We start from the raw sequence: 121,102 nt of genomic DNA, 5'->3' as shown, positions 1-121,102 counted from the left end.
CCTCGCCAGGCCCCCGCTTTTTTTTTTTTTTCTTTTTTTTTTGAGATGAAGTCTTGCTCTGTGGCAAGGCTGGAGCGCAGTAGTGCAATCTCAGCTCACCTGCAACGTCCACCTCCTGGGTTCAAGCAATTATCCCACCTCAGCCTCCCGAGTAGCTGGGACTACAGGCGTGCACCACCACACCCGGCTAATTTTTGTATTTTTAGTAGAGATGGGGTTTCACCATGTTGGCCAGAATGGTCTCGATTTCTTGACCTCATGATCCGCCCACTTCTGCCTCCCAAAGTGCTGGGATGACAGGCCGTGCTGCTGTCTGGTCAGACAATTCCCGGAATCAAGTCTGCGGTGCAGAGGTGATTTCGCCGTGAAGGAGGCAGTTTGCTCCCCCCCCGACCCAGTGGGACACATGGATGGACCCCGCCTGGGCAGCTGCGAGCCGGAGCTGGTGACCCCTTCACGAAGGGGCAGACTGGGCCCTGGAGCCAGGGGTGGCCTCGGTCACAGCCTGCGAAAGGCTTCCAGGTCCTCCAGCTCTGGAATTTTCCTGCCACTCTACAAGAAGAGACTGGAAGAGGGCGGGATTGGCAAAGAGGAAACCACAAAGACAGGATTGAGAGCAGCAGCTCAGAGGACAAGCTGTTCCTGGCAGGCAGCCGGGGGCAGGCAGCGGTCAGCGGGGTGGCCTGGCAGGGCCGGGCGGGGCTCAGTGCCACCTGGGAGCGAAGTGACTTGGCCTATGGCGACCCCAACACTCCCTACACTCAAGCCAGGCTGGGCAAGGGACGAGGACAGCAGGCCAGGGAACCTTGAGGATGGCTGGGTGGGGCCGTCTGTGTGCCTTCATTCATTCATTCATTCATTCATTCCATCTGCTACATGCGAGGTCACAAAGGAACAGACAGCGGAGCTCAGCCCATCTTCAAGTGTGGCGGATGAGTAACCCAGGGGGAGGAACACTCATGGATGGTCATACAGGCTGAGACGCAGCTGGAGCTCCTAGGGGACAACTGCAGAAGGGATCCCAGACCTGGGGGCTGAAGGGTGCAGAGGAGAAACCATAGCAGAGCACATGGGGAGGCCCCGTCGGAAGCGGGAGCAGGTGCACAGGCCCGGTGTACAGAAGGAGCTGCGGCCGGAGAAACTGACAGGAGGGCGGGGTTTGGGGGAGGCTTGGAGGCTGGCTGCCCTGAACCTTGAACTCCTGGGCTCAAGCAATCCTCCCACCTTGGCCTCCCAAAGGGTCGAGATTACAGATGTGGGCCACTATACCCAGTCTAAATTAAATTATTATTATTATTATTATTTGAACCTAAACTAGGTGCCAGGGCAGGCAGGCAGGAGCACTTTGTTTCTGTGCTGTGGGGAATGGGGAGCTATGGGAGACGTTAGAGTAGGGGAGGGATCTGAGAAAGGAGGCGGAGGCAGGAATGGGGGCTGGAAGGTGAGCAAGGAGTCTGGAACCTTGGCCTGGGGTGGAGGGGGGAAATGTCGGGGTGATTTTGAGAGGAGACTTGGGAGGTAAGATTCAAAGGGTATGATGCGGGCAGAGGAGGAGAAGGTAGGGAAGACCACACAGCCAGGAGAGAAGAGAGGCCTTAGGGATGGGGCTGAGGAGGGAGAGCTGTCCCCAGCTCTGATGAGGCTCTGCCATGTTGGCCGAAGCACCCAGAGAAAACCTGGGGGCTGGGACTTTCCGGGTTTCTGAGGGCTGCCACGGTCCAGGGTAGAGGCCTGGCCAGACCCAGCCTTGCAGCCATCTGGCCCAGCCCTCTGTTCTCCAGATGGGGAAACTGAGGCCCGGGATGGCAGCCCTCATCCTGTGAGCCCCATAGACCCTGCTCCAGGAGACAGCGTGGAACCTCGATTTCCAGTCTGTGCCTTGAGGCTGTGGGGGAAGCTAGTGGAGGACCCTGGGCCCCTCCCTCCCACTGAAGCTGGAGAAGAGGGCCAGAAAGACTGCATGGGTCTTGGGGTTCAGTTGGGACTGGGGGGGTGGCCACGGAGTGCCCCACAGGGGGTGACAGACCCCCGGTGCCTAGTCCAGCCTTCACCTCCCCCATCAGTCAGCCCTGCAGGGCTGGGCCCCTCCTGGCTATGGTCTCTGGCTCTTCCTGGGCCTCCCCAGTGCCTTCTTCCTCCAGGCCCAGCTGGAATCCACCCAAAGGCCATTCACATGAAACATCCAGAACAAGCCGGGCGCGGTGGCTCATGCCTGTAATCCCAGCACTTTGGGAGGCCGAGGCGGGCGAATCACTCGAGGTCAGGAGTTCGAGACCAGCCTGGCCAATATGGTGAAACCCTGTCTCCACTAAAAATACAAAATTGGCCGGGCGTGGTGGCGCATGCCTGTAGTCCCAGCTACTCAGGAGGCTGAGGCTGGAGAATCGCCTGAACCCGCCCAGAACAGGCAAATCCCCAGAGACGGAGAGTGCCCTAGGGGCCCCTGGGGTCTGGGGAGGTGGGGAAGGCTTGCTTTTCCGGGTGAGAATATTGCAGAATTGGATTAGAGGCGAAGGTTGCACAACATGGCTTATGCTAAAACCACTGAATTTTAGACCAAGTGGGTGAAATACGGTGCTGAGTTTTTTTGTTATTTTGAAACAGTCTCACTCTGTTGCCCACACTGGAGTGCAATGGCGCAATCTCGGCTCACTGCAACCTCGGCCTCCTGGGCTCAAACGATTTTCCCGCCTCAGCCTCCCGAGTACCTGCGATTACAGGCACCTGCCACCACGCCTGGCTAATTTTGTATTTTCAATAGAGACGGGGTTTCCGCATGTTGGCCAGACTGGTCTTGAAGTCCTGACCTCATGTGATCCGCTCACCTCGGCCTCCCCAGGTGCTGGGATTACAGGCCTGAGCCATCGCGCCCGGCCAGGTGCTGAGTTTTATCACAGCAAAGGTGTTATGTGAAAAAATAAAATGCTGCCTGGGTTCCCTGCCGCTTTTGGGTGCAGCCCCCTCCCCGCGCCGTGGTCGGGTGCGTCCCCATACGGTGCTTACCCTCGGCGCTCGCTCCAGCTTCTCGGTGTGCGGGTACCATAACCTTCCTTCTCCTCCTCACGCCTTCTCCCACGCAGGCTCCTGGGGCAGCCAGTGAACCCTCCGGTCCAGGCGCCATCCCTCTCACCTCCACGCCGTCCAGGCCCAAGCCCCGCCCCTCCAGGCCCCAAACCTGGCCCCAGGCCCAAAGCCGCCCCTCTAAGCTCAAAGCCTTGCCCTAGACACAAGCCCCACCCCCGCCTCCAGTTCATCAACCCCGCCCCCTCCGGACTAAAGCCCCGCCCCGCAGGCCACAAGTCTCTTCCAGGTCCCGAATCCCACTCAGTACACAAGCCTCGCCCCTTCTGAACACCCTCCAACCCCGCCCCTCCAGGCCCCAAACCTGGCCCAGACCAGGGGCCAAGCCCCGGCCTTACAGGCCCCAAATTTGGCTCCAGACACAAGTCCTACCCACGCCTCCGGTACATAAGCCCCTCCCCCTTCAGGCTAAAGCCCCGCCCCCCAGGCCATAAGTCTCCCTTCCAGGTCCCAAATCTCTCCCAATACGCAAGCCCTCCTCTTCTTGTAATCCCCGCAGCCCCGCCCCTTCAGGCCTCAAACGTCGCCCCAGACAAGGCCCCGCCCCTTCAGATTGCAAGCCACGCCTCCAAGTTAAAGGCTCCGCCCCCAGATCATAAGTCCCACCCCGAGGCCCCAAGCCTCGCCCTATCCAGGCCTCAAGCCCCGCCCCATCAGGCGACGTCATCGGTTTCTTTCCTTCTGGGTTTTGTCCCTGCACTGCGCTACCTGCCTGTAGTTCACCTGGCTGACCTTGGCTCCCGCTTGATGTATCCGGAAACTGAGGAACACAGCAGCCTGGTTACAGCTGGGATTGCAGCCCTGGCTGACTTCCTTAAACACTAGGCTTCGCTGTCCCCCCTTCTGCTCCCTCCTCCAGGAAGCCCTTCTTGGTCTACCCCCAATCCCAGAATCTGAGGTCAGCCCTTGGCTGTCCAGCTCATCTGCCGGCCATGCAGGGAAGGTTAGAATCACTAGGACTTCTTAGGTTGCACAGTCCAGAGGCAGTGGCAACAATGTCTCTCACCCTCTCCCAGGAGGAGAACCTGCCCTTCCCCTCCCCTTGAACCTGGGCAGGACGTGTGCCTCCTGCAGAATCAGAGAAGGCGGCCGGGGTGGCGCCGCTTGGCTTTCCAGCAGGTCATCCTGGTAGCTTCTGCTTTGGTAGCTTGGAACCCTGCTTCCTGGAGACAGGGCTGGGAACACAGCTGCCATGTTGTGAGGAAGCCCAAGCCACACGTGGAGGCTCCTTGCAGACGCTGGTCCCCGTTCACAGCTTGAAGCTGAGCCCTGGCTGCGTCATGCTTGTAATCCCAGCACTTTGGGAGACAGAGGGGGCCATATCACTTGAGGCCAGGATTTAGAGACCAGCCTGGCCAACATAGCAAAACCCCATCTCTACTAAAAATACAAAAAAATAGCTGGTCTATGGTGGGGCATGCCTGTAATCCCCACTATTCGGGAGGCTGAGGCAGGAGAACCCGTTGAACCTGGGAGTGGGAGGTTGCAGTGAGCCAAGACATAGCACCACTGCACTCCAGCCTGGGTTGCCAGATTCTGTCTCAAAAAAAAAAAAGAAACAAACAAACAAAGCTGGGCATGGTGGCTCACGCCTGTAATCCCAGCACTTTGGGAGGCTGAGGTGGGCGGATCACCGGCAGTCAGGAGTTTGAGATCAGCCTGGCCAACATGGAGAAACCCCATCTCTACTAAAATTAGCAAATTAGCCAGTTGTGGTGGCGTGTGCCTGTGATCCTAGCTACTTGGGAGGCTGAGGCAAAAGAATCGCTTGAACCCAGGAGGTAGAGGTTGCACTCCAGCCTGGGCAACAAGAGTGAAACTCTTAAAAAAAAAAAAAAAAAAAAAACAGGGTCTCACTCTATAGCCTGGAGGTCAGTGGCATGATCATGCCTCACTGCAGCCTCGACCTCCTGGGCTCAAGCTGTCCGCCTGCTTTGGCCTCCTGTGAAGCTGGGATCACCACACTCGTATTTCTGTCACCCAGACTGGAGTGCAGTGGCACTCTCTCGGGTCACTGCAGCCTCTGCCTCCCAGGTCCAAGTGATTCTTTTGCCTCAGAATAGGCATGCAACACACCAGGCTAATTTTTGTATTTTCAGTAGAGACAGGGTTTCATCGTGTTGGCCAGAACTCAAGTGATCCACCTGCCTTGGCATGCCTAAGTGCTGGGATTACAGGCGTGAGCCACCTAAACCGGCCGATACCGTGTTTAAAAAACAGACAAAAATGGCCGGGTGCGGTGGTTCATGCCTGTAATCCCAGCATTTTGGGAGGCTGAGGCGGGTGAACCACGAGGTCAGGAGTTCGAGTTCAGCCTGACCAACATGATGAAGACTCATCTCTACTGAAAATATAAAAATTAGCTGGAAGTGGTGGTGGGTGCCTATAATCCCAGCTACTCAGGTGGCTGAGGCAGGAGAATCGCTTGAACCCGGGAGGTGGAGGTTGCAGTGAGCCAAGATCACACCACTTGTACTCCAGCCTGGGCGACAGAGTGAGACTCTATCATCTCAAAACAAACAAACAAACAAACAGGCAGCTGAGCCCTGCCCTGGAGTCACCCCAGCTCGCAGGAATGAGGCCACCGGTGTTGAGCTCAGCTGTTTGCTTGCCTGTCTTTCCAGAGGAGGATCCAGGCATCCTGGGGCCGAGACAGACCCCACGGGAGCAGCCCCCTCAAAACTCCCCACTCACGGCATCACTGGAAACAACATGGTTCTGCACCAATAGGGTGGGGACAGCTCTTTATTCGGCGACAGAAAACCAGAACTCAGGCACACGCAGCAGGTTTTCTGACTTTTATTAAATCCTTACAAAACAGAATAGAAAATTCCGGCATTGACAGTTGGTGTAAAGGAAAACTTCTGAGCTCCATCAGTCCACCTGGTACAATGGAATTAAAGTGCTTGGATGTTTTTCCCCCACTTTAAAAAAAACTTTGAGGTTTTTTTTTTTTTTTTTTTTTGTCTTTTAAAAACATCGTAACATTGACACATGGCTGTTCCATCCCCCAGCGCTGGGAGCTGGCCTGGGCGTCCCAGGATCTCCGCTCATTCACAGTAATGGTTCTGACCAGTCCTCCAGGTCACACGTGGATGCGACGGCGGCGCGGGGTGGGGGGGAGTGGAGGAGGAAGTGACTGTCCCACCTTAAGAAAAAAAAAAGCTGCTAGCCGCTCAGCTTTCGAGCTGGGATGGCTGTGGTTGCCTGCAGCAGGCGGGGCTGTTTGCTAGTTCTTTTATACAAAAAGGCAGAGAATCCCCCATTGCAAAATACGGAATCACTGACGGGCGGGACATGATGGGGGAGGGGGGCGGCCTTCCCCATCTTCCTGGGGTCTTTGGAAGGGGCAGTCCACAGATATGGGCAGTGGGGACCAGGGAGGGCACAGCATCCCCACAGCCACCAGACTGTGACCATCGTAGATTTGGGAGGGGTAGTGGGGCTGGGCAGGCCCCCCAACAGGCCCCCCGCCACATTCAAGTATTCTTCTAGAACAGGGAAGCAAAGTCAACCGATGTTTTTTCTTTCTTAAAAAAAAGAAACGACTAAACATGACGAACGATCCCGACCGTGGATTTAGAAGCCAGAGGGGCTGCCCCAGGCATGGAGTTGGGGGTCCGCTGCCCTTGCTGCCACGCACCACCACAGCCTCACACTCAGAAGTGGAACTTTGTATTGCATAGAACATACCCACCCTCGGGAAGGGGTGGCAGGATCTGCAGCCCCCGGGGGTCAGAGCGTGGGGGGTGGGGGGCTGAGCAGACACCCCCAATTCCTGGGTGCCCGAAGGGATGCTGAGGCTGCGGCCGTTTTCCTGAAGGCGGCAGGCTTAAAACGCTGCCCTGGGGGTGAGGATTCGGCCAGCCCAGGGTCTGGGCCCAGATCTAAGGGCGAGGATGGACCTGACAGCGCTTCTGTGCCAGGCCTGAGGAGCGGCGTGAGGCAGGACGTGGCCACGGTCAGACTGAGCCCTGAGAAGGGGCACCAGGTGCCCAGAGGGGGTGTCTTTGGGACCCCCACGTTGGCTGACAGCGCCTGTCCAGCCCCTCTGCCTGCAGTGGTGGAAGTAACTGCGGGCCAGCGGGGGGCTCCTGCGGTCTCAGGCCCTGGCGCAGTGGGGAGGGTAGCGGCGAGCCCCCGGGGTCAGCTGCAGCTTAAGGTCAAGGTCGGAGGCTGAGTTGTGCCACCACGGGTCCTGGACAGATGGGCCTTGCAGGAAGCCCGATTGTCAACTATCACAGGGACGACGCAGGTGCGGGTGAGGGGCTAGGGTATCCGGTGGGGTGGGGTGGGGTGGGTCGGCTGCCTTCCACCTGCCTTCCACCTGCCCGCCTGGCCCATCTGGAGACAGGCATCCCCTCTCTTCCCCGACCAAGCCAGCAGGGGTGCATCAGGGTGAGGGATAGAAGGAAGAGCCTGTCCCTGAAGTACTGCGGGTGGGAGAGGACACACAGCAGGGTCCCATTTCCCTCCCCACCTCTGGAAGATGGCGAACGCTGCGGGCCTGCTCTCCTGTCGCTGCGAGCCACATGGGCAGGTGGCGGGCGGTGCAAGTGACTGGGACACCTTCAGTTCAGGTGAGCGGGCAGGGGGGCCGGGGAATGGACAAGCCCAGCCCCACACCCTCTGCCCACCTCCCCAGGTGCCTGCATTGCTTTTAACCATCAAAAGGAGAAAAAATAAAGGGCAGGGGGCAGAAACGGGAAAAAAACAAACCCAAAAGCAAAAACCTTCTATAAAACGGCCCCCTCAGCTGAGCTTAGTGCCTGGGAATCCAGCCGGAGGAGAGGCAGCCCGCTGGACGCCAGCTGGAGATAGCTTAAAAAACCTTTCGATTTGATCTGGGGACAGGCGACCTATGTACAGAGGGCAGATGGAGGGTCAGGCACGGTCTCCCACCAACACCACGGGGGCCGAGGACAGGCTGGCCCTTTGCCGCCGCTGGGCCAGCTTGGACTCGGAGGGCGGGGACAGCTGCAGGCAGCGTGAGGTAGCTCGGACCAGGACGGGCTGGCCCTGCCCCGCAGCCTCCTCCTCCGCCAGGTCCTCGTCGCGCTGGGCCAGCTGCCGGTTCATGGCGATGGCCTCTGCTGCGAAGGACGTGAGGTCTTTGGCACAGCTGTTCCTAGGAAACAAGGTGGGGCAGGTGGTCACCCAGAAGGCACCCCTTAGGGGACCCCTGGAGTCTGTGCAAAGCTCTGGAGGAAGGGGCTGTCCGCCCCCTTCCCAGCCCCCTTGACGCCAGAGCCCCGCCGGAAGCACCACTGAGCCACCCGGCACTTGCCTGCCTCCCTGACCCCAAAGAGACTTTCTGGGTCTTTTACAAGCATCTTAACTTGGAAACCCTGCCCCCTGGACCCGGGCCTCACCTCTGCAGGACCATGGGAGTGGGCAGGGTGTTCTCCGGGGCGCACTGCAACGAGAGCGGGGGAGACAGGGCTGGAGAGCAGCCAGGGCGGTGACGAGGTATCTGGCCAAGGGACGCCATGCCCACCCCATCACCAGGACCCCACCGGAGACCAGGAGTGCAGCCGGGTGCCCCGGGAGCCAAGTCCCTCGCCCCAAGGTCTCTATGGGGAGGCTCCATGTCCACCTGCCCAGGGAACCTGAGGCTGAGCCAGGCTGGCAGTGCAAGACCCAGTGAGGGTGAGGGGCAGAGCCCCAAGCCCCACCTCCCCCAGCTGTTCCCAGCCCAAACCCACCTCTGCCCCACTCTTAACCCACAGGTCTCTGGATGCTCCTGGGAGGAGTATGGAGGTCCCCAGCCTCTCGCCTGGAGATAGAGTTACCCCAGCTGCTACTTTTAGTAAATCCTCACTCCCTAGGGTGGCAGCTCTGCTCAGATGACCTCTGACAGGAGAAACACGCAACTGCTCCCGGATCGGAGGCCACAGAGGACGGGTGGAGGTGGAGCGTGGGCCTGAGACCTAGGCCAGGCTGGGCCGGGGTCTATGTCGGCTGGGCTAGCTGCCGGCCTGACTCCAGCTTGCTGCTGGGCGCAGGTCCCCACCACCCTCCAGATTGACTAACTGCTCCTGGGAGCCGCCTGCCAGGCCAGTGGGCACCGTGCACTGGTGGGCAGTGAGGATTTCGGCTGCACCCCTCATCCCAAGCCTCAATGCATCTTGGGGTGCCCAGGCGGCACCCTCGGGGCTTGCCATGTTTGCTGAGGCTGCCCCCCATGCCCTCCCTGCCCCGGGGGCTGGCACTCACCCCCTGAAGCCAAGGGTGCTGCAGGACTTGGGCGGCGCTCAGCCTCTGCTTGGCGTCGCGGACGAGCAGCTTGGAGATGAGGTCTTTGGCGGCGCAGGAGATGTGGGCCCAGTCCTTGTCGGGAAACTCATATTTGCCTTCCTGGATGCTCTCAAACAGCATGTTCTGGAGGCACAGAACACGGGGGTCAGCTGCATGACCAAGGGCATCCGCACGGTAAACCTGAACTGTGGACAGGGGGCTTAGACCTGCCCCGGGGCCTGGATACCGAGGGCTGACACATGGCTCCATCAAAACCACAACTACCAAAACCTTAGACCACGCATGCGGGGGGCAGAGGGGACTGGGAGCTGGACCTGGAGAGTCAGCTCTACCCAAGTGGACCTGGATTTCAAAAAGGCAGCTACGGGGGACCTGGTTCCAGGGGTCGCAGACCACAGATGCTGAGCCTTGACCGCCGGGCAGGTGGCCTGAGCCTGATGCCCCCAAACCAGGGACCTCACTCCACCTCTCAGATCTCTCAACCCTGTCTGGCTTTTTCCTTGGGCAAGCAAAGCTGAAAAGCCATCGAGAACCTGGAGGACGGGGGGCACTGCCCTGCGGATGGCATCAGGGAGGGCGTACAGGGCAGGTCCCTGGGGTGTGGCGGTGCACAGGGCTGGTCACCAGCGATGTGGGGGTGCACAAGGCAGGACTCCTGGGGTTAGGGGGTGCACAGCTCAAGCTCCTGGGGTGGTCAGGGTGCAGGTCCCCAGCGGCTAGGGGCTGTGCAGGGCAGGCCCGGGGGAAGAGTGCGCGCCGGCCGCCGCACCTGGCAGGCAGGGCAGGCCTCGCCGCGGTCCCAGCCGCAGTCGCTGCCGCAGCGGCCCACAAAGGGCGGGTAGCCGCTGAGCAGGATGTACAGGATGACGCCCAGGCTCCACAGGTCGCAGCGCTTGTCGTAGATGCTGGCCTCCTCGCTGAAGGCCTCCACCACCTCCGGGGCCATGTACTCCGCCGAGCCGCACTGCGGGCGGGGGAAGGACGCGTCAGCCGGGGCTTCCCGGCATCACGTGGGGCTCGGGCACGGGTAACTGCGGGTCACCTGCGCTAGCAGCTCGGACCCGCCCGACCAATCAGCGGCTGCCGGGAAAGCGCCCCGCCCAATCAGCAGGTGCTGAGTTCGCCCCACTCCGGCCGCAGCCCCGCCCCACCCGGCCAAACAGCGGCGGGTGTCGGCGCCTGACCGAGGCCCCGCCCCGTCTCCCCACCCAGCCAATCAACGGCTGTTGCTAGGCGGAAGCCCGGGCTCCGCGGCCTCGGCTCCACGAGGTTACACAACCGCAGAGCGGGCGGCCGCGCCCCCAGCCCTCCCCGACCCCGACCCGCGGGCCTCACCGGGGTGAGCAGCTCCGGGGTGGAGATGGGGGAGCAGTCCCCGTTGAGTTTGATGCCGCTGCCCAGGTCGAAGTCACAGATCTTCACGGGAGAGACCTACGGGGGGCCAAAGAGGACGTGAGCGGCCCCACGCGGCCCGCCCTCCCGCGGGGCCACCCTGCCGGAGCTGGCCTACCTGGTTGGGGTGCTCACAGAGGATGTTTTCCGGCTTTAGGTCCCTGTGGGCGATGCCTGGGGGAGAAGCCACAGAACCACAGAGGGTGAGGGGCTGGGGATCTTCGAGCAGTCCTTAGCAAGTGACCCTAGGGGACCCCGGGTGGGCTCACCACCCACCTTTGTTGTGCAGAAAGTCCAAGGCACTGGCCACGTCCTGCACCACCACGCTGGCCTCCAGCTCGTTGAAGTGCCGGCGCTTGTGGATGTGGCTCAGGATGGAGCCTGGACAGGCAGGGGGAACACGCAGGTCACCTCCGAGTCCCCTCAAGGCCCGCCCCCACCTCCACTTTGGCGGGGTCGCCCCCACACCGGCTTCCTCGGGCCCAAAGCCCTCGCCCCTGAGCCACCATTTATTTGGGCAGGACATTCGGACCCCACAAGCCCCCTCCCCATAAGGACCCAGCTGGAAATACCTCCCCCAGCTCCCTCCCTCCCCGGAGCCCGGTGGCCCCAGGTACCTCCTCGCATCTTCTCAAATACCAGGTAGAAGCGGTCTTCCTCCTCGAAGAACTCAATCAGCTCTAGAACGTTCCTGGGTGGGGGTAGGGGTGGGGGGGCAAGAGAGGAGCTCAGGCTTCGTGAGGTCCCTGGGTACCTGCTGCCCAGCCTAGGAGGGGGGGTCTGTCCCCCAGAGACTGGGACTGTGGTAATGGGCCCGCTTCACACTGCCCACCTGGGGCTGCCAGCCAGCCTGCTTCAGGGAGGGGAACACAGGGCCTGGGAATCTGGGTGCCCTACACATGCTTGCTGGGGTGATGTGGTGTTCAGGCTCAGACCCGTGCCGTGGCAAGGGTGTGCCACCTACCTGTGTCCCTGGCACTGGTACAGCATCTCCACCTCCCGGAAAACCCTGCTCCGAATGTGGCCCGGCTGCTTCTCAATGATCTGAAATGGGCAAGGGGACACAGCACCTGGGTGAGCAGGAGGCTCACGGGGCAGAGAGGGGCAGGCCAGAAACTCCACTGCCACACCTGGAGCTCACCACACTTACACCCTGCAACTCTAGAGGGCAGGGCTCATGCCTGTTATCCCAGTACTTTGGCAGGCTGAGGCAGGAGGATCGCCTGAGCAACAGAGCCAGACCCCATCTCTTCAAAACACTTTTTAAATTAGTAGTGAGCTATGGTGGTACCACTGCGCTACAGCCTGGGTGACACCGAGACCCTGGGTGACAGAGCAAGACCCTGGGTGACAGAGCGAGACCCTGTCTCTAATTTAAAAAAAAAAGAGAAAGCAAGTCAGGGACAGGAAAGAAAGAAAGAAGATCGGGTGCGCTGGCTCAAGCCTGTCATCCCAGCACTTTGGGAGGCCGAGATGGGCAGGTCCCGAGGTCAGGAGATTGAGACCATCCTGGCCAACATGGTGAAACTGTCTCTACTAAAAATACAAACATTAGCTGTAATGTTTGCCTGTAATCCCAGCTACTCAGGAGGCTGACGCAGGAAAGCAGAGATTGCAGCGAGATCACGCCACTGCACTCCAGCCTGGCAACAGAGTGAGACTCCATCTCAAAAAAGCTGCCACTGCACTCCAGCCTGGCAACAGTGAAACTCCATTGAAAGGAGGAGAGGAAGGAGGGAGGGAAAGAAAGACAGAGAGAAGAGAGAAAGAAAAGAGAGAAAAGCCAGTGGGCCAGCTCTCCACCTGTGACCCTGACAGCTCTCAGAGACATACTTGGGACCTGTGACTGCAAAATACCCCCACAGGACATCAGGGTCCCCTGCCTTATGCGGCCACCCTCCGTGACCAAGAGATGGTCAGCTGTAGTTCTCTGTCCCCAGGAGCCGGCTCCCATGTGACCCATAGAACTAGGGAGGCCTTGGGGCACCTGGCTGCCCACCCACGAGGCCCCACCTCACATGTGGCCGCAGCACCAAGTCCTCCTCGCCGGCTCTGTGCCAGCCTGGCAGACACCTGCCTCCCGCGCTGGTTGGCCGCCCCAGCCATTAGTGGGACCAGCCTTCCTGAGCCCCAGAGCCTCAGGAAGCCACCCCGCTACCCCCAGCAGCTCTAAGGACCAGAGGTTCCTGCCTGATCCAGCTGCTCCCGGCCACCTGCACACACACAGGTGGGGTCAGGAGGCGCCCACAGCTCCCCTGGCACCTGCTGGGACCCTCTTCCCAGGCGGGACATGCTGGCCCCTCTCACTGGGCAGGTGGCTGCCTGCATGACCACTCCGCCCTGGGTTCCCTGCCCGCTGTGATGGCCTCGTGGTGGTGGTAGGGGACGTGGTGTCCACTTGAGCCCCTGGATCCCACCTCTGCCCTGTCCCGTGTCTATACAGACCAACAAAACTGCCCTAGGAAGGGTCAGGAGAACAACTGGACACCAAGGTGTCCTGAGATGCCGCCACCCAAGCTGCTGCCGACGGCTGAGCCTGACACGCACTGCAGATGGTTCTGGAGAAAACTCAACTCCAGCCAGGCGCGGGGCTCATGCTTGTAATCCCAGCACTCTGGGAGGCCAAGGCGGGCGGATCACAAGGTCAGGAGTTCAAGACCAGACTGGCCAATGTGGTAAAATCTCATCTCTACTAAAAAAAATACAAAAATTAGCTGGGCATGGTGGCTCGTGCGTGTAATCCTAGCTACTTGGGAGGCTGAGGTGGGAGAATTGCTTGAACCAGAATCCAGGAGGCGGAGCGTGCAGTGAGCCGAGATCACGCCACTGCACTCCAGCCTGGGCTACAGAGCGAGACTCTCATCCCAAAAAAAAAAAAAAAAAAAATTGGCCAGGCATGGTGATGCACGCCTGTAGTCCCAGCTACTTCGGAGGCTGAGGCGGAATTGCTTGAACCCAGGAGGTGGAGGTTGTGGTCAGCCGAGATATCCTGCCACTGTGCTCCAGCCTGGGTGACGAGAGAAACTCCATCTCAAAAAAAAAAAAAAAAAATGAACTTCATCCTGTGCGTTGGGTGGCCGGCTAGAATGAGGCTTCAGGAAGGGGAGCGCAGCCCCTCCTGGCAGAGAAGGGGCCTCTTCTGAGGTCCCAGCTTGGGGATCTGCATCCACCAGCAGCCTCGTGGCACCAGGCAAGCCCAAGGAAGCCTCCACCAGCGACACGCACTGGCCCACTTAGGGCAGAGGGCCCACACCCCAGTCACCACATAATGAAACAACACTCCTCGAACCCACAGCGTCAGCGATTAGCCTCTCTGACTCGCCCAGGACACCTCCTCCTCCCATTGCCACCTGGCTGGACCAACTCCTGTACGTCAGTGACCAACACCTCCACCAGGAAGTCCCCCCGGCTCTCCAGATCCCAGCACTGACCGCATGGGGTCAAGGCAGCAAGATGAGCAGGGAGGTGTCTCTGAGACACCAGTTAGGAGCCCCCAGAGACTACACAGCGTGACTCAGGCTACCTAAGCCCCCGAGCCTCAGTGTCCCTATCTGTCAAACAAGGACAGGAAGCAAGGCTGCCCGTGGGGCCACCTGGAGGGGGCCGTGCTCAGAGGGACGCCTGCCGTGCAGAAGTGCTCCGTAGGGGCCTAGTGCTCCTGCACCATCGCCCTGGCCTGCTGGAGGCTCCTGGGAAGCAGGGACTGTACTGCGTCTGTCCCCACCTGTTGCCCACGTGGTCCCAGCACCTGGCCAGCCCAGCTAGTGGCCTCCCCACCTTGGCCACCCGTCCTCTTCCTCCTCAGAGGAAGGCACTGGCCTGGCCGTCCACCAGGACCCAAAGGCCCCTGGCCAGCCAAACTCGCCAGGGGACACCTGGCCCTCTTTCTGGGGCAGCCAGCCCTCCCGGGACCCCACCCAGCCTGGAAGCCAGGTGCCAGGTCACCAGGGAAGCCTGGAAGATTTCTTGGAACACAGGATCCAACCGCCAGGCCCACAAGGTCACAGGGTCAGCACCAGGGCCTCAAAAGGCTCCTAATCCCAGCCCTTCGGCCATACCCTGGGTTCGGCAGCCAGCCTAGCCCCACACTCTCGCTGGCCTGCACTGAGGTTCCCCAGACACAAAGCTCCTCTGGGCCCTGGGATGTGACACTGGGTTTTGATCCTGGTCATACAACTGCCATGCACCCCCCCAAGGACGACTCAGGAAGGGACTGCCCAGAGCACCCAGTGGTGACTGAAGTTCCCACTCTGGTACCAGGTCTTTGGCTGCCTGGATATTGTGGGGGGGGCGCGCAGGAGGTCACCTTTGCTGTCATTCCCGACTGGGCTCAGGCCCGGTGGCCACTTTTATACACTGGTTTTCCCAGCTGTAGGATGCAGAGCAAGCCGGAATGCCACACCCTGCTCCCACCCCTGCAGCACCGATCCTAGGGCACCGGGTCCCTGAGGGTGTGACCGCAGGCCCACCTTGACAGCGTACTCCTGGCTGGTGATCAGGTTGATGCAGGTCTGCACGCGGGCATGGGCGCCCTCCCCCAGCACATCCTCCTGCAGCTGGTAGACATCTGTGGGGCAGCGGGGCGGGGGTGAGAGGGACCCTGGCCGCTCCCCGCCCCGCCCCCCCAGTGCAGCCGCGCCCGCTCACCTTCGAACCTGCCCGAGAAGCTGTCGGTGGCCCGGCCGCGCTTCTTCTTCTTGCTCCTCTTCTTGGCGTCCGGGATGTCGATGGGCTGGCTGGCCGGCATGTCTGTCCCAGGAGGCACGCCTAGAGGGCTCAGGACAGGGCCCTGGCCGGCCAGCCCCCACCCTCCTGCAGGAGTGGGCCACTGCCATGGCGGCGACGGCGGCTGCCCCGTGCCTTCCTCCCCCTCGGGCCCCTCACCAGGGCGGGCTGAGCACTGCAGGGCAAAGTCAGAGTCTCCGTGGTGGGCCTGGTCTAGAGAGAAGGCCAGCTCGAAGGGGTTCTGGCCCTGCAGGGGAGAAGAGAGGAGAGGCCCTCAGGCCCATCCATCCCTGCCCAGCAGCAGGGAGACCCATTCCACCAACGCCACAGCGTCCGGCTCACAAAGCCTGGGCTGAGCATTTCGGAAAAATCACCTCGGTCCCCTGCTCACATGACACCAGGATTAACTCCCCGATAGGGCAGGTGGCATAAACCAGGGGGGCCCCAGATCCTGGGATTCACTTCCTCGCTGTCCCCCACGCAGTGTGTGTAGACGTCTCTCTTTTTTTAAATTCGTGTTTTGACAACATAGCAAGAGATAAAGTCTTGCTATGTAGCCCAGGCTGGTCTTGAACCCCTGGCCTCGGCCTCCCAAAGTGCTGAGATCACAGGCGTGACCCACCTGCGGAAGGAGTGCGGCCTTCTAGCACCTCATCAAGGCCTGATCAGGGAAGGCAGTCTCTTGGGGGCCCATGGAATCTGCTAACCTGGGGGGGTCTCCCCGGGGGTGATTCTGTTCCCCAGGGGACATTGGGTCATGCCTGGGGACATCTGTGTTTATGACTGGCTGGGGGAGCTCCTGACATGGAGTGGGATGGGGCAGGGACACTGCTCAGCACCCTGCAGTGCCCAGGACGGCCCCACCCCAGAGGAGGATGGGCCCCAATCTCCACAGGACCGTGGGGAAGCCCTCCTCACACCCACAGCCCAGGGCCTTGGGGCCTCTGGGAAAGGGGTGCATTTGGAGGAGGGGACAGACACAAACAGACGGCTCTCAAGAACCCTGCCTCCATGCCAGGGTTGAGTCGCCGCGGGGCCCAGGCCACGTCTTGCACCTCTGTCTGCTTGTCCACAGAACGGGGACGCCTGACCTCTGGGTGGGTCATGGGGATCAAAGGCAGCGGAGCAGTGGGAGGGAGGTGAGTCACTGGGAGGGCTGCCAGCCTGGTGGCGGTGCCTGCTTTCCCACGGCCTCCTGGGCTATCTCGGGGCAGCTGTCCTCCCTGGGCCTCAGTTTCCCCCCGTGTGAAATGGCACATCACCGCTGCCTCTCCTTCCCCTAAGCTGCTCCCCTCCCTTTTGCTCAGTGCCTGCGGCCGGCTGCAGGTAAGGGCTCTGCCCCATCAACCCTGCCTTCTGCCCCTGCCCGAGCCCAGGTCCCTGCACTTCTCCGCTTGTGTCCAGCGGCTGCCTGGCACACCTTGCCCCACCCAGCTCTGTGCATCTAACCACCCCACCCGAGGCTCATCTGCCTCCAGCCACCCCACCCCACAGTCACCAGTCAGTCCACACAGTGTTGGGGGCTCATAGGGGAGGCACCCACAGGCGTGAGTGTGCCAGGCCCTGCCCAGGCCACGACCTGCCCTCTCCTGTCTCAGTGCCAGCCACCCACAGAGGGAGCCCCTGGCGGGGCCCTGGCACCCAACTAAGGAACCCACTTCGGACCCTAGAGGCCAGGATTCAATCCCAGGACTGTTGCACTGGGCGGGCTGGGGCTGGGTCAAGAAACGACACAGCCAAGGACCCGTAGGGGTGACCCTGACCAGGGCAAGGAACTGTGCAGTTAGGTGAGCCTTTCCTACCCCCCGCGGAAGATGGCTGGAACACATGTGGACATGTCTGCCAAGTGAACCACCAGCATGGGGACTGCCAGTCCCTTTATGAGGGCCCAGGCCTTTGAAGCTGGGGAACTGAGGCCAGGTCAGGTTCCTTGTATGACTGAGCTCTCAGCCTCACCTGGCCGGGTGGACCAGGCAGGAGGGGCCTGCAGAGGTGGTGGGGGGTCCCAGTCCCAGTGAGGATGCTGCGGGCTCTGGGCCAACTCACTGCCCCTCTCTGGGTCCCAGACAACCTGAGTGGGGCTCTAACAGGAGGGTCGTTCAGCAGAAGTGAGACTCTGGGGAGCCCGTGGGAGACCTGAGGCCAGGAGACGGGTGGAGGCCAGAGGGCAGAGTTTGGGAGGAGCCGAGAGCTGAGCAGCCCTCCTGACTCCCCACCCACCTGGCTAGGGCAGATAGCTGCCAGGAGGCCTGTGCGGGAGGAGGGAAGGAAGGGAGGCTCCACCCAGCCCCCACGGGGAGTCAGCATTCCCACACGGCTCTTGTCCAGAGGCCCTGGTGACCCCGGGGCAGTCACCAGCATAAGGTGGGTGACCAGGGTCAAAGGCCAGACTGGCGCTCACCTGCTGTGTGACCTTGGCCTAGTGACCTCCCCCTGGGGCCCGTCACAGGTGAGACGGGAGGCAGCTGCCCCCAACCCGTGGGAGCTCAGGAGGGTGAAAGGACCCAAGGGGGCCGCAGAGCCCACCATTCACTGCCGTCAGCCACAGCCTCCAACTCAGCAGAGCTACAGATGGACGGCCGGAGCCACCACGGCAGAGGAGCCAGGCCGCACGAGACTCCAAGGCCTCCTCGCCCGCGTGCAGGGGAACCCCAGGCCTGCCACCTAGGAGCCTCACTTTCCCATCGGAGAAAGGAAAGAAACCCAAGACACCAGCGGCCGTGCCTCCCTGCTGGGTTGCTGCCTGGCGGAGGCAGGGAGAGTATTTCAGGAGAGGTGGCCCCAATCCAGGGAGCAGCCGTGCGTGGTGGGGGTGGTGGGAGGAGATTCCTAGAGAACCGGTCCTGGCCACCTGGAGGAACACCTCACAGCCAGGACTGCCTGCCAGGCCCTCTTCCACCCAGCCTCCCACCTTCCCAGCTCCCCGCCAGGCTGCCCTGGCCGTACAGAGGCCAGCCCACAGTCCCGGGCAGTGGGGGCGGTCCTGGCCCCACCGCTCTCGGTCTGGCTACTGGCTACGGGACTCGAGTCAGCAGGCCTTGGCAGGAGGCGGCTGGAACCATCTAGAAAGTTCAAGTTTGCTCTGGCTGCCTGGCTGGCCCCATGCGCTGACCCTGTATCAGCTCACCCCTGGCCACAGGAGGGAAAAGACGTCTGTCAGGTCCCCTCTCCTGCCCAGTCTGACACTGATGGTGCCAGGCCTGCTGCCCTATAAAAACTGGGCATGGGTGCAGGGGTGGGTGGTGGCCCGGGACGCTGGCTGGACAGGCTTGGGAATTCTTCCCAGAGTCTCTCCTTGCTCCTCCCACCCTGGAGCACCACGCGTGTGTACACACACACACACGCACACACACACACTCTCTCTCTCTCTCTCTCTCTCTCTCTCTCTCCAGTCCTGCCTTCCATACCAGGCAACAGGCCCCTGCCCAAGGAAGCCCGGCGAAGCCATTACATAACCCAGCCTGCGGGGTGGGGCAGGCCGGCTGACATCACTGCGTCCCCTGGGCCAGGTCCTGAGGGGCCCCTGCCCAGCACCTGCCCTCCCCTTCCCCCCCAAGATTCGCTCATCTGAGACCAGCACTCAACAGCAGTCACCACCCGCCCAGGCTGCGCAGAAACTTCCCGCTCCGACAGGAAACAGCACTCGGGCCTGGGGTGTCTGGGAAGTGCAGGGCTGAGGGGAACGTCCCATCCCCTCCCCCATGGCACAGGCCACCGGGAGTGGGTGCACCTGACTCGCCCGGCCTGGGGATTCCGAAGGAAGGTCCCCAGAAGCCACACGGAGGTAGGAAAGGGACCGTGGCCCGCTGAACCCTCCCCCCCGGGGCACAACCAGCTGGAGCTTGCAGGAGATATCCCCCCCAACGCAGCGACTGGGACAGGACTGCAGCTCGCTGAACCCCCAAAACACACGCGGCGGGGGCCTGCAGGGGACACAGCCTGACGCCCTGACGGGCAGGGGGCGCGCGCTGCCAGCCTCACTTGGGGGTCCTGGAGGAAGGACCCCACGGCCACGGCCGGGGAGTGGACTGCGACCTTCTGACCGCCCCCATCCTCGCACACCGACCCCGCTGGGCGCACGGCCGGCCGGGGCAGCCCAGGGTGCAGGGCGGGGGCTGGGCACGAGCCCTGGGAGCCGGTCCTAGGGGTGAGCGCCGCGCCCCCCCCGCGCCAGCCATTCTGGTGGTCCGGCCCGGAGCGTCCCCAAACCGACCCCGGGCCTCACCTTGAACGAACAGTGGAAGCCCTGAACTTCGGCTGGTTTCTTCTGCACCATCTTCTGTCCGGGCCCCGCCAGCGGGGTAAGGGACCGAGGGCCCGGGGGGCCGCCCGAGGGCGGGCGGCCGGGCGGGGGGCGGCCGAGGAGGGGACCCTGCGGGCGGGAGCAGACAAAGGGAGGGCGGTGAGCGGGGCCCGGCCTGCCGGGAGCGCGGACCGGGCGGGGGCGGCGAGGGCTCCGCGGGGCCCGTTCCCGCTACTGGGTCGGAGCTCCCGGGGCCGCCTTGGGGTTCTCACTCACCGGGGTCGGGCTCGGGCCGGGGCCGCAGTGCCGCCGCCGCCCCACGTCGGGCAGCCCGGACCCCGCTCCGCGGACCGCGCGGGGAACAGCGCCGCCGCCGCCACCACCGCCAGAGCGGACCCCTCCGCCTGGGCCGCCGCCGCCGCCGCCGCCGAGAGGAGCCGGGCGCGTCGCAGCCGCCGCCACCTTTATAGGCCCCGACTTGCCCTGGCCCCGCCCTCGACGCAGGCTCCGCCCGGCCTCGCCCCCTACGCGCGACGTGGGCGGGTCCTGGAGGGGGCGCTCTCTGGGAGCGCAGTGCGGCTGCGCGCTCCGGCTGCCAAGCGGGTCCGAAACGGCTAGCGCACGCATGCGCAGTGCGACGCACGGGGTCTCCGTGCGGAACCGAGGCAGCGTCCCTGAGCGCGGCTCGGGGTGGCCCGTCTTGTGCTGTCTGAGGCTCGCGGCATTCGAGGGACCTGCGGGGCACTGAGCCGAGTTCTGCCGGCTGGCCCTACGCAGGGCAACTCCGCCGGCTTGCCGCCCCGGGCCTAGCATACCCCGACTCCCTTGGGTCATGCCCTGGCTCTGGAACCGGCCATGGTTCCCTCTTGCAATTCCCCGATGCTGGCGCCAGCTCTGCCCTCCTGCACCCCCAGCGCGCTTCGAGTCCCAGCCACTCCCTCGCAGTGCTGGGGGTCCGGCCACCGCCACCTACTCCCTTCCCCTGGGCCACCCCTGCCTGGGGACCAGTGACTCCCCGAGTTGGCTTTGTGATTGACAGGACCCAGAGTAGGGGGTGGGGACCGAGACCGACGGGGAGAGGGCCCAAGGGGTGGATGGTGGCCAGGACGGGAAGTAAAACACAGTCCCATTTTAGCTGGGGCCACACGCCAGGCGTAGACAGAATCCGCTCCTCCTCAGCGGCCAGCCCCGCCTCCCACAGCATCCTGGTTCAAATTCCTCCCCGGGGCCCCACAGGAGTGGGGGTTCACCTGCTGGGTGGACTGTGGTCTCCTCTTCTGCAGGGGTTTCCAGAAGCTTCCCACAGCCCATCCCACCATCCTCCAACCAGGCCCTGAGTTCAGAGAGGCTGGAGCCCCAGTGACCTGAGGCTGGAGGGCCCCTGCCAGCAAGGCCACAGCTCTCAGGCCGAAGGGGCTGGGAGGCCCGAACTCAGCCACCCCGGGGGCAGTGGGAGGAGGCTTTGGGGAATTCCCAGCCTGAACCCAAAACCTGGCATTGCTCTGACTCTTGGCAGTGGGGAGACAAAACCAGGTACCCCCACCCCTCTTCTTGTGCACGTAGGTGCGTGTGTGTGCGTGTGAAGACAGACATGCGCAGGCACACACACACACCTTGGCTCCAGGGGCCTGGGGTGGAGCTGCTAGACCTGCCTGCCCGGGCCTGGCTCAAGAGGGCACCGACTAAGTAGTGCATGGAGGAAAGGAGTGTGAGTGTGTGTGTGTGCACACGCGCACACACAGGCACGTGGGGATCGTGTGGGCATGTGAGCTTCCTGCAGCCACTGTAACACAGGCCACACACCGGTGGGCTTAAAACAACAGAAACTGCAGCACTGTGGGAGGCCCAAGTGGGTGGATCAGGAGGTCAGGAGTTCGAGACCGGCCTGGCCAACATAGTGAAACCCTGTCTCTACTAAAAAAAATACAAAAATTAGCGGGGTGTGGTGGTGCACGCCTGTAATCCCATCTACTGGGGAGGCTGAGACAGGAGAATCGCTGGAACCCGGGACGGGGAGGCCGCAGTGAGTCTAGATCGTGCCATTGCACTCCAGCCTGGGCAACAAGAGCAAAACTCCATCTCAAAAAAAAAAAAAAAAATTCTGTAGAGATGGGATGATGGGGTCTCACTATGTTGCCCAAGCTGGACTTGAATTCCGGGCCTCAAGTGATCCTCGCCTCAGCCTTTCAAAGCGCTGGGATGACAGGCATGCGCCACCAGGCCTGCGGTCGCCTCTTCTTAGACGGACCCCCGTCATTGGATCAGTGCCCCCAGTGCAATCACATCTTCACTTGGTCACATCTGCAAAGAGCTGATTTCCAAATATTTTCCCGTTCACAGGTACCAGGGTTAGGACAGGGACAGGCTTTTCCAGGGACTCAACTCAGTTGGCAGAGCAAGTGGGAGCATCTCCTGGTGTGCCCTGTCCTCGGTGCAGGTGTGGAGCTGTGTCCATTCCCCTCTGTGGACCCACGTGGGTTCGACATTCACCGTGACCACAGGGAGCCGACCTGAACCAGGGCTTAGCCCGTGCCGGAGCTCTCTGTCCAGCCAAGCACCACAGCCAGGCCCTGCCCCGGGCCCTGGCCCCTCCCGCAGCCCCAGTAGGTGGGAGCCATCCAGAGCGTCCTGCAGCAATCTGGTAAACTGAGGAAGCTCAGAGAGGAAGATGGCCCCTGGCTCCAGGGATGTTCCACCCAGGGTTCCTCCCCCGATCGGCCCTGTGGACATTCAAAGCTCAGTCATCCTCTTGGGTGGGGCCGTCCTGGGCACTGCAGGTGCTGAGCATCGTCCCTGGCCTCTGCCCACTCCATGTCAGCACTCAGGCAGGTCACCTGGCTTCCTCTCCTCCTCTGTTACTCTGGGGCGGAGCTCAGAAGACACCCAGCTGGCTCTCAGAAGAACACGGGGAGCCTGGTGCCCTGATCCCAGCACATCTGCTCCCCAAGAAGGCCTTAGGATTTTTTGGGGGGTCTTTCAGGGTGCAGATCCTAAGAGGGGTGTGGCCAGGGGAACTTCCTCGGTGGAAGGGACCACTCAGGTGCAACTCAGAATTTTTTTTTTTTTTTTTTTTGAGATGGAGTATCGCTCTGTCGCCCAGGCTGGAGTGCTTTGGCACAATCTCGGCTCACCGCAACCTCCGTTTCCCAGGTTCAAGCAATTCTCCTGCCTCAGCCTCCTGAGTAGCTGGGATTATAGGCACGCACCACCATGCCCAGCTAATTTTTTGTATTTTTAGTGGAGATAGGGTTTCACTGTGTTGGCCAGGCTAGTCTCAATCTCCTGACCTTGTGATCCACCCACCTCGGTCTCCCAAAGTGCTGGGATGACAGGCGTGAGCCACCACGCTTGGCCTGTTAGAATTTCGAGGTGGCTGTCTCTCCTTCGTCAGGACAACCACAGGCGTCTCCACGCATCACCCAGTGTCCCCTAAGGGAGACTCCTTGGGTTAGGGGATTCCATGGACCTCCCAGGAGACTCTGCATCCCACGATCCTCTGCCCTGCTGAGCTCCCAGGAGGCTGCACACATTGAAATCCACACCCTGAGTGCGGAGGGAGAGAGGAGGAACGTCCCAGGAGCGGGGTTCCCTCTGGTTCATGCTGTCTGCCCCGTGGGGCGTTTATCCGATGTCTGGTGTGAGCAGGAAAAGAACTCAGTATTTCCCAAATCATAGACAAGGGTTTGTCAGCCTCACCAGTGTGGACATTCGGGCGGGATCGTTCTGCCTGCTGGGGACTGTGCCAACAGGAATGAGACCCGGGCACCCTATCGTCTCCCCTCCCCTCCCCTCCCCTCCCCTCCTCTCCCCACAGAGGCAGAATCCTCTCTAGTAGACCTTCTTCCTAGACCAGCCATGGACAGGCATCCAGGCTCAGGCTGGGGGCAGGGGATGGCCATCGGCCCCCAGAGAAGGGGAGGGTCGCCCACCTGCCTGTTCACGCCGAGCCTGGCCCGGCCCTGCCGTGAGCTGTGCCAGTCCCTGGGGGCCCTACCAGGATGGCCACCCCTGCCAATCTCAACCCCTGCCCCTGCCCCCACCCCCATCCCCAGCTGGGGCCCTGGGAGGGAACCTCCCACCTGCCCGGGGGAAAAGCCTGCTTGGCGGAGGCAGGAAGCCTGGTTGGTGCCCCGGGTGACCGGTTTCCTCCGTCCTCCCGCAGTAGGTGGAGCCAGTGGTCTGGGCTGGGGCAGTGAGGGTGGGCAGTAGCCGGGCCTGGACATGGGTGGGTGGCACAGGCAGGGCCTGGGGCCAAGACAACCTCCCTCCATGACCCCAGGGGAGGCAGCCAGCCTGGGAGGGAGTTCAGGGTTGCTGTGGGGGAGCACCGGAGGGAGGAGCAGGGCCTGGGAGACGCTGGCCCCAAAAGGAGGACAAACAGGAAATGAGGTGTGGCTGCGGCCAGAATCAGCATCAGCTAAAGCTGATCTCCCCTCCTCCCCTCCCCTTCGCCCTCCTCCCCTCCCCTTCACCCTCCTCCCCTGCCTCCCTCCTCCCCTCCTCCCCTCCTCTCCTCCCCTTCCTCCTCTCCTGCCTCCCTCCTCACCTCCTCCTCTTCCTCCCTCCTCCCCTCCTCTCCCCCCTTCCTCCCTTTCCTCCCTCCTCCCCTTCCTCCCTCCTCTCCTCCCCTTCCTCCCTCCTCCCCTTCCTCCCTCCTCCCCTTCCTCCCTCCTCCCCTTCCTCCCTCCTCCCATCCTCTCCTTCCCTTCCCTCCTCCCCTCTCCATCCTCCACTGCCCTTTTCTCCTCCCCTCCCCTATTCCCCCCTCCCTCCCCCACTCCCCACCTCTCCTCTCCGCCCCACCTCCAGCACCCAGCTGCATCACTGCCAAATCCACACCTGAAAATGCCCATACCCCCAGACACAAGGACAGAGCCCCCTGCCCCCACACACTGACATCCCTCCTACGCCCCAGCGGGCTCCCCGTGCCGTGGTCCTGGCATGGCCACCAGGTACCCTGTACCGCACTGTCTTGCCTGGCCCTGGAGTGGCTTGGAGTGGCTTCCAGGTCACCGGGGACCTGGCTGGGTTCGGGGGTGGTGTCTCCAGCAGGTGACTTCTTTCTCTCTCCACCCCCTGGGTTCCCACCCGGGAGGTCTCACCAGACCTGGCTGGGGCCTAGGCCATGGCTTCCTCTTCCGGGAAGCCCTCAGGGCTAAGGTGCACCTGACCCACGGCCGGAGGGGCTGGGGCTTCTTTAAGGAGGGGTCCGGACCTGCCCTGAACCCTGTGGGCTCCCCCAACCCAGGCTAGGCCTGGTGGCTTCTCTCAGGCACCCCTGCCCCTCCTCACCTGGTCACCAGCTGGCCTCATTGCCTGGGGCAGGTGAGAGTCGACTCAGCAGGGCCTTGCACCCCCAGAGCCTGTTTTGGGTGCACTGGTAGCTCAGGCCCCGAAGGTGCTGATGGGGGAGCCAGAACTGTGGGCGTGGTGGGAGCGGACGGGCTCCGAGGTCCTCACAGCGCCAGGACTCACCTGTGGCTGAGCTGTCCCTGCCCAGTTTCTGTCTTGGACCACAACTGGCAGCCCTGACGGACTCCCAGTGTGCACCCAGCAACCCGCACTGGAGATCCCAACTGCCTGGGCTGTGCTCGCCCCGTGCCCCTCGCTACAGGGGACCCCCAGCAAACCCAGCTTCTACTCTGGTTGGTCCCACCTCCCTCGGGCTCCCGGGGCCCTGGCAGAGTGGCCTGGGGCACACAGGAGGCCCAGGTATGAGCTCACTCACGTCCCTGCAGTCCTGCCCCAGGGGGACCAGACCACTGGGTGGCTTGGCCTTCCCTCCAGGACAGGGACAGACTCCTGCTGCTTCCCGGGACAACAGATGCCTCCTTACAGCAGAGGCCGTGACACCCACCCGACCCTGAGGGACTCCAGAGGGATGGAGGCCCAAAGGCTCAGCCTGCCCCGGGCCCTGCCGCTCCCTGGAGGCACCTGTCCTGCCCCGATCATGGAGCAGGTGTGGCCAGCCTCAACCTGAGGGTGCAGAGCGCTGGCTTCCTTGGGGGCGACTGTTTGCCTCCAGCCAGCCTTTGAGCCATTCCTCATGTCTCCAGAGTGATGTTTTTTCTTTTGTTCTTTAGTTCTGCAGAACGCAGGGCGATTTTCAGCCTGTGTTGTACGTAGGGTGTCTCCAAAACCCCAGAGAAGGTGCCCAGGCAGGTCCTGCCTTCTTCCTCCACCCACGTCCCTCGAGCCAGGGACACCGGCTGGGCACAGCCCCAACCCTGACCACCCCTCTCAGGGCCCAGCTGGGTGTCTGCGGCTGGGAGGGTGGGGAGCTCCACTGTCTCGAAGCAAAGAATTTGTTTGTTTGAGACAGATTCTCGCTCTGTCTCCCAGGCTGGAGTGCAGTGACGCGATCTTGGCTCACTGCAACCTCCGCCTCCCAGGTTCAAGCGATTCTCCTGCCTCAGCTTCCTGAGTAGCTGGGATTACAGGTGCCCACCATCATGCCCGGCCTTTTCTCTTTTTTTAGATGGAGTCTCCCTCTGTGGTTCAGGCTGGAGTGCAGTGGTGAAATCTCAGCTCACAGCAACCTCTGTCTCCCAGGTTCAGGCAATCCTGTGCCTCAGCCTCCTGAGTAGCTGGGATTATAGGCACCTGCCACCACACCCAGCTAAGTTTTGTATTTTTAGTAGGGTTTTGCCACATTAGCCAGGCTGGTCTCGAACTCCTGAGCTCAGACGATCCGCCTGCCTCCATCTCCCAAAGTGCCAGCATTACAGGCGTGAGCCACCGCGCCTGGCAATGCCCAGCTGTTTTAGTTTTGGTAGAGATGGGGGTTTCACTATGTTGCCTAGGCTGGTCTGGAACTCCTGTTCCCAAAGATTCTCCCGCCTCAGCCTCCCAAAGTGCTGGGATCACCACGCCTGGCCCAGTTATTCACCGTTTATCTGCAATTCAAAGTTAGCTTGGTGTCTGTATTATATCAGACAGCCGTACCGGAGGGTAACAATAAAGACCTTTGCCCTGCAACGTAAAACAAAATTAAATAAACTTGGTGTGGGTCTGAGTGTGAGCAGATGGGGCGTGTCTGTGTGCCTGTGGAGGCCGGCGTTCCCGGGAGGGGCCCCACGCCTGGGTCCTTGCAGGGTCAGCCATCATCCCATGTGGGAGTGAAGATGTGGGGTGGGCTTTGCACACCTGCCAGTGCAGGGGGTGCCCCGGAGCCCACGTCACCGTTCCCACCTGCCTGGCCCTCCAGGGACCAGAACCACAGCCCCAGGGGCGTCCCTTGCTATGGAGGGCCGTGGGCAGGGTCATTTGGGGACCCCTGCTGGGCTGAAACCTCTGGCCGTGGGGCCACGAGGTAGGAACATCTGATGCAAGTGGCTGCAAGCGTCCCTTCCTGCTGGCTGACTCACACTCACCCCACTCCGGTGGCTTCACAGGCCTGCCTGGGGACAGAGCCAGGGCCTACGGTCCTCCAGTTGGGGCAGGGAGCGGGCTCAGCAGGTGTTGCCAGGAGCCTGGGGCTGCCCACCCGGCTCTGATGGGGCGGTACAGGGAGCAGCGTGCATGCCCCGCCTCCCTGAGGTATAGCCCCTGCACAGTCCCCAGGGAGGTGTGGGGGCAGGGCTGCCCCAGGAGATGGCCAAAGGCCACTGCCCTGCCCCAGTGACCGTGGACAAAGCACTCAGCTGGTCACCTGGCTTCCTCTCCTCCTCCTATTACATGGGGGTGGAGCTCAGAAGACACCCAGCTGGCTCTCAGAGGGACACGCGGAGCCTGGTGCCCTGGTCCCAGCTCATCTGTTTCCCAAAAAAGCCTTAGTTTTTTTTTTTCTTTTAGATGGAGTCTCGCTCTGTCACCCAGGTTGGAGTACAATGGCACAATCTTGGCTCACTGCAACCTCCGCGGTCCTGGGTTCAAGCAATTTTCCCGCATCAGCCTCCCGAGAGTTGGGATTACAGTTGCATCAGCATGCGGGGTTCATTTTTGTATTTTTAGTAGAGATGGGATTTCACCATGTTGGCCAGGCTGGTTTCAAACTCCCAACCTCAGATAATCCCCGCCTCAGCCTCCCAAAGTGCTGGGATTACAGGCGTGAGCCCTGGAGCCCGGCCACAGGCCTGAGGTGTGTTGTTGCTGTTTGTTTTTGAGACACAGACTCACTCTGTCGCCCAGGCTGGAGTGCAGTGACGTGATCTCAGCTCACTGCAGCTTCCGCCTCCCGGGTTCAATCGATTCTTCTGCCTCAGCCTCTTTAGTAGCTGGGATTTCAGGCGTGCACCACCACGTGGGGCTAATTTTTTTGTATTTTTAGTAGAGACAGGTTTTCACCATGTTGGTCAGGCTGGTCTCAAACTCCTGATCTGTCCGCCTCAGCCTCCCAAAGTGCTGGGATTACAGGTGTGAGCCACCACCCCTGGTCCGGCCTTAGGTTTTTTTTTTTTGGATGAGGAGTAGTCTTTCAGGTTGCAGATCCTGGGAAGGGCATGGCCAGGGTAACTTCCAAGGCGAAAGGGACTCTGCAGGTGGGGCTGAGTCAGGATTTTGAGACTGGAGATCATCCTGGATGATCGGGGTGTCCAGTGTCCTCACAGGGTCCTCCTGAGGGGAGGCAGCAGGGTGAGGGTCAGAGGGAGACTGGAAGAGCCTGAGCTTGGCTGTGAGTGGGAAGGAAGGGGCCGGAGCTGAAGGACGTGGGTGCCTCTAAATGCTGGGTAAGGCAGGAAGTGGATTCTCCCCTGGAGAAACAGGAGGGACCAGCCCTGTGCACACCTTGATATTAGCCCAGTGAGGACCCCACATCGGGTTTCTGACTGCCGGGACCGTGAGAGAATTGACGAGGGTCATTTGAAGCCCCTGCAGGAGTGTGAGTGCTTGCACGGCCCCAGGAGGGTGTGAGCATCACACAGGCGAGGTGAGCCTCCTTGCACGGCCCCAGGAGGGTGTGAGGGCCACACAGGCAGGGTGAGCCTCCTTGCACAGCCCTAGGAGGGTGTGAGCATCACACAGGCAGGGTGAGCCTCCTTGCATGGCCCCAGGAGGGTGTGAGCATCACACAGGCAGGGTGAGCCTCCTTGCACGGCCCCAGGAGGGTGTGAGGGCCACACAGGCGGGGTAAGCCTCCTTGCACGGCCCCAGGAGGGTGTGAAGGTCACACAGACCGGGTCAGCCTCCTTGCACTGCCCCAGGAGGGTGTGAGCGTCACACAGGCGAGGTGAGCCTCCTTGCACGGCCCCAGGAGCGTGTGAGGGTCACACAGGCCGGGTGAGCCTCCTTGCACGGCCCCAGGAGGGTGTGAGCGTCACACAGGCGGGGTGACCCTCCTTGCACGGCTCCAGGAGGGTGTGAGCGTCACACAGGCGGGGTGAGCCTCCTTGCACGGCCCCAGGAGGGTGTGAGCGTCACACAGGCCGGGTCAGCCTCCTTGCACGGCCCCAGGAGGGTGTGAGGGTCACACAGGCAGGGTGAGCCTCCTTGCACGGCCCCAGGAGGGTGTGAGGGTCACACAGCTGGGGTGAGCCTCCTTGCACGGCCCCAGGAGGGTGTGAGGGTCACACAGCTGGGGTGAGCCTCCTTGCACGGCCCCAGGAGGGTGTGAGGGTCACACATGCGGGGTGAGTCCGCTTGCACAGCCCCAGGAGGGTGTGAACCTCTCACAGGCGGGGTGAGCCTCCTTGCAAGGCCCCAAAAGGCTCCCACTGTGCAGATGAGAAGGCTGAGGCCAGGGCAGCCCCGGCCAGGCCCCCCCGGACTGTCACAGGTCCCTGGAGGCGCCGGGGGCAGGGAGATGCGGCTGGGGGCGCGCGAGGCCCTGCAGCCTGGGCATGGGGCTGGAGCAGGGACCGGGGCCTCCTCCCCGCAGGGCTGGATTTGCTGCGTCGCCAAATGCCGCGGCTGATCGGCTGCTGGGCGTGTGACACCGCGCCTTTGAAATCCGCGGAGCCACTGGCCGGGCTATCCCGCCCCGCCCGCCGGCCACACCCGCGCCAGGCCGGTCCCCTGGCGCGGCCTCCTCCTCCTCCGGGCGACCGGGGCTCTGGACGCCCCCGACACGCTGCCCCGGGAGGACGGGCGGCGCGAAGAGCAAGGACACAGGGGTCCCGGCTGCGAGCCCTGGGAACCCCCTCTCCGCTTTGGCGGCCGCGCGCCTGCGCACTGGCTCCGGCGCCCGGGCCCCTTTGCCCCGGGGGCGGGGAGAGGTTACCGGGGCAACGCATTTGCGTCAGCCAACCTGGCGCGGCGCCCGGGCTCCGAGGGCGAGGGAGGCGGGTCCCGGGCTCTAGGCCAATAGAATTCCAGATATTTAGCTTGAAAGGCGTGGCCAGAGGCCGCGCTCTAGCCAATGGAATTGTTGTTGTCGGGCCGTGCGAGCAGCGCCATACTCCTCTAAAAGGGACCATACACCTTACTCCACACCTCGCTTGCCTCTGTGTTCTGGGAGGCCTCGGGCTCAGGGTTGGGGGTCACTGGGCCTGGCCCAGGTCATAGGGAATGGAGGACGCAGACTCGGAGTTGGAGGTCACAGGGCCGGGCCCAGTCCCGCGTTCTCCTACGTTTTGCACTAGGACCCCCGGCAACGACCTGCCTCTCTGCAGGTCACAGAGGAGCCAGGGGGCGGGGGACCCCAGAAGATGAGCAGGGACTGAACCCCAGGCCCGGGCCCTGCGCCAACACCTCTTCCTCTGTGGCCAGTAAACACTCCTTTCAAGGACATTACGGGAGGGGCTGGGAGAGTTGGTCCCCCAAGTTGCTGGCGCTGTGCAACTGACTCCAAGCACAGAGGCAGTTGGTCAGGGTCTGACGCCCCGGTGGCCACAGCCACAACCCATACCCCAGGCAGGCCCCACTGTCCACCGTAGCCCTGATCAATGAATCTCAAGTCAGAGTCAGGAAATGAGACGGAAGGACCCACAGTGTAGACAGCAGGGGAGGGGGCCCCCCAACCCACCCATCTGGCACCCTCTGCGTCCCAAGCCTTGAGGAGTGGGCAGGCTGGAGGCCCGAAACCCCTGCCGAGGGTGGCCGGGAAGAATGGGGGTGGCCCCTTTGGCCATGGGAAGTGGCACAGTCACAGGTCCTGAGAAGGACATGGGCATCTTTAGAGGCTGTTATTCAGCCGACCACAGAGTGTCTCAGGCTTCCCCGGAAGAGCCTTGACCCCATCTTCACCATGTGCTGCCCTCCTGCTGGGACCTTGGGGTCTCCTGTCTGCAGCCAGTCCAGGACCCCACGAGTTCCTCACCCCTGTTTCTCTCAGGAGAGGCCTTTTAAAGGTCTGCATTTGTGTTTGACTTCTTGTTTCTGCAATAGTTTCCTTAATTATAAAAATACACAAGCAGCCGCACTCTGTGGCCCAGGCTGGAGCAGAGTGGCATGAATGATCTCGGCTCACTGCAGCCTCTGCCTCTGGGTTCAAGCATTCTTATGCTTCAGTTTCCCCACTAGCTGGAATTACAGGCATGCGCCATCACACCCAGTCCCGCTGTCACCCAGGCTGGAATACAGTGGCGCAATGTCAGCTCACTGCAACCTCCGCCTCATGGGTCCAGGCGATTCTCTTGCCTCAGCCTCCCAAGTAGCTGGGACTACAGGCGGGTGCCACCACACCCTGCTAATTTTTCTATATTTAGTAGAGACAGGGTTTCACCATGTTGACCAGGCTGGTCTTGAACTCCTGACCTTAAGTGATCCACTAGCCTTGGCCTCCCAAAATGCTGAGATCATAGGTGTGAGCCCCTGCACCCAGCCTTATTTTATTTTATATTATTTTAATTCTTTGAGACAGGTTATCGCTCTGTCACCCAAGCTGAAGTGCAGTAGCCTGATCTCAGCTCAGTGAAGCCTCGACTTCCTGGACTAAAGCAATCCTCCCACCCCAGCCTCCTGAGTAGCTGGGATTACAGGCGTGTGCCACCACACCCGGCTAATTTTCGTGTTATCAGTAGAGATGGGGTTTCGCCATGTTGGCCAGGGTGGTCTCGAACTTCTGACCTCAGGTGATCCACCCACCTCAGCCGCTATTGTGTCTGAGTGATGTCATCCTGGTGGGTGGGAAGTGCTGTCTTCAGATGGCTTTATTTTTTAAATTTTTTAAATTTTTTTTAAAAAAAGATGGGGTTTCACGATGATGGCCAGGCTGGTCTTGAACTCCTGACCTCAGGTGATCCCCCCCACCTCAGCCTCCTGAAGTGCTAGGATTACAGGCGTGAGCCACCGTGCCCGGCCTCCAGATGATTTTGATTTGCATTTCCCTGATGGCTCGTGTGTTCAGTCCCTTCTCACATGGATGTTGACCAATGCATGTGTAAATGTTCAATAACCACATATTTAGAAAAGTAAAAAGAAACAGATGACATTGCCTGGTTGCAGCGGCTCACGCCTGTAATCCCAGCACTTTGGGAGGCCGAGGCGGGCGTATCACGAGGTCAGGAGTTCGAGACCAGCCTGGCCAACACGGTAAAACACCATGTCTACTAAAAATAAAAAAAAATTAGCCGGGCATAGTGGCACCTGCCTGTAATCTCAGCTACTCCAGAGGCTGAGGCAGGAGAATCGCTTGAACCCAGGAGGTGGAGGTTGCAGTGCAGTGAGCCAAGATTGCGCCATTGCACTCCAGCCTGGGTGACAGAGCAAGACTCCATCTCAAAAAAAATAATCAACGGCCAGGCGCGGTGGCTCACGCCTGTAATCCCAGCACTTTGGGAGGCCGAGGCGGGTGGATCACGAGGTCAAGAGATTGAGACCATCCTGGTCAACATGGTGAAACCCCATCTCTACTAAAAATACAAAAAATTAGCTGGGCATGGTGGCGCGTGCCTGTAATCCCAGCTACTCGGGAGGCTGAGGCAGGAGAATTGCCTGAACCCAGGAGGTGGAGGTTGCGGTGAGCCGAGATCGCGCCATTGCACTCCAGCCTGGGTAACAGGAGCGAAACTCCGTCTCAAAAAAATAAATAAATAAATAAACAAATAAATAAAAATTAGATTAAATTAAAATTTAAAAATTGCCAGTCCTTCCGAGGCCTCCTGCGCAGTCATAGCCGCCTGTGGCCCCGAATCCAGCCAGAGGAGCACGTAAGGGAGGCTGCTTCCAGGACGCCAGCTGCAGGTGGAGAGAAATGGGAGGGGCAGCTGCGGTGACCTACCAGGGACCTTGCCATGGGGCCTCAGTCAGCCTTGTGTTCATGACACGCTGAGGTCAGGACCAGGGCCACCGCCACTGCCTGGTAGAAGAAGCGGTTTCCAGCTATTTGGTGACCAGTGCTGGTGGCCTGGGCTGAGAGGTCCAGGGAGCCACACCCGACCCCATGTCCCACTTTCCCACAAAGCAGGGGGAGCGCCATGGGCCACCTGCCCAGAAAGGCAGGTCCATTCTCTGCCTGCGGTCACAGCTCAGAGCGATCCCCAAGCCGGTAGCAGAGCCATGGGGACACAGTGGCCTGGGGGGCGTGGGGCAGCACAGGCGCTGCTTTCCAGGACGGACAGACGGAGCCGTTTTCCCCGCCGGCCTTCCCGGGAGCAGGATCCCACCGGGGATGCGAGGCCGGCGGTGAGGCAGAGGGCAGGCAGCTGCTTTTGTTTCCATCTGCTTCCCTGGCTTGAAAAGAAGGGCGAACAGCTCCAGAGATACCGAGGAACGCGGGCCACGCCCCCGGGGCGGCCACGAGGCGATGGTACCAGAAGGTCAGCAGAGACGCAGCATAAACAGCGGCCACAAAATACCCACACGGGACACAGGCCGAGTGAGCACATGGGCACCTGATGCCTGGCAGCCTACGGGATGGCGTGGCCTGAACACCTGGCAGGAGGGGACGGGGGACAGTGTGGCCCATCCAGGCTGGAGATGTTATCCCATGAGGAACAGAGCCAGGCCACAGCTCGGATGAACCTGGGGGACGTCATGCTCAGTGAGAGATGCCATGCTCAGAAGGCCCTGCAGTGTGTGACCCCATTTCTACCAGCTGTCCAGGATAGGCCCATCCAGAGACAGGGAGGGGATCTGTGGGTGCCGACGGGGGCAAGGTTGGTTCTTCTTGGGGTGCAGAAAGCTCTGGAATTGGAGGTGGCAGTTTGCACACTTTCCTGAATGTACTACATGCGGCCAAATTGTACGCCTTCAATGAGTGAATTGTATGGAATGTGAATTACAACCCAATAAAGATGCTTTGATCCAGCACGGTGGCTCCTGACTTTTATTCCACCACTTTGGGAGGCTGAGGCGGGTGGAAAGCCTGAGGTCAGGAGTTCAAGATCAGCCTGGCCAACATGGAGAAAACCTGTATCTACTAAAAATACAAAAATTAGCCGGGCATGGTGGTTCACACCTGTAATCCCAGATACTCAGGAGGCTGAGGCAGGAGAATCACTTGAATCCAGGAGGCAGAAGTTTCAGTGAGCCCAAATCCCGCCATTGCACTCCATCCTGGGTGACAGAGAGAGGCTCTGTCTGAAAGAATAAATAGTCCAGGCGCGGTGGCTCACAACTGTAATCCCAGCACTTTGAGAGGCCGAGGCGGGTGGATCACGAGGTCAAGAGATCGAGACCATCCTGGTCAACATAGTGAAACACTGTCTCTACTAAAAATACAAAAAAAAAAAAATTAGCTGGGCGTGGTGGCGCGCGCCTGTAATCCCAGCTACTCAGGAGGCTGAGGCAGGAGAATTGCCTGAACCCAGGAGGCGGAGGTTGCGGTGAGCCGAGATCGCGCCATTGCACTCCAGCCTGGGTAACAAGAGCGAAACTCCATCTCCAAAAAAAAAAAAAAAAAGACTGCAATTGTTGGCCGGGCGTGGTCGCTCATGCCTGTAATCTCAGCACTTTGGGAGCTGACGTGGGTGGATCATGAGGTCACAAGTTCAAGACCAGCCTGGCCAAGATGGTAAACCCCGTCTCTACTAAAAAAAAACAAAAAATTAGCCGGGCATGGTGGCATGCGCTTGTAATCCCAGTCACTCGGGAGGCCGAGGCAGGAGAATCGCGTGAACCTGGGAGGTGGAAGTTACAGCGAGCCACCAAAAAAAAATTGCAATTGCTTTTTCCTCCTGGTTTGCTTTATTTGATACCTCTTTGCTGGCTGGGCATAGTGGCTCACGTCTGCAATCGCAGCACTTTGGGAGGCCGAAGGGGGAGGATCGCTTGAGGCCAGGAGTTCAAGATCAGCCCGAGCAACGGAGGGAGACTTCATTTCCACAAAAAATAAACCAAATCAGCGGGGCACGGAGGCACATGCCTGTAGGCCCCGCTACTCGGGAGGCTGAGGCAGTAGGCAGACTTCCTTCACCTGAGCCCAGGAAGTTGAGGCTGCAGTGAGCTGTGATTGCAATACCGCACTCCAGCCCGGGCGACAAAGCAAGATTCTGTTAGAAGAAAAAAATTATATATATATATATAAATTTGGCTAATCTTCTGCTTCTGCCAGTCTATGTCTTTGTTATAGCAATTTTATGGGGACATAGTTCACATCTCATAAAATTCTCCCATTAACATGTACAGTTCAGGCTGGGCGCGGTGGCTCACGCTTGTAATCTCAGCACTTCGGGAGGCCAAGGTGGGTGGATCACCTGAGGTCAGGAGTTCAAGACCAGCCGGCCCAACGTGATGAAACCCCGTCTCTACTAAAAATACAAAAATTAGCTGGGCATGGTGGTGTATGTGCCTGTAATCCCAGCTACTCAGGAAGCTGAAGCAGGAGAATCGCTTGAACCTGGGAAGCAGAGGTTCCAGTGAACTGAGATCGCACCACTGCACCACAGCCTGGACAACAAGAGTGAAACTCCATCTCAAAAAGAAAAAAAAAGAAAGAGAAAGCAAGCCACGGGAAGTGGTTACAGTGAGCCGAGATTGCGCCATTGCACTCCAGCCTGCTAGACTCCATCTCAAAAAAAAAAACTGTGTACAGTTCGGAGGTGTTTATAAATCCACGGAGTTATGCAAACATCAACATCTGAGAAGAAGAAAATGTTTTAGTGTTGATTCTAATTGGATATGGGAGTTCTCCGTATTTCAACAGGAGAAGTGCTCTGTCTATTTCTATGACTCAGCAAACTTTGCTTTCTTTTTTTTTTTTTTTTTGAGATGGAGTCTCCCTCTGTCACCCAGGCTGGAGTGCACTGGCACAATCTCAGCTCAATGCAACTCCACCTCCTGGGTTCAACCGATTCTCCTGCCTCAGCTTCCCGAGTAGCTGGGATTACAGGCATGCACCACCACGCCTGGCTTATTTTTCTATTTTTAGTAGAGACAGGATTTCACCATATTGGCCAGGCTGGTCTCAAACTCCTGACCTCGTGATCCGCCCACCTCCACCTCCCAAAGTGCTGGGATTACAGGTGTGAGCCACTGCGCCCGGGCCCTTTTTTCTTTCTTTTTTCACTTGATACTCACCTCAATTAAGAGTAGGTATATTTACATACGATTAGTTTATTTTTCTCCTTATTATTTATTGAAAACCTTTCAATGTCAGCTTTCTCCCTTTTTTTTTTCTGAGACAGGGTCTTGCTGTGTTGCCCAGGCTGGAGTGCAGTGGTGCAATCTTAACTTACTGCAGCCTCCGCCTCAGCGATCCTCCTGCCTCAGCCTCCTGAGTAGCTGGAATTACAGTTGCACCATCATGCCAGGCTTGGTCATCAAACTTTTAGTGTAAGAGGAAGAATGTCAATATTTTTGGCTCTGTGGAGCAGATGGTCTCTGTTGCTCAACTCTATAGCCATAGGTAATATGTAAATAATATGTAAATGCATGAACATGGCTTTGTGCCAATAAAACTTTATTTATAAGCAGACAGTGTGGCTGGCCTGGCGTGGTGGCTCATGCCTGTAATCCTAGCACTTTGAGAGGCTGAGGCAGGCAGATCACTTGAGGTCAGGAGTTCAAGACCAGTCTGGCCAACATGATGAAACCCTGTCTCTGACAAAATACAAAAAATTAGCCAGGTGTGGTAGCATACACTTGTAGTCCCAGCTACTTGGGAGGCTGAGACAGGAGGATGGTTTGAACCTGGGAGGCGGACGTTGCAGTGAGTCAAGATGGCACCACTGCACTCCAGCCTGAGTGACAGGAGACTCCATCTCCAAAAAAATAAATAAATAAAATGTGGGTGAGGAGGAGGCGTAAAGAAAAAATAAATAAAATTTAAAACCACATTAACTTTGGGAGGCCAAGGTTGGTGCACCATGAGGTTAGGAGTTCGAGACCATCCTGGCCAACATGGTGAAACCCCGTCTCTACTGAAAATACAAAAATTAGCTAGGTATGGTGGTGTGTACCTATAATCTCAGCTACTCAGGAGGCTGGGACAGGAGAATCGTTCGAACCTGGTAGGCGGAGTTTGCAGTGATCTAAGATGGTGCCATTGCACTCCAGCCTGGGTGACAGAGCGAGACTCTGTCTCAAAAAAAACAAAAAACAAAAAAAAACCACACCACATTGAACTAAATTTTGGTAACTGTTATTATTGATGAAACCGTATCTGCTGGTTCCGGCCATAGGAGATGGGTATATTTAATTATTATCATCTGCAAATGGGAATCCCCGCCTTGAAAATGCAGGCTAGACGGGCTGGGCGCGGTGGCTCACGCCTGTAATCCCAGCACTTTGGGAGGCCGAGGCGGGTGGATCACGAGGTCAAGAGATCGAGACCATCCTGGTCAACATGGTGAAACCCCGTCTCTACTAAAAATACAAAAAATTAGCTGGGCATGGTGGCACGTGCCTGTAATCCCAGCTACTCGGGAGGCTGAGGCAGGAGAATTGCCTGAACCCAGGAGGCGGAGGTTGCGGTGAGCCGAGATCGCGCCATTGCACTCCAGCCTGGGTAACAAAGAGTGAAACTCCGTCTCAAAAAAAAAAAAAGAAAAGAAAATGCAGGCTAGTCAACTGAAAATGCAGAAAAGAAGCCGGTTTCTAAATCAATTTCAAAATCACGAGATTTCCTATATATACCAGACATCAACATTTAAGAAGTATCATGAGAAAAAACATGTCATGGGAAAATACCTCATTCATATTAGCCACCAAAAATAACTACGAAATACCTTTAAAAGAAATGTACAGATAAGAAATGCCAGGAGTAGGCCGGTCCACAGAGACAGAGGGGGATGTGTTTGTCAGGGGCTAGGGAGGGGATGAGGAATGGGTGCTGATGGTGACAGGGTTCCCTTTGGGGTGATGGAATGTTCTTGAATTTGATAGTGGTGATATTTGCATCACTTTGTGAAGATACTGTACTCAGCACCACTGAATTTTACTTTTTTTTGAGACAGGGTCTTGCTCTGTTGCCCAGGCTCAAATGCAGTGGCACAATCACGGCTCATGGCAGCCTCACCTTCTGAGGCTTAAGTGATCCTCCTGCCTCAGCCTCCCAAGTAGCTGGGACCACAGGTATGCACCACCATGCCCGGCTAATTAATTTTATTTTTAGTAGAGATGAGGTGTTGCTCTGATGCCCAGGCTGGTCTCAAACTCCTGGGCTCAAGTGATCTTTCTATCTGTCTTGGCTTCCCAAGTGCTGGGATTTCAGGTATGAGTCACTGCACCCTGCCAATTTTAAATTTAAAAAGGGTGAATTCCGGCTGGGTGTGGTGGCTCACACCTGTAATTTCAGCACTTTGGGAGTCCAAGGCGGGCAGATCGCCTGAGGTCAGGAGTTTGAGACCAGCCTGGCCAACATGATCAAACCCTGTCTCTACTAAAAATACAAGAAAAAAAGTAGCTGGGTGTGGTGGCGGATGCCTGTAATCCCAGCTACTTGGGAGGATGAGGTGGGAGAATGGCTTGACACTGGGAGGTGGAATTTCTGGCCTCAAGCAATCCTCCTTCCTGGGCCTCCCAAAGTACTGGGATTTACAGGTGTGCGCTGCCATGCCTGGCCCTGTCTTATGATTTTTAACTAAATTCCATCTGCAAAGTCCCTTCTACAATGAAGTGACCTGTTCACAGGTTCTGGGGATTGGGACGGGGACCTCTTTGGGGGCTGTGGTGCAGCTGACGTATAGGTGATGACTTAGACCCCGTCAGCTCCCACATTCTTTTTTTTTGAGACAGGGTGTCACTCCGCTGCCCAGGCTGGAGTGCAGTGGTGCACCCGGATCACTGCAACCTCCACGATCTCGGCTCACTGCAACCTCCACCTCTCAGGGTCAGGCAATTCTCGTACCTCAGCCTCCCGAGTAGCTGGGATTACAGGTGCACATCACCACGCCTAGCTAATTTTTTTGTATTTTTAGTAGAGACAGGGTTTCACCATGTTGGCCGGGCTGGTCTCGAATTCCCAACCTCAAGTGATCCGCCCACCTTGGCCTCCCAATGTGCTGGGATTACAGGCACGAGCCACCGTGCCCGGCCAGCTCCCACATTCTTAAACTGGCCCTGGAAATAGCTGAGGTGTATTTGGAAAGTCAAAGTGTCAAACACTAGGAAGCATCCGCTGTGGAGCGCGCCTGTAATCCCAGCACTCTGGGAGGCCGGGGCGGGCAGAACACGTGAGATCAGGAGTCCAAGGCCAGCCTGGCTGATGTGGTGAAACCCTAACTCTACCAAAAGAATACAAACGTTAGCAGAGTGTGGTGGCGCACGCCTGTAGTCCCAGCTACTCAGGAGGCTGAGGCAGGAGAATCGCTTGAACCCGGGGGGCGGAGGTTGCAGTGAGCCGAGATCGTGCCACTGCACTGCACCCTGGGTGACCAGAGTGAAACTCTATCTCAAAAAAAACCAAAAAACAGAACAGAACAGAAACCCTAGGAACCAGCAGCCTGTCTGGAAGGCGACTGCAAATCCCCAGCTCTTTGCCTAACAGGAGCCCGTCCTTTCCCAGCACCGCGGCGCCCTCTAGAGGCGAGATGCGGCAGCACAGGGCTGAGCTTCCACCCCGCAGGCCCCGGGCTGCCCCTCCCTGATGACTATGGACCTACCAAATTCGGGAGCCAAAGCTGGTCTTCCGTCAGGCCCCGGACCCATGACGTTTCACGTTGGAAGGGACCCCAGAGACTTACCCAATGCCCACCGTTTTCACATACACAAAACCAAAAGCAGCCGGGCACAATGGTTCACACCTGCAACCCTAGCACTTTGGGAGGCTGAGGCAGGAGGAGCCCTTGAGGCCAGGAGCTGGAGACCAGCACGGTCAACATGGTGAAACCCTGTTTCTACTAAAAATACAAAAATCTGGGCCGCGCGCGGTGGCTCACACTTGAAATCCCAGCGCTTTGGGAGGCCAAGGCAGGCGGATCACCTCAGGTCAGGAGTTTGAGACCAGCCTGGCCATAATGGTGAAACCCCATCTCTACTAAAAATACAAAAATAAGCCAGGCGTGGTGGAGGGCTCCTGTAATGCCAGCTACTCCGGAGGCTGAGGCAGGAGAATCGCCTGAACCCAGGAGGCAGAGGTTGCAGTGAGCTGAGATCGCGCCATTGCACTCCAGCCTGGGCGACAGAGCAAGACTGTCTGAAGATAAATAAATAAACAAAATGAAATACATAAATAAGTAAATAAAAAGTTTTAGTGTATGTTCGTTTGTCCAAGGCCACAGGGGGTGGGTAGTAACGGGCTTTTCCCACTGAATCTGTTCCTTGGCACGTGGTAAAACTTTTCTGCTTCATTTTCTTCTACAAAGCAAGCAAGGCAGAGGGAAGCACTTTTGGTGAGCGTGGGAAATAAGAACTCTCTGACAAAATAAAAATCCAGCGTTGATGTGAGCCCCTTTGCACACTGGCTTTCCTCAGCCTCTTTTTTCTAGAAGTTTCTGTCCTAGTGGCCCCTGACCTCCCATCCCATATTTAAATTCCATCCATATACTGGGTATCTGCATATTCGTTTGGGGCTCTTTGGAGCTCCCCAAACCCTTGTGAAAATGAAGACTTTCTCGGCTGGGCGCAGTGGCTCCTGCCTGTAATCTCAGCACCTTAGGAGGCTGAGGCAGGAGGATCACTTGGTGGGGAGGGGAGTTTGAGAAAAACCTGGGCAACAGAGCGAGACCCTGTCTCTAGAAAAAAAATGAAAATTTTTTTGAGTCTGTATAAGACAGGGATCAGCAAACCGCAGCCTCCTGGGCAAATAAAGTTTTTTTTTTTTTTTTTTTTGAGACGAAGTCTCCCTCTGTTACTCAGGCTGGAGTGCAGTGGCGCGATCTTGGCTCACTGCAACCTCCGCCTCCCGGGTTCAAGCGATTCTCCTGCTTCAGGCTCCTGAGTAGCTGGGATTATAGGCGCCCGACACCACACCCGGGTAATTTTTGTATTTTTAGTAGAGACAGGGTTTCACCGTGTTGGTAAGGCTGGTCTCGAACTCCTGACCTCATGATCCGCCCGCCTTGGCCTCCCAAAGTGCTGAGATTACAGGCGTGAGCCACTGCACCCAGCCAATTTTTTGTATTTTCAGTGGAGACAGGGTTTCACCATGTTGGCCAGGCTGGTCTCAAACTCCTGACCTCAAGTGATCCACCTGCCTCGGCCTCCCAAAGTGCTGGGATGACAAGCGTGAACCACCACCCGTGGCCTGCAAAAAACCAAAAAATGAATAAAGAATATTATCTGGGCATGGTAACGTAGCTGTGGTCCCCGCTACTCAGGAGGTTGAGGCGGGAGGATCTTGTGAGCCTGGGACGTTGAGGCTGCAGTGAGCTATGATCATACCACTGCACTCCCGCCTGGGCCACAGAGCAAGACCCTGTCTCCAAAAGAAAAAAAAGATTTTCTCAGCCCCAAGACCTGAGGCTCACCGCTGGGGACAGGGCACCCTGTTAACTCTGGCAAGAAAAGAGAAATGAGCAGCATCTGCCGAGGGCACCATAACGACACCATTTATTCTGATGTCTGCATCTGGAGTTCTATTCCGGACCTGGCTGGGGAGGGTGGTCTCTGGGGTGGATGGGACAGGATGGTCCCTGCTCCCCGCCGAGCCCACCTGGGAAGCTGTGTGGCCGGTCTGCTGCGGACATCCGAGCCCTGGGGAGACAGAAGTGCTGGTGTTCAGGCTTTATGGTGCAGGTGCAAGGAGATCCATGCCATCGAGCAGTTCCTTGTTTCATGGAGCCCTGCAAGGGCTCCGCTGGGGGGTCCCTCTCCTGCGGGCTCTGAGAGCTGGACCCCAGTGATTTCTGGAAGGATGGAGGACAGGTTCTGGGACCTTCAGGCTTCGGTGGTGACAGCAAGTTAATTGCACTTGTTGGATTTTCTGGCAGAAGCCAGGAGAGACGGGGATGGTGTCCTTCTCTTTGGTGACCATCCCAGGCACCCAGAGGTGACCAGACTTCTGTGTGGCCTGGGACAATGCAGGGCTCAGGCAGGAAGGGCCACTGAGGTCAAAGGTCACTGATGGTTCTGGTGAGGAGTGGGGCGGCAGGGATGCAGCCGGGGAGAGGAGGTGGCTTCCCTGGTTCACGCCCCAGTCTCACCTTCCAAAGGTCTAGGGGACATAAAGCTCGTGAATTTTTCTCCCGTAGCCCTTGGGGTCACACAGAAAAAGGAGTGCAACTGGAAGTTTGCAGCATGTGGGAAAGGCCAATTCCGGCAGAAGTGGAAGACGCCAGACCCGGGGAGAGGCGCCCGGCCTGGGCTGGTCATAGGGAGAGAGGACGTTCTGAAGAGGCAGACGGCCAGGCACGGTGGCCCACGCCTGTCATCCCAGCACTTTCAGAGGCCTAGGTGGGCTGATCACTTGAGGTCAGGAGTTCCAGACCAGCCTGGCCAACAAGGTGAAACTCCGTCTCTACTAAAAATACAAAAAATGAGCGGGGCATGGCGACGCACGCCTGTGATCCCAGCTACTCAGGAGGCTGAGGCAGGAGAATCGCTCAAACCCAGGAGGCGGAGGTTGCAGTGAGCCAAGATCACGGCACTGCACTCCAGCCCGGGGGATAGAGCAAGACTCCATCTCAAAGAAAAGAAATCTCAAGATGGTTGTAAATCTGTAAATGTGACTATAAAAATCAAACCTGTTATGACACACGAAGGGGCTCTTTGGAAATGAGTCAGCAGCGGGGTGCACGACCTGCGCCCAGGAGGCCAGGCAGCCCTGGATCCGGTGAGCTGCGCGTTTCAGAAGAACTGAGGAAGCAGAGCGCACTGAGGAAGAGGCAGGGCCGGGCGCAGTGGCTCACGCCTGTGATCCCAGCACTTTGGGAGGCCAAGGAGGGAGGACGCTTGAGGCCAGGAGTTCAAGAGCAGCCTGGGCAACTCGGTGAGACCCCTGTCTCTTTTATATATATATAAAAAAACTCTGTAAAAAAAAAGGGAAGAGATTGGGGAGGGAGGAGAGGATGCCGGGTCCAGGTCGTCCCTCTGTGTGAAGCAGACACCAGCGGCTGCCAGCAGGGGCGCAGGGTAAGGGCCTGGGGGGGATTTCTGCCCTCAGCTGGCTGGATGCCCCTCAGCCTCTTACCTCCCCCACGGGAGATGTTAGGAAGCCGAGCAAGCTGGGTGCCCTTGAGAGGTGGCCCAGGCAGGGCGGCCCCGGGCGCTCCCCAGCGAGGTGGAGGCAGCATTGGGTGGGGACTCGGGTTGGGGTGGAAATTCTGGGAGGTGGGAGCCACCCAGGGCGGAGAGTGAGCCTGGAAGCCGGCCCGCCTCCCGGGAAGTGGAAGTGGTTTAAAAACACAGTGGGCTTTTCCGGTTGCTAGTAACACACAGAATTACAGAGTTCAAGATGGTGAGGAAGCCGTCTGCCATCTGGGGCTGGGGCTCCTGACGACCCACACCCGCTCAGTGGCCCAGCCCCCGGGCTCCCGAGATGCTCGGGACGGAGAGCAAGGTGGCGGTGGTTCAGGAGCGTCCTCCTCCATGTCTCCGAGGCCCCAGTGGTGGTTCGGGCATCAAGGGGCCTGTGGGGCTCTTAGTGGCACATCCGGGCGGTCATTTCTTTCTGTTAAGAGCAAGCAGGACATCAACTACCATTCCCAAAAGGGTGACGCAGACAGCAGACACAAGGAGATGCATAGGAGAGGTGGCAGCTGGGGGCTTCCCTGAACCCCCAAACAACAAACACCAGATGGGCGATGGCACACCTGAGACAAGGACTGCAGACTACCCCGTGGGGCCAGAGTTGGCACCTGCAGATCTGTGGGCCAGACAGTCCCTGTCGTGATGGTTCAACTCTGTCTTTTTTTTTTTTTTGAGATGGAGTCTTGCTCTGTCGCTCAGGCTGGAGTGCAGTGGTGAGATCTTGGCTCACTGCAACCTCTGCCTCCAAGTTCAAGGGATTCTCTAGCCTCAGCCTCCTGAGTAGCTGTGATTACAGGCTCCTGACACCATGCCTGGCTAATTTTTGTATTTTTAGTAGAGGCGGGTTTCACCATGTTGGCCAGGCTGGTCTTGAACTCCTGACCTTGTGATCCACCTGCCCAGGCCTTCCAAAGTGCTGGGATTGCAGGCGTGAGACACAATGCCTGGCCTTACTCTTTTTTTTTTTTTTTTTTTTGAGACGGAGTTTCGCTCTTGGTACCCAGGCTGGAGTGCAATGGCACGATCTCGGCTCACCACAACCTCTGCCTCCTGGGTTCAGGCAATTCTCCTGCCTCAACCTCCTGAGTATCTGGGATTACAGGCACGCGTCACCATGCCCAGCTAATTTTTTGTATTTTTAGTAGAGATGGGGTTTCACCATGTTGACCAGGATGGTCTCGATCTCTTGACCTCGTGATCCACCCGCCTCGGCCTCCCAAAGTGCTGGGATTGCAGGTGTGAGCCACAATGCCTGGCCTTAATCTTTTTTTTTTTTTTTGAGACAGGCTACTGGCTCTCACCCAGGCTGGACTGCAGTGGCACGATCTTGGCTTACTGCAGCCTTGACCTCCCAGGTTCAAGTGGTTCTCCTGTCTCAGCCCTGTGAGTAGCTGGGACCACAGGCACGGACCACTTTGCCTAATTTTTTTTTTTTTTTTTTTTTTTTTTTTTTTGTAGAGATGAGATCTCACTATGTTGCTCAGGCTGCTCAAACTTCTGAGCTCAAGTGATGCTCCTTCTTTGGCCTCCCAAAGGGCTGGGTTTACATGTGGGAGCCACCTTGTCTGGCCGTTTTTAACCATTTTTTAAAGCTGTTAGAGAACAGTGTCCCACCTGTGATCTTTGGGAGGCCAAGGCAGGAGGACTGCTTACTCTCATGAGTGGAGACCAGCCTGGACATTGTAGTGAGATCCCATCTCTACACATAGGAAGAAATCAGCCAGGCATGGTAGGGTGCACCTGTGGTCTCACATCAGGGTCCCCACATCCACACAGCGCCCGGCAGCCTGGGGAGCAAAGCAGCCCCAGGAGGGTTCCAGTGCCAGGCCCTGAATCACTGGCACCCACTCCACTGCTGGCCCCATCACCCAGTCACAAATTTGGGCCCCAATCTCAGGAAGTGACATTGGCTTCAGTCGTGTGGACCCCACACGGAGGAATCTGGTCCCTGGGTTGGTCTCCCGATAAAACCCAGTAAGGTGGAAAGCAGTCAGGCAAGGGCAGGCTGGCTGCGGAAGTGGGGTGGAGTCCAGGCCGGGCGCGGTGGCTCACGCCTGTAATCCCAGCATGGGAGGCTGAGGCAGGCGGATCACTAAGCTCAGGAGTTCGAGACCTGCCTGGCCAACATGGTGAAACCGCATCTCTACTAGAAATACAAAAATTAGCCAGGTGTAGTGACGCGTGCCTGTAGTACCGGGTCCTGGGGAGGCTGAGGCAAGAGAATGGCTTGAACCTGGGAGGCGGAGGTTGCAGTGAGCTGATATCACACCATCACACTCCAGCCTGGGCTAGAGCGCGAGACTCCATCTCAAAAAAAAAAAGTCGGGGTGGAGTTCCCTGGCTCCGGCTCGCATCCCTTTCATAAGGGACACTGAGCGGCGCTCAGGACACCTGACCTCAGGACTATGAAGGTGGAATGAGCTGGAGGTGGGGTTGGCACCGAGTTGGGGAGGAACCCGCACCTGTCGTCCAGATTTGTTTCGTGGGAGAACGCAGGATCCCTCCCGGCTACCTCACCACCTGTCCCATCAGCAGGGTCCCAGGTTCCAATTCCAGAGCCTGGGGCTGTGACCCAGGGAGAGATCAGGTCACCCGCTGCTGGGCCGACTACGGGCAGTCAGGAGTCCTGGCCCCGGAAGGGTTCCTCTGCCACTGGTCTCCACGGTAACCCCACGCCCCCGCCGTAACCCCTCCCCCTAGAGTCCCAAGCCCCCACTGTAATCCCATGCCCCCAGTGTAACCCCATGTCCCCACCATAACCCCGCATCCCCACCGCAACCCCGCGCCCTGGAGCCCTAAGCCCCCGCTGTAATCCCACGCCCCCACCGTAACCCCGCGCCCTGGAGCCCTAAGCCCCCACTGTAATCCCAGGCCCCACCGTAACCCCGCGCCGTGGAGCCCCAAGCCCCCACCGTAACCCCGCGCCCTGGAGCCCCAAGCCCCCACCGTAACCCCGCGCCCCACCCTAACCCCGCGCCCTGGAGCCCTAAACCCCACTGTAATCCCATGCCCCCGCCGTAACCCCTCGCTCTGGAGCCCTAAGCCCCCACTGTAACCCCATGTCCCCACCATAACCCCGCGTCCCCACCATAACCCCGCATCCTCACCGCAACCCCACGCCCTGGAGCCCTAAGCCCCCGCTGTAATCCCACGCCCCCACCGTAACCCCGCGCCCCACCGTAACCCCGCGCCCTGGAGCCCTAAGCCCCCACTGTAATCCCAGCCCCCACCGTAACCCCGCGCCCTGGAGCCCCAAGCCCCCACCGTAACCCCGCGCCCTGGAGCCCTAAACCCCCACTGTAATCCCATGCCCCCGCCGTAACTCCTCGCTCTGGAGCCCTAAGCCCCCACTGTAATCCCATGCCCCCAATGTAACCCCATGTCCCCACCATAACCCCGCATCCTCACTGTAACCCCACGCCCTGGAGCCCTAAACCCCCACCGTAACCCCGCGCCCCGGCCGTAACCCCGCGCCCTGGAGCCCTAAACCCCCACTGTAATCCCAGGCCCCACCGTAACCCCGCGCCCTGGAGCCCCAAGCCCCCATCGTAACCCCGCGCCCCACCGTAACCCCGCGCCCTAGAGCCCCAAGCCCCCACCGTAACCCCGCGCCCCACCGTAACCCCGCGCCCTGGAGCCCTAAACCTCCACTGTAATCCCAGGCCCCACCGTAACCCCGCGCCCTGGAGCCCCAAGCCCCCACCGTAACCCCGCGCCCCACCGTAACCCCGCGCCCTGGAGCCCCAAGCCCCCACCGTAACCCTGCGCCCTGGAGCCCCAAGCCCACACACCAGTGGCTCCAGCTCCTTGGTGTCGATGAGGCTGAACTCCTTGACGAAGTAGTAGAAATGCTTGTAGCAGGTATTCACGTGGGCCTCGGAGCCCATCTGCGCAATGCGGTCGAAGTGGTGGATGTAGACGTGCACGAACACGCGGAACAGCCGTGACAGGATCTTCCGCACCGTCTGCAGGAAGTTCTTGGGGAAGGGTGTGCCTGCAGGGAGAGGGATGGGGCGGGCCCACCGACTCAGCCAAGTCCACGTCCAGAACCCCCTGCTCATGGATGTGACAAGGGGCTTCCAGGCAGAAATCGCTGGCGGACCGGGTACGCTGGCTCACGCCTGTGATCCCAGCACTTTGGGAGGCCGAGGCAGAAGAATCACTTGAGGTCAGGAGTTTGAGACCAGCCTGGCCAACGTGGTGAAACTGCATCTCTACTAAAAATACAAAAATCAAGGGCCGGGCGCGGTGGCTCAAGCCTGTAATCCCAGCACTTTGGGAGGCCGAGGCGGGTGGATCACGAGGTCAAGAGATCGAGACCATCCTGGTCAACATGGTGAAACCCCGTCTCTACTAATACAAAAAATTAGCTGGGCACGGTGGCGCGTGCCTGTAATCCCAGCTACTCAGGAGGCTGAGGCAGGAGAATTGCCTGAACCCAGGAAGCGGAGATTGCGGTGAGCCGAGATCGCGCCATTGCACTCCAGCCTGGGTATCAAGAGCGAAACTCCGTCTCAAAAAAAAAAAAAAAAAAAAAAAAAAAATACAAAAATCAGCCGGGCATGGTGGCGTGCACATGTAATCTCAGCTACTCGGGAGGCGGAGGCAGGAGACTCGCTTGAACCCGGGAGGCAGAGGTTGGCAGTGAGCCATGATCATACCACTGCACTCCAGCCTGGGCAACAGAGTGAGACTCTGTCTCAAAGAAAAAAAAAGAAAAGAAAAAGGAGAAAGAAAGGTATGCGGTACTCTGGAGAGACGTACCGTAATGATCATCCACAAACCCGTGCTGACGGGGTATCCCTGAGAGCGACCCAGCGCATTACACATGGAGCGGGCAGGAGGTCCCTCCCAGGGGCTGATGATCCTGGTGAGTCTGGGGGCTCCACGGCAGTGATTCTGAAGCCACCGAGAACGCTGGGCCAGCGCTAGCAAGGGTGCTTGTCTCTGCACCAGACCCACGAGGGCCTCCAGGCCCGATGCTAATCCCGCCCTTCTCTGCTTTGCGGTGAGGGAGACAGGCGTCACCAGGAGCGACCCAGGATGAAGGGGGGCTACGGAGAGTCCTGTAGCTTAGGAGAAGATGAAGACATGGAATCTTTCTTTTCTTTCTTTTTTTTTTTTTTGAGACAGGGTGTTGCTTTGTCGCCCAGGCTGGAGTGCGGTGGCGTGATCACAGTTTACTGCAGCCTCAACGTCCTAGCCTCAAGCGATCCTCCCGCCTTAGCCTCCCGAGTAGCTGCGATCACAGGCGTGCGCCACCATGCCCGGCTAATTTAAAAAAAGGTTTTTTTTTGAGATGGATTCTCTCTCTGTAGCCCAGGCTGGAGTGCAGTGGCGCGATCTTCGCTCACTGCAACCTCCACCTCCTAGGTTCCTGTTCAAGCAATTCTCCTACCTCAGCCTCCCCAGTAGCTGGGATTACAGGCACGAGCCACCATGCCCAGCTAATTTTTGTATTTTTTAGTAGAGATGGGGTTTCACCATGTTGGCCAGTCTGATCTTGAACTCCTGACCTCATGATCCACCCGCCTTGGTCTCCCAAAGTGCTAGGATCACAGGTGTAAGCCACTGTGCCAGGCCAGAATTTTTTATAGAGATGGGATCTTGCTTTGTTGCCCAGGCTGAGCTCAAACTCCTGCGCTCAAGCGAACCCTGGGCTTGGCCTTCCAAAGCGCTGGCATTACGGGCGTGAGCCACTGTGCTCGGCCTCCCCGACTTTTCCGGAAGGCTCTGGATCCCTGAGCCCCGGCCGCCCGCGACTCACCGACATTGGTGGGGAAGAGGTCCTCGTTGTTGATCTGCGCCTCGATCCAGTCCATCAGCAGGTCCATGTACCGGGGCGCGGAGAGCGCCGTGGGCTTCCGGAACATGCGCTCGTCCTGCCAGCGGTACTCGTACTTGGGGCCCCCCGACATGACGGGGCAGGACTGCTCCGTGCAGCCGTCGCTAATGGTGCCATAGATGAGGTTGACGCGGTTGAAGAAGTCCACCACGTGCACGGCCACCCAGTCGTGGAGGTCCTCGCCGGGGGGCAGCTGCACGGCCAGCCGCAGGTCCAGCCCCGCGTTGAGTGACGCCTGTGCCTTCTTGTGCAGCTCGAAGCGCTGCGTGCCCGGCTCGAACTTGCGCTTGGGGCGGAACGTCTTGTCCTTGTTGAAGACTTGCTTCAGGAAGGGGTTGGACATCTTGGTGACCGATGCCTGCTGTCCCGGAACGCTTCTGCAGAGGGGTCCTGGGCCAGCTGGCTGGGGGCGTGGACCAACCCGGGAGAACACCAAACACTCACCACGCCCCACAGCTCTCCCTGTGGACCTGAAATACACAGGGAGTCATGACCTGCTGGAGGCAACAGTTTCCCGGAAACTCATGCTGGGGGCACAGGCGACAGGATTTGTCTTCTGTTTTGTTTTGTGTTTTGAGACAGAGTCTCGCTCTGTTGCCCCAGCTAGAGTGCAGTGGTGCGATCACGGTTCACTGAAACCTGTGCCGCCCAGGCCCAAGCGATCCTCCCACCTTAGCCTCCTGAGTAGCTGGGACTACAGGCACACACCGCCACACCTGGCTAATTTTCTTTAGTTTTAGTAGAAACAGGGTCTCGCTATGTTGCCCAGGCTGGTCTCCAACTCCTGGGTTCAAGTGATCCGCCTACCTCTGCCTCCCAAAGTGCTGGGCTTACAAGTGTGAGCCACTGTGCCCAGCCACAGGTGGCAGGGTTCAAAACATCCCCTGGACTTTTGACTTTTTTTTTTTTTTTTGAGATGGAGTTTCACTCTTGTTACCCAGGCTGGAGTGCAATGGCGCGATCTCAGCTCACTGCACCCTCCGCCTCCTGGGTTCAGGCAATTCTCCTGCCTCAGCCTCCTGAGTAGCTGGGATTACAGGCATGCGCCACCATGCCCAGCTAATTTTTTGTATTTTTAGTGGAGACAGGGTTTCACCACGTTGACCAGGATGGTCTCGATCTCTTGACCTCGTGATCCACCCGCGTTGGTCTCCCAAAGTGCTGGGATTACAGGCGTGAGCCACCGTGCCCGGCCTAGACTTTTGACTTTTAAGGATTTTCACACAAAGGGGGCCACCTCCTCAGTGGACAGACCAGAATTGCACGTGGTGAGGCCTGACTGCCTCACAGCAGAAGGTGCGGAGAGCCGGGCCCCAAGAGCCCGCAGGGGCTGCATCCTCCCAGTGCCTGATCTGGGCCTGGACGCCTCCTCCCCGGCGCTCTGGGACTTCAGTGTGGGGGGTAGGCTGAGATGCAGGTTACAGGGGACTGCGTGGGCCGAACTGCAGCCGCCACAAAGGAAGCCATGCCCCGGTGCCCGCAGCCTGTGTGTGGGAGCCTGGGTGGAACAGGGTCTTGAGGGGACGTCATCCTGTGTTATGTGGGTGGGCCCTATGGTCAGTGACAAACGTCCTCATGAGCGAGGCGGATACGGGGAGACGGACTCGTGGGCACGGAGGCAGAGATGGGGGTGATACTTCAACAAGCCAAGCGTGGCCCAGGACGCCAGCCACCACCAGGAGCAAGGAGAGGCCTGGGCAGAGTCCCCTCGGCCTCAGAGGGACCCAGCCCTGCCCATACCTTGGTCAGGGAGGTGCGGCCCCAGAACTGAGAGAAGGAATCTCTGTCGTGTTGGCGTTCTACCCACTGGTCACTGGGTCAGGGACCCCTGCGGTCAGTGTGACCTCTCTTCACTTGGTTACATCTGCAAAGATCCCCTTCCATGTTGGGTCACATGGTGAGGTGCCGGGTGACTCCGTGGGGCGCTGTCCAGCCCAAGGTACCGTATGAATGAGGAAACCTCCAGGAGCCGGCCCACGTCTCGTGCACGCCTGAGTGGTGACTTGTGAGACGCCTGCAGCTTGCTCTGGGGCGGGGGCCCTGGCGTTCCCCTACTCCCGTGAGAATCCTCAGGGTACAGCGACCGAGTTCATCTATCACGGGGCACAGGGACGACCTGGATCACACACTGTGCCTGTGCCGGGCTCACGCTCACCACGCAGGCCTGTCACCACCAACACTGACTGTTATTGTCACTGCCAGGACGCCGGTGCCGTGCCAGGTCCAGCGTGGATGCAGACCCCACCCAGACTTGACTGTGACACTCGGGGCCAGGCTCATGCAGGGCGCTGGGCAGGGCGGGGGTCCCCACCCCAGCACAAGGAGGACCCAGACGAAGGAGTCAGACGGGGAGAGGGAGCGAGCCCACGCCTGCCCAGGCCCACTGGGCTCCATGCAACCCTCACAAGGAACACACACACATTCATCACGCTCCAGTAAATCCCAGCCCCCAGCACTTTTTTTCTTTTTGAGGCAGAGTCTCGCTCTTGTCACCCAGGCTGGAGCACAGTGGTGCGATCTCGGCTCACTGCAGCCTCCACCTCCCAGGTTCAAGCGATTCTCCTGCCTCAGCCTCCTGAGTAGCTGGGATTACAGGCACTCACCACCAAACCCGGCTAATTTCTGTATCTTTAGTAGAGACGGGGGTTTCACCATGTTGACCAGGCTGGTGTCAAACTCCTGACCTCAGGCGATCCGCCCACCTTGGCCTCCAAAGTACTGGGATTACAGGTGTGAGCCACCTCACCCAGCCGTGTCCAGAAGTTTGAGGCCAGCCTGAGCAACATGGCGAGACCTAGACTCTACAAAAAAATTTAAAACTTAGCTGGGTGTAGTGGCATGCCTGTCATCCCAGAACTGAGGTGGGAGGATCGTCTGAGCCCAGGAGTTCGAGGCTGCAGTAAGCCACGTTCACACCACTGCACTCCAACCTGGCCAACAGAGTAAGACCCTGTCTCAAAAAATAAAAAATAAAAATAAAAACAAGGTGTGGGCAGAGCTAGATCCTTCTGGAGGCCCCAGGGCTGAGGGTTAGGGTCCCCCCACACTCTACAGGACAGCCCCCACCAGCGAATGATCTGGACCCAAGTGTCCGCAGGGCCGGGGGGTCGGGGGAGAGGCGCTGCATTGTCTGGAAGAAAAGCAAGTGAGAGTCACGGCTCACACCTGTCATCCTAGCACTTCGGGAGGCCGAGGCAGGCGGATCACCTGAGGTCAGGCGTTTGAGACCAGCCTGACCAACATGGTGAAACCCCATCTCTGCTAAAACCACAAAAATTAGCGGGGTGTGGTCGCAGGCGCCTGTGATCCCAGCTACTCAGGAGGCTGAGGCAGGAGAATCGCTTGAACCTGGCAGGCAGAGGTTGCTGTCAGCAGAGATGACGCCACTGCACTCCAGCCTGGGTGACGAAGCCAGACTCTGTCTCAAAAAACAAAGCAAGTCACAGAAGGACCGAAGCTGGGAGATCACTGTGGATGATCGGGGGGTCCGGAGTCCTCACAGGGTCCTCACGAGAGAAGGTGGGAGGCTGAGAGTCAGGGAGAGACTGAAGAGGCTGCGCTGTGGCCGTGACCGGGGAGGAAGGGGCCCCAGCCAAGGGATGCGGGCCCCTCTGGATGAAAGGTGGGAGCTGGATTCTCCCCTGGAGCCCCCAGGAGGCTCAGCCCTGCTCATTCCTCCATCTCAGCCCGTGCCATCTGCTCCGGCCTCTGGCCTCCCGGAGAGCTGTAAGATGATGCATCTGTGTGGTCTGAGGCCACTAAGCAGCGTCAGCGGGAAACTCGCAGAGGAGCCGAGTCCCAGGTCCCCGAACCACACACTCACAGCCTGGTTCCGTGAGGCCGGGACCCTCCCGCTTCTGCTGCCCCGGGGCCTCACGCACACCCTGCCCATCCTTCCAGGACACCGGTTTTGGAGGGGACCTGAGGCAGCACTGAGAGTTGGCCTAGGGGAGAGCCCGCCACGGACAACGGGGGGAGGATGGAGGAAACCCAGAAGCGGGGGCAGGACCCCTCTCCCCTCAGGAGGACGCACTGTCAAAAAGAGCCGCAGGTGTGAGCGAGGATGTGGAGACATGGGACCCTCTCCCTCGGCGGCGGGAACAGAACGCGGGGCAGCTGCCGTGGGTGAGAGCATGCGGATCTTCAAAAGGTCAAACACTGAGTCACCCTGGCAACCCCACCCCAGGGGCTCACCCGAGAGAAAGAGGCACAGATATCCACAACGTGGAAACCCGTGTCCGCAGCAGCGCGATTCACAGGAGCCCAATGAGGAGATAGCCGCGTGTCCAGCCACAGGGGAGTGGATCAATGCGGCACGCCAGCCACACACCGGAACGTGACCCAGCCACGAACACGAACGAGGCTCGGACACCGGCGCCGCACGGATGCACCTTGAGGACGTCACGCTCACTCAGCAAGAGACACCAGACACAAAAGGCCACACAGGGCGTGATCCCATTTTTATGAATTGTCCAGGATAGGCCCATCCGCAGAGGCAGGGAGGGGATTCGTGGGTGCCGGCGCTGAGGGCAGGGGAGACGGGGGTGGTGGCTGGGGGGGCTGGGGTGTTCCTTGGCAGTGAGGGAGTGTGCTCGAATATTAATACATTACAGCGATGTCTGCACAACTCTGAATGCACTAAAAGCGCTCAATTGTACACTTTCAATGGTGAACTGTATGCTGCATGATTTGTTTCCCAATAAAGCTGCTGTACAAAGTGTGTGCTGGGCGTGGAGGCGTCTGCTGTGAGTGCCGCAAAGAAAAACTGAAGCCAGCTCCTCCCAGGCTCAAACTCAGGCACACACTGTCTTCAAAAATCCGTGTCTGGCCGGGAGGGCGGCTCACGCCTATCATCCCAGCACTTTGGGAGGCCGAGGCAGGCGGATCATGAGGTCAGGAGTTCCAGACCAGCCTGGCCAGCATGGTGAAACCCCGTCTCTACTAAAAATACCAAAGTCAGCCAGGTATGGTGGCGCTCGCCTGTAACCCCAGCTATTTGGGAGGCTGAGGCAGGAAAATCGCTTGAACCTGGGAGGTGGAGGTTGCAGTGAGCTGAGATCATGCCACTGCACTCCAGCCAGGCAACAGAGTGAGACTCTGTCTCAAAAAAAAAAATCTGTGTCCCTGGCTGGGCGTGGTGGCCCATGCCTATAATCCCAGTACTTTGAGAGGCCGAGGGGGCAGATTACCTGAGGTCAGGAGTTCGAGACCAGCCTGGCCAACACAGTGAAACCCCGTCTTTACTCAAAATACAAAAAAATTAGCCAGGTATGGTGGCAGGCACCTGTCATCCCAGCTACTCAGGAGGCTGAGGCAGGAGAATCGCTTGAACCGGGAGGTGGAGGTTGCAGGTTGCAGTGAGGCGACATTGTGCCATTGCACTCCAGCCTGGCCGACAGAGAGAGACCCCGTCACAAAAGAAAAAAAACCCATAAAAACCTGTGTGCACTGTGAGCACAGTGAGGACAGAGTCTGCACCGTAAGAAGGCACAGGGTCAGTGGTTTGTCACAAGGGAGTCCTGGTGAGGACTGACTGGCCAGGGACACTGCTCAGGGCAGCCTGGGTGCAGTTGCCAGGAGGACTCAGGTCCCACCCACTCTGCAGTGACCAGAAACTTCCCCAGCACCGCCCTGGGGCCCTCGGCCACCGTCATCACTTCCTGCCACTAGGGTTAACACCCAACGAGGAACTTGCACTTTACATTTTCCTGGTGCGAAAACCCCGTCTCCATTTTACAGAGGGAACCAGGCCTCTACCTGCTGGCTCTGCGGACACTGGGGCCCCATGGTTCTCTGGGGCGGGGCTGCCCCGGGCACTGCAGGGTCTGAGCAGCGTCCCTGGCCTCCACCCACTCCATGCCAGGAGCACCCTCAATTGTGGCAACCACAGATGTCCGTGGATATCACCCAGTGTCCCTCGGGGTTAAGATCAGATCGCCCAGGGTGAGACCGTGGCTCAGAAGATAATGGCTGACTCTACAGCAGTGTCTCACGCCACACAGCTGGTGGGTGGATCGGCGGGGGCTCGAACCCTGGACTCTGCGGGTGAAGCCACTGCTCTTTCTGCCCCACAACTCACTAAACTCAGCAACTCTCGGGGACGTAGGCAGCTGTCTGATCACGAACCTAGTGCCATGCACCTCCTGAGCCAGGGCTGCTCCACCACGGGCCCCTCCACAGCCCAGCAGAGTCACGTGGATGTTCCGAACCCAGGGGCAGCTGACCCGCCCTGGTTTTGCTGGGGTGGGGGGCACAGCCCCAGGGTGACCACGCGGGTACCCGACTGCTTGCTTCTCGTCTATTTTTAGAGACAGGTTCTCCATCTGCTGCCCAGGCTGGAGTGCAGTGGCAGGATCACGGCTCGCACTTCAGCCTCTACCTCTTAGCTCAAGGGATCCTCCCACCTCAGCCTCCTGAGTAGGTGGGATCACGGGCACTCACCACCATACCCAGTTAATTCCTTTTTTTTTTTTTGTATTTTTTTGTAGAGACAGGGTCTCACTATATTGCCCAGGATGGTCTTGAACTCCTGGACTCAAGCAATCCTTCCGCCTCCGCCTCTCAAGGTGCTGGGATCATAGGTGTGACCCACTGTGCCTGGCCACCCCTGCCTACTTCCCAAGGAAGAAGCGATCCCGAAGACCAGCCTCAGACCCTCCCTGGGAAGCGCCTGATTCAAAGAGGCCACCTCTGTGCTGGTGGTCCCCTCGGGGGCTGGGCAGTCCGGGACACATCCACGCTGGGGCTGAGCTGGTGTGAGCCGGTTTTGGGGAGGAGGGAGACCTGAGGCCCTTTCCCAGTGACGGCTGAGAACCCTGGCACCTGCCCCTGTGATGAGCTCTGCAAAGCCAGCCACACCTGCCCGCAGGCCACACCCGCTGCAGCTCGAGATCAATAAATCCCCTTGGAAGAAGGCAAAATGACAGCCACAATCCACCTGCCGCAAGCAAGACGCTCCTCCACGCTGGGAATCACCTCAGTCCCCACACGTCTCCAGACAGGGCGAGTGCATGCCCCACCTTACCAAAGAGGGAACCACGCAGGGGTGTGGACTCCCATCCACCCGGCCAGGCCCACGCCTCCCCTCCTCCCCATTTCCATTTCACACCTGGGCTCCTCACCGACCTCGAAGCCGACTTTCCAACATCAACAGAAATCACAGCACAGAGAAAAACCCAACCCGCCACAGCCAGGAGCTGCCCTCTGTTCATTTCAGTGCCTCCCAGGCCAATTTGGGGGCTTAGCTTGCAACCACGCTACCTGGATGGGCAGGCGGGGCCTTCCAGCAGCAGTATTGCGCTCAGGGCTGACTGCAGCCGAGGGAGGAGACCCCCACCTGGGCTGAGCCTCAGGGAGAAGGTGGCTGTTCCCACAGGCCTCTGCTGGTCTTTTTAAAACTCTGTAGAGATGGTATTTCAGGTGTGAGCCACCGTGCCTGGCCGAGCCTCAGGGAGAAGGTGGCTGTTCCCACAGGCCTCTGCTGGTCTTTTTAAAACTCTGTAGAGATGGTATTTCAGGTGTGAGCCACCGTGCCTGGCCGAGCCTCAGGGAGAAGGTGGCTGTTCCCACAGGCCTCTGCTGGTCTTTTTAAAACTCTGTAGAGATGGTATTTCAGGTGTGAGCCACCGTGCCTGGCCGAGCCTCAGGGAGAAGGTGGCTGTTCCCACAGGCCTCTGCTGGTCTTTTTAAAACTCTGTAGAGATGGTATTTCAGGTGTGAGCCACCGTGCCTGGCCGACGCTTGTCTTTTCCTAGAGCCCTTTAGAAGCCTGTCTACCAGACTCATGCCAGGACAGTTCCAGAAAACAAGAGAGCAGCCCAAGGCATTTGTACACTTCCTCCTGGCATTTCTGTCTCCTTTCAGAAGGGGAGGGGGGCCGGGCACAGCAGCTCACGCCTGTAATCCCTCCATTTTGAGAGGATGAGGTGGGAGGATCACCTGAGGTCAGGAGTTCGAGACCATCCTGGCCAACATGGTGAAACCCCATCTCTACTAAAAAGACGAAAAAAATAGCTGGGTGTGGTGGTGGACACCTATAATCCCAGCTACTTGGAAGGCTGAGGCAGGAGAATCTCCTGAATCCGGGGAAGTGGAGGTTGCTGTGAGCTGAGATCACGCCACTGCATTTCAGAGTTAGACTCCATCTCAAAAAAAAAAAAAAAAAAGTGGAGGATTTTAAGTGGAATGAAACATTTTCTGAAGAACCTCGCGGACGGGCAGAGCTCCCATCACAAGCAAACAGCTTTCTCTTTCCTTTTTATTTTCTTTTTTTTTTTTGAGACAGGGTCTTGCTCTGTCACCCAGGGTGGAATGAAGTGACGTCATCATAGCTCAATGCAACTTTGACCCCTGGGCTCAAGCCATCCTCCCTCCCTCGCCTCCGAGTAGAGGGACCAAAGATGTGGGCCACTACACTAAGCTCATTTTTTGTTTTTGAGGCTGGAGTGCAGTGGCGCGATCTTGGCTCACTGCAACCTCCATCTCCCGGGTTCAAGGGATTCTCCTGGCTCAGCCTTCCGAGTAGCTGAGTTTACAGGCACATGCCACCATGCCTGGCTAATTTTTGTATTTTTAGCAGAAATGGGGTTTCACCATACTGGCCAGGCTGGTCTTGAACTCCTAACCTCATGATCCGCCCGCCTTGGGCTCCCAAATTGCTGGGATTACAGGCGTGAGCCACCGCACCTGGCCTAATTTTTTAAAAGTAGAGACAGGGGTTTCGCCATGTTACCCAGGCTGCTCTCAAATTCCTGGCCTCAAGCAATCCTTCTGCCTCGGCCTCCCAGAGTGCTGGGATGACAGACGTGAGCCACCACGCCCGGCCCAAGTACACCGTTTTCTATCAGGAAGAAACACAGGCTCCTCGGCGGAGGGGTGATCGACCACAGAAAGGGTCTTTTCCAAGGAAAGGCCGGAGCAGCCTCGGGACCCCGACCCCACCCTCGCTGTCCCCCGAGACCGGGACTGGTTACCGTGTTGGGGGCTCCCTCTGCTCTGCTCTTCTCAGACTCCTCCCGTGGACAGTGTGGGGAACATAAGGCGGGAACCAGCTCTCAGAATTCAACGCCAAGGCCTTCTCAGCTCCCTGGGTCTTCCCCAGGACAAGACCCAAGTGACTCTTGGAAACTTCTAGAGAAATGAAAGGTAAGACGACAAATTCCCCTGCCGCAACACCCCTATCCCTTTTTTTTTTTTTTTACACAACACAGTTTCTCTAAGCAACCAACTGGTATGACCCCTCCCCCACCGAGGTGCAGCAGCTCACGGCCTCGGTCACCCACTTCCTTCCGGAGGCTTCCACATCCTGCCACTGCCTCGGGGACCGCTGCCCCTGAGCATGGGAGGAGCCAGAGAGACAAGCCCTGAGCAGAGACGTCAGTTCCCTATGTTCTAGGTCAGTGCACAACACTGGCTCCCGGCCTGGCAGCCCTGATACTTGGCTGGAAGATGCTCCCGGCCCAGAATCTGTCCTGTTAAAAAAGGTGGCGTCCCAGAGCCACTTTCCAAAACCTGAGTATTTATTTAAGTTTTACTTTTATTTATTCATTTTGAGACAGTTTTGCTCTTGTTGCCCAGGCTGGAGTGCAATGCAGTGATCTTGACTCACTGCAACCTCCCCCTCCCAGGTTCAAGGGATTCTCCTACCTTAGCCTCCCGAGTAGCTGGGATTACAGTCATACACCACCACACCTGGCTAATTTTTTGTATTTTCAGTAGAGATGGGGTTTCTCTATGTTGGTCAGGCTGGTCTCAAACTCCCGACCTCAGGTGATCTGCCTGCCTCGGCCTCCCAAAGTGCTGGGATTACAGGCTTGAGCCACCGCGCCCGGCCGTATTTATTTTTTTGAGGTGGAGTTTCGCTCTTGTCACCCAGGCTGGAGTGCAATGGCATGATCTTAGCTCACTTCAACCTCTGCCTCCAGGTTCAAGGAATCCTCCTGCCTCAGCCTACCGAGTAGTTGGGACTGCAGGCACGCGCCACTATGCCTGGCTAATTTTGTATTTTTAGTAGAAACGGGGTTTCGCCATGTTGGCCGGGCTGGTCTCGAACTCCTGACCTCAGGTGATCTGTCTGCCTCGGCCTCCCAAAGTGCTGGGATTACAGGCGTGAGCCACTGTGCCTGCTCCATCAATACAGAGTGAGAGTGTCCGACTGCTCTTCCGGGAAGCAGACAGGCTGGAAGCCAGGCCTGCCCAGGCCACTCCAGGCCAGGTGCCATCGAGGGGTTAGCATTCTTCCCTAATCCTCCTGATGACCCTTTCTTCTGTTTTCAGATGGACATATGACTCACATACCACAGATTTTTCACCTTTTAAATTGTACAGTTATGTGGCTCCTGGCGTGTTTGGAGTTGTGCAAACACTACCTTCATCTAATTCCAGAACACTCTCATCACCCCTAAAAAAAACCCTGTCCAGGCGCAGCGGCTCACACCTATAATCCCGGCACTTTGGGAGGCCTAGGCAGGAGGATTGCTTGAGGCCAGGAGCTCAAGACCAGCCTGGGCAACCTAGTGAGACCCCGTCTCTGCAAAAAATCCTTAGAAAGTAGCTGGGCATGGCGGATGTGCCTATACAGTCCCAGCTTCTCGGGAGGCTGAGGTGGGAGGCTCGCTTGCGCCCAGGAGGTCGAGGCTATAGTGAGCTATGATTGTGCCACTGCACTCCAGCCTGGAGGACAAAGCGAGACCGAAACTAAGATCGTGTCACCTAGGGGAGTTACAGTGACGAGACGTGATGGGTGCCTGTGGTGCCTGCTTCAGAGAACCCAGCCCAGGTTTCAAAAGACAAGAGCCCGAGTGTCAGGAAGAGGAAGCCACAGGAAGGAATGCCCCAAGCGCCCACCAAACTCAGGCTGCACTCCTTCCTCGGAGCTTTCACTGAGGGGGGCTTGACTTGGCCCCGCCTTCTTGGCCTCCTGGACTGCTTCGGTCTGAGCGAGGAGGCAGAAGCCATGCTCTGAGCCCGCCCAGTGGGAGCCTGGCTTCCCCTCCCCCCCCGCCCCCGTCTCGCCTCCTCGTGGCCGCTGTGAAGAGCTCCCAGCCACACTCAGCTGCAGCAGGGGGCTCCCTTGGGGGACGGTTCTGCACCCTGGGGGACACCGGGTGATGTCTGGGGGCATTTGTGGTTGTCATAACTGGGTGATGCTCCTGGCACAGAGTGGGTGGCGGCCAGGGATGCTGCTCTGCGCCCTGCAGTGCCCAGGACACCCCACCCCAGAGAACGATCTGCCTGGAATGTCTGCAGTGCCAAGGGGAAAAGCCTGTCCTGGGACTGGCAGAGCCAGGGATCTTAACTGTTCCTTTTTTTTTTTTTTTGAGATGGAGTCTCGCTCTGTCTCCCAGGCTGGAGTGCAGTGGCACAATCATAGCCCACTCCAGCCTCAACCTCCGGGGTTCAAGCAATCCTCCCACCTCAGCCTCCTGAGTAGCTTGGACTACCGGCGTGCACCACCATGCTTGGCTAATTTTTGTATTTTTTGTGGAGATGGGTCTTGCTACACTGCCCAGTGGCACAATCATAGCCCACTCCAGCCCCAACCTCCGGGGCTCAAGCAATCCTCCCTCCTCAGCCTCCTGAGTAGCTGGGACTACTGGTGTGCACCACCACGCCCAGCTAATTTTTGTATTTTTTGCAGAGACAGGGTCTTGCTACATTGACCAGGCTAGTCTTGAACTCCTGACCTCAAGCAGTCCTCCCACCTTGGCCTCCCAAAGTGCTGGGATTACAGACGTGAGCCACTGAGCACGGCTCTGTCTCCCTCTTTAATGAGTAATGTTTAGAACTTGCCAACCTCATCACTAGTTAGTAGACAGTGACTGTCGCCTTCAGAGGTGTAGACATGCATCTGGCCGTCCGTGCTTCTCCCGCTTTCTGGGGACCACTCCCCTGTGCACTCATAAACCAATCCCACTGGAGTTCACGCCCCAGCCCCGTAAGGCTGGCAGCGTGGGTTGAAAGTGGACGCTCCTGTTCCTACTCAGTGATCGCCGACCTTCGCTTCACTAGTAAACAGGCCTGACATCTGCTGGGGCCCTGGAGGACGTGCTTGCATGAAACCCATCATTTCCTGGCCGGGGGAGGGGCTCACTGCGCTGCCCGTCAGGAAGCTGAGGCCAGGTGCCTCGCCCCGGGGGTATGAGTCTGGGCTTGAACTCACATCCTTCAATTCCAAATCCGGTGTGTCTGCCACTAGGGCAGGGTTTCCATTCTCCGCACTGTGGACATCGGGGTGGGTCACTCTCTGCGAAGGGGCCGTCCTGGGCACTGCGGGGTGCTGAGCAGCGTCCCTGGCCTCCACCCACTGCATACTGGGAACACCCCCAGTCATGAGAAAAACACAAAGGTCCGAGACTTGGCCCAGTGTCCTCTGGGGGGACAGAAACACCCTCGATGGACACCCCTTGGGTTAGGGATTCCACAGACCCCCAAGAGACTCTGCGTCCCATGATCCTCTGCTCTGCTAAGGTCCCAGGAGGCTACTGAAATCCACACCCTGAGTGGGGAGGGGAGAGGAGAATCCCAGGAGCTGGGACGCCCCTGGTTCACACCGTCTGCCGCATCGGGAGTGTGTTCTGGTGTCTGGTATGAGCAGGAAGCAGACTTGATTTTTTTTTCCAAATAATTAATGCAGTCTCCCCCTTAGCATTCAGGGCCGGATTGTTTTCTGGGGTGAGTTTGTCCTGGGCATTGCAGGTGCTGAGCGGCGTCCCTGGCCTCCACCCACTCCATGCCAGGGTAGGGGCACCCCCGCCTTGAGTTGTGACAAACACAAGTTCCCTCCAATATTCCAAGTCCCCTGGGCGCAAAGTTGCCCTGGGGGAAGACCCCAGCTAGACTGGCAGCTTCCCCTCTGCTGTACAAAGGACTCCACCAAGGAAATTCTGGGGACCTGACACCTAACGCATCTCAGCCCAGCCATGGCCGCATCCCCAGAGCTCCTCAGCTGCAGGGCGCTTCTGAAACCAGCAGGCACAGCTGGCAGAGTTGGCACTGTGACTCAGGCTGTCTTGATTCTCCAGGGCACTTGGGGCCCAGCTCCCCACCCAGATGTCCCAGCTCAGCCCATCCCTTTGTCCCCAGTGGGGACTGTCCATGCTTTGAGTGGCTCACACCCTCGACCACTTCCTTTTTCTTCCCATTCGCCTCATGGCCCAGAAGCTGTTGGGGGCTGAGTCAGGGCCAGACCACCCTGCCCCCTGCCCCCAACCCCAACAGGCCTGAATACGGTGATGACTCTGCCCCTCAACACCAGGCAATGTTTGGGGACATTGCTGGTTGTCGGGTTGTGAGGGGATCTCCTGGCACAGAGTGAGTGGAGGCCAGGGACGCTGCTCAGCACCCTGCAGTGCCCATGACACTCCACCCCAGAGGATGACTGAGCCCTAAATGTCCATAGTACCTAGCCCCACACAGGAAGTCACTAACAGCTTCCTCCTTCCCTGTGAGATGTACAGTCGATGAAATATGACATTAAATGTAGCAATGATGAAAATACATGCATTATATTAACATACTGATAAGCTAAAGATAGACTCTGCATCAAAACCAGAAGACCTAAGAGGGAAAAAACCCACCACTTGTCGGGAAGAAAAGGGGAGAGAAACCTACGTGAAATTGACCCCTGTAGTAAGTAGCCCCACAACCAAGATTCCAGGGCCCGCTGCAGGCCAGATCACAACAGGAGCTTCCTGTAAAGTCATCCCAAGCCCATCTGGCTAGAAAGAAAAGCCTGAAACTTGAGCCAAAGTCCGTCAACCCGGGGGAGACTTCTCATCCCCACGTCATCCAGGGCGGCCCAGCCACACGGTTTTAAGAAGAATGAGGCCGGGCGCGGTGGCTCAAGCCTGTAATCCCAGCACTTAGGGAGGCCGAGGCGGGTGGATCACGAGGTCAAGAGATCGAGACCATCCTGGTCAACATGGTGAAACCCCGTCTCTACTAATACAAAAAAAAAAAATTAGCTGGGCACGGTGGCGCGTGCCTGTAATCCCAGCTACTCAGGAGGCTGAGGCAGGAGAATTGCCTGAACCCAGGAGGCGGAGGTTGCGGTGAGCCGAGATCGCGCCATTGCACTCCAGCCTGGGTATCAAGAGTGAAACTCCGTCTCAAAAAAAAAAAAAAAAAAAAAAAAAAAAAAAAAGAAGAATGAGACACAGGCCCTGGTGCAGAGGGACACTCAATATCCACTAAGTGCAAAGAGTAAGTTGCAAAACAGAATAGATACTGAGACCTTTTTTGTTCAAGAAAGAATAATAAATGGGTATGACCATGAAAAAACAATAAGGAACTATTGTCTCTGGAAGCAAGTTTTTTCTGCTGTTTGTCTGAGACAAGGTCTCGCTCTGTCACCCAGGCTGGAGTGCAGTGGTACAATCACAGCTCACTGCAGCCTCGACCTCTCGGGCTCAAACCATCCTCCCACCTCAGCCTCCCCAGTGACGCACGCCACTACGCCCAGCTAATTTTTGTATTTTTGGTAGAGATGGGGTCTTACTATGTTGCCCACGCTGATCTCAAAGTCCTAGGCTCACAAGCATGAGCTAAGGTGCCCAACCCTCTGTGAATCTTGTCTGTGTGTGTATGTGTGTTGTTTTAAGGAGTGGAGAGTTTTGTTTTGTTTTTTTTTTTGAGGCAGAGTTTCACTCTGTCGCCAGGCTGGAGTGCAGTGGCACAACTTTTTCTAAAAAGAGAAAAAATGGGCCGGGCGCGGTGGCTCACGCCTGTAATCCCAGCACTTTGAGAGGCCAAGGTGGGTGGATCACGAGGTCAAGAGTTCGAGACCATCCCGGTCAACATGGTGAAACCCCGTCTCTACTAAAAATACAAAAAAACTTAGCTGGGCATGGTGGCGCGTGCCTGTAATCCCAGCTACTCAGGAGGCTGAGGCAGGAGAATTGCCTGAACCCAGGAGGTGGAGGTTGCAGTGAGCCGAGATCGCACCATTGCACTCCAGCCTGGGTAACAAGAGCGAAACTCCATCTCAAAAAAAAAAAAAAAAAAAAAAAAGAGAAAAAATTAGCTGGGTGCAGTGGCGGGCACCTCTAATCCCAGTTACTCGGGAGGCTGAGGCTGAAGAATCGCTTGAATCCGGGAGGTGGAGTTTGCAGTGAGCCGAGATTGTGCCACTGCACTCTAGCCTGGGCAACAAGAGTAAAACTCTGTCTCAAAATATAATAAAACAAAAATACAAAATTAGCCAGGCATGGTGGTGCATGCCTGTAATCCCAGCTACTCGGGAGGCTGAGGCAGGAGAATCGTTTGAACCTGGGAGGTGAATGTTGCAGTGAGTCGAGATGGTGCCACTGCAACAAGAATGAAACTCTGTCTCAAAAAAAAAAAAACAAAAAAAAACGGAAAACGGAAGAGACCAGGCGTGGCCCCGAGAAGGTATCGTGTGAAAGTCTGAAAAAAAAACCCCAAGTTCAGCCTTCTTTCATGTGCAGCCAGGCACACACTGGACCACAGCCATCCACTGTGTATTCCGGAACCTTCTCTGGGACTCTGAAAGGCAGAAGTGAAGGCCTCTTCCCAGAATCCCATTTCTTTTTTTTTTCTTTTTGAGACAGAGTCTTGCTCTGTCACCCAGGCTGGAGTACAGTGGCACGATCTTGGCTCACGGCAACCTCTGCCTCCCGGGTTCAAGCGATTCTCCTGCCTCAGCCTCCCGAGTAGCTGGGATTACAGGTGCCCGCCACCATGCCTGGCTAATTTTTTTATTTTTAGTAGAGACGGGGTTTTGTCATGTTGGCCAGGCTGGTCTTGAACTCCTGACCTCATGATCCACCTGCCTCGGCCTCCCAAAGTGCTGGGATTGCAGGCGTGAGCCACCACACCTGGCCCCAGAATCCCATTTCTGAAGTCAGATTTGCCTTTTCTGCTTAAGCCATTTGACCCTCTAATGCCAGGAAAACAGAAGCAGAGCTCGTCAGCTGGGGAATGCCTAAAACTCCCCACCTTCAAACCCCAAGCTCTCAGTCAGCTGTGTGGGGAATTCTCCTGAAACATCCACTATGATGTCTCTAAGGCAGAAGAGAACCTCCTTGGAAGAGGATTTTTTTTTTGAGTCATAGTCTTGTTCTGTGGCCAGACTGGAGTGCAGTGGTGCAATCTCGACTCACTGCAGCCTCGACCTCCTGGGCTCAAGCAATCCTCCGGCCGCAGCCTCCCAAAGCACTAGGATTACAAGTGTGTGCCGCTGTACCTGGCACCCTCTTGCACTTCTTTTCTTTCTTTCCTTTTTTTTTTTTTTTTGAGACGGAGTTTCACTCGTTACCCTGGCTGGAGTGCAATGGCGCGATCTCGGCTCACCACAACCTCCGCCTCCTGGGTTCAGGCAATTCTCCTGCCTCAGCCTCCTGAGTAGCTGGGATTACAGGCACACACCCTTTTTTTTTTTTTTTGAGACGAAGTCTTGCTCTGTCACCAAGGCTGGAGTGCAGTGGCGTGATCTTGGCTCATTGCAATCTCCACCTCCTGGGTTTAAGTGATTCTCCTGCCTCAGCCTCCCAAGTAGCTGGGACTACAGGCACATGCCACCAAGCCCAGCTAATTTTTTTGGATTTTTACTAGAGACAGAGTTTCATAATGTTGGCAGGACGGTCTCGATCTCCTGACCTTGTGATATGCCGGCCTAAACCTCCCAAAGCGCTGGGATTATAGGCATGAGCCAACGCTCCTGGCCTAATACTAGAGACGAAGTTTCGCCATGTTGGCCAGGCTGGTCTCGAACTCCCTTTTTCTTTTTTTCAACAAGACACGGTCTCGCTATGTTGCCCAGGCTGGAGTGCAGTGGCTATTCACAGGCGCAATCCCACTACTGATTAGCACTGGAGTTTTGACCTGCTCCATTTCCGACCTGGGCCGAGTCACCCCTCCTTAGGCAACCTGGTGGTCCCCCGCTCCCAGGAGGTCACCATATTGATGCCAGACTTAGTTCGGACACCTGATAGGCATAGCACATTACAGCCCAGAACTCCTGGGCTCGAGCAATCCTCCAGCCTCAGCCTCCCGAGTAGCTGGGACTACAGACACACGCCACCGCGCCCGGCTTGAACTCCCAACCTCAAGTGATCTGCCCACCTCGGCCTCCCAAAGTGCTAGGATAACATGCATGAACCACTGCGCCCAGCCTCCCTCTTGCACTCCTGAAACAACCAGCAAACCAACCAACCAACCAAACATCCAGCTTCCCCTACACGAAAGCAAGACCAGGCCTGGAAAGGAACTGAATCCAGGAGAACAGAAAAGGAAGGTGGGTTTTATCTCATGAGTCAAAACCCAGATCATCCCACACATGCAGGGAAATGAATGACTCGCTCCTCAAGGCATCACTGTGGGCTCTGGAGGCTCCAGCCTTCAGCAGACCCTCGGATCTGCGTCCCAGCTCCTCTTCTGTAAAAGGGGGCTACTCGAAGCCCCTGTGACTTCATGAGGCACAGGAAGGAAGGGGGTCGTGATCGCAGCCTCGAGGCCACCCAGGGCACTCCTCCTGCCTGTGCAACTCCCAAAGCAGAAAGCACAGATGGAATGTGAAACATGCAAAACCCACATTTCAACAATTACCAAACCATCTGCTTTGAATACGGGCAGTTTATTGCATGTCAATTAAACCCGCATAAACTGTTAAGCAGGAAACGAAGAAAAACCAAGTGCAAAAAAGCAGTGTGGGCCGTGTGCGGTGGCTCACGCCTGCAATCCCAGCACTTTGGTGGGTGGATCTCTGAGGTAAGGAGTTCGAGATCAGCCTGGCTAACACGGTGAAACCCTGTCTCTACTAAAAATACAAAAATTAGTTAGGTGTGGTGTCATGAGCCCGTAATGCCAGCTACTCAGGAGGCTGAGACAGGAGCACCACTTGAACCTAGGAGGCAGAGTTTGCAGTGAGCCGAGATGGCGCCCTGCACTCCAGCCTGGGCGGCAAAGCGACACTCCAGACTCCATCTCAAAAACAAACATACAAAAAGCGTACAAAGACTGGAAATCTTATCCCAGGATAAGCCGCAGCTCTGGAGCACTGATTTTCTGCAGCGTGATTGCATTTTCCAGTCTCCCCTATCTCCCCTCCCTTCTCAGTGACTCCTTATAAAATGCACCATTGCTTACACTTTCTTTCTTTCTTTTTTTTTTGGAGACCGAGTTTTGTTCTTGTCACCCAGGCTGGAGTGCAATGGCATGATGTCGGCTCACCACAATCTCCACCTCGCAGGTTCAAGCGATTCTCCTGCCTCAGCCTCCCAAGTAGCTGGGATTATAGGCAGGTGCCACCACACCCGGCTAATTTTTCTATTTTTAGTAGAGATGGAGTTTACCATGTTGGCCAGGCTGGTCTCGAACCCCTGACCTCAGGTGATCCACCCGACTCGGCCTCACAAAGTGTTGGGATTACAGGCGTGAGCCACCGAGCCCAGTCTGTCGCTTACACTTTCAATACCCTCTTTGCTGCAGAAGGGCCGCTTCGGCCGGGCACGGTGGCTCACGCCTGTAAATCCTAGAACTTTGGGAGGCCGAGGTGGGTGGATCACCTGAGGTCAGGAGTTCAAGACCAGCCTGGCCATCATGGTGAAACCCCATCTTTTAAATTAAAAAAAAAAAAAGGCTGCTTTGAAAAAGCCAGACCACCCTGGGCCTTGGGGGTCCTGAAGCCCTTTGGAATTTTCATCCACGCGGGGAGGCAATAGGTCCTGGGGGAGGACAGTGGGTTGGAACCAGGAGTTGACCCCGCAGCTGGACCCCGCCCCCTGTATCCCCCTCGGGGGGGGGGGAATCGGTCTCCACGCCGCCCGCGTTCGCACCTCCCAAGGGATCAGCCTCCCTCGCCGCCTGCGTTCGCCTGGATCCTGAGGGATCCAGCTTCCCCGCCGCCTGAGTTCGCCCTTCCTCCCCCACACTCCCGGCTCTTGTTGCCCAGGCTGGCGTGAAGTAGCGCGATCTCACTGCAACCTCCGCCTCTGGGGTTCAAGCGATTCTCCTGTCTCAGCCTCCCGAGTAGCTGGAATTACAGGCACCTGCCACCGCGCCCGGCTAATTTTGTATTTCTAGTAGAGACGGGGTTTCGCCATGTTGGCCAGGATGGTCTCGAACTCCTGACCTCAGGCGATCTGCCCGCCTCGGCCTCCCAAGGTGCTGGGATGACAGGCGTGAGCCACTACGCCCGGCCTCGCCCTTCCTGAAGCCTCGGCCTCCCCGTCGCCTAAGTCCGCCTTTCCTGAGGGATCCGGCTTCCCGCCGCCTGGATTCGCCATTCCTGAGCGCTCGGTCTCCCTGCCGCCTAATTTCGCCCCTCCCAGCACCCACCTGGCCGCTTTGCCGCCCGCCTTCGCCCCTCCCGGCACCCACCTGATCGCCTCACAGCCGCCGCGGAGGGACACGGCCGCGGAGGACGCCTCACACGCGCGCCCGGCCGCACCCGCGGTTCGGGCCTACTCTCCTTAAAGGGCCCGGGGCTCTGCGCAGAAGCGACGTGCAGGAGTCTCCTGGAGACTCTGTCCCGCGGGCTCTAGGACCCCCAAGCGGCGAAGGCGCGCGGAGCCACGTTCCGGGCAACAGCCCTGGGACGCCCTGAGAACCCGCCGGGCCGCGCGGGGCCGGGCGGAGCTCTCCGTTGCCTGGCAACAGGGGGCCGCGGCCTGTGGGCGGAGCTTGCACAGTGGTTGGGACACGGGGCGGGGCCTCAGTGGGAGCAGGCCGAGGAGCCAGCAAGGGCCACTGGCGCATGCGTGGGACGCGGCATGGCGGTGGTCCCATCCAGGAGTGGAGTTTTCTCTGAGGGGCCGCTCATGAGCGGGGCTGGACCCAGGAGGGGGCGGGGCCTGTGCTGGTTGGGTGAGCGGGGGAGGAGGCGCGGCCTAGTGCCGTGGTGGGCGCCGTTGGTTGGTGCGAGGCGGAGGGGCGTGGCACAAAGGCGCCGTTGGTTGGTGTGCGGCGGAGGGGCGTGGCAGAGGAAGCGCCGTTGTTTGGTGCGTGGCTGAGGGGTGTGGCGCGAGCAGCGCCGTTGGTTGGCCGGCGGCGGGCGGGACGGGCATGGCCCTGTTGCTGTGCCTGGTGGTCACGACGGTGGCGCTGGCCCACGGCTGCCTGCACTGCCACAGCAACTTCTCTGAGAAGTTCTCCTTCTACCGCCACCATGTGAACCTCAAGTCTTGGTGGGTGGGCGACATCCCCGTGTCAGGGGCGTTGCTCACCGACTGGAGCGACAACACGATGAAGGAGCTGCACCTGGCCATCCCCGCCGAGATCAGTGAGTGCCGGAGCGCAGCGCAGTCCCGACGACCCCTACGAGCGAAAACCCCGGGCAGGCCGCTCACCTGGCTCCTCCTCTCGCCCGCAGCCTGGGAGAAGCTGGACCAAGTGGCGAGAGCCGTGTACCAGAGGATGGATCGGCTGTACCAGGGGAAGATGTACTTCCCGGGTAAGGGGCGGGAAACCGAGGCGGGGCCCGCCCACCCCAGGACACCCCGCCCTCCGACCCCGCCCACCGCCTGAGCCTGACCTTTTGCCCCGGTACCTCAGGGTATTTCCCCAATGAGCTGCGAAACATCTTCCGGGAGCAGGTGCACCTCCTCCAGAACGCCATCATCAAAAGTGAGCAAATAAGGCTTCAGGGGAGGGAGGTTCTGCCCAGAGCCTCAGAGTCCCACAGGGCTGGGCTGAGGCCGGAGTAACATGAACAGGGCACTGGGCAGCTGGAGAGGAGGGCAGCTCCCCAGGGGGACCCAGCTCAGCGCCTGAAGGATCAATGCTATCACCCCCCAGGGACCTCCCCTAAGTAGCCCCCATAGGCGCTGAGAGTATTCGCACCGCCCTCCCCTGCTGTCTCCTCCATCCTACGCTGGGGGTCACCTTGGGTACCTCTTCCTTTCGGGCCATGGACACACATACATGAAACCCAGGTGAGCCTGGGCCCCAGTGAACAGGCCCTGAGGCTTTGGCGGGTTGGGAGGAGGCACGCGGGGGAACAAGGCTGGGCCTGGAGAGACAGCACCGTCCTGCCCTCCCACAGGCCACATCGACTGTCAGCACCACTGTGGTAAGTGAGGCTCCATCCGGGCTGAGGGGAGCGCCGGCGGCAGCTCGGGGCCCGAGAGGCCGGGGTGAACCCTGGGCGGCTGTGGTGTGTTGCAGGCATCTTCCAGTACGAGACCATCTCCTGCAGCAACTGCACAGACTCACACGTCGTCTGCTTTGGCTATAACTGCGAGTAGGGGCTCAGGCATCGCACCCGCCTATGCCAGGGCCCTGCTGTCCCTGGGGTCCCAGGCTCTCCTTGGAGGGGGCTCCCCGCCCTCCACCTGGCCCTCGTCACTGGGATAGGGCAGGGTCTGGGGCTCAGGGGCGCACCACCTCCAAGCCCACATCCCACAGGTCCTCGGAGCAGTGGAAGGCAGCGGTCCAGGGCCTCTTGAACTACATGTGAGTGGGGTCTTCGGGCGGCAGTGAGCTTGCCACCTGGGCTTGGGAGGGAACCCTGCCCACGGCCACTCGGCCTCCTGAGTCCAAACCTGCTGTCCTTGTAGAAAGTGGCACAAGTAAGTCCCCTCCTCAAACCCGACGCAGGCTGTGTGTGTGTGTGACACCTCGTGGGTGAGGAGGTGTGGGGCACAGGTGGGCCCCCTCAGCTTCTGCGTCCTAGAGGGGCCCCGAGGAGGCGGGACCTCACCCCAGCTCTGTGCAGGAGGCGGCCGCAGCCCCTTTCTCCCTCGAGGGTCTCCGACCCTCAGCTGGAGGGGCTCATCTGGCTTAACAGGTCCCCATAGCGTCTGATCCCACCCCTGCCCCAGGTCTGTGTTCAAGCCTGGGAGGGTTCCCCACGCTGGTTAGGGGTGCTCCATGGAGGAGTCTGACTGCCCCATCTTGCCTTTCAGACAGGACACGGGCATGAGGTAAGGCCGCCCAGGTCTGGCCTTCAGGGGGAGGGGGTAAAGGGAGAGAAGAGGGGGTGCCAAGGGTCCTCTAGCTTGGTGGAGCACCGCAGGTGGGGCTCTCCCTATGCCTGGGACACCTGCTGCATGCCACCTCTGCAACCACACCCGTGTGGTGCTTTCATGAACAAACCACGCTTTTCCTCCTCCTCCTGGCTCAGGACGCACAGAGCCACCCCAGCCTTGTGAGTGACCCGGAGAAGGGAGGCCTTGGGAGAAGGGGTGCATCTAAGTCAAAAGCAGCATGCCATGGCCCCCACACCCTTCTGAAGTCCCAGGCACACGGGCGTCATGCACGTGGCCACACACAGGACCACACGTCCCAGCTGGGTGGAGACCTGAGGCCCCCCAGCAAAGACCCCCAGGGAGGGAGGCGGGGAGTGGGGGGCACGGAGGGCTGAGTCGGCCTCGTCTCCCTGCAGCCTGGTATCGCCAGCCTTCAGGTGTCTGGAGTCCCCACGCCTGGACAACCCGACCTTGGAAAATGCCGTCGAGTGTTTCAAGCAGCACTGACGGCACTGGGCCTGCCCCAGCACAACGTGGGGCCCAGGACTCAGCCCCGTCCTGTCCTTCTGGAGCTGGGTGGCTGCTGCCTTAGGTCCCCCTCCACCCCGGACTCAGCCCGAGCTGGCCCGGGCCGGGAGGGTGGGAATGCGGGCGGGCTGCACTGGGCATCGGCACCTGGGCAGGTCCACGGAGCTCTGGGATGCGGTGATTAAAGTCCCTGATGTTTCTCCTTGCAGAAGAGTTCTTGCCAGGGCAGGAGGAAGCCTCTGGGGGCTGGAGGTGGGCTTCTGGGGAGGTCTAAATGTCCCCGACACAGCAGGGCAGGTCCTAGCCTTGGTCTATGACCACAGGGGACCCACTCAGAGCCACACTCACAGGGCCTCAGAGAGCGTCCTTGGACTCCCACATGTGGGGCCTAGGCCCACCTGAGTGCACATGGGTAGACTCACACAAGCCCAGAGCACCTGGGTTCTTCCATGCAAAGCGAGGCTACAGTGTCGGGGAGATCAGGGCCACCGAGTGTTGCAGTCACTTATGTCAGACCTCAGCCAAGGAACGCAGGAACCGTGGGCTGTGTCGAATCATCGTGGCCAGAGGCGGGGCTCCTGACACCCAGGAGGGAGGGCACTCGTCCCATCTGTGCGGCGATGCAGTTCCAAGTCCCATTTTCACTCGAGTGACCCCAGCCTGGCGGTCTCCTCGCTTCCTCGGGCGTCCCTCTGCTCTGGCACTGGGGTGGATGCATGACACTGGTGAGAACATCGCTGGGCACACTGCTGCTGCCAACACGGTCCCATGCACTGTCTTGTGGACGCCTCAGGCTCCCATCACGGGAGGGGTGCACGGGAACATTTGCTGAGGTCAGGAATGGCCTGTGGGAAGGTGGCCAAGCACCCAGGCTCTGTGGGACACTGGAGCCACAGGCGTGTGGGGGAAAACTCGGTAGTAGCCACTGCGGGCAGCGTCGGGAGTGATGGTGCCAGGTCTCGGCTGTTAATGCCTCGGCCTGGCTGTGAAGGATGCTTCCTTTGAGGCCGCTGAGTGTGTTTAGATAACAGAAGCAACTGATTTTTTTCTTTTCTCTTTTTTTGAGGTAGATCTCGCTCTGTGGCCCTGGCTGGAGTGCAGTGGTGCAATCTGGGCTCACTGCAACCTCCGCCTCCTGGGTTCAAGCGATTCTCCTGCCTCAGCCTCCCGAGTAGCTGGGACTACAGATGTGCACCACCACGCCTGGCTGATTTTTGTATTTTCAGTAGAGACGGGGTTTCACCATGTTGGCCAGGATGGTCTCAATCTCCTGACCTCGTGATTTGCCTGCACTGGCCTCTCAAAGTGCTGGGATTACAGGTGTGAGCCACTGTGTCTGGTCTATTTTTTTTTTTTTTTTTTTTTTTGAGATGGAGTCTCCCTCAGTCACCAGGCTGGAGTGCAGTGGTGTGATGTAGGCTCACTGCAACCTCCACATCCCGGGTTCAAGTGATTCTCCTGTCTCAGCCTCCACAGTAGCTTGGACTACAGGTGCCCGCCACCACGCCCAGCTAATATTTGTAGTTTTAGTAGAGACTGGGTTTCACTATGTTGGCCAGGATGGTCTCAATCTCTTGACCTCGTGATCCACCCCCCTTGACCTCCCAAAGTGCTGGGATGACAGGTGTGAGCCACCATGCCAGGTCGGGCATGGTTTTCTAAAAGGGACGCTGGTGTGGGTGGGGCTGGGATCGTGTCTGTGCTGCTCTGACCCCCTGCTGTGAAAAAGCCTGCCACCATGCCTGCGTCTTGGGTTAGAGTTGACGGGACTTGCCTCCACTGACCCAGCATCACCTTGTTCAAGGGTCGCGTCTTCAAGGTGTAAGGCCAAGGTGGGTATAAAGGAGGTAAATTCACCCGGGGCATGGGGTGGCCGCTCTTCCAAGGTTCTCAATTCTGGATCTGCCCCCGCCCCGAGGGGCTCCTGGGAAAGGGGAGGGAGAGTAGGCACCTGCTCCTCTGCACGGCGTTGCGGGGAGACGCTGTGGCTCCCACCATGGGGTCAGGGATTCCTGGGCCTGTGACTGCCTGAGCCCCAGACCTGGATGGTGCTGGGGACCAAGGTCTGAGGCGCAGAGGCCCTGGCCCGCGTGACCCAGGCCAGGCAGAAGACCCCACATGGAAATGCCTGTTTTACAACTTTATTGGATCATCTTGACACAAAATCATGACAGCAGCGTGATATGTCTCTCTCTTCTTTATACGGGAATGTCGATAGCAAATAAATTCTTATGTAACACATCATACAATTTCAAATCCTAGAATCACTGCACGGGATTCTGTAATAGATTACATGCTAAAGTGACAGTTTTCATCAAAAGGAAAGATAAAATATCATCTCTGAGGAAGGGTCAGTCCTGTGCCCACACTGGCTGTGGGGTGTGAGCGGGGTCGCCCTGCCTACCGGGTGGGGGCTCTGCCGGTGGGGCGGCTCTCACAGGTCCCGCCAAGGGCACTGGGCGCGCTCCACACCAGGTCAACAGCCCAGGTCTGCCGCTCCCAGTCCCCGCCTGGGCCTTCCTGAGGGTGCTGGGAAGGACGCGGGGCAACCGTGGCGCATACAGCAGCAAGCGGCGGACGCGACTACATGCCCCGCCCCGAACCCAAGCCCGCTGAGAGGCACTTCTGCTGACCAGGAAGAATGGTGGCAGAGAGGCCAATGGTTCTGACTGCAGCCTGTCCTGGGTGCCCCCGGCCCCTCCTTGCCCACAGCCTGGCATCCCAGGGTCTGGCCACCAGCCCACGAGCACAGTGACGATGGACAGTGGCCGACAGGATTGCTGTCCCACTGCGGGTTCTGTGAGGGAACCTTGGTGACAAAGGCCCTCCCTTCCCCTGCTCTGGACGCCACCGTCAAGGTGTTTCGGACAAAAGCAGGCAGCCCCAGAGGAGGCTACGTTGGCCCCACCCTGTCCACCACGTGGTGCCCGTAAGGTCCCGGCCCAGGCCAGGAGCCCCTGAGCCACATTCGAGGACTTGGCCCCCAGCACAGGGCAGGGCATGGACCCAGATAGGGGAGTCCCTTGCTGGTTTGGGGACAAGAAGGGGACTTCTTGCCAAAGAGAGCGGAAGAGTCACAGTAAAAAAGGACGTTCAGGTAATTCAACGCAACATATGACTTCCGATGTCTACACGGAGGACGACACGGAGTTAAATTAACACTCAGGCTTGGGTACAGTACACACGACCGAGGAGAGGTGAGACTCGTCAGGGCTGCGGTCCCTGGGCGCGTGCTCCGCGGGGCGGGCGGGGCTCGCAGGCAGCTCTCAACACTTGGCCAGCGTCACCTTCATCTCTTCTAACAAGTTGCTAAGCAGCGTGGAGTCACTGCATTTCCCGTCGACCGAGACGGAGTTCTCACCCTGTGTAAGGAAAAAGACTGGCATTTTTAAAAGTATGTGCAGGGGCGGGGTGCGGTGGCTCACACATGTAATCCCAGCACTTTGGGAGGCTAAGGCGGGCGGATCACATGGTCAAGAGACCGAGACCATCCTGCCAGCATGGTGAAACCCCATCTCTACTAAAAATACAGAAATCAGCTGGGTGTGGTGGTACACGTCTATAATCCCAGCTACTCGGGAGGCTGAGGCAGATCTGCTTGAACCTGGGAGGCAGAGGTTGCAGTGAGCTGAGATCACGCCACTGTACTCCAGTCTGGCAACAGAGCAAGACTCTGTCTCAAAAAAACCAAAACGTATGTGCAGGGGCCAGGGGCGGTGGCTCACACCGGTAATCCAGCATTTATGAGGACTGTGGTGGGTGGATCACCTGAGGTAAAGAGTTTGAGACCATTCGGACCAACGTCTCTACTAAAAATAAGAAAAATTGGCCAGGCATCTGTGGCGGTGGGTGCCTGTAATCCCAGCTACTCGGGAAGCAGGAGAATCGCCAGAATCCGGGAGGCAGAGGTTGCAGTGAGCTGAGATCATGCCACTGTATTCCAGCCTGGGCAGTACATGTAGGCCACGCTGGGCGGCACACGCCTGTGGTCCCAGCCATGTGGGAGGCTGAGGCGGGGGGATCGCTCGAGCCCAGGAGGGTGAAGTTGCAGTGAGCCGTGTTTGCACCACTGCACTCCAGCCTGGGTGACGGAGTAAGACCCTACCTCAAAAAAATTAAAGAAAAAAAAAAAACACTACATGCAAATATTGCCTCACAGCTGTATGTGTTGCATTTGTAATTTTGTGAATTTGCTAATTGTTAAAAAATAAAATGGGAGGGGCTCAGGTGAGGGAGTGGCCCACGCACCCCAGTCTCCCGTGGGAGGCTCCGGCCCGCATGGAAGTGGGAGCCGGCACCTGAGGGCCCTGAGGCAGCCAGAGGCAGACGGGGACGACTCCAAACACCGAGGAGCTCCTGGGCTGGCAGCGACTTGAGCATTTTCTGTCCTCCTGCCCTCCTGCCACTGGGCCCAAAAGCAGCGGTGACTGTGGAAGCAGCCAGGGGAGCCGGGTAACCAGAGGCCCCAGAGAGGGAGGTGCGTGGGGAAGGCCCGTGAAGCTGCTCACTACCTGCGGGGCTTGCCCAATGCTGTGGGTCCCGCCCCAGAGCAACCAGAGGCAACAGAGTCCAGAGGAACTGAGTCCAGAGGAACCGAGTCCAGAGGCCACTGCCGGTCCCGCCAGGCCAGGGACAACAGGACAGAGGCGGGGCAGGTGGGGACGCACCTGGGGTCACAGCTCCTAGAAGGCAGAGGTGACCTGCAGCTGGGACCTGACCACCCACGTCCTCCACAGGATGGAACAAGGCCCAGAGGCTCACAGGACTCTGCAGACAACGACCAGGAGAATCCCCTCACAGGGAAAGGCCCTCAGTAGACCCCAGCGCCAAGGCCATCAGCAGACACCCACACCAAGGCCATGGGCACACCAATGCCAAGGCGGACACACACTGGGACTCTCAGACACGGGGTTTTTTTTGAGTCTCACTCTGTTGCCCAGGATGGAGTGCAGTGGCACATCATGGCTCACTGCAGCTTTGCACGCCTAGGCTCGAGAGATCCTCCCACCACAGCCTCCCAAGTAGCAGTGACTACAGGCTCACTCCACCACGCCTGGCTAATTTTTAACATTTTTTGCAGACCTGGGCTCTTGCCATGTGCCCAGGTTGGTCTCGACCTCCAGGGCTCAAGTGATCCTCCTGCCACAGCCTTCTGAGTCGCTGGGACACAGTCACACACCACCACGCCCAGCTGGCATGAGCGTTAGCGTTAGGAAAATGCTCCAGCGGACCACCAGGGCATCAACAAAGACATGGAAGATACAAGAAGAGCCCAGTGGAATTTCAGGCCTGAAAATCAGACCCCCTGCATGGGCTCAACAGCAGAACAGCTAGAATGAGGCAAAGTGGTCTTGGCAGGAAAGCAACAGCAGTGAACACATCTGAACACGGCCCTGGGAGCAGCCCAGGGTGGGAGGAGGAGTGCGGCGCCGAAGCAGCAGCAAAAGAAATCAGCTCCCAGCCGCCTCACGCCCATCAGAACAGCTGCCGCCAGCACAACACCGACAGATGGAGAAAGGGGTCTCTGACACAGCTGCAGGCGGGAAACAGGGTGCAGCGCCGGGGAAACGTCTGGCAATTCTTTGAAACGTCAAACATGGAATGACCACAGGACCCAGCAATACCACTCCAGGGTGTATATTCAAAACAAATGGACTCACAGCTACAATCCCAGCACTTTGGGGGGATGAGGTGGGTGGATCACCTGAGGTCAGGAGTTCAAGACCAGGCTGGTCCAACGTGGTGAAACCCCGTCTCTACTAAAACTGTAAAATTAAGCTGGGCAAGGTGGCGCATGCCTGTAATCCCAGCTACTCAGGACGCTGGGGCAGGGGAATCACTTGAACCCAGGAGTTGGAGGTTGCAATGAGCCAAGATCGCGCCACTGCACTCCAGACTGGGTGACAAGAGTGAGACTCTGTCGCCAAAAAAAAAAGAAAAAAGAGAAAGGAAACATAAGGGAATCCTGACAGAGGCTGTGACGTGGATGCACCTCCGGGACATGAGGCAGACTAAGAGCAGCCAGACACAGGACACGTTCTCTGTGGTTCCACTCCTGGGAGGTCCCAGGAGTCATCAGAGTCAGAGACAGAAAGTAGGATGTGGGGTGCCAGGGGCTGGGGAGGGGACAGAGTGAGTGTTTCATGGGAGGCAGTCAACCAGGAGAAAAGTGGAACATTAGGAATGGAAACAGCAGCAATGATAGGCCGGGCACAGTGGCTCACGTCTGTAATCCCAGCACTTTTGGGAGGCTGAAGCGGGAGGATCACCTGAGGTCAGGAGTTCAAGACCAGCCTGGGAAACACGTTGAAACCCTGTCTCTACTAAAAGTACAAAAATCAGCCTAGCACGGTGGTGGGTGCCTGTAGTCCGGGCTACTTGGGAGGCTGAGGCAAGAGAATCACTTGAATCTGGGAGGCAGAGGAGGCAGTGAGTTGAGATCGCGCCACTGCACTCCAGCCTGGGCGACAAGAGCGAAACTCCAAATCAAAAAACAAAACAAAACAAAACAAAAAAAACCCCGAGTTTGTAGCTAGAAGCCTGCAGAAAAGGAACTCTCCCGGCCTGACGATCTTCCTCGTGAATTCTCTACACTCTTTAATGAGATCACTTATGACAAAACCAAAGGTGCCAGGAAAGAAAACTACAGACCAAAGTGCATCCACACAGACACGAAAGCCCTCGACAAAGCACTCACACGCTGCAAGAGACACCCACCTGCAGTACTCGGGCAAGAGGCGGCGCGGAGCGCAGCGGGCAAGGGGTTACTCTAGAGGCGCGAGAGAGGCGGAGCGTCCGACCCAGGGCCCTGGCTGCCTCGTGCAGGGGGTGGGGTGGGAGTGCTGAGCGAGAGGCGGAGCGTCCGACCCAGGGCCCTGGCTGCTCGTGCAGGGGGTGGGGTGGGAGTGCTGAGCAAGTGGGGGCCCCCCGGAGCCGTGCGTCAGCCTGGAGTGAGCAGCACAGCAGGAGGAGGAAGCCCCGACTTGCTGGGCGAGAGCCTGCGCTGCTGAGTGGGCCGGCGCAGGTGAGGGGCTCACAGCTGCAGTGCGGCCATCCCTGTCCTTGAGCCCTCGAAGCCCCAAGGCTCAGCCCTGAGAATGAAGGCCTGGGCATTATACCCCAGGAGAGGCGGCAGCAGCCAGGGCAAGCGCAGTGGCCTGGGGCTCACCTTTTTCACCAGGAGGCAGACGTGGTGGCCCTGGATGGAGCGGCTGTACATGGAGGCGCAGGAGTCCACTCGCTCCACAACTGCAACAGAGCGGGCGGCTCAGGCTCCCCACACACTGCACAGGTGCAGCCCCGCCCCCAGTGCAGGGCCTGCCTTCCTGGGCTGCCCTGGGCCATAGGTCCAGGGGGCTGCAGGAGCAGAGTGTGGTCCCTGGGAGGCCTGGGGTATGAACAGCAATCCCCGAACCAGTTCCCAGGCCTCGGGGCCACTAGCCACCCGGGATCCCAAAGGATGAGGCCATAGGCCCGGCTCCAACAGGAAGAGATGGCCACCGCGTACGCGAACCCCGTGCAATCCAACAGCCCCTCACTCTCCTTACCGGAAAAATGGTGGTGAAAACAGATCTTCGCCAGAAGGTTCTGGAAGGACATCCGAATGCCGTCGACTTTGACTGAGCTCATGCTCAGGTCCCCAGACTCCAGCAACTTGGCAAAGGCGTCGCTGTAGGAGGGACAGGGAGGCTGACTCCGGTGGGGCCGGGATCCTCAGGCTCCCTGGCTCGGAAGCCCACTAAACCCGACACACATGCTGCGCCTGGGCCGGGAGGTCGCAGGAGCCCTTGAAGATGCCTTATCTTCATGTGTGGAAGCTCTCACCCCCAGAAACTGACAATGACTCGTCTTTAAAGAGGTCACAGAGGTGCCTGAAGCCATGGGGTGGGCCTCTTCCAATAAGGACGGATGTCCTTTAGGAAGGGACTGGGTGCAGGCACACAGAGGATGGCCCTCGAGGATGCAGGGGGCAGGCAGTGCCACATGCTGAGCCCAGGAGGAGCCGCAGGAGGAGCCCACCTTGCCAGCTCCTTGGTCTCAGCCCTCCAGGCTCTGGGACTGCCAGGAGCCAAGGCCTCTCTGGGTGAAGCTTCCCTGCCTGTGGTTTCAATTACTCGGCCCCAGCTGGCATAGACGCCAGGCAGCCTGACCTGCACTGGCCACCTCCAAATCCATCTCTAAAGTCCTGCCCAGAAGCTTCAGGCCCCGGGGCACAGGTGGAGGGGAGGCGGAGGCAGAGGGGGAGCGCTGGGAGTGGGGCAGTGGCCAGGCCCCACCTGTAGCAGGGCGTGGTGATTAAGTAGGAGCTGCAGCTGAAGTGCAGCCTGAAGTCCAGCTTCTCCTGGGTCGCACCCTCGTCATTCTGCAGGGGAGCAAAAGCAGCACAGCTGAGTGGGGAGTCGGGCCCAGCTCAGGCAGGTGGCCCACTTCCCATCGGGACACTAGGACACCCACTGGGATGGGGCAGAAAAAGCCCCAGCCTGCAGAGCCGCCTCCTCAACGCCGAGTGGAGTCCTGCATACCTTGGCGATGAAGGACAGGGTGCCCTTGAGCTTCTGCGCCATGACGATGCTCTGGATGGTGAACACAAACTGGGCTTCGTTGGAGACGCCTGGCGGGGGTGAGAGGGAGGGGGACCTGAGACGCAGCCGGGGATCAGCATGGGTGGGGCCCCTGTATGTGTCCTCAGCCCTGAGTCCTCTGTGGCTGATCAGGAAGCTGGGCTCAGACCCCAAGGGAGCACCGGGGGACAGAAGCAGGAATGAGCGTACTGGTGTCCCCAGTTTGGCCTGAACCTGGTCCCATGCCCATTTCACAGAGGGCAGATACAGCCACTGGAGCCATGGAACCCAGGAAGGCCCCAGCCCCCAGTCCAGCCCCCAGGGCTCCGGCCAGGTCCATCCGAGGCCACTGCGCTTCTCAGAGCTGCGGCGAGACCCTGACACTCAAGAGGCACTGAGGTGCAGCCTGGGGACCTAGGGGACGTAGGGAGGTAGTAACAAGAACCAGCAGATCCCACTGAGCTCCCACAATCCCCAGGAGAGGCCGTGAGCGGGGCGGGGCTCACCCGGGGGCAGCTGGAAAGGCACGGGGACGCCATCGTGGACGGAGGAGCCCTGCGGCCGGGTCATCCTGGCATTGAGCGAGTCCAGCACGCTGAGCTCCATGCCCTTGAGGACACTGCTGCTCCGGTTCTCCAGCACGATGGCCACGGTGACCTGGCTGTCCTCCTGCAGGCTGCCCCGGACGTCACAGGTCTGCGGGCACAGCCAACGTCAACAAGGCAGGTGGGCCCCCCGAAGGGAACAGGCACGGGCTCCTGCCTCAGTGGCCACGGAGGCACAGAGCGGGGCCCCCAAGCCTCGGCCGGAGTGCCTCCCGTGGCTACTCTGTGACACAAGGCAGGGACCCTCCTGCCAGCCCAGGCCTCAGGGCACGTCTTGCACCTGACCCGAGCGAGAGGCGCTGCCGAGCAATGCCCCCGCAGGGATCACAGGCCCTGGGCACACCAGCATGCAGGACCTGGGGGCCTGGCCGGGTTATGCACAGTCCCATGCCAAAGAGCATGCGCTGACCCGCCCTGCCCCAGGGAACGGAGCAGCCGTCACTCACCATTTTAATGTAGGAATTTTCAGCAAGGAGGGAGTAGCTGGACTCAGGCTGGAGAGAAAAAAGGCACGTCAGCCTCAAAGACCAGGCCCTGGGCTCTGTCCCAACAAAAACTCCAGTGCTGCCCAATACCCCAGGTCAAACGCCGTGACTCCAAGAACGCTTGGGGCGAGGGGGCTTCAAAGGGGCCTGTGAGGGATCCCCGGCTCCCAGGACCATATAGCCCACCATGGGGGTGCTGAATGTAGGGCTGCGGGCCCAAGCCAGGCCCCTGCCCCAACTAGCTCAGCTTCTTCTGGAATCTGCTCAGTCCTCTCCCGCAGGGAGGCAGCAGGAGTGCGGAGCAGCCCACAGCCCGCCAGGAGCCCTGGCGTGGGGCGGGGGCGCTGAAGTACCCCTCACCGGGAGCGGCTCCTCCTCGGGCGCGCCGTTGTGCACCGGCTCCTGCGCCGCCTCCCCCGCCACCTCCCCGCTGCCCGGAGGCTGCTTCTTGGACTTCTTCCTGCCCTTGCTGCGCTCCTCCTTCTCCTTCTTGTGCTTCTTCTTCCTGGGCTTGGGAGATTTCTGGAGCGGGAGGAGGGGCCGTGTCAGTTCCCAAGCTGCTCCGGTGAGCCCTGCTCACAACACGAGGTGGGGACCACAGGCCGCGCTGCTCAGGCTAAGCCTCCCACGTGCCTGGGTTGGGTGGCAGGACTAGCCTGGCCTCAGGCCTACCGGGGCCCGGCCCAGGCCAGACCCAGCTCAACGGAGGCCAGGCTGTCCCTGATTGGCAGGCCAGCCGAAGCAGCTCAGGGAACAGTTCCAGCTGACCAGGGAGCAATGCGGGGCAAACTGGCGAGGACACCAGACCTGATGCAGCAACCCATGCCCACGTACACACCCGAGAGGGAACACACACGCCCACACACACTGCACGATTGTTCAAAGCAGCACACCGTCACCGCAAAGTGAAAGCAGCCCAAGTGGCTATCAACAGATGAGTGGGTCAGCACAGCATGACCTGTCCACGGAGGAACGGGGTCAGCACAGCGTGACCTGTCCACGGAGGAACAGGGTCAGCACAGAGTGACCTGTCCACGGAGGAACGGGGTCAACACAGCGTGACCTGTCCACGGAGGAACGGGGTCAGCACAGAGTGACCTGTCCACGGAGGAACGGGGTCAGCACAGCGTGACCTGTCCACGGAATAACGGGGTCAGCACAGCGTGGCCTGTCCACCGAGGAATGGGGTCAGCACAGTGTGGCCTGTCCACGGAGGAACGGGGTCAGCACAGCGTGACCTGTCCACCGAGGAATGGGGTCAGCACAGTGTGGCCTCGCCACACACTGGAACATGACCCAGCCACGAACAGGAACCGGGCTCTGACTCAAGCCACAGCGTGGATGCACTTTGAGGACATCATGCTCAGTGAGACATCAGACCCAAAAGGCCACGCAGTGTATGATCCCATTTCTATGAAACGTCCGCAAAGACAGGATGGGGATGCTGAGTGCCAGGGCTGGGAAGGGAATGAGGAGTGATGGCTGGAGGGAATGGGGCTTCTTCAGGGGTGATGGAAAGTTCTGGAACTAGACAGAGTTGATGCTGGTTCCACAATTCTGAATCTATGGAAAACCACCATACACATACTTTAAATGAGCAAACTCTATTAGACTTGTGAATCACGTGTGAATAAGGAGGTTATTACAAGGCTGGGTGCTGTGGCTCACGCCTGTAATCCCAGCACTTTGGGAGGCTGAGGCGGGCAGACTGCCTGAGCTCAGGAGTTCGAGCCCAGCCTGGGCAACACAGTGAAACCCCATCTCTACGAAAATATAAAAAATTAGCTGGGTGTGGTGGCGTGTGCCTGTAATCCCAGCTACTTGAGAGGATGAGGCAGGAGAATTGCTTGAAATCGTGAGGCAGAGGTTGCAGTGAACTGAGATTGTGCCACTGCACTCCAGCCTGGGCAACACAGCGAGATTATCTCCCCCACAACAACAAAAAAAAAACACACCAAAAAAAAGTGGTTATGAAAAAAGAAAAAGAAAGTTGCAGACTCAGACTTAGAGTACAGAACCACAAGCACAAAAGGCCCATGAGACCAGCAACGCGAAGGCGAGGGCAGGGCTGCCCTGGGATCTGGGAGGCGGCAGCCGTGTGCGGCCCCACGTGGGGTGCTGGGCTCATGCAGCCCTCCACAGCCCCCGGGGCAACAGCCTCACCTTGTCCTGCTCCTGCCCCTCAGCATCGTCCTCTTCGCCTTGAGCCTCCATCTTGGTATCCTCACACTCGTCTTTCGAGGCAGTGACGGCGTTCACATCGACCTCCTCCTGCAGGGAGACGGGGCTCAGGGCTCACGACGGGCAATGAGGGGACTCACTCCACTGCACCCCAGGCAGCCTCCCACACCACACCCTCGGCTCACCCTCACCCCCGGCCAGTCCCGTGCCCCCACCCCACCTGAGAGGCCAAGGTGCCCTCCGAGTGACTCCCAGGGAGCCCGTGGGTGCAGAGGCCCTGGCTGACTTTCCCTTCCCCTGGCCCCTGCTTGGCCCATCAGGACCCAGGAGTGTGACCCCGGCTCTACTCAGCTCAGGTTCCACAGGTTGGCGGTGCTGACCTTGAAGACACAGGGCCTCAGGAGACCCAGGGCTCTGCCCTGAGTGCCCGCATGACCTCTGGAGACACCCAAAGCCAGCACCGGCCAGCTGCCAATCTCTTACCGTGGATGGAACAGGGGCAGGGGCAGGGGCAGGCGGTGGGGTGGTAGATAGCCAGAAGTCCAGGTCCGCAGCCTGAAACCACAAGACAGTCTGTCCGCAAATGTAGCACCTGGTCCTGGGAAGAGGGGCCGGGAATGGCAGGCCCCACCTGCCCTTGCTGGCCCCCAGGGCCCTGGACCAGCTGGGCCTTGCAAAGCCTGGGAATCCAGGAGCTGATGGCGACATCCTCAGTCGGCCCTACTGGCTCTGGTGTCGCTTCCAGAAGGCAGCCAGGGACAGATCTGTGCATGGGTATGCGCCATTCCAGTGGTCAGAAGGCTCATATCCGCCGAGGCCCCCTGACGTGGGTGTGGAAAGGGCCCCGGGCCCTGAGAACATGTGCTCCTTTGAAAAATCCATTTTTAGCCGGGTGTGATGACTCACGCCTATAATCCTAGCACTTTGGGAGGCTGGGGTGGGCAGATCACCTGAGGTCAGGAGTTCGAGACCAGCCTGACCAACATGGAGAAACCCTGTCTCTACTAAAAATACAAAATTAGCCAGGCATGGTGGCGCATGCCTGTAATCCCAGCTACTCAGGAGGCTGAGGCAGGAGAACCACTTGACCCCGAGAGGCAGAGGCTGCAATGAGCCGGGATGGTGCCACTGCACTCCAGCCTGGGCTACAAGAGTGAAACTCCATCTCAAAAAAAAAACCCATTTCTTTCTCTATGTGAAACTCTGCACACAGACACTGCAGAAGTGGTTCTGGAGCTACATGTGAGGGCAGCGTCTCAACCACGCTGAGCTCTGAACAGGGGTGAGGACACGGCTCACCCACCGGACCGTCGGGTCCTCGGGTCTCCCGCAACACAAGCACACGGGCAGCTCCCCTCCGACGCCACTTCCGCACTCCACTGGGCCACAGAGCCAGAGCGAGGAGGCTGGCGCTCGCTGCCTCAGACTCACGGCCACTTCCCCGGAGCGTGCCACTGTCCCCAGCCGGTCTGTGAGCTCAGGGCAAGGGAGGGGAATGGAAGAGGAGGCCGCCCTGGGCGCCGGCCTTACCTTCTTCTCCTTCTCCTTCTTCTTTTCCTTGTCTCTCCCTTTCTCTTTGTGCTTTTTTTCTTTCTTCTTGGGTTTCTTGCTTTTCTTTTCTGCCACGGGAACGTCCTCCTTCTCAGGGGATTTTGATGTCTCCGCATTTCTGTGTTTCTGAATAGGCAGCTTCTCGCTGTCGGCTAAGGGCCTGGAGAGGGGACGGCCGGGGCGCACATCAGCACCACTGGCCATGCCCCAGGTCCGCTGAGTACGTAGTGTGGCCCAGCACATGCCCAGGACATCCCAGGCCACGCAGCGCAGGACCTGCTCCTCCCGCCCCTGGCCCCCAGCCGTGGCCTGACAAGGATCTGCCCAACACCGCCTGCTGAGGCTGCCATGGGAGGGTCTGTGGTGGCCGCACCCTGCCCTGTCACGGCCTGGACACCTCAGAACCCACACTTAGGGTCTTGGTTGGGAAGGCCAGCCAAGAGCAGTGCAGTGAGGATGTCGCCTGGGGAAGGCCTGCCAGCACCCCACGCCAGCCTGCCCCCACCTCCAGAGCCCCACCCTACCCACAACCAACCCACACTCCACCCCAGCCTGCCCACCCTCTAGAGCCCTGCCCCACCCACACCCCACCCCAGCCTGCCCACCCTCCAGAGCCCTGCCCCACCCACACCCCGCCCCAGCCTGCCCACTCTGTAAAGAAGGGACGATAGGAGGAAGGGAAGCAACCAGCTGTGGCCTCCACCCTCACCCTGAGCCCACATGGACTCACTTATCAAGGTCAATGTCCAAAGCCCTGTAGGGGTCATTGGGGTCTTTGTCATCCTCGTCACTGGGCAGAGCGTTCTGACAGGAAGAGGGGAACTCCATCAGTGACATCCACCCTACATCCTGGTGGACCCCATCTACCTCGGACCCAGTGGGACTGCCTGAGACAACCAGGGCCACGCCCACAAGGACCACACATGCAGGTGGGCAGCAACGTGGCTCCGCCACAGAGGCTCCAATCAGCATCCAGACACCAAGGGCAGCCGGGCCCCAGGAAGCAGCAGACCAGCACCTGCCGCTGAAGCTGCCGGCCCAGGGTGGGTGAGTGCTGGGCCGGGTGAGTGGGGGCGTGCGCTGGAGGACAGAAGCCTCTCCTCTACGCTCTCTGGGGCGGGGAAGACCTCGGGGAGAGGCCGCTGTACACGGCCCCGGGGACACACGTGTGCCGAAAGGTGGGTGCCCCCGGGCTGGGCCCTCCAGCAAGCTGACCTCCGGCATCTCCTCAGTGACGATGTCCACCTGCTGGGCAGGGGCGATGTCCTCGTCACTCTCCGTGGGCAGTGAGCCATGGCGGCGCTTGCCCTTCCTCTCCTTCTCCTTCCTCTTCTTCCTCCTCTTGTCCTTCTCCAGCTTCTGCTGGTGCCGCCGCTCCTCCTCCAGCTTCACGTACTGGTCCGACATGGGCAGCCCTGCAGGCAGGCGGGCGATCAACACCAGGCCCCAGGAGCTCACAGGGAGGGCGGCAGGAACACCCCACGGCCCATGTGACGAGCGCGCCCCTGTAACACTGGAGACACTTGCCTGGAACCTTCAAAGGGACGGAGAGGTCAATCTGCACCACAGGAATGTGCTCCACGCCTGGTGTGTCTTGGTACCGCTGCAAAAGCAACATCCAGGCATGATCATGAGACTCTCAGTCCGACATCCTCAGGAGCCAGAGGTCCTGCCGGAGCCCCAGGCCTAGAGGAGCACCGTGAGAAAACGCATCCCGAGGACCCAACTCTTAAAAGACAGTGAAAGCTGGAAAGCTTGTCACTCGAGTGATCCTGCAGGCCTACTGCACAGGGAGAAGCAAATCCTTGTCCATTTTAGTTTTTGAGACAAAGTCTTGCTCTGTCACCCAGGCTAGTGGCATGATCTCGGCTCACTGCAACCTCTGCCTTCCGGGTTCAAGCGATTATCCTGTATCAGCCTCCCGAGCAGCTGGAATTACAGGCGTGAGCCACTACGCTGGCCACAAATCCTTGTCCACTTTCTCTCCTCAAATGAGGAAAATAATGTGGCCTCAAGCCCAGAGTGAGGCAGCAGCTTGCCCACAATGGTGGGGGTCAGGGCTGGACAGCAGCTGGGTGCTGAAAACACGAAGTGGGGACCCCGGACTGGAGGCCTCCAATAAACAGGACTCACAGGGAGGCACTGCCCCTCCAAGGCTCCTCACGGTCACTGCACATCCCCAGCTCCACTCCCAGGATCTGCCTGGGGGAGCCTGAAACTCAGAGGGATGCCGCGGGGTACGGACGGTGAGGATAGAGGGTGCTGAGAGACAGAGCCCAGGGACCTGCCTCACCTTCTGTGGTGATGGCGAGCTCTTGATGTAGAATGGGTTGTTGGCCTGCTCCTGCTTCCGGGCCTCTCGGCGCTGCAGGACAGGGCGTGGCGTGAGTCCAAGAGAAGCAGGCGCGATACCCCTCCGTGGATGTCCCCCACCAGCAGCAGCCCAGCCAGAGGTGGCTGGATCTTTGGAAGGTTTCACCACTGAGCTTTTACTAACAGGGAAACCAAGGCCCGCAACTGGAAGGAACTCGTATTGGGGAAAGGAATCGCTAACGCTCTAGGAAGCAGGGACACCCAAGCCTCCAGGCCAGGCCAGGACCAGGACCCACAGAGGCCGCTGACCTGCCGGGGCCACCTGGCTCCTGACGAGCACTGCTCAGACAAGCTGGGGCTGCAGGGCCCGGAGCCAGGGCTGCCAGAAAGCATGGCCTGGAGGGTGCAGGTGCACAAAGCCCCGCACACAGCCCATGCTGGGCGTCCCCTCCACAGGTGCAGGACGGGAGGAGGAGGCTGCGGCAGGGGCTGCCCTCCCAGCTCAGGTGAGCAGGGCAAGGTGGAGCCCCACATGGGGCCCAGGGGCTGTATCCCCCTCCAGAGGGTGGGGCCCGGGGACCACACCCCCTCCAGAGGGTGGGGCCTGGGGGTCGCACCCCCTCCAGACGGCGGGGTCCGGGGCCTCCCTCACCTGCCTCAGCTTCTGGTCTTGGTGGGCTGCACATGTGCAGTGTCTCGCAGCAGCTGTGGGGTGGGGGAGGGCGCCCCACCAAGGCACCTGCAGGCCCCTGGCTACAGGTTGGGGGCTCCTTGGGGGCTCCCAGATCTAGAGAAGCTACTCCCCACTTCAGTGAAACTCACTGAAACCCAACTATAACATGAAATATCCATTTGGGGCTTCCTGGAGGACAGCGGCATACAATCCTGAGCCGACAGAACAGGGCTCTGGTATTGGGAGCCTCAAAGACTCCCTGGGAAGGAGGGAGGAGGCAAGGACCGCCAGGGGCACCCAGCAGCTCACCCGGGCCAGCTCCTCCTCGTCCGCCTCGGACGGCCGGTGCTTGGGGCGCCGCTGCTCCTCCTCGTGGAAGACAGCCCTAGGCCTCTCGTCCTCTGACTCGCTGTCCGAGAGCGGCTCGTTGATCCAGGCATCCAGGTCCAGGCTGCACAGACAGGAGGGTCACACAGGGCGGTGTGTGACGGAGCACGTGCCTGCAGGTGTCCACCCGAGCAGGCTCCCCACGTGCCCGGCCATGGGATACCCCATGTGGAGCCTGCCACCCACACAGGGCCAGCGAGGCAGCTGTCACTGCCCCTTAGAGAGGATGCAGGGACCCAGCAAGGCTGCACGGAGGGCTCAGAGTGCCTCTGAGGTTTATGGTGAGGGTGGGAGCAGGCCTACTTCCCAGGGAGCAGCCCCGAGCACAAGCAAGGTCACAGAACCAGCAAGAGCGCCGGGTGGGTCCATGTGAGGGGCACAAACGCCCAAGGCCTCCCATCAGCCCTTCACCCTCCCTGGCTGTCCAGGTTGCAGTAGCTGCTGCTGTGCCTCCGGGCATCGGAGGACCATGTCAGGGCTGTGGCTACAATGACCCCGCACCGTATCCTTACCCTTCAGGGACTGGAACCTTCTTCTGGGCCTTGGGGGCCACTGGGTTCAGCTCCCCAGCAAAGAGGGCGCTGACCTCCTCTGCCACAGGCACATCCTTGGCCTGAAGCTTCTGGATGTGCTTGACCAGCTGCAGGATGCAGGACGCCTGCAGGGGACGCAGGAGTCACCACTGCCACCTGCCTGGAAGGCCACCTGGCCACCCTCAGGACACCAGGTGGCATGGCCCCTACTGTAGCCACACACAGCCCAGTCCTCACACCGTCTCTGGCATCATGATCCTTGCCAGTAAGCAGCGGAAACACATCAATCCACAAAGAGAACGGAGACAGGGGCATGACAGGGAGCTCTGCACCCTGAGACCAGAAGCACTACTCCCTCGACCCCTGTGGACTCCCGGCCTCTATGCTGGCTCCACCTGAGACACAGCCAGGCTGGGCAGCTCCAACAGCAACAACGGGCCAAGGATCATGGCCAGTCCCCAGGTAACGGTGCAGAGGAGCCGGGGCCACACCCCACGCAGCCTCTAAGGCTGGGTCTCCTCAACCGCCAGATTGGCCAACGCCACTCCCACCCTGTCTCACAGATACCTGGGAGCCAGGCACAGTGATTCACACCTGTAACCTGAGCACTTTGGGAGGCTGCGGTGGGTGAATCACTTGAGGTCAGGAGTTTGACACTAGCCTGGCCAACAGGGCGAAACCCTGTCTTTACTAAAAGTACAAAAATCAGCTAAGTGTGGCGGCAGGTGGCTATAATCCCAGCTACTGGGGAGGCTGAGGCAGGAGAATCACTTGAACCTCCAGGGGGCAGAGGTTGCAGTGAGCTGAGATCATGCCACTTCACTCCAGCCTGGGAAAAAGAACGAAACTCTGTCTCAAAAAAAAAAACATAATAGAGAGCTGTGAACCGGTGGGCATCACCCGGCACAGGTGTGTGGCCTGCTCCACTGAGAACCCATCACCTGCAAGGCACCAGAAACAGCCATGGCTGTCCCCAGCTCTCACCCCTGTCTCACCGCACTCGATGCAAGCTCTTCCTGTGGCCAGAGCAGCACTCCCGAGACCTGCCCCAGTGCTCCTGACAGACCCCCGTCCTGCTGACCTCCAGGCCCCACTGACCAACCCCAAGCCCCAGACAGCACAAGTGGCGACAAGGGTATCTCAGAGAGTGGCTTCAGAGGAGGAAGTGAGGCCCTGCCGATCTGGCCGCCGCGGGACAGATCTGGCGCTGAGGGCTCCGGGGCTCCGCCCAACTCGGAGTGCAGCCTCACCCGCTCCTGCACCTCCAGGTCTGCGCTCTGCACGAACTGCGGCAGCCGGTCCACCATGAGCTGGGTGACGGCCTGGGCGCCCTCCACCTCCCCGGCCTGCTCCTTCTGCTGCAGGATGGAGGCATACAGCTTGACCACGTTCTGCACGTACACGGCCTGGATGTGGCCGGGCAGCGTGGTAACTTTGGGCCGCAGCATGGCCTCCAGCGTGTGGTGTGGCTCCTGCAGATGCCTGCGGACAAGAGACGCTGTGAGGCCACAGGATGCCCACCCCGGGGCTCCTCTCCAGCAGGTGAGGACCCGGGAGGCCTGGAGTGTCACAAACAAGGTGACTCTGGGCCCCTCCCATTCTCTGAGCAGGCTCCAGGGGCTGAGACACGAACTGAAAGAAACCAGGGGCCGTCAGTGGCCCATACCATGAACAAGGCAGAGACATGGAGGTGACAGAGCCACTGAATGGTGGAAAGGTCAGAAGAGGAAAGGACAACAGGGTCAACTGTGCAGCCAGCCCGGGGAGGACGAGCAGGACAGGCTGGAGCAGATGAAACCAGGAGGCCCTCATCTGCAGGACAGTGGGGCTCGGGGGCTGTGCCGGGGGAGGATGAGCAGGACAGGCTGGAGCAGATGAAACCGGGAGGCCCTCATCTGCAGGACAGTGGGGCTCAGGGGCTGTGCCGGGGGAGGACGAGCAGGACAGGCCGGAGCAGACAAAACCAGGAGGCCCTCATCTGCAGGACAGTGGGGCTCGGGGGCTGTGCCGGGGGAGGATGAGCAAGACAGGCTGGAGCAGATGAAACCGGGAGGCCCTCATCTGCAGGACAGTGGGGCTCGGGGGCTGTGCTAGGGGAGGACGAGCAGGACAGGCCAGAGCAGACGAAACCGGGAGGCCCTCATCTGCAGGACAGTGGGGCTCGGGGGCTGTGCCCGGGGAGGATGAGCAGGACAGGCCGGGAGCAGAAGGAACTAGGAGACCCCGAACTGCAGGACAGCGGGGCCCTGGGGTGGGGTGGTACGTCTCACTGACATCTGACACGATGCCTTGGGACTTGAAATGTTTCTAGTCCACTTTTATTCCCAATAATAAAATGATGGCCTAGCACTCCAGCCTAGATGACAGAGCAAGACTCTGTCTCAAAAGAAAAAAAAAATAGAGGAAAGAAAGTAACAGATGTGCTCATCTTGAGGATGCAGGCTGGCTGGGGAACCTTTCAGGATCCTGGGAGTCGGGCCCTCCCTAAGCTGGGGCAGACCCAGGGCAGGGAGTGCTCGCTGTGGCAGTGATAGGCGGCAGGCAGTAGCCTGTGGTGCTCGCGGGGCCAGGCCCGAGGCAGTGGGGCATAGTGGCAAATCTTCTAACTTTCCAAAAGCCTCTGGAAATTCAGACTGGTGTGAGAACCGTGAGTCTCAGCAACACATTCCCACCTCCAGGCAGTGGCTGTGATCTGTTCTCTTGGCCAGAGAGAGCCTAACGCTCCTGGAGACGGCAGAGGGAATCTGACGCTCCTGGAGACAGAAGGGCCATGTCTCCAGGATCCATCCCTGCGGCCCACCTGGAATCTGGCGCTGAGACCGGTGCTCCCAGAGGGGCCTGGCGTGGGCAGGCTGGGGCTGAGCAGGTGCCTCCCTGGGCCACCTCAGTGCCACACAGAGCTCCCACCTGACCTACGGCAAGGCAGGGCTCAGAGGGGCTGCCACTCGCACAGCTGGGACTGAACCTTGCAGACACCCAGGGCCAGCCCCAACTGCAGCCCACCCCATCGACCCTCCCAGCTCCCCATCCTGGTGCCCACGGGATTTATAATCTCCTGGGAGCGCCACAGATGCCAGAGAGCAGATAAGGTGGCACAAACCCGCCATTGTAAAAGGGGAGCGGGTCCGGCCATCGTCAGGGGATGGCTACTGGGAGCCCATGAGCCTGCAAGGCGGCTGGGGCGGCAGGTCAAGGCCTGACAGCGGGAAGATCTGCCAGGATGTCCCTGGTCCCTACCCCTCAGGAGTCTGGTGAAGCTGCCAGCCCGGAGGCCAAGCGCCCACTCACTCCGAGAACTCTCCGCAGATCCAGGCGGCAGCATAGAGCACCTCGCAGATCCCGTTCCGCTGGGTGCTGCTGGCCAGCAGGTGTGCGCTGTCGAGCAGCGAGGACATCTGGGACACGGCGAACTTGCGGATGGCCTTCACTCGGATGGCCACGTCCAGCATCTGGGCGGCGATGAGGTGGCCGTGCCGTGTGCCTTCCAGCCGAGTCAGCTCCACCAGGATGCTGATGTACCTGTGGGGCGGGAGTGGCGGGTGAGCAGCGGGTGAGCGGGGCAGCGGGTGAGCGGCACCATGGCCCCCCGACCGCCAGCTGCGCCCCGGGAGCAGGACGCACCACTCAAAGTTGGTGATGTACTGGTAGTTAGACTGGCTGCAGATGTCAATGATCTTGGTGAGCAGCTCGTCGCGGTAGGTGGTGCCCTCTGCCTTGTCCACGTGGGTCATCAGCTTCTTCACGATCTCCATCAGGTTCTTCTTGGACACCTGGGCAAGAGTGTGGGGACAGTGGTCAGGGCGGATCCCACTTGGGGGTTGCTTGGTGAGGCGCCAAACATCTGCTCCTGAGACAGAATCCACGGGACACAGGCGGACCCCAGTTCACAGATCGACCCCAGGGAGGCAGCAGGCCCCCGACGCGGGGTGGGTCAGAGGCACACGGCCCCCAGCCAGGAAGCGGTAACCGGTCCAGAACAGTCTGTTCTGCAGGCTTCGGCCCCAGCCCTGGCCACACAGGCCCTCCAAGACAGCTGTGGACCAGGGCTTGCGCCCCCTGCCCTGACCCACCACACTTGCTGAGGGCCCTGACTGCGAGTGGATCGTGACCCCTACATTCCCCATGGCTCTGCACTCAACACTTCATGTCCCTTAGAGAAGGCAGGCCAGGTGGTGGGCAGCAGGCGGGTGGTGGGGACGCACCATCCCGTAGAGCAGGTCCAAGGCCCGCAGCCGGATGGACTCGTCCTTGTCGTCCAGGCACTGCAGGATGAGGTCCTTGTGGGACTGCACGGACTTGGGATGGGTCTTCAGGATCTTGGACATGGCCAGCAGCCCCAGATACTTCACTGTGGAGAGAGGCCAGAGCCGGTCACTGGGACGGACAGACAGCAGGCTGCGGGCATGGCACAAGGCTCTCCAGGCAGGGTCTCCACCTCAGGAGGCTGCCTGGCCCTGGCACCCTGGGGTGGAGAGAACAAGTCTCCAGCTGGTGATCACCACGGGAGATGTCGCCCTAGCAGAGCCCCTCCCTGGGAGCCAGGATGCAGGCTGCCCCTCGGGAAGGCCTCCCCTACCTACTACCATATTACAGTAGATGCTCTCAGCTCTCCTCTCCCCACCCAGCCAGCACAGGGGAGAATGCAGAGAAGACTCCGGCACCATCGGGCACCCTCTCACCCGCACCCGGTACTCTGTCCACCCAACTGGCCCAAACTAGCTCACAGAGAGCTAAGGGCCCTGGGCATGAGGCACAGATGCCACCACCTAAGCCAGGGCCACCCCAGCCACAGGGCACACAGCTGAACCTGTTCACATACTGCCATCCACGGCGGCTTTCAGGCCACAGCCAGCACTGAGCAAAAACAGAGACCATTCGGTCCGCAGAGAAAACGCAGCAGCCCCCACCTACCCATGGGGGATGGGCCCGTGGCTCCCTGTGGAAGCCTGACGTGGTGGATGGCGCTCAGCCCTGCGTGTTTGTTTTTCTTATGCTTATGGGCCTATGGTGAAGTTTATTGTGTAAATGAGGCACGGTAAAAGATTAACAACTAACAGGAACTAACAACAACTCAGGAAAGGCAGGTGAACGTGGTCTCTCTGGGAACAGCTGACTGTGCGGTGCCTGCCTATTTCTGGACTGTGACTGACGGGGGTACCCGAAGCCTCGGATGGGGGCCACTCCACTATCTGGGCTGTTGCAAAAGAGTCTGCCAACTGCTGCTCTAAACAAAAAGGCCTAGCTGCAAAGTGAGCACCCAAAACACCACCCTGCCCCTCGGCCCCGGTACCAGGTACCAGGTACCAGGGAGAGGCCGCTAATTCTAATTCCTCCACAGGGCAGCACGGGGACACCCACACGCGGGCAGGCACCTGAGCAGGGGCGCCGTGCGCTGCTCCATCTCACAGACAGAGCCTCACACAGCCCTGCAGAAACATGCAGAGGCTGAAATGTCAGGGAATCTCGCAGCAAGGTGCTAAGTGGCACCCGTTCAACTGCCAAGATCCCGGCACTGGGGGCCTCTGCCATGCCCTCCGCATCTCCACAGGGACTGGGGCTCACAGGGAGCTGGTGTTCCCAAGGACCCTGCCTGTGGCGGCTGGCATGAGGCTCAGCATCTGAACACCTTTGGCCTGGACACAGGGAGACCAGCCACCCCATGTAGTCGGGCTGGGGTGCAAGGGTGCCTCGGGGCACTGGCAGAGGAACGTCTCTGAAGCAGGGTGCCATCCATCAGAGAGTGCGCCAAGGTCCATTTCCTCCTCAGGCTGGGAGAACCCCTAACGTCACAGAGGCGGGATGGGGAAATGACGGCACTGGAGAGGGGCGACTCACAGTTCTGATCCGAGTCCTCGATCAATATCCTTAATTTCTGGACACAAAGCTGAAAAGAAAACACGATGCTGCTTCCATCCTCTGAAACCAAGGCTGAGCTCTGCTGACCCTGGGCCGCCCCAGGTGTCCTCCAGATTCAATCCCCACCTGGCCTAAGGCCCAGGGTCGGCCCGCCCAACCACCAAAGCCCAGGAGGAAAGCAAACAGGGCCCACATGGGCCATCAGGGACAAGGGAGGCCCTGCTTCCCACGGGTGCTCTCCCCAACTCCTCAGCACGCCACGCGTCCACCCCACAGACATACCACAAGGAGCCTGACCAGACCCAGGTCCCTGGTTCACACAGAACATGGCTGTGCCCTCCTGAGCCCCAAGGACAGTGTGTGTGACCAGTACCTTGGTCACAGGGTGGGGAAGCTCCAGCCCGTGCAGGACGTACCTGGATGCTGGCGCTGTGGTTGGGCATGCCGGAGGACAGGGAGATGAGCACTGCAGAGACAGCCCGGTCAGCACCGCGGCCAGCGCCGACACTCACTGTCGGCCTGAGCCACCACGCCTGGCCAGTTTATTTGAATATAAAACTAGATGGTAATTTTTTTTCTTGAAACAGGTGTATAGATCGTCCAGGTAGGAACAAATATATTTTAAAAATAAATGTACTCCGGTCACAGGGGCCCAGAGCACACACCAGCATCAAGTGGGTGGGGACTTGTGGCTGCCTTGGCAGCAGGTGTGGCGCTCGGGGACACCAGGCCCGGTGCCCTCCTGTCCTCACCCGAGACCCCAGCCTGGCAGTGCCAGCCCTTCCAGACGGGGAGAGTACCAGTTCTCACCTGCGATCACGGTGTTCACACATTCGTAGAGGAGGGACATGGCGGATGTGCTGAGGAAAGGAACACAGGGAAGTGGCATGAGGACTGGGGGACTTGTCAGACGCGGTGACCCTATGGCGGCGGCTCGGCTGGAGACAGCCTTGGCCCCACAGCCCAGGGAGTGTGCCCAGGAGGGAGCGCATGCCCTGCTCTCCAAGGCCAATGGTGCTCAACTGGTCACCATCTCACCTTCCCAGGAAGGGCATGTGAGCAATCCTACTGTAGCCCGGCGCCATGGCAGTCTCCAGGCAGGGAGGGACTGCGCACTCCCGGCGGCCTGTAAGATCGGAACACCGCCTTCCTACTGCACTTTTTCTAGAGTTTTGTTTTTTTTTTTTTTTTTTGAAATGGAGTCTCACTCTGTTACCCAGACTGGAGTGCAGTGGTGCAATCTCGGCTCACTGTGACCTCTGCCTCCCGGGTTCATGTGATTCTCGGGCCTCAGCCTCCTGAGCAGCTGGTATTACAGGCATCCACCACCACACCCAGCTAATTTTTCTATTTTATTTTTGTAGAGGAGGGGTTTCAACATGTTGGCCAGGCTGGTCTCGAACTCCTGACCTCAAATGATCTACTCACCTCAGCCTCCCAAAGTGCTGGGATTACAGGCATGAGCCATGGCTCCTGGCCCTTTTCTATGTTTAGATGTGTTCAGACACACAGCTCCTCACCATGGAGTCATAGCTGCTTATAGCTTTACAGCCGTCAGCATGGCGGGGCTGCAGCCCAAGAGAATGGGGCCAGGCCACATGGCCTAGGAGCATGGTGGGCTTTCCCAGCGAGGTGTGTGAGTGCACGCTAAGCTGCTCACACAAAGAAATGTCCTCATGACACCCTTCTGTGAACATGACCTTGTCGCCAAGTGACACTTGATTGCATCTGAAAGTCATGGCCAACGGGGTGCAGTGGCTCACACCTATAATCCCAGCACTTTGGGAGGCCGAGGTGGGTGAGGTCAGGAGTTCGAGACCAGACTGACCAACTTAGTGAAACCCAGTGTCTACCAAAAATACAAATTACTTTGGGAGGCCGAGGAGGGCAGATCAACTGAGGTCAGGAATTTGAGACCAGCCTGGGAAACGTGATGAAACCCCACCTCTACAAAACATACAAATATTAGAGCCGGGCGTGGTGGCTCACACCTATAATCCCAGCACTTAGGGAGGCTGACGCAGACGGATCACAAGGTAAGAAGACTGAGACCATCCAGGCCAACATGGTGAAACCCCGTCTCTACTAAAAATACAAAAATTAGCTGGGCATGGTGGTGCGTGCCTTTAATCCCAGCTACTTGGGAGTCTGAGGCAGGAGAATCACTTGAACCAGAGAGGCAGAGGTTGCAGTGAGCCGAGACAGCATCACTGCACTCCAGCCTGGTGACAGAGCAAGACTCCGTCTCAAAACAAAACAAAACAATACAAAAATTAGCTGGGTGTGGTAACAGGTGCCTATAATCACAGCTACTTGGCAGGCTGAGGCAAGAGAATCACTTGAACCCAGGAGGCGGAGGTTGCAGTGAGCTGAGATCATGCCACTGGACTCCAGCCTGGGCAACATAGCAAGACTCCATCTAAAAAAAAAAAAAAGAAGAAAATGCAAACTCCTTAAATGTCTCCAGCAGCACAAAAAGTCCAGTGGCCAGGAAGGCCACCATGTGCTTACACTCTAGGAGGGAGGGTCTTCTGGACACGTGAGCCTTCCATCTTTCAGCTGCTTCACACTCAGATCCTGCTGTGCCCCTCTGGGGCTGGGCTGCCAGCCGCTCCAACCCTGGAACCTGTGGGGCCACCTGCCCTGCTGCTCGGACTCTGGACCCTGTGGATCCCCCCCACCCCGCCGCTCAGACCCTGGACCCCGTGGAGCTGGCCCGCCACGCCGCTCTAACCTTGGACCTCGAGGAGGCCGCCTGCCCCACCGCTCAGATCCCAGACCCCATGGACCCCGCCCGCCCCACCACTCTGACCCTGGAACCCGTGGAACCGGCCCGCCCCCACCACGCATATCCTGCGCTCACCTATGGATGAGGTTGGTGAGGGGCTCGATCAGCTTCTTGCCTAGCCGTGGCTCCAAAGGAGTCAGAGCACCGAACTGTGGGGACAGTAGGGCCACGGTCACCGATAGGGAATGCCCCATGCAGGGGGAAGACGCCACGTCCTCAGGCAGTACTTGCCAGTTTGATGATCTTGATGAGGACCCAGTTGTTGGTGGAAGACGTCATCAGCTTGAAGAAGAGCGGGGCCAGGGACAGGTAGTTCTTGGGGTTGCGTCTGGCCAGCTCGCAGATGACGTTGACGGCGGCCGACTGAACCCCTGGGGAGCAAGGGGCCCTCATCAGCATGAAGCCCGTCCTCCACTTAGAAAACCATCCCATCATCTTCCCAACCTGCCAGCAAGTTCTGGAGCCTGCAGCAGCTCCCACTGAACATGGCCCTGGCTCTGCCACCTCCTCCTGGTGACAAGGACAGCAGCCACAGGCCTGAGCCTCCAGGGAACAGGCCACAGAAGCCAGCTTGTGGCGCTGAGAAAGCGTTGTTCAGCACTGTTGCAAGGCACAAGCGCGCGCAGGCCTCACCACGCTCAGGACAGCCCGACGGCGGTCCTCTGAGTCGGGGTTTCAGCATGAGGGGCTCCAGAAGCAGCTGCCCCACCACTGGGGCCCAGGGAGCCTTCCTGCTGCATCCGTGCCCAGCACTCCAGGGAGAACCTCGCCCATCAGGTCCCATGCTCAGGGCTGGGGTCTCCCCTCCCGCACGCAGGGCCGTGGATTCCTGTGGGCTGGCTTTGGGGTCCAGAGACCCATGCCTGCTATGTGCCAGAGGCTTCACACATGCGGCCCAGGGAAATTCAGTGACACTGAATCTGAGCAGTGTCCCGCAGTCACTACACCACAAATGCACAACAGCCATGTGAGGTGGAGGCTCCTTTGAGGGATACATGGTCTGGACCATCCCCTGGAAGCACTGGTCTTATAAGGTGGCGAGGGGGACGCCTCTGCTCTCTCATCCCCGACTCTGCTCAGAGACACACTGGATCTTACTCCCTCCACCAACCCAGGAAGAACCCACCACGCTGAGCCCCCCAACACCTCCCTCATGGCTGCCCCAGCGTGGGGAGGCCCGGCCACCTCCAGCCGGCATGCTCCACAGGGTCCTAGACAGAGGCCTCCACCACCCCCACAACAGCACCCCCCAAAACACACCACCACATCTTCCCAGAGCACGGGCTGAGACCCCGCCCCAACCCTGAGGCTTAACTCAAATCCACGAACCGGGGTCGGGGTCCTCCAGCTTCTCCTTCAGCCGGGGGAAGGCGGGGCGCAGCGACTCGGGGTACTTCAGGAACACCTTGTACATGATCAGCACGGCCTTCTTCCTGATGTAGGGCTTGGTGTGCGACATCTGCGGAACAGCAAGCTTCAGCCTGTGCGGAACCTTCCTCATCTCACCCCTGCTCATGCCGCTGCCACGCCGCCCCTCCTCCACAGGAAGGAGACGCTCCTCCAGCCAGAGGCTGTGGCTGCACACCAGCTCCAGGAGTCACAGAGCATGGCCCGGATGGCATGGAAGCCAGCCTTCCTGTGCCCCTGCCTCAGGCCTGCCCTCCGGACCAAGCTCTCCTCCCTTGTGGCCTTCCTGCCTCAGGGTCCTGGGTCCCACAGAGGGAGGAGGAAGCCTGGAGAGGAAAGTCACCAGGGAACCCGGGTGTGCTGGGAACAGCCTACAGTGCCCTGCAGCTGTTCAGTCCCCTGGCGGGAGCCCTCCCATCCATCAGGCCTGGAAGCCGCTTCCAACTGCCTGGTCCTGACAGAGCCATCCCATGACCGGACAGTGACACCCTCCTTCTTGTGGGCTCCCCACTGCTTTAATCTAGAGGGGCCGGCACTCTGTGAAGGCCAGCAGCCAGTGTTTGCAGCTTCATGGGCCAGACGGCCTCTGTCATGACCATGCGGCTCTGCCCCTCGCAGCTGAGGCCACTGGAAATGACACGACAGGTGGAGGGAAGGCCCAGCGGTGCCTCTGCACTGCCGCCTGCTGACCCCTGATCTAGAAGCTGAGCAGGCTGTGCTGACAATCTCCAAGATCAATGGCCACCATCTAGACACCCCTGGGCAGACAAGCAGCCACGCAGGACAGCACCCGCTCCACACTGTTACTCTGGCTGCTGTTTTTTAAATGAAAGGGAACAAACATTCCCCTCATAAGCTGGAGATTAAGTCAGGTACAAAACAGATGCTTCTGGGGCCAGAATTTCCAGGGGCTTCCCGGGTTTTGGACTGTCACAGCCTGGGGGTTAGCCTTTGACAAATAGAGCAGCAGGGAGGAGTCCGGCTGTGGTCAGGGATGGAGGAAAAAGGACCGCACAGAAGCCCGCCGGCACCTCAGACAGGAGCCACTGTCAGGCCTCGGGCAAACATCCCCAGTCCGGCCTGGCCCATCAGGGAGACCCTGTTCCTCCTCTCAGCACAACGATTTCAAAGATGAACTCAGAAACGCAGGAACAGAAGCAGCCCAAGACTTGCCCCAACAGGTGACAGTGATTTGGTTCCCATCTCAGGCGGGCCATGCACCGGGAACCCTGGCATGCTTCCGCGTGGCCAGGCTTCCCTGGCGTGCCACTGACCGAGCTTTTCCCCCAGTAGAGACGCAGGGGTGGTGGGCTCGCTCACCAACTCACCAGCGTCATGATGTCATTTGCCAGGTCTCTGGCAAGGTCTGGAGTGACAAAGCAGGACAGACCTGTCAGTGCAACGCCTGTGTCGTACTGGCTGGGGCTACTCAGGTCCTGGAAAGTGAGAGAGAAAGGGGCCGTGGGCAGGCTGCCCTGGGCGGCACGTCTGACGCCTGCGTCTCTCGGAGCAGCAGGAGTGCGATCCTCCCAGAACACCCCAGGACTCGGCACATCCCCGAGGTGCAGCTGTGCCTCAGCACCCCTGCCGCAGAGGGGTCTGGAGCTGAACTTGGACGAGGAGGAACAATTTACAGCCCGTGGGAGACTCTGTCACCAAGAGAGGAGCCAGGATGGGCACAGCTGCGGACTGAGGTCTGGGGCACAGGCTGAAACGCTCTGCGCGTGGGAATCGGCCGAGTTTCTTGCTTTCTCCTGGGTGGGAGCGGCTGGGGACAGTGAGGTCTTGGGCACAGGCTGAAACGCTGCGTGTGTGAATCGGCCAAGTTTCTTGGCTCCTCCTGGAACCTGTCATATTTATATGTAGCTACAGATATCCGTTTTCAGGGTTAACGTTTTGTGGTCAAAATATGACAAGGCCAGCTTTTTCTTTTTTTTTTTTTTTTTGAGATGGAGTCTCGCTCTGTCACCCAGGCTGGAGTGCAGTGGCACAATCTCAGCTCACTGCAACCTCCACCTCCCAGGTTCAAGCAATTCTCCCGCCTCAGCCTCCTGAGTAGCTGGACTACAGGCACATGCCACCATGCCCAGCTAATTTTTCTATTTTTTTTTTTTTAGGAGAGATAAGGTTTCACCATGTTGGCCAGGCTGGTCTGGAACTCCTGACCTTGTGATCCACCCACTCAGCCTCCCAAAGTTCTGGGATTACAGCTTGAGCCAACGCGCCTGGTGGATGGCTAGACTTCTAATCGAGCCCAATGTGCCAAAGGGTAGAGGGGAGCAGCAGATGTGCCTGGGAAGCTGCCATGGACGCCTTGGAAAAGAAGGTCAGTCAGGAGAATGTTCGGGTCATCATGAGCAGCCAGGAGCCCCAGCCCTGGAAGGGCCCCTGCCGTGCAGGCCCCACGGCAGATGCTTCAGCAGCCACAGGTTCTTTTATAATGACACAGAGAGCCGGGAGCGGTGGCTCACATCTGTAATCCTACCACTTTGGGAGGCCAAAGTACAAGGATCACTTGAGCCCAGGGGTTCGAGACCAGCCTGGGTAATACAGTGAACCCCCCGCACCCCCATCTCTACAAAAAAATACAAAAAATTAGCCAGGCCTGATGGTGCACACCTGTAGTCCCAGCTACTCAGGAGGCTAAGGTGGGAAGATCGCTTGAGCCTAGGAGGCTGAGGCTGCAGTGAGCTATGATGCCACCACTGCTCTCCAGCCTGGGTGACAGAGTAAAACCCTGTCTCAAAAAAAATGGAAGAAAATAAATTTTTATTAAGAAAAAAAAAATGAGGCTGGGCGTGGTGGCTGACACCTATAATCTCAGCACTTTGGGAAGCCAAGGTGGGCAGATCACTTGAGGTCAGGAGTTTGAGACCAGCTTGGCCAACTAGGCGAAAACCCATCTCTACAAAAAATACAAAAATTAGCCTGGTGTGGTAGTGGGCACCTGTGATCCCAGCTCCTCAGGAGGCTGAGACAGGGGAATCAGTTGAACCCAGGAGGCAGAGGGCACAGTGAGCCGAGATCACACTGCACTCCAGAGTGACAGAGCTAGACTCCATCTCAAAAATATATAAATAAAAAAACCAAAATGATGCAGTAAACTGCAAGCATCTGGGGATATGATCTCACATGAAGGAAGCAGGTGCTAACTGGCAGTGCCAGGGCCCCACAGGCACCACCTGTGTCCGAGCCCAGGCCAGTGCAAGTACCAGCAGATACACGTGTGTGCAGGAAGCAGGCAGGCCCGGGTCACAGCCGTGCCCGACACACGCAGTCTAACAGCCCAGAACACCTGGCAAGACAAGAGTGGGTCCAAGTCCCAAATGAGGTGCTCATGCAGGGACCCGCTGGGCCAAGCCCATCAGCAGCAGACACAAAGCTGGGCCGGAGATATGACCCTACTCCCTGGGTAGCGCCACCTGGGTGTCCAGGGTAGCCAGAGCCCCCTCCCTCCCGCTTCCCTCCCAGTTACCACCTGCAACCCCATCCCATCCTCCTCTCAGTAGGCCAGACTCCCACCCACCCCTCCTGTGAGGCACTGCAGCCACCCTCCCTCATGGCCACGACCTGAGAGCCCTACAACACCTACAACGTGTGTCGCCTGTGCCCCACGCAGGACGCCCAGCTCCAAAACATTGCCCACAAGGAGACCAGCAGAGCCGACAGGATCAGGACTGGCACCACATTGTGCTGGGCATCAGTACACAGCCAGCGCCCCCACACCTCTCCCTCGGCATGCTGCAGCCCCCAACCCAGATCTCCAGGTCACCCCGTGGGGTCGACAATGGCCACAGGGTCCAGTCCTTGCACGAGGACATTGGAGAGCTGGGGCTGTGGCCTCTGAGGTGTGGTCTGGGGCCAGAAGGGAGCCAGCTACCTACAAGAAGAGTGGGCCTGATTCTCCAACACCCCAACTCCTCCAAGAGGCGGGAACCAAAGGTACTGACAGCTTGGGGGCCAAAGAAGATGTTTACCACCCAATGGCCTCCATGACCATTTCAAAATGCAACATGGACATGGGGCTGAAAAATGCACCTCGTGGGACTCAAAAGAACCCGGGGGCAGGATGCACCCTACATGGGCAGCGAAGTGCCCACAGTCACAGCAGGCGCTACCATGAGGAGAGAAGGGAAAAACAGGGCCACTGCAGAGGTCAGCCTCCACTGGACCCCGGAGTTCCATCCACCGGCCCCTCCAGGTGGTGAGCGAGGGAAGGGCACGCCGCACTGCTCGGCATCCCTCCGCCTCACAAGCCCGCCAGGGATTGCGGGCTCAGACCCGCGGGGGTGCTTCTCAGTGTCCACCGGGAATACTGTGGCTGCCGAAGTCGCGCTGGCACTCAAGGACCCACAGACATAGTCGTACTGATGACCCTCAGGCCAAAGGCGCCTGCAACCCACAGGAAGACCAGTGTGGAGACTAGACGCTCTGGCAGCGGACAGCGCTGCACTCAGCAGGGAGCGGCCTCGGCTCAGGGACACCGACCTTACGGATCTGATTGGTGGTCAGCATGATGACGTCGGTGCCTTCGTGAAAGCTCTGGGAAGCAGCGAGGTAGCCGATTCGCTGGGAGAGAACAGACAAGCGCATCAGAGTCTGGGCACCCGCAGCCTCCAGGAGCTCGCACTCCGCTCCGCAGCATCCAGAGCAGGCAATGCCCAGCCCGGCAGCAACGCCCACGGCCTGGACACGGGACCACTGGCAAGTGGGAACCAGCTGGCATTTGAAGAAACCCAGGTTTCCTCAAAATTCCACGAGGAATCCTCAGAGTTTGAAATATGAGGGTTGTTCTTTTCTTTCCCCCGTTGGAGACAACGTCTCGCTCTGTTGCCCAGGCTGGAGTGCAGTGGCGCAATCTCAACTCACTGCAACCTCCACCTCCCAGGTTTAGGCAATTCTCCTGTCTCAGCTTCCCAAGTAGCTGGGACTACAGGCGGGTACCACCGCGCCCAGCCCTAAATTTTGTTATTTTTAGTAGAGACAGGGGTTTCACCATGTTGGCCCCACTGGTCTCGAACTCCTGATCTCAAGTGATCCACCCGCCTCAGCCTCCCAAAGTGCTAGGATTATAAGCCACTGAATCCACCTTGGGTAAAAGAGCAAGACTCTTGTCTCAAAATAAATAAATAAATCATAAAAATTGGCCGGGCACAGTGGCTCATGCCTGTGATCGCTCCCCACCCTGCCAGCCTGGCCGCCCCAGAACCTCACCTTGAAGGTGAACTTGGAGGCGCTCATGACTTCTATGATGTTGAAGGCGGCCCAGCTGATGTCGTACCCCAGCATCTGTAACTGTTACGGGACACACAGAAAATGGCACTCACAAGCCAAGCGGAGACAAAGGGTTTCAGCCCTGGCATCAAACGCTCCCTCCCAGCACATGGAACAGACTCACTCCCTGTCAACAGACCACCCAATATATTCTCCTGGGGCCTTGAATTTCTTCTGACATGTGACTCTGACATTTAAAAACTACAGAGACAGGTTAGTGACAAGCACTAAAAAGAGGGTAAACGTCTGCAATTGGACAGCTGGTGCTTATGGGTACTGGTTAGATTCCCGTAGCAACCCTTGGTGAATCGGCTCCTTGAAATAGATAAACCAGATGAACTGCAGCCTGGGGGACCCTGGACGAGCCCTTCATCTCCCTATCTCCCACGAGGAACCAGGCCAGAGAGCGGAGTGCCTGTCCTCCAGCTCACACACTGACCTGGAACTGCAGCCAGGAGGGGAGCCAACCCAGGAAGGTCCATGGCCACAGCTCTGCCCACTAGGCATCCCGGCCCAGCCTGTAGCAGGAGCTGTCTGCAGGTGAGGGGCGTCCCTAGTGAACCCCATCCAGAAGAGGACCCCATGGGGCTCCCTCTGGGCCACGACCAAGGCCCGTAGGTCGTCCCCTTCTGGCCCACCTGACGCCCACGTGACAATCATGGCTCGCCACTCCAGGACTCTGGGTCGGCCCTGAGTGGCTGGCCGACAGCAGGTGGTACCAATGACTGAAGGTGCACGGACGGGCTGATGAACAGCTGGACACGCGCTGAGCCGAGACGCAGCCCAAGTGCTGGGCACGGGACCCGGAGGCACTCACGTAGGTCAGCTTGCAGACCGCGTTCGCCTTCACTGCGATGTTGTCCTGCTTCAGCTCCTGCTTGATCTCATCGATGCACTGGGAGATGTATTTTGCCTGAAGTGGGGGATAAACGCAAAATTGACAAACGGCCAGCTAAGATGGTTACGAATAATGATTTCAGGCTGGGTGCGGCGGCTCATGCCTGTAATCCCAGCACTTTGGGAGGCTGAGGCAGGCAGATCACAACGTCAAGAGTTTGAGACCAGCCTGGCCAACATGGTAAAACCTCGTCTCTATTAAAATAAAAAAATTAGCTGGGTGTGATGGCACATGCCTGTAATCCCAGCTACTTGGGAGGCTGAGGCAGGAGAACCATCTGAATCCAGGAGGCAGAGGTTGCAGTGAGCCAAGATCGTGCCACTGCACTCTGGCCTGGGCGACAGGGCAAGACTCCATCTCAAAATAATAATAATAATAACGATTTAATAAAGAAGGCAGGCTGGACACCATGGCTCATGCCTGTACTCCCAACACTTCGGGAGGCTGAGGCAGGTGGATCACTTGGGGCAAGGAGTTCAACAACAGCCTAGGCAACATAGTGAGATCCCCGTCTCTACTACAAATAACACAACTAGCCAGGTGTGCTGGCGCCACCCATAGTCCCAGCTAGGTGGGAGGATCCCTTGAGCCTGGATGGTCAAGGCTGTGGAGAGCTATGATCGTACCACTGTACTCCAGCCTGGGCAACAGAACAAGACCCCACCAAAAAAATAAAACAAAAAAAACAGGGGCTGGGCCCCATGGCTATGCCTGTAATGACAGCACTTTGGGAGACCACGGAGGACAGATCACTTGAGGTCTGAAATTCAAGACCAGCCTGGCCAAAATGTGTGAAACCCTGTCTTTACAAAAAATACAAAAAGTTAGCCAGACATGGTGCAGGGCACCTATAATCCCAGCTACTCAGGGGGCTGAGGCAGGAGAATTGCCTGAACCCAGGAGGCTGAGGTTGCGGTGAGCCGAGATCGCGTCATTGCACTCCAGCCTGGGTAACAAGAGTGAAACTCCATCTCAAAAAAAAAAAAAAAAAAAAGGCTGGCCTCAGGCGTTTTGGGTGGATCTCTTGAGGTCAGGAGTTTGAGACCATCCTGACCAACATCGTGAAACCCCGTCTCTACCAGAAATATAAAAAATTAGCTGGGTGTGGTGGCAGGCGCCTATAATTCCAGCTACTCAGGAGGCTGAGACAGGAGAATTGCTTAGGCCCAGGAGGCGGAAGTTGCAGTGAGCCGATATCCCACCACTGCACTCTAGCCTGGGCAGCAGAGCCAGATTTTGTCTCAAAAAAAAAAGAAAGACCTAAGAGACCACACTGTATGATCCATTTATATGAAATGTCCAGATCAGGCCATCCAGAGACAGGAAGGGGATTTGAAGGTGCCCGAGGCTGGGGGAGGAGACAGGGAGGGTTCGGTTTCTTTCTAGGCTGAGAAATGTTCTGGAACTCGGCAGTGGTGGTGGCACACAGAATTCCACTACACATGCCCCACTGTCCGCCTCCTCCTCGGTGGACGCATGTGTGGGGCCTCCCGGCCTTCAGCCAGTGTCTCTTGCTGCTGTGAACAGCGTGCTCAGGTTTTGGCGGATGTGTCTGGATTCCCCCTGGCCTGCTCACTAACTGTGTGTGTCTCCAAAACACCATCAAGAAGGGTTCTGACCCACACGGACTCAGGCACAAGGTCCAGAACAGCAGACGAGGTTCCCGAGGGAGTGGCATGCATGAAGCGCCCCACACAGCACCAGAGCCAAGCCGGGTGGACGACACGCTGGCCCCAGAGAGAACCCACCCCGTCTGCCAGGAGAGAGACAGGGAGCAGCACAGGCTCGGAGCGACGCCACCAGTGGACGACGAGGGCCCCATGACAAGCCCTCCTGACACACCAGAGCCCCTCTCCATTATCCGACAATGGCCCAGGAGTGATGGCTGCCCAAGCCCCGTCCTGCTGGCCCCCGACGTTGGGGTGCGAAGTTCCTCCAGCTTGGCAAGCCCACGCCATCACACTGCCATCCCCAGCCCCACCGTAGCTGGCCTCAAAGCAGCCAGAGCAGTACCCGCCACTCACGTGTCACCCAGGACCACACCCCAAGCTCGGCTGCCAGCAGCACCAGGCCCAAAGAAGCCACGGCTGTGGGGGAGTGGCGGGGGGAGGGGGCACAGGGACATAGAATATTTTGCTGAATGTTTTACGATCCAATGCTGTACAACAGAACGAGTGTCACAGGATCCTCCCGCAGGCTTCAAATTACTAAACCCTGCTCCAGGACTGTGCTCCCATCCCCAGAGCAAGGATGACCCGCTCCTGCTGCTCAAAGGGTCAGGACCGTTCACGATTTAACAAGAACAAAAAGACAATCACAGGCGTGCAGAGGTCAGATCTCACGCAGGGCAAGGGGGATGGCAGACTGCGCCGCTGCCCGGGAAACCAGCCTGGGGCTCCTCCAAGGTTCCACGTGGAGCCACCACCTGACCCAGCAATTCCGCTGCCGGGCGTGCACCCAAGGGGATGGAAAACAGGTGTCCAAACAAAAACAAGCGCATGAAGCACACGGCAGCAGCATTCATAGTGGCTTGGAATAGGAGCAGCCCGCGCGCTCACCCCACGGGTGCTGACGAACGGATAAACACAACGTGGTGGCTCTGTCCCAGACAGTTGCTTGCTATTTTTTTTTTTTTTTTTTTTTTGAAACAGGGTCTCACTCTGTTGCCTAGGCTGGAGTGCAGGGCTGCAACCACCGCTCACTGCAGCCTCCACAGACCAGACTCAAGTGATCCTCCCACCTCAGCCTCCCAAAGCACTGGGACCACAACTGTGCGCCACCACGTCCAGCCACTAGTCAGCTCTCTAGGCAGTCCAGGAACTCCGGGTGGGTCACAGCCGTGGGCCTCCCTCTTGGCTTCTTAACTTCTGATAAAGTCCAAGCAGCTCCTCTCAGACCAAACCTCACACCAACATCTTTTAAAAACACTACCAGAAGGCACCAGAGAACAAGACAAGCAAAGCTCTGGGAAACATCTGGGGTTTTTTCTTTGTTATTTTCTGTTTTTGTTTTTTGAGATGGAGTCTCACTTGGTCACCAGGCTGGAGTGCAGTGGCATGATCTGGGCTCACTGCAACCTCTGCCTCCCCGGTTCAAGAGATTCCCCTGCCTCAGCCTCCTGAGTAGCTGGGATTACAGGTGTGTGCCACCATGCCCAGCTAATTTTTGTATTTTTAGTAGAGATGGGGTTTCACTATGTTAGCCAGGATGGTCCCGATCTCGTGATCCACCCACCTTGGCCTCACAAAGTACTGGGATTACAGGCGTGAGCCACCGCGCCTGGCCTGTTGTTTTTTGAGATGAAGTCTCGCTCTGTTGTCAGGCTGGAGTGCAGTGGTGCGATCTCAGCTCACTGCAACCTCCGCCTCCCGGGTTCAAGTGATTCTTCTGCCTCAGCCTCCCGACTAGCTGAGATTACAGGCACCCATCACCAGACCAGGCTAATTTTTCTATTTTCAGTAGAGACAGGGTTTCACCATGTTGGCAAGGATGGTCCCAATCTCTTGACCTCATGATCCGCCCGCCTCGGCCTCCCAAAGTGCAGGGATTACATACATGAGCCACTGTGCCCAGCCACGTCTAGTTTTTTTGTGGCTCTTCTCAAAGGGAGCTCAGTCACTGTACCCAGCACAGGCAGCTGAAAGAAATAAGCACTCACCAGGTGTGGGGGCTCCTGCGTGCAATCCCAGCACTGTGGGAGGCCAAGGTGGGAGGATCGCTTGAGCCGAGGAGTTTGAGACCAGCCTGGGCAACACAGCGAGACCCAGTCTCTACAAAAAATACAAAAATTAGCCAGGTGTGGTGGTGCATGCCTGAAGTCCGAGCTACTCAGGAGGCTGAGGTGGGAGGAGCCCTTCAGCCCAGGAGGTCGAGGCTGTAGTCAGCCAAGATCACGCCGCTGTACTCCAGCTTAGATGATAGAGTGAGACAACCCTGTCTCAAAAATAAACAGGCCGGGCGCAGTGGGTCATGCCTGTAATCCCAGCACTTTGGGAGGCCAAGGCAGGTAGATCATGAAGTCAGGAGTTCAAGACCAGCATGGCCAACATGGTGAAAACCCATCTCTACTAAAAATACAAAAAATTAGCCAGGTGTGGTGGCAGGCGCCTGTAATCCCAGCTACTTGTGAGGCTGAGGCAAAGAACTGCTTAAACCCAGGAGGCGGAGGAGGTTGCATTGAGCAGAGTTCACGCCACTGTACTCCAGCCGGGGTGACAGAACAAGACTCTGTCTCAAAAAAGAATAAAGAGAGAGAAAGAAAGACTGAAAGACAGAAAAGAAGGAAGGGAGGGAGAGAAAGAAAGATCGACTGGGCACAACGGTGACTCACGCCTGTAATCCCAGCACTTTTGGAGGCTGAGGTGGGTGAATCACAAGGTCAGGAGTTCGAGACCAGCCTGGCCATGATGGTGAAACCCCTCTCTACTAAAACTACAAAAGTCAGCCGGGCACAGAGGTCCTAACCTATAACTCTATACTCAAGAGGCTGAGGTAGCAGCCATTGCTTGAACCCAGGAGGTGGAAGAAGCAGAACCGAGATGGCGCCACTTCACACCAGCCCGGGCAACAGAGCAACAGAACTAGACTCTGTCTTGATAAACAAATAGGCCGGGAGTAGTAGCTCACGCCTGTAATCCCAGCAACTTTGGGAGGCCGACGCAAGCAGATCTCGAGGTCAAGAGAATGAGACCATCCTGGCCAACATGGTGAAACCCCATCTCTACTAAAAATACAAAATTTAGCTGGGCATGGTGGCACACACCTGTAATCCCAGCTACTCAGGAGGCTGAGGCAGGAGAATCGCTTGAACCCAGGAGGTGGAGGTTGCAGTGAGCTGAGATCGTGCTCAGTCTCAAAAAATTAATTAAAATAAATAAACTAACTTTTATTTCCACAGAGTGTGGCTAACTGAAGTGAATATTTATTCTCCTTTCACAAGAAAAAAGAAAAAAAAATCTTTTTTTTGGGACAGGGTCTCACTCTGTCACCCAGGCTAAAGAACAATGGTGTGATCTCAACTCACTGCAACCTTCGCCTCCCAGGTTGAAGCGATTCTCCTGCCTCAGCCTCCCGAGTAGCTGGGACTACAGGTGCACCACGCCCATCTAATTCTTGTATTTTTACAACCTGGCCATGTTGGCCAGGCTGGTCTCGAACTGCTGACCTCAGGTGATCTGCCTGCCTCAGCCTCCCAAAGTGCTGGTATTACAGGTGCGAGCCACCGCACCCACCCTGAAGAAAGAAAAATTTATAGTTGAGATATGGAGACATGATTTACAGAAGATTATAAACATAGATTTAAATTATTTTAAGGTATAATGTGACTATACATTATTGACACTTTCTACAAAAATAAACAGAAATTAGAGCAGCAACATGGTAAAATTTCTCAAACACCTCGGCTAGTGCCACACAAAATTCACACTTCACCACAGAGCAAATGAAATACGAAAACACTGATGCTGGTTTCAACATCTACTTAATTCTTCTGGAACGTATTTAGAACACAGGATGCGTATTTCCTTTATCCACTAACTCCGCAGGGCTACCGTAAGACAGGCCATTGAAACCCCCGATACACAGGAGAACTCCCTGGGGTACTTTCTCTTTTGTTTCGTTTTCTTTTCTTTCATCAAAGACGGACATTTCCTCTGTTGCACAGGCTAAGGGGCAGCAACCTAATCTCAGCTCACTGCAGCCTCAACCTCCCATGCTCAAGAGATCCTCCTGCCTCAGCCTCCCGAGTAGCTGGGACTACAGGCGCACACCACTGCGGCCAGCTCATTTTTGTATTTTTAGTAGAGATGGGGTTTCACCACGTTGGCCAGGCTGGTCTTGAACTCCTGATCTCCTGGGCTGCCTGCCTCTGCCTCCCAAAGTGCTGGGATTACAGGAGTGAGCCACAGCGCCTGGCCTCTTTTTTTTTTTTTTTTTTTTTTTTTTTTGAGATGAAGTCTCACTCTGTCACCCAGGCTGGAGTGTAGTGGTGCGATCTTGGGCTCACTGCAAACTCTGCCTCCCAGGTTGAAGTGATTCTCCTGCTTCAGCCTTCCAAGTAGCTGGGACTACAGGCACACACCAACATGCCTGGCTAATTTTTGTATATTTCTGTAAAGATGAGATTTTTGAGACCGTCTCAAAAAAATAAAAAACAACAAGTTAGCCGGTGTGGTGGCATACCGGGTAGTCCCAGCTACCTGGAAGGCTGAGGTAAGAGGACTGCTCAGGCCCAGGTAGCCGAGACTGCAGTGAGCAGTGATCGTACCATTGCACTCCAGCCTGGGCAACACAGCAAGGCTCTGCCAAAAAAAAATTAAAAATGAAATAAGTGAAAGTGTTGCCTAGGCTGGGCAGAGTGGCTCACGCCTGTAATCTCGGCACTTTGGGAGGCCGAGGTAGGGGATCACAAGGTCAGGAGTTCACGAACAGCCCGGCCAACATGGTGAAACCCCATGTCTACAAAAATACAGAAATCAGCCAGGTGCGGTGGCAGGTGCCTATAATCCCAGCCACTCGGGAGGCTGAGGCAGGAGAATCACTTGAACCCGGGAGAGGGAGGTTGCAGCGAGCCGAGATTGCACCACTGCACTCCAGCCTGGGTGACAGAGTGAGACTCCATTTCAGGAAAGAACAAAAGCAAAGTGCTGCCTCTAAGCCAGCACAGCTCACAGCTTTGAGCTGGACCCCATCTCTGTGGTCGAGCGCGATGAAAAGCTTTTACAGCACCTGCTTCTGGCCTTTGGGCCTAGAGCCCTTCTGCCAGGTAGCAAGGCCAGCAGAGCCGACTGTGTGCACGACGTCCTGGTGATGGATCTGAACCATTGTTCCCATGGCATTCGAGTGTCTCAGACGAAGAATTCAAGTCCTGACAGTAAGCGGGGCAGGGAAGAAGGCGCGCCAGCAAAGTGCTCCACCCTGCCAGGGTAATAGTTACCATCCATGATCACCATCACTTCCAATTCAGAAAGAAAAGCCACTGAGCCCCAGAAGCAGGAGAGTCCACGCCAACAGGAAAAGAGCTCCCCCACGGAGCACGCTGCTGCTTTTCCACAGGACGTTGCCCTGCTTTATACTCTTGTGGACAAGTTCAACGCCCTCTGCACCCAGGAGTAGAGCAGATGCAGAAACCCTGAGGCAGCATCGAGCCAAGGCCCCCACACCCAGACCTACCTCCACTCCCACGACTGAGGCCAGGCGACACACTAACAACAGACACGCAGGGCAGAGGCCAGAAACAGCCCTATCTAGGACCAGACCCCAGACATCGTCTCTGAGCTCAGTCCTGCAACTCGATGCCCCTCGGCTCAGCCTGGATAATGTCTGCGGGGTGGCACGGTCACCATAAAACCCTCCGACTCAAGGCTGGGCAGAGTAGCTTAAGCCCATAATCCCAGCACTTTGGGAGGCAGAGTGGGGAGGATCACTTGAGGTCAGGAGTTCGAGATCAGCCTGGCCAATGTGCTGAAACCCCATCTCTACTAAAAATACAAAGCTTAGCCAAGTGTGGTGGCAGGCGCCTGTAATCCCAGCTACTCGAGAGGCTGAGGCTGGGGAATCTCTTGAACCTGGGAGGCAGAGGCTGCAGTAAGCAAAGATCGTGTCACTGCACTCCAGCCTGGGTGACAGAGGGAGACTGTGTCTCAAAAAACAAACAAACAAAAACCCTTCCACCTCAAATCCACAGAGACAGCAGGTCAGTGGTTGCCAGGGCATGAGGTTTCTTTGTTCCAAAGTTACACCATGCTGAATCACTGTACATTTGGAAATACACTGAAATCTACTGAATTTCATGCCTACAACAAGCAGATTTTATGGCATGTAAATTACATCTCAATACAACTGCTCAAAGAAAGGAACCACCTTGGCTCAGCATATCATAGGATGGGGCCAGGAAGGACGTGAGGCTCCATCTGGACCACAGCTCCCTGAGGGCAGGAGGCCAGGGCAGAGCAGAGGAGGGTCCTCAGGCCCTGGACACAGATTAGCAGAGGCATCAGGGACCACGCAGCACAGAGCGGCCACACTGCAGATGCCCTTCCGCCTGTCTCACTGCCACATGGACAAGTCGGCCACCAGAGATCCAGGAGCTCCCAGGGCCGTGTTTCCCAGCAGGTGACTCTGCCCCTCCAGGTGACACTGGGGGATGTCTGCAGCACTGGTGGTTGCCATGGCTGGGGGAAATCCAGGCATGGGGTGGAGGCCAGGGATGCTGCTCAGCACCCTGCAGTGCCCCACACACCCCCACCCCAAGAACACTCCGGCCCCAACGTCCACAGTGCCAAGGAGTGGCCAGAGTACACCCAGGTCTAGAGCCGCCACTCCTGCCCTCTGGTCTTTCCGGCTCTCCAAGGTGAGACGCAAGTGAGTATCACTCAAAAGCCAGTTACAAGTGAGTATCACCAAGAAGCCCACCCCCACACACACATGCCCCTCGCGGGCCCACGTGCCTTGGCCTTGAAGCCACTTTCACCCACACGTACCAAGCCTTCTGCCCAGAGGCTGCCTTTCGAAAACCCCTGCAAAGGAGTAAAACAAAGAGGCCCAAGCCCTAGAGAGACAGGTTCAGAAGAATGCAAACAGCTAACTGCCCATCAACGAGTGAACCACACACACAAGCAGGGCAGCTGACACTACAGCAGCACCCCCTGCACACCCCAGCCCTGCCGACCGGCTGCGGGAGGCAAGGCTTCCTCGGCTTTCATACTCGCTGCAGGGAGCGGGAGTCGGGAGCTCTGCAGGCAGCAGGCACTGTCCTGGGGGCTGGGCAGACCTCATGCCTCCACGGCTTAAGACCACTCATAGGCCGGGCACGGTGGCTCGCACCTGTAATCCCAGCACTTTGGGAGGCTGAGGTGGGCGGATCACGAGGTCAAGAGATCGAGACCATCCTGGCCAACATGGTGAAACCCCATCTCTACTAAAAAACTATAAAAATTTGCTGGGCATGGTGGCGCATGCCTGTAGTCCCAGCTACTCGGGAGGCTGAGGCAGAATTGCTTGAACCCGGGAGGCAGAGGTTGCGGTGAGCCGAGATCGTGCCATTGCACTCCAGCTTGGCGCCTGGCGACAGAGCAAGACTCTGTCTCAAAAAAAAAAAAAAAAAAAGACTCCCACTGCTTCACTTGACTAGCCTAAAAAAAAACACCATTCATAAAACGACCCCACATGGAAACCACCCACCCACACGTCCACCGACCAGAGACTATGTACGGAAGCTGTGTGTAAACAGCACAGTCACCCAGGGCAAGGACCAAGGACAGCTCCCACCGGGCTGGACAGCAAAGCACACACAGCTGTGGTTCAAGGACACAAACTTAAGTGATAAAACTACAAGCAGCCGGGCGCCGTGGCTCAAGCCTGTAATCCCAGCACTTTGGGAGGCCGAGGCGGGTGGATCACGAGGTCAGGAGATCGAGACCATCCTGGTCAACATGGTGAAACCCTGTCTCTACTAATACAAAAAATTAGCTGGGCATGGTGGCGCGTGCCTGTAATCCCAGCTACTCAGGAGGCTGAGGCAGGAGAATTGCCTGAACCCAGGAGACGGAGGTTGCGGTGAGCCGAGATCGCGCCATTGCACTCCAGCCTGGGTATCAAGAGCGAAACTCCGTCTCAAAAAAAAAAAAAAAAAAAAAAAAAACGACAAGCAAGGCCAGGCCAGTGGCTCACGCCTGTCATCTCAGCACTGTGGGAGGCCAAGGCAGGCACATCATAAGGTCAGGACTTCGAGACCATCCGAACCCACATGGTGAAACCCATCTCTACTAAAAATAGAAAAACTAGCTGGATGTGGTGGTGCGCACCTGTAATCCCCGGTACTCAGGAGGCTGAGGCAGGAGAATTGCTTAAACCCAGGAGGTGGAGGTTGCAGTGAGCTGAGATTGCACCATTGCACTCCAGCCTGGTGATAGAGCTAGACTCTGTCTCAAAGAAAAAAAAAAAAACTACAAGGAAGTCAATGAAATTAAACTCACAGAAGTCAGAATCATTATCATCGTTAGCTGTACAGGCAGGGTGTCGTGGCTCATGCCTGTAATCCCAGCACTTTGGGAGGCCAAGTCGGTGGGGGGGGCGTGGATCACCTGAGATCAGAAGTTCGAGACCACCCTGGCCAACATGGTAAATCCTGTCCCTACTAAAAATACAAAAATTAGCTGGGTGTGCTGGCAGGAGCCTATAATCCCAGCTACTCAGGAGGCTGAGGCAGGAGAATTGCCTGAACCCAGGAGGCGGAGGTTGCAGAGAGCCGAGATCGCGCCATTGCACTCCAGCCTGAGTAACAAGAGCGAAACTCCGCCTCAAAAAAAAAAAAAAAATTAGCTGTGCAATGTTCTATGCATTGCATATTTCACAATTAAAGAGGCCCAGGGGTGGGGAGGAAGCACATCTAGAAGCACATCCTCGTCCACCACCACCATGAGAACACAGGGGTCGAGGGCACCTGGACAACGGGAGGCATTTGGGAATTCTGGGAGACTGTTCTTACCATCAAGTGGGGTCAGCGGCCTTTAATTTGGGGACAATTCTACCTCCAAGAGATACTTTTGTCCAGGGCCACCTGTGATTGGCATGACTGGAGGAGCTCCTGGCATGAAGTGGGTGGGGGTAGGGACGCTGCCCAGCACCCTCTCCTGCCCAGAAAGGCTCTACCCAAAGAATGATCCAGCCCCAACATCCACAGTGCTGAGGGGCAGACGCTGATTTAAGGGAATGACTGATGTCATTTAAAAGAAAAACAGAAAACACATTCAGTTCAAATCATAGAGAGAGTCGGAGTTGGCTCAGGAGGCTGAGGCAGGGAGAACTGCTTGAACTCGGTAGGTAAAACCTGCAGTGAGCCGAGATCACACCAATGCACTCCAGCCTGGGTGACACAGCGACACTCCACCTTGAGGGGGGAAAAAAAGAGAAGAAAATAAAAAATAATAAAAAAAAAGAAAAAGGGGAGAAAACTTTCCCAAAACTATGAAAAGGACTTGTGAGAAGGAAACATGAAAAGTGGTCTGGCTTTGTCCCAGTTCTATTGAGCTTTAGAAGCTGAGGACACCCCCAGGTGGATTTCCACCCACCTGCCAACATCATCCTTGCTGATTCTTAAGGATGCAGGCAACGCAAGTAGACCAACGCACGCGCCAAGCAGACCACGACTTCTCACGTTTTCTGGACTCATCTCAATGGGTTTTGCATGGTAACCCAGTAAGCTCACACATGCACACAAGTATCACACGCAGAAATCAAAGTTTCAGGACAGGACAATTACTGTACGTTCCTGGACTCTGCTATTTTCTTGTTTCTTTTCCTTTTTCTGACCTAGCATAACCCACTAAATTGAACTTACAACCCACAAAGAGGTCACAGCCTGAGGACTGGAAAAGTGAACTAGACAACCTCTTAGAGCACCCTGGCGCTTCCAGAAAACCGTGTTTCACTGCAGCATCCTCAGCATCATTCAGCAAGGAGGGAGGCGACTGTCATCCCCGCTTACACAGGAGGACACAGAGCAGGGGCTCTCCGTGGGCCACCCCATGAAGGTAGCCAAGCACCTGGACGCGCATCTCCCAAACTTCATGTGATTCCACTCAATCGCGCTGCCTTCCACAAGGCTCTCAGAGTCACTGCTAAGCCTTGTTTCCATGATGCCACACTCAACTTTTAGGTGAAAATCTATTACGAAATGGAACTTTTTTTGGAAACTATACTGCTGCAGAAAAAATACACTGTCAACAGTCCTCATTCCGGGTGCAGTGGGCGGGAGGGAAGAACCTACAACATTCGGTCTACAGGGAGCTGCTTTTTTAAAGCGAGTGGAGGGGCTGGGGGGGCCACTAGAACTGTCGCTGAACAGTCATTTGCTGCTCTCCAATCAGGAGACTCCCGCAGCTGCAGAGAACATCCAGAATCAGATGTGAACACCTGAGTCAAGACCCTGGGGGCCACAGCAATGGTCTTCCGATGAGAAAACCAGGGTTCCTGTGTCCTGCCTGAAATCGCCGATTGGCCGATGGCAGGGCCCTTGAGGAAGCCTGGGACTTTAAGGACAGCCCTGCGCCGTTATAAAAATGTTTCCTGGCCAGTTGCGATGGTTCACACCTGTAATCCCAGCACTTTGGGAGGCCGAGGCAAGCAGATTACCCGGGATCAGGAGTTCGGGACCAGTCTGACCAACATGGTGAAACCCTGTCTCTACTAAAAATACAGAATTAGCCAGGCATGGTGGCGCATGCCTGTAATCCCAGCTACTCAGGAGGCTGAGGCAGGAATCCCTTGAACCTGGGAAGCAGAGGTTGCGGTGAGCCGAGATCACGCCACTGACTCTAGCCTGGGCAACAAGAGCAAAACTCTGTCTCAGAAAAACAAAAAAAGGGCCAGGCGCAGTGGCTCACACCCATAATCCCAGAACTTTGGGAGGCCAAGGTGGGTGGAGGATCACAAGTTCAGGAGATTGAGCCCATCCTAGCTAACATGGTGAAACCCCATCGCTACTAAAAATACAGAAAATTAACCAGGAGTTTTGGTGAGCGCCTGTAGTCCCAGCAATCGGGAGGCTAAGGCAAGAGAATCACTTGAACCTGGGAGGCGCAGGATGCCGTGAGCCGAGATGGTGCCACTGCACTCCAGCCTGGACAACAGAGGGAGACTCCGTCTCAAAAAAAGAAAGTTTCCAACACCAGTACTCCCTTGAACGGGCCCATCCTTGTGGGGAAAGCGCTATCAACTCTCACCAATTCCAAAGGAAGAAACCCAGGCTCAGAAACTACCCAATGAAGACAGGCACACCTCCCTGAAAACCACGCTCCTGACTAAAGGTGTGGTCGTCCACTGGGCAGACCCCTTGGCCTGTACTCAGGATCCCAGAACACACTGCTCAGTGGCATGTGCTGAAAGGGGCAGGGACGGGCACTGGGAGATCCTGCCCATGAAGAAAAGGTCCTCTCGGGAAGCAAGTCACATTTCCAATCTGGTAAACCACGCTCAGCACAGTAAAAACCAGGCCCATCAGCAATGCTTTCAAGATTCCATTTGGCTTTGGGAGGCCGAGGCGGGTGGATCACGAGGTCAGGAGATCGAGACCATCCTGGTCAACATGGTGAAACCTCGTCTCTACTAAAAATACAAAAAATTAGCTGGGCATGGTGGCACGTGCCTGTAATCCCAGCTACTCAGGAGGCTGAGGCAGGAGAACTGCCTGAACCCAGGAGGTGGAGGTTGCGGTGAGCCGAGATCGAGCCATTGCACTCCAGCCCGGGTAACAAGAGCGAAACTCTGTCTCAAAAAAAAAAAAAAAAAAAAAAGATTCCATTAGGGGGGTGTGAGGGAAGCGCCGCCTCAAAGCCAGCACAGGGAGACAGCTTTGAGCTGGACTTCCGTCTCTGTTGGCTGAGCATCACAAAGAATCTGAACATTATCGAGTTAGTTACACATTGTAACCAAAGCAGTTAGGGAGTGCTTCTGAGATGATGACAATCAAGGAGGCCGAAGAGACGGGAATGGGGGTGGAGAAGGACAAAAAAGACCTCATTAAGGTGGGGGCAGGCGAAGCCACACTTGTGGAAAAACGTAAAGGTGTAAGCATATGGCAAGAGCTCAGGTTCGCAGGGAGAGGAGCATGGGCTGAGGGACTTGGTGCCTGCAAGCAAATCTCTTAATGGCCCTGCCCTCCTGGCACCTCGTGCCCCACACAGCCTCTGGTAGTGGGGCTGGTGCCGTATCAGACTGCTGCTCTCCTTCAGGGCCGCCTCGCTGTCCAAGCAGGGAAGCAGGCAGGCAGTCGCTTAGGTAGGAGGCGTTCTAAGGCTTCCACTGCCCAAGGGCTGCTCGGGCCCCGTCAATGAAGCCAGGCGCTTGGTGGCCACTAAGCCCATTCTTCTCCAATCTAGGTCACAGGTTGGGGGAAGGGAGGAGCGAGAAGGAAACGATGCCCATGGTTGTAATTTTACTTCTGGAAAAGGATTTCCTCGCCCTGGCTTTCAGGTTCCTACTCGAAGTCAGCTTCCCCATTCCAGGCTCCCCCAAGCTGCTACCTCACTGGGGCTTAGGATGGAGAGTCCTTCCTCCCTCCCAGCAGCAGCCCCGCCTGCCTCGAAACAGGGGCACAGGAGGCAAGGCCCCAACACCAACAACACCCCCTACTCCGGCCGGCTCCCAGCCAGGCCCCAGGGAGAGACCTCGACGCGCGTTTACACCACCCAGGAGGAAGGAGTTTCTCCAGGGGCGGCCCAGGACCCCCGGCAGGGTCCGGGGGCGGGGCCCGGGACCCTGCATTTTTAATCGGTGATTCGGAAACACGCTCGGGTTGGAGAATCTCTGCCCAGGGACCTCACAAGTCTCCTGGGAGGGGTCATTCGAGCCGAGGGGGAGGCGGGCCCGCATCTCCCTCTGAGCGAGTGAAATGAGGGTCCAGGGGAAGGGCACCCATCGGCGGGGCCCAAACCGTTACATTTACAGCAGCGCTTCCCCTCGGGGATCCGCCGAGACGAGGACCCGAGAGGCGCGGCCTCAGGACCTTCGCCCCCTCGGGGATAAACTGAGGCTGGGGGACCGAGGAGGTGGGCGGCGCCCCAGGCCCGGGGCAGGCAGGGCCGGAGCCCAAAGCGGGACCTCGAACTAAGAGCCCAGGCGGGCTGCAGACCGAGCAGGCCCAGTGAGCAGGGCCAGGCCCGGGGCCGGGGCAGTGACCAGGCCGAGCCGCCCCTTGGCGCGCCGGGCTCACCTCGTCCTCCTTGTGGTTGCGGATGCCGCGGACCAAGTCTTGCAGGTTCTTGTCGAACATGCGATCGATGCTGCCCTTCACCATCTTGAGGGCCATCGCGGCGGCCCACGGGCTTGTGCCCCGGGAGGCCCGCGGTTGGGCGCCGCGAGGGGGCCCGGGGCCCGCGCCTGCCGCCCGCGGAGCGCTGCGCAGCCGGCCGCTGCGGCGGGGCAGGCTCCCAGGCCAGGGCGGCGGCGGGGTCCGAGGACCGCGGCAGAGGCGGCGACCCGCTCAGCAGGTGCCGTGATCCCGCTCCGGGCCACTTGCAAATGGCGGACAAGATGGCGGCAGGTCAGCTGACGGCAAGCGCCCGGTCCCAACCGAGTCGGCCCCGGAAGCCCCGCCTCCCAGGAAGCCCCGCCCCGCCACCTCCTCGGCGGGGCAGACGCTGCGTTTCCCTGACGACGACAGGTGGTCCAATGGAAATGTGGCAACACCTTCTCCGGCGTGTGTCCCCGCCTTTTCCGGCCCACAGATCTGAGCTTTCATTGGTCAGTGGCCTCCGAAACTCCACCTTCTTCCTCGTTGTGACTTCTTGCCACGCCCCTTAAAGCCCGGTCCTGACCCTCCCATCAGCTGACAGGTATGGGCGGGGCGCACACGTGGAGCTTAGCCGGCAAGTTCCCGGGGAAGACTGGAGCTCCGCCTTTCCTGAATGTAAAAGCTGACGCGGCCTGAGAGCCTCCAAACCCAACTACTGGGCGGCGGGGGACGGATCCTATGGTTCCCGCGGCCTCACAACATCTTGTGAAATGAGCAGGGCAGGGATTAACATGCCCACAGAAAGAAAATGAGGCCAAGGACGGTACTTCGACATTGTCATTCATTCATTAAACGTTTATCGAGGGCCCATTTTGTGCCAATCATGCAGCAGTAAATGGGGGTACTGGGTCCTTGCCCTCCAAGATACATCATTAAGATTGTAAAAAAACTTTCGAGGCTTGGCCAGGCGTGGTGGTTCACGCCTGTAATCCCAGGACTTTGGGAGGTCGAGGCAGGAGGATCACTTGAGGTCAGGAATTAGAGACCTGCATGACCAGCATGATGAAGCTGCGTCTCTACTAAAAATACAAAAATTAGCTGGGCGTAGTGGCAGGCTCCTAGCTGCTTGGGAGGCTGAGGCAGGACAATCACTTGAACCCGGGAGGCAGAGGTTGCAGTGAGCAGAGACTGTGCCACTGCATTCCAGCCTGGGCGATAGAGTGAGACTGGCACATGCACGCACACACACACACACAAACTTTGGATACCAAGGCAGGAGGATCACCTAAGCTCAGGAGTTTGAGACCACCCTGGTGACATAGTGAGACCCCAGCTCTACACACACACACACACACACACACACACACACACACTAGCCATGCATGATGGTGCACACCTTTAGTCCCCGCTACAGTAGAGGTTGAGGCAGGAGGACCACTGGAGACCAGGAGGTCAAGGCTACAGAAAGCTATG

The 121,102-nt window shown here is 58.3% G+C and overlaps 4 protein-coding genes across 10 annotated transcripts; 1 reads left to right on the top strand and 3 right to left on the bottom strand.

Annotated features, from left to right (window-relative positions):
* Window positions 1-6,211: 6,211 nt before the first annotated feature.
* On the bottom strand, window positions 6,212-19,778 carry MKNK2 (MAPK interacting serine/threonine kinase 2). The gene is made up of 12 exons (XM_012435840.3): window positions 19,682-19,778; window positions 15,379-15,703; window positions 15,201-15,298; window positions 11,696-11,775; window positions 11,349-11,422; window positions 11,008-11,112; window positions 10,850-10,905; window positions 10,675-10,770; window positions 10,109-10,303; window positions 9,298-9,462; window positions 8,454-8,497; window positions 6,212-8,209 (listed from the first exon to the last, which is right to left on the bottom strand). Exons 1-12 carry the CDS (start codon window positions 19,730-19,732, stop codon window positions 7,966-7,968), a joined length of 1,533 nt encoding a protein of 510 aa, XP_012291263.2. The 5' UTR covers window positions 19,733-19,778; the 3' UTR covers window positions 6,212-7,965.
* Window positions 19,779-41,423: 21,645 nt separating this feature from the next.
* On the bottom strand, window positions 41,424-68,292 carry MOB3A (MOB kinase activator 3A). 4 transcript variants are annotated; one of them, XM_064371232.1, is made up of 5 exons: window positions 57,905-59,409; window positions 56,193-57,076; window positions 48,855-49,402; window positions 46,879-47,081; window positions 41,424-43,508 (listed from the first exon to the last, which is right to left on the bottom strand). In XM_064371232.1, exons 3-5 carry the CDS (start codon window positions 49,273-49,275, stop codon window positions 43,479-43,481), a joined length of 654 nt encoding a protein of 217 aa, XP_064227302.1. In that variant the 5' UTR covers window positions 49,276-49,402; window positions 56,193-57,076; window positions 57,905-59,409; the 3' UTR covers window positions 41,424-43,478. The 4 variants fall into 4 exon arrangements, with proteins under 4 accessions (XP_064227302.1, XP_064227303.1, XP_064227304.1 ...); XM_064371233.1 differs by having other exon boundaries at window positions 56,193-56,625; XM_064371234.1 differs by lacking the exons at window positions 56,193-57,076; window positions 57,905-59,409 and adding an exon at window positions 68,271-68,292.
* A 662-nt stretch (window positions 68,293-68,954) lies between these two features.
* On the top strand, window positions 68,955-71,478 carry IZUMO4 (IZUMO family member 4). 4 transcript variants are annotated; one of them, XM_012435851.3, is made up of 10 exons: window positions 68,955-69,171; window positions 69,262-69,342; window positions 69,444-69,515; window positions 69,934-69,960; window positions 70,056-70,131; window positions 70,296-70,343; window positions 70,448-70,459; window positions 70,796-70,813; window positions 70,984-71,037; window positions 71,275-71,478. In XM_012435851.3, exons 1-10 carry the CDS (start codon window positions 68,955-68,957, stop codon window positions 71,363-71,365), a joined length of 696 nt encoding a protein of 231 aa, XP_012291274.1. In that variant the 3' UTR covers window positions 71,366-71,478. The 4 variants fall into 4 exon arrangements, with proteins under 4 accessions (XP_012291274.1, XP_012291269.1, XP_012291270.1 ...); XM_012435846.3 differs by lacking the exon at window positions 70,448-70,459 and having other exon boundaries at window positions 71,014-71,037; XM_012435847.3 differs by lacking the exon at window positions 70,984-71,037.
* A 2,033-nt stretch (window positions 71,479-73,511) lies between these two features.
* On the bottom strand, window positions 73,512-119,936 carry AP3D1 (adaptor related protein complex 3 subunit delta 1). The gene is made up of 32 exons (XM_012435835.3): window positions 119,609-119,936; window positions 104,818-104,913; window positions 103,941-104,021; window positions 103,215-103,295; window positions 100,055-100,162; window positions 98,649-98,778; window positions 97,551-97,690; window positions 97,395-97,468; window positions 95,342-95,391; window positions 94,948-94,997; window positions 94,511-94,559; window positions 92,878-93,023; window positions 92,297-92,445; window positions 91,964-92,194; window positions 89,926-90,157; window positions 88,655-88,800; window positions 88,065-88,206; window positions 87,063-87,134; window positions 86,297-86,372; window positions 85,985-86,184; window positions 85,500-85,573; window positions 84,749-84,929; window positions 83,702-83,773; window positions 83,201-83,308; window positions 81,398-81,559; window positions 80,999-81,046; window positions 80,454-80,643; window positions 79,909-79,997; window positions 79,663-79,748; window positions 78,934-79,055; window positions 78,555-78,634; window positions 73,512-74,748 (listed from the first exon to the last, which is right to left on the bottom strand). Exons 1-32 carry the CDS (start codon window positions 119,702-119,704, stop codon window positions 74,653-74,655), a joined length of 3,657 nt encoding a protein of 1,218 aa, XP_012291258.3. The 5' UTR covers window positions 119,705-119,936; the 3' UTR covers window positions 73,512-74,652.
* Window positions 119,937-121,102: the final 1,166 nt, after the last annotated feature.

This window comes from Aotus nancymaae, unplaced genomic scaffold, assembly GCF_030222135.1.
Source record: "Aotus nancymaae isolate 86718 unplaced genomic scaffold, 86718_ANA_hifiasm-v0.15.2.pri h1tg000124l, whole genome shotgun sequence".
In the NCBI taxonomy this organism is placed as follows: Eukaryota; Metazoa; Chordata; class Mammalia; order Primates; family Aotidae; genus Aotus; species Aotus nancymaae.
The sequence above is the reverse complement of the archived record's forward strand: the minus strand, read 5'-3'. Positions and strand labels throughout refer to the sequence as shown.

Excerpts from the sequence above, each read along its gene's own strand:
- MKNK2 (XM_012435840.3), bottom strand. The coding sequence starts at position 19,732 with ATGGTGCAGAAGAAACCAGCCGAAGTTCAGGGCTTCCACTGTTCGTTC. Across the intron at positions 8,498-9,297 it reads AGCACCCTTGGCTTCAGGGG|TGCGCCCCGGAGAACACCCT; the intron begins GTGAGTGCCAGC and ends CTCTCGTTGCAG. Across the intron at positions 8,210-8,453 it reads ACTCCCATGGTCCTGCAGAG|GAACAGCTGTGCCAAAGACC; the intron begins GTGAGGCCCGGG and ends CTTGTTTCCTAG.
- MOB3A (XM_064371234.1), bottom strand. The coding sequence starts at position 49,275 with ATGTCCAACCCCTTCCTGAAGCAAGTCTTCAACAAGGACAAGACGTTC. Across the intron at positions 47,082-48,854 it reads CCTCTTCCCCACCAATGTCG|GCACACCCTTCCCCAAGAAC; the intron begins GTGAGTCGCGGG and ends CTCTCCCTGCAG. Across the intron at positions 43,509-46,878 it reads CCAAGGAGCTGGAGCCACTG|AAAGAAATGACCGCCCGGAT; the intron begins GTGTGTGGGCTT and ends TGCTCTTAACAG.
- IZUMO4 (XM_012435851.3), top strand. The coding sequence starts at position 68,955 with ATGGCCCTGTTGCTGTGCCTGGTGGTCACGACGGTGGCGCTGGCCCAC. Across the intron at positions 69,172-69,261 it reads GGCCATCCCCGCCGAGATCA|CCTGGGAGAAGCTGGACCAA; the intron begins GTGAGTGCCGGA and ends TCTCGCCCGCAG. Across the intron at positions 70,132-70,295 it reads TGCTTTGGCTATAACTGCGA|GTCCTCGGAGCAGTGGAAGG; the intron begins GTAGGGGCTCAG and ends CACATCCCACAG.
- AP3D1 (XM_012435835.3), bottom strand. The coding sequence starts at position 119,704 with ATGGCCCTCAAGATGGTGAAGGGCAGCATCGATCGCATGTTCGACAAG. Across the intron at positions 100,163-103,214 it reads CCACCAATCAGATCCGTAAG|GACCTGAGTAGCCCCAGCCA; the intron begins GTCGGTGTCCCT and ends CTCACTTTCCAG. Across the intron at positions 74,749-78,554 it reads TCTGCCTCCTGGTGAAAAAG|GGTGAGAACTCCGTCTCGGT; the intron begins GTGAGCCCCAGG and ends TTCCTTACACAG.